The 144,179-nt window shown below is 40.7% G+C and overlaps 2 protein-coding genes and 2 pseudogenes across 3 annotated transcripts; 2 read left to right on the top strand and 2 right to left on the bottom strand.

Annotated features, from left to right (window-relative positions):
• Positions 1-43,638: 43,638 nt before the first annotated feature.
• On the bottom strand, positions 43,639-87,095 carry CRCP (CGRP receptor component). Its single transcript, XM_046667238.1, has 6 exons — positions 86,967-87,095; positions 79,754-79,790; positions 78,070-78,168; positions 74,368-74,462; positions 50,904-50,961; positions 43,639-45,286 (listed from the first exon to the last, which is right to left on the bottom strand). The coding sequence occupies exons 1-6, from the start codon at positions 86,972-86,974 to the stop codon at positions 45,137-45,139; spliced, it is 447 nt and encodes a 148-aa protein (XP_046523194.1). The 5' UTR covers positions 86,975-87,095; the 3' UTR covers positions 43,639-45,136.
• LOC124242317 (DAZ-associated protein 2-like) lies at positions 54,298-54,912 on the bottom strand (annotated as a pseudogene).
• A 20,601-nt stretch (positions 87,096-107,696) lies between the features above and the next one.
• ASL (argininosuccinate lyase) lies at positions 107,697-117,125 on the top strand. Of its 2 annotated transcripts, XM_046667658.1 has the most exons (17): positions 107,697-107,784; positions 107,967-108,021; positions 111,089-111,283; positions 111,683-111,766; positions 112,010-112,066; positions 112,183-112,280; positions 113,463-113,540; positions 113,623-113,700; positions 114,141-114,193; positions 114,546-114,608; positions 114,793-114,907; positions 115,082-115,166; positions 115,279-115,338; positions 115,582-115,665; positions 116,506-116,586; positions 116,729-116,835; positions 116,939-117,125. In XM_046667658.1, exons 2-17 carry the CDS (start codon positions 108,010-108,012, stop codon positions 117,081-117,083), a joined length of 1,395 nt encoding a protein of 464 aa, XP_046523614.1. In that variant the 5' UTR covers positions 107,697-107,784; positions 107,967-108,009; the 3' UTR covers positions 117,084-117,125. The 2 variants fall into 2 exon arrangements, with proteins under 2 accessions (XP_046523614.1, XP_046523615.1); XM_046667659.1 differs by lacking the exon at positions 107,697-107,784 and having other exon boundaries at positions 107,810-108,021.
• A 141-nt stretch (positions 117,126-117,266) lies between these two features.
• Positions 117,267-137,428, top strand: LOC124242532 (60S ribosomal protein L9-like; annotated as a pseudogene).
• The last annotated feature ends 6,751 nt before the right edge of the window (positions 137,429-144,179 follow it).

Genomic DNA, 144,179 nt, shown 5'->3' with positions numbered 1-144,179 from the left:
CATAATCTTAATAAAAAAATAAAAAAGAACTACTGCCCTACCCAGAATTTGTTAACATATTCTCCTGTATTGCCTCCTAAAAGTTTTATATCACATATCATTGACTATAAGTTGTTATTGATTGTAAGAAATGTCACAATTTCAGAAATGGTGAAATTTCAGAAAATGTGAAAAAGAAAGTGTATCCTTAAATGATGACAGCAACACAATTTTGTTTTACTAATATAGGTCTTTAATCCAATTAAAGCTGATTTGGGTAAAAAAAAAAAAAAAAAAAGAAGCATGGGTCCCTAAACACGTGCATTTTTAACTAAATGGGCCAAACTGACCAAGAGCAGTCCAGAATTACAATGGCCATTATGAGGAACATTTGATCTTCCCAAACTTGTTTTTCTTAAAACAAAATTGGAAGACTGTGGCTCTAAAATTAAGCATAATGAATGGCATTTTATTTTAATTGATACCTGGAGTCTTCTGAATGTGCACAAAACTCTAAAATCAGCTCTCTACAAGACATGGTGTCTAAATTAGCTGCAACAACTAAAACACTGAGGGAAGGCAAAATGGCTCCTAAGGTCTCTCTTTCTCTTCCTTTGTTTTCTTTGTCTTAAGTTCGGGTCACCCTTCTGGTGCCATCTTCCTCCTTCCCTTCTGCACCATCTCCACCTCCTCTGTACCCTCAGTTTCCCCATTCTAATTCTCTTGCCAAACTTGCGGAGCTCCCAGGAACTACAGGAACTCTTCTCAATCATAAAAACAACTCTCCATATTGGGCATGCAACCCCACTGCTATAAAGTAGCCCCTGCCTCGGCACTAAAATGATTCACACAGTGGGAATCTCTAATAAACCTCAACAAGTTCCTGCCTCTAAACCCATTCCATTTTTTTTAGGCCCTTTGAGAAGATATCCACTCTTTCCTCCTTAGTTCCTCTGACCCTATTCATTTATTAGGCTGAGACATTTTAGAAAAGTATCACGTTGGAATTTCTTTCTCCCAAGAAGGGGAAATAATTCTAGAATTTGATAGCAGCAGTAACAGCAATAATCAAAATAGCCAACTGGACAAATTAAATGACCTTACAACATTTTCCATTTGTTCTATCATTGATGATGTTAAAACTAACTTTAAAGACACTAGCCATTTGTCCCTATTAGATCAGCTGCCACCCTTCCTATGGGCAAAGTCCACAACTGAAATTGGCAGAATCCATAGTGCATCGCCTATTAAAATTCAAATAGATCCTTCAAAACCTCTCCCTCAAATTAATCAATACCCTATAAATTAGGAAGCCCTTCAACGTAAATCTTTTACCTCTTGTGTTAAGAGTTTCCTAGGAGATTCTATAGGCTTTTGGTAAGGACACACAACTTGTTCCTCAATGTATTCCAGTTTTGTTTCTGAATCAAAAATTTCTAGTGGTTTTATTAAATTCTGAGAAAATTCTTTACTTTTCTGTGAGCATATTTAATTTTTGTTAGAGTGCAATGAGGAAGCATCATTTTCAAAATGCCTACGTTTGTTATTTATGACACCAGTACTTGAATTCTGATTTTCACTTGACATGTTATTCCCAATTGCTGCTATTTTCAGTGTTTCAAGATTGTTTGATATAGTAGATGATTGTAGATGATTTGCTTCTCTGCCTCCTTTCTCAAACCTCTTCTAAACCCTTTCCTTTATCTGAACTCCTCTTCTTCTCTAGTGCTGAAACTTTGGTCATCTGAGTAAGTAAATTTAACTTAGTCCATTTGCCAGAAACACCATTTGAATCCAACTATTCCTTTGAACTTGCACCTGAAACATGGTTAAAGTTTTTTAAACAAAAGCTATAAGGTCCTCTGTTGGTCTAAATCTTATGTATGTCTAGGTATGTATGTGATATTTTTCTACCTCCAGATGGTATTGCCAAAATTAATTTGTAAAAGAGTTCTTTTTAATTACCTTAAGGAAAATCAAGTGCTTATATAAATTAAATATTCCTAAAACTTCTCAGAAATAGAATAGAATCTAACCCAAAATCTTTTCAGGTTCACTTGATCTGGGAAAATATTCAAAATTAAAACTAGTTTAAGTTTGTCGATTTAATTGACACAGGCATGTCTTTAGAGTTATCAACATTAAATATAATACTTTTATCCTACATGGGTTTATTGGTCAAATAAGTTCACGTTATCTCTGTTGCAAAATTTGTCAACAAGAAAATTTGTTTGGAAAGATGGCTGACTTTGTAATATCTCATGAAGTTTTTCTGAGTAACCTAAACATAATTGTTGTTTAACAAACTATTTAAATAGATGAAAATGGGATAAAGTTTTTAGATGCAATAATTATGTTTTATGATATGTGTGCTTAAAAACAACATCCTCAAATCTTTTCAGTAACTTAAAACTATGGAGTTTTTGCTAAAGTTAAAATAAATGATAGAATTTCATTGAGTACCTGGATTATTTTCCAAACAATATAAAATACTAAAACATTACATACTGAACCATAGGTTTATCCACTTTAGGGCCCCTATTGCAAAGAAACTAAAGATAAATTTGAGTCCATTAGTAACCATGTCTTATGCTACATGGAAAGATTGCCCTCTTTAAAAGGGCACGTACTTCTAGAAATATGTTTCTAAATTTACTAGGTCACAATTGCTTACTTCTTAGCTTTCTCTAGGAATCAAGGATTCTAAGGTTAAGAATTCTAATTAACATATGTGATTAAAGCCACTAGATGTAAAGAAAGTAGAATGTGTGTATTTGGTTAGAAAAAGATACCAGATATAGAGATACATTTTTGTTGGAAAAAAAGGAAAGGGAGAGCAACTAATTTTGTCCCAAAGTAAAGTGGTCGCCAGATTAAGAAAGGATGTAATCTGAATGTAAAAAGAAAGTTGTAGAAGATTTGTGAAACAGGAATCTTTGGAAAGAAATTTTTTACGTGATCAAGCTAGATAAGACTAAATAAAATCACTGTAAGGGTTTTAAAATAAGCTTTAATATCAATAGTGTACTTACCTAAAATTGTAGTTTAAATTTCTTTCATCTACTAAAACAAGAAATTTTGCTTGGGCTACTGTTCTGATCATGATAAGAGATTGCGAAAGATTTTTCCTTACCTTTTTAGTTTTATCAAAGTTATTTCCTGTGCTTTATGTTAAAAGCTGAGTCTTTTCTATTTAAAAGAGCGAAGATTTTTGCAGTTATGTAAACTTCTATATTTGTCTTTGAAATCTCTTTGTCATGTTGGTTAAATAGATAATTAAGTATTATTTTATAATTTTCTGTAATCCTATTGGATCAAATGTCCAAAACCTTCTGATATTTTTGACAAACTTTCCAGAAATCAAATTCTAAGTGAAGTCTTTTTGACCTGAAAATAGCTTTGAGAATTTCCAGGGGGCCCCTGGGACTTCTTAAAGGATTTGTTCTCTCTTCCTAGAAAAAGGGAGATGTTAAACTAATTAGGCTTATTTCATATATCAAATTACATGGGAAGCATTGTCAAATAAATGATGATAAATCTTCCTAGGTTATATTATATAGGCAAATGTTATTAAAATAAATATTCTAGAGATTGTATGAAAATTCCTAAAATTCTGATATGTTCTGGTATAATTAATGTTATCAGCCATAATTTAAAAATATATATCACAGAAATGGCCAGATTTACTTGTCATTTACATTATAATGAAACTTCATCAGATCTTTAACCATTGCTATATTTTTAAGTCTTTTTGCTTTACCCTGGTGCTTTTGCAAATATGCTATATCTTCAGAGAAATTCATGGAAAAGATCTTGATAAATACTCTAGAATGCAGGTGTTTGATAGCTTTAAGATCATCACATTGAAGTGGACTCAGAGAACCCCTTTTCTCCTCTCCTTTGAGAAAATGTATCTTTACAACAAGGATTAAAACATTTCTCTTCTTTCTCCCTTGCTGACCCCTCCAGAATTTGAAAACCCCTAAGCATTCTTTTCATAAAAATATATGTATTTGGATAAATTCAATGAGAATCTGTTCTCCTTATAATAGGACACAATTGGAAATATTGGCTATATCACCAAGGCTTTGACTGAAATGTCATATTTGAGAGAGATATACATAGGCTCAGATGTTTGATTATCTTTGATAAAAATGGGGATAATCGTGGAGGGAGAAACTATGGCTGTACCTTCGTAGATACTAAATTCCAGCCGTTTTGTTTTTAAGGTTTTGTTACATACCTGTAAGCTGGACTAGATCCTAAATTCTTCTAGTTACCTCAAACGTTGGCTATGACTCAGCAAACTAACGTTTCCAATTTTCTTACTGCTTTTAAAGTTTCCTTGGAAGGGACTATACCAGGTCCTCCTCACTACCCTATGGCAACCAAACTTGAAGGCCTTCAGCCTTGGGTACACACCTTACAGCTAAAGAAGGTTCCACATGACATCTGGTCCTATATGAATGCTGGAAACCTCCAAATCAAATTGACTAGGAAGAAAAGCAGCTGATATCTGAAGGCAAATAGCTTTCCCAAGATGACTGGACTAGGCCTCACTGTTGCTTCTTCTCTCTCTCTTTCATGAGAAAACAATGCCTTTGTTCACATTTCCCAAACCCTCGAGAAAGGGAAAAACATTTTCTTTTTTTTTTTTTTTTTGATTTTTTGGGGGAAGATTAGCCCTGAGCTAACATCCACCACCAATCTTCCTCTTTTTGCTGAGGAAGATTGGCCCAAAGCTAACATCTGTGACCATCCTCCTCCACTTTACATGTGGGACGCCTACCACAGCATGGCTTGATAAGCGGTGTGTGGGTCCGCACTTGGGATCCAAACCAGTGAACCCCTTGGCCAGTGACACAGGGCACACAAACTTAACTGCTGTACCACTGGGCCTGCCCCAGAAACTTTTTCTGTTGATTGTAGCCTTTCAGAAACAGCCTTGTCATAAGCCCATGACAAATCAATCTTTTCACTTGCTTTTTATGAAGTGTTAGAAAGTTCAGAATTCACAGAAATCTTTCCTTCACTGGTAGTATTAACTGACTCTGGGTTCTTATCCAAATTCATGGTCTCTAAATTTGCAACCTTAGAGTATTATCGGCTAACACCTTTGGTTCCTCAACATTTCTTTTGAGATAATATTGTTTCAACACATCTTTGAAATTTTTCCTATTTTTTCAAAGATTTCATTAGCTATTGCTTCATGTTTATTCCTGCACTGTGTAACCAATGTACTTGGTTAATTCTTTCAGTCTGAGTATGCTCCTGCTATATTTACTGTTCTTTTTTCTCTTCATAATAAATCAGAAGCCTCTCATTGGTCCAACTCATTAAGGCTTTATTTAGCTGGTTACCTTCAGGTTTGGGATCCTAGTTTAGAGCCATCATACAAGTTGGAATTGTCATGTTATGTTTAACTCTGTTTTGTATAATTATTTTGTTTTGTGTTTTCTGCCTGTCAAACCTTTTGTCAAAATTATATATCCAATAAGGTAATGCTAGCTCAGCACTTTGAGATGATGTTCAATGCCTGTGACCTTGGGGAAATATAAACTTTAGATAGGAAATGCCTGCGAGTTTTCTCTCCTGACTCTCCTTACTCAAGTGTGGCCTAAATGGTTTCCAACCACTGTGTACTTTCCCTCCAATGTGAGATGTGGCAATCAAGAGTGGTCTTTCCTGGCGTTGAAAGACCAAACCATTACATGCAGAGAACCTGATTCTTGACCAGCAATGCTTTTGGCGAAAGGGGGTAAGTGTGAAAATTAATAAAGGAAAACCTCATTTAAAAACTGATTCAGGAGACCAGAAGAGGGCACTCCCATGACCACTCGAAGTCAATTACAGGAAGTATTGTCAATTACAGACCCTAATAAGAAGAATTGTCGACAGGAAAGAATTGCCAATTAAAGGCCTCACCATGAAAGATCTGCATTGCATCTCCTGGAGGAAATTGACTGCCTCAGCAACTAAACCAACAAGAACCCGTCATCACTCTGAACTCTCACTTTCCTCCAATAAACTTTTATTCAAAACAATCCTTCCCCAGCTCCTCTTTTTTCTCTATAAAATAACTTTCCTTTGCTTTGCTTGGCGGATTTTCCTGTGGTTTGCCATAGCACGCACACCCCAAATTGCAATTCTTCAGGTATTCCCAAATAAACTTGTTTTGCTGGTAAAATAACTCACTGTTTTATTTTTAAGGTCAACGTGAGGTTGAAAGTTTCTATGTCATTAGCAATTTGTATCTGCCTCTTGGTGAATTGTCTAGTTAGCTTCTTTACTCATTTACCTATTAGTTCTTAGCAGTTTTTAAAATCAATGTATGTGAATTTTTTATATATTAAAGTATTAACGCTATTTCTGTTGTATTTATTGTACATTTTTCCCAGTTGATTGTTTGCCTTTGACTTTATTTAGGTATATAGCTCTATAATTTATAAAGGTAAGTCTATGTTTTTATTTGAGAGTTATTCCAATGTTATGAGAATTAGAATGCCCCTTTCCATCATAAAATTTGATAAATATTTTTCTCTATTTTATTCTAGTATTTTAATGGGTTAAAAATCAATTTAACTCTTTAATCTATATGTTATTAATTTTGATAATTAATGTGAGGTCTGAATCTAAGTCCTTTTTCCCTCCCAACTTATACACACACCCCCCCCATGAGTTACCTATTTATTAGAATTCTGGAATCACACATTATTAGAGTTTTACAATATATTTTCCCATGTAAGAGAGAAAATCTCATTACGCTGTACATCTAAAACTAAAATAATGTTGCATGTCAATTATACTTCAATAAAAAAATAAAAATAAATTTAAAAAAATTTTTAAAGAAAAAGGGCTATTGTTACTCTTATTCTTTATAGATTTCTCAGCAGTTATTTTATGTTCATTCTTTCAAATAACTGCGTACTGAAACTTTGTCATGTTTTGGAGCTGTCTTTTTGGAGGATTTTCTGCCCTATAAATCCTGCCTATTCCCCATCCCCAAGAGAGAAGCCAGAAAATGTGATTTCCCAGCCTCCCTTGTAGCTAAGGAATGGGCAAGTGCCCTAGGCTCCAGCAATCCAACATACTTGGGCGAAACCTTAGTTTAGAAATAAACAACGTGCGAAAGTGGGCTCTGTGTGGAATCCATTTGCCGGTGAGGGTGACAACAGACATGCAAATTTTGAAGCTGGCAATAGCTGTGAGGTTGAGTTCCAGGCATCCATGTGACATTACTGCTGGTGGCAATAGTGTTTACAGTTGGTTTGCCTCCCTGGCATCAGTGCAGATGGGCTCAGTGCCTGGGTGGGAAGACTGGTTCCCTCATTAGGTCAGTTCTGCAACGTGGTCTGGGCACTGTTCCTGGGAGCTCAGCTCCAAGCGGTTTTGAGAGCTCCTCAGTGCCCATTAATAAATTCCTTTTCTAAAAGTGCAGACTACAGTGTGTTCTCATGTTTGTAACTGAGAATCTTGACTGACACACAAAGGCGTTGTATCCAGAATAAATTGTAGGTATGGTATGGAGTCTAGACTGACCCTTGATATTTAAAGTGTGGTCCATGTCGACCAGCAGCACCAGCAGCTCCTGGGAATTTGTTAGAAACGCTTAATCTCAACTCTACCCCAGTTCTGCTAAATCCAAATTTGCGTTTTAACAAGATCCCCAGAGAATTTGTAAACACAGACTGAGAAGCATTGGTCTAGCGATTCCCCACTCTGGCTGCACTTTAAAATCACTTGGGGACCACTTAAAAAATATTGATGCTAATTTACATTCTCCATGACAACAATTGATTCAGGTAAGAATCATCAATAGAGCAAAAGGTTGTTGGGGGATAGGTTACTCACACAGCTCTAAGAATTTTACCATGGATGACTTATTAATGACAAAGGGAAAAAATTACCTTTACAGCAGAGAAATGTGGCAAACACCACATAAGTGACAAAACTTATGAAATAATTGGACAAAGCAACATCAAGATGTATACATGTATACATACATCACCTATGTATAACTTCTGCCAAAAATGAATGGAGGACATTTTCAGGACAATTTGGGGGAATTTGAATCTTAGTTAATAGAATCGTATCAATGTTAAATGCTCTGGGTGTGAGAACGATAGTGTGGTTTATGGAGAAGGGTACACTTACTCAGGAGATATGTGCTAACATACGTAGTCTTGTGATATCTACGTTTTATTTTAAATCGTTAAGAAAAAACACACACAGAAAACAGAGAGAAATAAAACAAAAGTGGCAAAATGCCAAATGTTAACATCTGGTGGACCTAGGTTAAAGGTCAGCAAACTTTCTGTGAAGAGCCAGAGGAAACACGTTAGGCACTACAGTTTCTGTTGCAGTACTCAACTCTGCCGTTTTAGCGTGAAGGCAGCCCTAAACAATGTGGAAACAAATAGGCCTGGCTGTGTTTCAATAAAATTGTATTTATGGAAAATTATGTATTAATTTTAGCTCATTAAAATTAGAAATCAGACATTTCAAAAATTTCCTTATCTGAAAAGATATCCACCAAAATGTGATCAACGATGACTCCTGAAGGAGCAGGGAGTTGGCGAAGGGGAACTTTATGCTTTACTTTCTATATACTTCTGTTTGTTTTTTCATTAAGTTCCTTCTTAGATTAGTCAGCTTTTGCTGCAGTAACAAACCCAAATCTCAGTGGCTTATAACAAGTATTTGTTTCTCACGTTACATGAGGGCTGAGGGGAGGCTGCACTCTGGCTCTGTGTATCGTCTCACTCTGGGACCCGTGCCGAAGGAACTGACCTATCTGGAACATGCTGTTCTCACAGCAAAGGGCAGAGTCACCCGAGACCAAGGCAATCCATGCAACCGCATTTAAAGTTTCTGCTCAGGCATCGTATGAGCCATGCCTGCACACATGCCAAAGGCTGAAAGAAGTCACACGGCCAAGTCTCACCCTAGAAGGCTTAGCAAGGGGGGTGTGTATAGTCACCTTATAGGGAAGGGAAGGAGTAATTGTGAAACAATGATATACTTTATTACATTTCTGTTGAACTAAGTAAATCTACTTTGAGGAAATATTTTCTTTTTCAGTTCTTACATAATTTTTTCCCTATTGACTCATTTTTTTCTTTTCAGTTTTTGATTCCCTATTTAAAAGCAGAGACACAAGGATCTTTAGCAGTGCTTTTCAAACTATGGGTGGTAACCCATTTGTGAGTCATGAAATTAATTTAGTGGAGGCACAACCAGCATTTTTGTTTAAAAGAAATAGAAGAGAAGACAAAATTATAAGAGAATATTGCACATAGTGAAGATAAGGATTGTTTCAGGAAACTCTTGTTTCAGTTACATATATACGTCCACATACTGTTATAAGCTGTGTTTTGCTGTGAGTTTCAGTAAAAGTTTTACAAGCCTTGACCAAGAGGACAGGCTAGATTGAGAGCCGGCACAATTCCCGTTTGAACTCAAGGATGCTGGCCCAAGGATGAAGGGAAGCTGGTTAAAGAAATCTGATCACCAAGATATGACTGAATGCTGAGAGCCCCTGGTGGATATGGCAAGTTGACTGCCTTATCCTCTTTCCTGTGCCCTGTCCTCCTTTCTATGCTGTAGAGACTAGAAATCCTAAAACTGCTTTTCCCAGACTCCATTGCAGCAGGGTTCCAGGTGGGATTCAGCTTCCACTCATCAGATCCTGTTGGGAGATTAAAGATTGCACACATTCTTTGCCTTTCCTCTCACTGAGTAGTGGACTCTAACTCCCCTCCCCCAGAATCTGATCTGGCTTTGGAGACTTGTTTGACCAAAAGAAGGCAGCAGAAATGACATTCTCCAACTCTGAGTGCAGTTCATAAAAAGCCTTGCAGGGGCTGGCCCCATGGCCGAGTGGTTAAATTCGCGCGCTCCGCTGCAGGCGGCCCAGTGTTTCGTTGGTTCGAATCCTGGGCACGGACATGGCGCTGCTCATCAAACCACACTGAGGCAGCGTCCCACATACCACAACTAGAAGGACCCACAACAAGAAATATACAACTATGTACCGGGGGGCTTTGGGGAGAAAAAGGAAAAAATAAAATCTTAAAAAAAAAAAAAAAAAAGCCTTGCACTTGGGCCTCTTGGATGCCTGCCCTGGGGAAAGCCAGTTGTCATGTGAGAAGCCTTACTGCTCTCAGACAGCCATGCTGTGAGAAGCCCAAGCATCCTGAAGACCCTGGAGGAGAGAAAGCCTGTGGAGGTGCTCAATATGGGAGTGAAGAAGCTATCTCAGAAGTGATTTACTTCCAGCTCCGGCTGCCCCAGCATGGATCAGAGATGGACCACCCAACCAAGGCCTCTCCTCACTCAGAAAATCACAATAAAAATAATACGGTTATTCAAGCCACCAAGTTTTGAGGTACTCTGTTACATAACAACAGATAACAGAAGAGATGCCTTTTCTAGGGACTCGCATTTGGAACCGAGTTAAGCAGACAGACAGTGCACTGCAAGGTTCCTGAAGGGTAGAGGGGTAGACACCCTTGTCTGGGTGTCTTGAAGCAGATGTCTGATGTGTGGGGTACTTTCATTTTAGGCCTCCAGCCTTAGCAGGTGTGAGGGTAGGGCAAGCTCCAGGACAGGATGCTTGGGAACCAGGAGCCATTGTGCTGAGAGAATCCAGGGGCTACACCAAGGACCACCAGAGAGCCAAGAAGATCTTGAGGTACAGAGCTAGAAATGAAGGAAGACAGAGTAATAAACTCAGACAGCTACCTTTGTTGGGCATTTACTGTCGGCCTGGAATGCATTAGCACTCTATCAATATGTTTTCACTTGATCCCCCAACTATCCCAGGAGGTAGCTACTATTATTACTCACATTTCATAGATGAAGAAATCAAAGTACAAAGAAGTTAAGTAATTTCAAGTTCCCACAGCTGGTAAATGGCAAAGCCTGGATTCATCTGACCAAGAGCTTGTGTTTTGACCAGCTACTCAGACTATTATGGCTTCCAAGAGCAAAGGCCAAGAGCAGAGTCATCAAGGAGGTTGAAACCAGAGTGAGTGTTAAAGGGGATGTGAGGTGGGTATATGTTCTTGCACAAAAGTACAGACAGGATTCAGCCACACAGAACAATTCTACTGTAATTGTCCTTTACTCAAGATAACTCATGGAGGTGCCCCTGCCCCTTATTCTCTAAGATATTGTTTGTAGCCTCCATCACTGTTCCCACACTGTGAGTGCCAAGAAAGTTCCTTTTGGGACCCTCAGGCTCTTCCCAATTCCTGGTGACCAGAGGCTGAGTTAGCCTTGGCATTACTCAGAGCCCCATACAGTTCAGACCTCTTATTCTGGTTCCTGTGTGATCAAGGTGGGTGCTGGCCATGACAATTGCTGGAAGGAGGACTGGGAATTTTAAGATGGTCCCTATAACCTTCACCCCCAGGTGTAACTCCCATGATCATGTTATGTTATATGGCAAAAGGGACATTATCCAGGGGGGCCTAATCTAATCATATGAGCCCTTTAAAAGCAGGATTTCTTTGTCTGGTAGGAGCAGAGGAAGTGAAATAGATTCTCTCTCTGACCAAACTCCAGCCACATTCCTCTGAACCCTCTTCAAAACTAGGCCTCAACCTTGGCCTATAAAGACTCAAACAGACACTGACATAGTTTCTAACAGCTCAAGGTCACATCCCTAGGATGACCCTAGCTCCCCTTAAAGTGCCTGCCTGAGAAAGCTCAAGGCTGCTGAAAGAATTTACTTTCTGTTCCAGCCAATACCTGAGGCTGGGCCTCCATCTTCCCATCTCAGTGGGAGGATAGAATCCTAACTTCAATGATTGCCAGCTAGCAGACACAGTTGGCCTAATGACATTTACACTAACTGATCCTTTGCAGTTTTTCACTTCCCTGACTCTACTGAGCCCCCACCCACTCCCCTCCCTATTCTCTCATTCTCACTTTAAAACCCCAGTTTATTGCCATACAAACCGAAGTTGAGTTCAATTCACATTGGATTCTTCCCTATTGCAATAGTTGTTACTGATTAAAATCTGTCCTTACCACTTTAACCAGTGTCTATGTTTGTCTTTGACAGAAGTTGGAGAGATTCCAAGCAAGAATGATTTGACACACTATTGCTGGCTTGAAGATGGAAGGGCCATGTGGCATGGAATGAGGGCAGCCTGCAGAAGCTGAAAGCCTACAGCAAAACGGGGACCTCAGTCCTAGGAATTGAATTCTGCCATTGAATTTTCTTGGGAGTGGATTCTTTTGAGAGTTTTCAGATAAGAGCCCAGTCAACGTCTTGATTTGTGTCTCGTGGTATTTTGAGCAGAGAACCCAGTCAAGCCTGCCCAGATTTCTCACCTTTAGAACTGTGAGCTAATGAATGGGTGTTGTTTTAAGCTGTTAAATTTGTGGTAACTTGTTATGCAGCAATAGAAAGGGAATACACCTTGTTTGACCCAGCAATCCCATTTCTAAGAGTTTATCCTGAGGATTTACTGTCAATAATACAAAAATACATATTCACAGGTTATTTCTTGCAATATTATTTTTAACTGCAAAATACTAGAAACTACCTAAATGTCCAAGCAGGAGTTTGGGTGACTATTGACAAATAGAAATGACAAGCAATAGGCTATATTGGAGTATATGAGGAAGCCATTTGGTGTAAACCTAATTCGGCCTGACTTTGTTTTTTCCAAAAGGACCTGACGTGGCCGTTGAGCATGCATTGTATATCTGCTTTAAACATTTACTATGGCAAGAACAAATGCTGGTAAGATAAAGGCAACTTCCCCCTACATTGGCATTTCCTTAAGGATAAGCATCTTTCCTTAGGTTAGGAACTGATTGCTGCACTCACCTTTGACCACTCAGCTCACCTGTGACCACCCACCTTGAGACAACACACCTGCCAGCCCGCTGTGTCCACGAGACAGCAGACTTACCTGGTGTGTCCATCAATCGCTGTGCTGACAGAGCAGTCTCACGACTATTGTAAAAGGGACATTTCAATCATATGTGAAATATCTTCTTTGGGGGTATATAACCACTCTGTACACCCCACTTCTTTGGGGCCCTTTCTTCCTTCAGAAAGAGAGGCCCTGGGCCACAGTCCTCACATTCTGGCTTAGAATAAACTCACCCCAAATTTTCATTTATAGATTGGTTATGGATTATTTTTGTCAACACTATATACGATGGAACTAATGGAGTAAAAAAAAAAAAGGACGATTTCTGTGAACTTATATGGAACAATTTCCAGAAGATAAGTTAAGAAATTAAATTGCAGAAAAGCATATTGTAAGGGAAAAATTCTATTGCTTTCCTTTACACTACACACAATACTCTGAATGCTTCTGTACTCCAAATATGTGGTAGTTTCTCCCACATCAACCAATTCTGCGACACCAGCTGGGTGTCCTATAATTTAACCCAATTCTGACATTATCTACTTGGAGAAAGCATCAGACCCTACAAGTGAAGAGCTTGGTCCCACAAGACTCCCTCCCTTCAGGCGCTAGTCACAAATCCAGCTTGTTACCTGTGTTTCTGACGGGCTACAAAGTAGAGGTTCCCATGAACCCCTCCTCAGTTTTGATTTATTTGCTAGATTGGCTCACAGAACTCAGGGAAACATTTAGTCATATTTATCAGTTTATTATTGAAGATATTATAAAGGATACAGATGAACAGCCAGATGAAGAGGTTCATAGGGTGTGGTCCAGAAGTATTCCAATCATAGAAGCTTCTGTCCCCATGGTGCACCACCATCCAGGCATGTGGATACATTCACCAACAGGAAGCTCATCAAATCGCATTGTTCAAGAGGTCAGTGAGTGGGGCTGAAATTTCCAACGCTCTAATCACTTGGTCTTTCTGGTGACCAGCTCTCCTGAGGCTATCTAAGGGCCCCAACGATGTCGCCTCATTAGCATAAACTCAGGTGTACTCAAAACAGGAGCTCCTTATGAGTAACTAAAGACACTACCATCACTCAGGAAATTCCAAAGATTTCAAGGAGCTCTGTGCCAGGAACCAAGGACAAAAACCAAATATATTTCTTATTATGCTACACATATATAGTATGCTATCTTTTGTATGAGAAAGAAGAGAAAATATACTTATATCTGCTTATCATTACAAAATAAAACACAAGAGGATAAATCAGAAGACAATTCAGTTGGTTACCTACAAGGGGTGGAGGGGAATAAGCGGAAGTGATATTTCTCTGAGCATACGTTTTTGTACATTTTTGACTTTTGAAAGCATGGCAGTATCCCACATATTCAAAGTAAAATTAAAGCAACAAGAATTGAAAGGAGGTGTAAATTAAAACTGAAAGCAAACAGAAACAGTGAAACTAATCATATTTCATACAAGTACCATAACCACACTGAACAGAAAGAAAAAGAACTAATTCAATGTAACTTAACACAGTATTGACTATATACCCTCGGCTGGGGCAGGAGGTGTGGTGGGGAGGGAGAAGAATTGCAAACAATCGTTTTAGTAGTTCTGCTATTTGTAGTGGTGTGGGCAAAGCATTCAGAAATGATTTTAGATGTAACAAACTATTTTAAGTGTAATACAGGATTGAGCAAGTGTGTTGATACAGCTAGGAGCCCGGATTCTCACTGAGGGAGAAGGGACCTAAAAATATGGAATGGGGAAGGCAAGAAATAACCTTCTGAAGAGGTATCAGTGTAAATTCACGATTTCAAAAATGTTCACGTGCATGTTTGTGTCGCGCATGTGTGAATATGCAAATATATGTACATATGAACATGTGCATGTACATGCATGCATTTTCTAACTGTCCATGGAGTCAAGAAACAAAGACATTCCAGCAGCAATGAGGACATCTAATTCTCCACAAGGTTTTGGTCTCTAATACCATCACCAATAAAAGGAATCAGGCTCCTCAAAGAAATAACTGAGTGCAGGACTGGTATAGCATATGCTTGGAATCCCATGTTACATCAGAAAGAAAGGAAGTGCTTAAAAAAAAAAAACGGTTTCTGTCACAAGGACATAGGAGAGAGCTTGAAAGGGTTCCAACTGGCAAATCTGGGGCAATTTGAACACCAAAATAATTATTAAATTACAAATCACTGAAAAAAGTAGTAATTCATGAGTCCACAAATACATAAATGGGAGCAGGAAGGTCTCTCCTTCACAGAATACTGAAGGCAGAACGGAAAATGTGGGGGGGTGCTGGAGTTAGCAAATCACTGTCTTGCAACCATCATGGTAAAGAATGGACTAGGCAAGAATCATCAGTGGATGCTAAATCTAGGGGACAATTTTGACAAAGGACACAATATTTACATGGTCTCCCCACATTGCTTATTATTTGCAAGGGAGGAAAAAACAGCAATAATTATACAGTGAAGTATTTAAGGATAAAGGGCTATGACATTATTTAACTCACTTTAAGATAGTTTAGGGAAAAAAAATATGTACTTTTATATTGTGCTGCTTTTACTTTTGCAACTTTTTTGTACGTTTGAAATTATTTCCAGAGGGTTAAAAAAAAAAGCCATTACAGGAAAAGTGTCTTAGGGCAAAGCCCTTGAAGAATGCAGTTTTCATCCAAAGAGAGGGCTGGGCCTGACTGAGTAATCTCAGCAGATGAGTAGCTGAGCTAGTGACCCCAGCTGACAGGATACAGAGGCTGAACCCCAGGTAGTCGAGGCGAGTACAGGCCTGATGGGCCTGTTGATGTCCAGTTGTGGTTGGAGAGGTCAATGTCCAGCACAAAGCCTGATCCAAGAGGGCACCTGTGACTAATGCACACTTCTGGCCTTGTGAATCCCCAGCCTGGGCCAATATACCAGGCTTAGGCCACTGTTGGCCCTGGAGAACAAGCCTCCAGCACTGGAGATCTCCAGACATAGGTTCAAGATCTCCTATACCAGCCCTGTGTGATCCTGGTGAGGGAGCTTGTTCTTGGCTCCAATCTTGACTGTGATCTCCCCTCTTGTGACCTTGCCTGCATCTGGTGACTTCTCCCTCCTCCCAGCATTCGGATCATGGCTTTTCTCCAGGTTTTCTGGCTCAGCATATTTTGCCCTGGCCCTGACTCCTTGGTCTCGCTGTGACTCAAGGCTCTGGCTCCCTGACCCAGGACCCCACCCTGCCTATGTTCTGACCCTTCCAGCTCAGGCCCCACAAGAGCGAAGAACAGGGATGTTTAACCCAGAGCCTACCAGAGTACTAATACCCTCCACTCTTATCATGTGAAAGAACAACTTGGGGCTTCTAGTTCTGTGAACCCAGTAACTGACCCAGCCATACTTGCAGGATACTACAGATACATAGTGACCCATGAAGCTGAAAACAGGGGACCAGTCTGAGTAACTAGTACTCTATCAGGGAATTGGCTCCTGACTGCAGAACACACCCAACATGTCAAAGCCCACAACCCTGAAGTCTGCCTGCTCCCTACCCCCTCTCTAGTCAGAGGGTGTTGGGAAGCATAAAGAAGGAGCATCAGAAAGAGGATCACTCAACAGCCCTGATGCTTGGAGTCCAAGTTTCTAGCCAATACTTTCTTCCCAAGCTCTAGCATGTGAGCTCTAGCTCTGGAGCAGACAGTCTTGTAGTCTACTCTCATTTCTACTGCTTGCTAGCTATGAGTCCTTGTGCCATTGTTCTACCTCTTCAGCTTCAGTTTCTGCATCTGTGACATAGGGATAATGCATATTAAGCACCTGATGCAGTATCTGGAACATGGTTGGTGCTCAAAAATAGTAGCCATTGATTCAAGAAAGAATCATCAATAGATGCTTAAACTAGTGAGTGAAAGTTTGAGAAGGAAGAGGATATTTATGTAAGCTTAAAGCATTTCCCCATAAATGACTTATTAATTTAAAAAAGCAAAATAGAGGGGCTGTCCTGGTGTCCTCTTTCCTCCTCCCCTCCTAAGTTATTATTCTCATATCTTATTCCAACTTGTGTTGTGAGTTTGTGATTAAAGTCAGGGAGTAAGCAGGGAATGAGTGTTTTGGTTTAAACCCCAATATATGCTGGGTTTAATGTAGGGAAACTGATATCAGGGTCAGTAACAATATCACTGATGAACATAGATGCAAAAATTCTCAACAAAATTTTGGCAACCAGAATTCAGCAATACATCAAAAGGATCATACACCATGATCAAGTGGGATTCATACCAGGGACACAGGGATGGTTCAACATCTGCAAATCAATCAACGTGATACACCAAATCAACAAATTGAGGAATAAAAACCACATGATCATCTCAATAGATGCAGAGAAAGCACTTGACAAGATCCAACAGCCATTTATGATTTAAAAAACTCTTAACAAAATGGGGATAGAAGGAAATTACCAAAACATAATAAAGACCACATATGACAAACCCACAGCCAGCATCATACTCAATGGGCAAAAACTGAGCGCCATCCCCCTGAAAACAGGAACGAGACAAAGATGCCCTCTACCACCACTCTTAATCAACATAGTACTGGAGGTTTTGGCCAGAGCAATTAGGCAAGAGAAAGGAATAAAAGGAATCCAAATAGGGAGGGAAGAAGTGAAACTCTCACAGTTTGCAGACGACATGATCTTATATATAGAAAACCTCAAAGAATCCATTGGAAAACTTTTAGAAGTAATCAACAAATACAGCAAAGTTGCAGGGTATAAAATCAATTTATACAAATCAGTAGCATTTCTTTACTCTAATAACAAACTAACAGAAAAAGAACTCAAGAACACAATTCCATTCACAATTGCAACAAAAAGAATAAAGTACCTTGGGGTGAATTTAACTAAGGAAGTGAAAGACCTATACAACAAAAACTACAAGACTTTCCTGAAAGAAATTGATGATGACATAAAGAGATGGAAAGACATTCCAGGCACATGGATTGGAAGAATACATATAGTTAAAATGTCCATACTGCCTAAAGCAATCTACAGGTTCAATGCAATCCCAATCAGAATCCCAATGACATTCTTTACAGAATTAGAACAAAGAATCCTAAAATTCACACGGGGCAACAAAAGACCCTGAATTGCTAAAGCAATCCTGAGAAAAAAGAACAAAGTTGGAGGCATCACAATCCCTGACTTCAAACCATACTACAAAGCTACAGTAATCAAAACAGCATGGTACTGGTACAAAAACAGGTGCACAGATCAATGGAACAGAATTGAAAGCCCAGAAATTAAACCACACATCTATGGACAGCTAATCTTTGACAAAGGAGCTGAGGGCATACAATGGAGAAAAGAAAGTCTCTTCAACAAATGGTGCTGGGAAAACTGGAAAGCCACATGTAAAAGAATGAAAGTAAACAATTAACTTATGCCATACACAAAAATAAACTCAAAATAGATCACAGACCTAAAGGTAAGATCTGAAACCATAAGCCTTCTAGAAGAAAATATAAGCAGTACACTCTTTGACATCAGTATTAAAAGGACCTTTTCAGATACAATGTCTTCTCAGACAAGGGAAACAACAGGAAGAATAAACAAATGGGACTTCATCAGACTAAAGAGCTTCTTCAAGGCAAAGGAAAACAGGATTCAAACAAAAAACCAACCCACTAACTGGGAAAAAATATTTGCAAATGATATATCCAGCAAAGGGTTAATCTCCATAATATATAAAGAACTTACACAACTCAACAACACAAAATCAAACAACCTGATCAAGAGATGGGCAGGGGACGTGAACAGACATTTCTCCAAAGATATACAGATGGCCAATAGGCACATGAAAAAATGTTCATCATCACTGATCATCAGGGAAATGCAAATCAAAACTACACTAAGATATCAACTTACACACATTAGAATGGCAAAAATAGTCAGAACAAAAAGTAACAAATGTTGGAGAGGTTGTGGATAAAAAGGAACCCTCATCCACTGTTGGTGGGAATGCAAACTGGTGCAGCCACTGTGGAAAACTGTATGGAGATTCCTCAAAAAATTAAAAATAGAAATACCATATGACCCAGCTATCCCACTACTGGGTATCTATCCAAAGAACCTGAAATCAGCAATTCCAAAAGTCCCATGCACCCCTATGTTCATTGCAGCATTATTTACAATAGCTAAGCCATGCAAGCAACCTAAGTGCCCATCAACTGATAATTGGATGAAGAAGATATGGTGTATATATATACAATGGAATACTACTCAGCCATAAAAAGGGATAAAATCGTCCCATTCACAACAGCATGGATGGACCTTGACGGTGTTATGTTAAGTGAAATAAGCCAGATAGAGAAAGATAATCTCTGTATTGACTCCACTCATATGTGAAAGTTGAACGTGTAGACAAAGAGAACAGATTCATGGCTACCAGGGAAAAGGGGTTGGGGGGTGGGCACAAAGGGTGAAGTGGTGCACCTACAACACAACTGACAAACAATAATGTACAACTGAAATTTCACAAGGTTGTAAACTATCATAATCTCAATAAAAATTAAAAAACTAGAGGAAGATTGGTGCAGATGTTAGCTCAGTGACAGTCTTCCTCACCAAAAAAAAAAAAAAAAAAGGAAAATAGAGGGCACTATCAAGAGAGTGAAAAGATAAATCATAAATGGGAGTAAATATTTTCAAGTTATATATGTGATAAGGGATTAATATCCAAAATATATGAAGAACTGAACTCCTATAACTCAACAACAACAAGAAATGCAATTCAAAGAATAGACATTTCTCCAAAGAAGATATACAAATGCTCAATAAGCACATGAAAAGATACTCAATATCATTAATCATCAGGGAACTGTAAATCAAAACAATGAGACACCACTTCACGCCCATTAGGACAGCTATTATTAAAACAAAATGGAAAAAAACAAACGTTGGAAAGGATGTAGAGAAACGAACTGAAGTGCATTGCTGGTGGGAATATAACATAGTGCAGCCATGTGGAAAAATGGAAAAGCCACTGTGGCAGTTCCTCAAAAAGTTAAAAAGAAAATTACCATATAATCCAGCAATTCCACTCCTAAATACTCAAAAGAACCGAAAGCAGGGACTTAAACAGACACTTGTACACCAATGTTCATAGCAGTGTTATTCACTATCACCAAAAGGTGAAAACACCCCCAGCATCCATCAACAGGTGAATGGATCAACAAAATGTGATATATACATACAATGGAATATTATTCAGCCATAAAAAGGAGTGAAACACTGATACAACGCAAATGATCTTGGAAACATTTGCTTAGTGGAATAAGGCAGACACTGAAGGACGAATATTGTATAATTCCACTTACATGAGGTACCTAGAATAAGCAAATTCATAGAGACAGAAAGTAGAATAGATGTTACCAGGGGCTGGAGGAAGGCAGGGAGAGGGGAGTTATTATTTAATGGTGTATAGTTCATTGAGCTCCCCGCCTTCCAGGGACACTGGGATCCCGGGCCTAAGTGAAAGAATGTGCCTGGGCTCAGAGCCCAAGATGGCCACTTCCACCCTGACCCCAAGGCACAAGTTCACAAGAATATGTCCTGCATCATGTTCCTTGTGTGGGTTGGCCAATCCGACAGGCACCTGACTGGACTATAGAAACATCCCATCTGTGGGAACAAGAAAAAATAACTCAAAGTATCCAAATGTCTGTCTGAAACCCTGAGTCAGAACCCAGATAACATTAGGAGAAAAGGGAGTCACAAGCATAGAACAATTGGGAGTCTCACCGAGGAAAGGACGCTTTGCCTCAGTCCCGGACAATCCCCACTCTCACCTGCCATACAAACCATTGGGACTTCCCAGGATGATTGTGGTGTGGATGTCGTAAGTACTGATTTATTGTTCTTTGCTTCCCCACTCCTCGTTCTGTTCCCCTTTATCCCTGGTGCTCGTTCTGTTCCCCTTTACAATAAACTTTGATTGCTTAAACAACCAAGTAGCCTTTGTGATACCTGTCATTCCTTGCCCTTTGCAGCTGTGGACAACAAATGGGTACACAGTTTAAGTTTGAGATTTTAAAAAGTTCTGGAAATATACAATGGCGATGGTTGCACAACATTTGTGAATATACTTAATGCCACTGAATTGTTAACCTAAAAATAGTTAAAATGATAAATTTCATGTTATATATATTTTACCCTAATTTTTAAAATGTGAGCAAGGAGTGCTGAGGCCTGAAGCAGTGTGGGTCCTTGTGAACTCTGAAAACTGACTGGTGGGGACTCACTTCCAGGACAGTATCCCCCACTGAGAAGACACTGCTGGGAGTAAAATAAAAATTGAGCAGAAGAGAGACGATAGAGACAAAGAAAAAGGTCTAAATCAGGGGTCTTCAAAGGCTAGACAATAGATATTTGTGGCTTTTAGGCTATAGGGTCTATGTTGCAACGCCTCAGCTTTGCTAATTTGGCCTGAGAGAAGCCATAAGCAAAATTTTATTGAACAGGCAGGGCTGTGTTCCAATAAAATTTTATTTACAAAAACAAGCAGCTTTTGCCAATCCTTGGTCTAAATAAAGGTGTGGGAGGGGAACAGAGGCAGCAAGCCACCATAGTTTTGAATATTATATGAAAAAACAAAAGAAGGAGCTCTGTGAAGTTAGAAAAACTATCCTGAACCATACAACTCCTTCTAAAATTCCCGAAAACTAATTTCACATGGAAATGAATAGCAAAAAATTATTGAGGCCAAATTCCATACAAAGTTATTTAAAAAAAAAAAAAGAAAAAGAGCAGAATAACATTTCTGTAAGAAAATAATAACACACCAGAAAGACATGCCCACAAAACAGCTTAAATTGTAACCTAGTATTTTAAAACCAGCTAAAAATCATTAAGAAAATGAAACATGACATGAAATAACAATAGTAAATGAAATTAGAAAATCAGAAATTAGTAAAAAGTTAGAAATAAAAGAAGAAAAGGATGAAGACTAAATCAGAAGAAACTAAAGAGCAAATAAACACAATAAAAAATGTCTTAAGGGAAACAGAAGAGAGAGAAAAAATTTAAACTGTAAAGAAATCATAGAAGAGAACACAATGATTTGAATGAAAATGACAAATATGGAAGACAGGCAAAGAAGAGCCGATACAGAATGCAGAAGTCTCTGAAGTAGAGAACTGAAGCAAGTGAACAGAATAAATATAAAAATCAAGAAAATATATTAAAAATCAAGATGCACATAACTTGATATAAAATATGTATAAAATCAAGGAAATATATAAAATAAAAAATTCAACAAAATGTTCCTGAATTTAAGAAAAAGAATATTTGAAACTACATACATACCATCTATCTAAGAATACCTGGCCCAAACCACCAATACCAAGGAATATTCTAGTAAATTCACTAGAATTTCAGGAGAAAAGAATCCTTTCAGCATCTAGGCAAAAAAAAGCAAGTGGCTTAAAAGAGAAACAAAATGAGGATATTGCCAGATTTTTTAATGGTGATGCTTGATGCCAGAAAAAAAATAGAGCAATATATTTAAGATATCCAAGGAAATGAGAATGTGACCCAAGGATTTTGTATCCAGCAAAACTGACTTTCAAATATAAAGAGCATAGATTATTATCAACATGCAAGAGCTCAGGGAATATTGTTTCCATGAGCTCTTAATGAAGAATCTTCTAAAGAACAAGCTTGAGGTAACCAAAATGAGAGATAAGAACATAATATAGCCAAAACTAGAGAGGTATGAACAAAAGGTATGGGGATGAGCATTATAGATATATGTAGTCAGTTGTAGAACTAAGACTAAATAAGGGTTAAAAGAGGAAGAGTAAAGGTTGTATGTTCTTGAAACCAACAGAGAGTTAGCCATTGATGATTAAGTAGCTAGGAACTAAAGGTTTTTTTTTTTCCTTTTTGCAATTACTGATTATAGCTTTTAGCTGTTTAACCCACCCCTTGTTAACTGTGCTGTTTACGCACTGTGCTCTCTGACTCCCACTAGGCTCCTATAGCTAACATTTCCTTGGAGCCTGGGTCACCATGGTAATGGGTGTTTGAGCTTTTTTAGGAATTGGAACCCCTTTGTCCACTCCAGGCCGGTTGAGATCATGAACTCATCAACTGGCCCTATGCAGATGTCTGATAGGCAACCTTTTGACATCAAGAGGCTAAAAACTCCACCCTGAGATCATGCTAATGCCGCTGTTTTGTGAATATAGGTCCTATGAAGAGGCATCAAGTCTGACTATGCCTGTGCAGATCATCAATTACCTCACTCTCCTCACCTCCAATCACCTCTCTCCACATTTCAGACCACCTTTCCCCCATCTCATAAATATTCCTGAGTCCCTTTTTTTGGGGAAGTGAACGTGAGGCTCATGCTCTCGCTTCCTCACGTGGCTGCCTTGTGAGTAGACTCTCTCTCTGGTGCAATCTTGTTGTCTTGGTGTTTGGCTTTCTGGGCAGTGGGCAAAAGTGAACCTGGTTCAATAACATTCTGACAACGTGTATATAGAATGATTATTATAAAATGAAGGGAAAAAGGGAAAGTATATACAAAAATTTTTTTTAATTGTTTTCAGTAATCATATTGATAATGGTAGTATTAGTATTGTTACTCTGAGACTATTGTGTATGTAATGGGGGATAAAGCAAATAATCCTAATTCTATCATATAGAAGAGTTTAAGTAAACACCCTGAAATCTGAAGTGGAAGTGATACTGGCTCAACACAAGGTTGACATAAGAGAAGCCATATTGTAGAAAGGAAACCACATTGTAACTTTAAATTACTTCGGACTAACTAGCCCAGACATGCTCAGTAGATTTTGTGGCCCCTCCAAGCTGCTTTAGGATAATAACTTTGTTCTTTTGAGTTCCTTAGGAATGTGATGACCCCCAGGCAGAGAGCCTATGCTGATAGCCATCATCAATGACACCTGAAAGATCAGGGCATAGGGCATTGCTCCCTTCTCTGGTGCATATCCAGTAAAACAAAGGACTATCAGTAACTAGGACTAGATATCTGCCCACCCCCCCAACCTAGAGACCATCCGCCTCCCCTACCTGGAGAATAGCCCCATATATAACTGGCCTGTAGTCTTTGTTCAGTGAGATGGTTCTTTCGGTCATGAGTTAGCCATCTTCCCTCTTGCTAGCAAGCTGTAATAAAGTCCTTTCTCTCCTACCACCCTGCCTCCTGACTGTTGGCATGTCTGTGACAAGCAGAGGGCCCCTCTTGGGCCGTAACAGAAGTAGCATCAGGATGGACTTGAGTACTTTCATCTTTCAAAATGAACACACTATATTTTTACAAGGGTAGAGTTGTTATGCAGATTTAAGTCATTCCCTTCTCTATTGATAAGAGTTCTAGAGATTTAGTCACCCCTTCCTTCCTGGTACAGAGAGGAAGACACTCTTACAAATAGAGATTTCTCTTATAAATGTAAATTTCCCTTACAAATCGGTAACTTCTCATAGGTTTTCAGAGCCTTTTCCTGTGTCTGCTGTTTCATAAAAATAATCAGCCTAGGGGCTGCCCAGTGGCATAGTGGTTAAGTCTGCATGCTCCACTTCCGAGGCCAGGTTCATGGGCTCGGGTCCCAGGGGCAGACCTAGCACTGCTTGTCAAGCCACGCTGTGGTAGCATACGACGTAAAATAGAGGGAGATGGGCACAGATGTTAGGTCAGCAACAATCTTCCTCAAGCAACAAGAGGGAGATTGGCAACAGATGTTAGCTCAGGGCCAATCTTCCCCACCAAATTAATTAATTAGTTAACTAATTAATTTTTTTAAATCAGCCTAAAATAATTCTTATGCTAAAGAGGTATATGTTGGAGTGATAAATTCTGTCCCTGGTCCTGTGATTACAATACCAGGGCTTTTTGAAGAAATGGATCTTTCCAGGGTAGGACAGGTACAAGATGAGCCTGGAACTCTTCTCATACCTGATTGCAAGGAGGCTCTCAAAGACTTCTACAGTTATGTCAAAAGGACTCAGGAGGGGGCTTGTCCCAGTGGCCAAGTGGTTAAGTTCACATGCTCTGCTTCAGCAGCCCAGGGTTTCACTGGTTCAGATCCTGGGCATGGACACGGCATCACTCATCAAGCCATGCTGAGGTGGCATCCCACATAGCACAATCAGAGGCACTCACAACTAGAATATACAACTATGTACTGGGGGGCTTTGGGGAGAAGAATAAGAAGGAAAAAAAAACGATTGGCAACAGATGTTAGCTCAGGTGCCAAGCTTTAAAAAAAAAGACTCAGGAGTCAACTTTGAAGAGGCTTCTGATACCGACCCTGATATCAGTTTCCCCACATTAAACTCAGCATATATGGGGTTGAAACCAAAACACTCATTCCCTGCTTACTCTCTGGCTTCCTGGCTCCAGAATCCACTATCCTCCATGGAGACAGACACCGTCAAGGACAAGCACCTGGACTATCTCCTCCCGCAAAGAGATACAGACTGGTGGGAAAGCTGCTGACCAGCAAGGTCACAGGCTTCCTCCTCTCTGTAAGTGTCTCAAGGCCAAAGACAGGCTGGTGGGAAAGCTCCGACCAGCAAGGCCATATGCTCCCCCTCCCCTACCTAAAATCCCAAATAAAAACCCTTCCTTTTAGCTTTTTGGGGAGTTTGGGATTTCAGTGTTAGCTGCCTTATCTCCTTGCTCAGCGCTTTGCAAAAATAAAATTCCTACTTTCTTCCACCACACCCGGTGTCAGAGATTGGCTTGCTGGGCAATGGGTGAGCGAATTCACTTCAGGCTCGGTAACACTTCCACTGGCCAGAGAACAAACTGAAAAGCACTAAGGATAATAATTATATAGATTGAAACTTATCAATAATGGGTTAAGTCCATGAGTTAACAATGGTACTTAAAACAAACAAAACTAATTGGTCAGCTTTGGAGGATGCTTAGGAGTCAATTCATTATCTTGAAAATAGGTAAATAAAGGGAAGGAATCAAACATTCACCTTGCATGTGTAACCACGGGCCCTCCAGGACCAATTCAATGACCCCATCTTTTATCAATAAAGTGATTAAGAATTGTCTTTCAGAAAATGTGCAAAGTCACGTAGCCAGAGCATGTGCAGAAGAAGAAATCTTGACAACGATGGAACCAAAAATCCTCCAACCCACGGAACCAAAGGACCAGGACACGACTGGAACTTGAAAGAGGACTCTTATCAGAAGCAAGGAGTCCTTGATTCAGGAAGATCTGGTGTTAAAATTCCTTCCCCACTCATCATAAAAGTTTAGAAACTGTCATAAATGTTTAGAACCTCATCATAAATGCTTGAAGCCCACCAATCAAAACCTGTAATTAATTGGCTATTTATATACATCAGGAAAGAGAACCCCAATTTTGTGCTGTAACACCTGCCCCACATGAATTTTACTCCTGGGTGTAAGGTAAATAAAAATCTAAAAAAAAATTTTTTTATTTCCCTGTTGCTTAAAGGAAAAGAGAACTTTTCCTCTCCTTCCATCTCTTCAGCATTTCCTTTAGAAAACTTGAAATTATAAATGTTTTCTCTCTCTTTGAAAGGTATGTAAAACTTTTTTTTCGAGGTTATGATAGTTTACAACATTGTGAAATTTCAGTTGTACATTGCTGTCAGTCACCATATAGGTGTAACCCTTCACCCTTTGTGCCCACCCCCACACCACCCTTCCCCCTGGTAACCACTAAATAGTTCTCTTTGTCCGTGTGTTTATCTTCCACATATGAGCGAAAACATACAGTGTTTGTCTATCTCTGTCTGGCTTATTTCACTTAACATAACACCCTCAAGGTCCATGTTGCAAATGGGATGATTTTGTCTTTTTATGGCTGAGTAGTATTTCATTGTGTATATATATATACACCATATCTTCTTTATCCAATCATCAGTCAATGAACACTTGGGTTGCTTCCACATCTTGGCTACTGTGAATAGTGCTGCAATGAACACAAAGGTGCATAAGTCTCTTTGAATTGTTGATTTCAAGTGCTTTGGCTACATACCCAGTAGTGGGATAGCTGGGTCATAATGGTATTTCTATTTTTAGTTTTTTGAGAAATCTCCATACTGTTTTCCATAGTGGATGCACCAGTTTGCATTCCCATCAGCAGTGTATGAGGGTTCCCTTTTCTCTCCAACTTCTCCAACATTTGTTATTTTTTGTCTTGGTTATTATAGCCATTCTAATGGGTATAAGGTGATAACTTACTGTAGTTTTGATTTGCATTTCCCTGATGATTAGTGATGTTGAACATCTTTTCATGTGCCTATTGGCCATCTGTGTATCTTCTTTGGTGAAATGTCTGTTCATATCCTCTGCCCATTTTCTGATTGGGTTGTTTGATTTTTTTTATTGTTGAGTTATGTGAGTTCTTTTTATACTATGAAGATAAACCCCTTGCTGGATATATGATTTGCAAATATTTTTTCCCAATTGGTAGGCTGTCTTTTCATTTCCATCCTGGTTTCCCTTGCCTTATAGAAGCTCTTTAGTCTGATGAAGTCCCACTGGTTTATTTTTTCTTTTGTTTCCCTTGTCTGAGTAGACATGGTATTTGAAAAGATCCTTTTAAGACCAATGTCAAAGAGTGTCCTGCCTGGGCTGGCCCCGTGGCCGAGTGGTTAAGTTCGCGCGCTCCGCTGCAGGCGGCCCAGTGTTTCGTTGGTTCGAATCCTGGGCGCGGACATGGCACTGCTCATCAGACCACGCTGAGGCAGCGTCCCACATGCCACAACTAGAAGAACCCACAACGAAGAATACACAACTATGTACCGGGGGGGCTTTGGGGAGAAAAAGGAAAAAATAAAATCTTTAAAAAAAAAAAAAAAAAAGAGTGTCCTGCCTATATTTTCTTCTAGGAGTTTTATGGTTTCAGGTCTTACCTTCAAGTCTTTAATCCATTTTGTGTTTATTTTTGTGTATGGCATAAGCTAAATGGTCTACTTCCATCCTTTTACATGTGGCTGCCCAGTTTTCCCAACACCATTTATTGAAGAGACTTTCCTTTCTCCATTGTATGTTCTTAGCTACTTTGTCAATGATTAGCTCTCCGTAGACATGCAGTTTTATTACTGGTCTTTCAATTCTGTTCCATTGATCTGTGTGCCTGTTGTTGTGCCAGTACCATGCTGTTTTGATTACTATAACTTTGTAGTATATTTTGAAGTCAGAAATTGTGATGCTTCCAACTTTGTTCCTTTTTCTCATGATTGCTTTAGCAATTTGGGGTTTTTTGTTGTCCCATAAGAATTTTAGGATTCTTTGTTCTATTTCCATGAAGAACGTCATTAGGATTCTGATTGGGATTGCATTCACTCCGTAGATTGCTTTAGATATGGACATTATAACTATGTTTATGCTTCCAATCCATGTGCATGGAATACCTTTCCATTTTTTTATGTCATCATCAATTTCTTTCAGTAATGTCTTATAATTTTCATCATATAGGTCTTCCACCTCCTTGGTTAAATTTATTCCAAGATATTTGATTCTTTTTGTTACGATTGTGAATGGCATTGTGTTCTTGAGTTCTCTTTCTGTTAGTTTGTTGTTAGAGTATAGATGTTGAACTGATTTCTGTAAGTTGATTTTTGTACCCTGCAAACTTTTGCTGTAATTGTTGATTACTTTTAATAGCTTTCCAATGAATTTTTTAGGGTTTCCTATATATAAAATCATGTTGTCTGCAAACAGTGAGAGTGTTACTTCTTCGTTGCCTATTTAGATTCTTTTTATTTCTTTTTCTTGCCTCATTGCTCTGGCCAAAACCTCCAGTACTCTGTTGAATAAGAGTGACAAGGGCACCCTTGTCTTGTTCCTGTTCTCAGAGGGATGGCTTTCAGTTTTTCTTCTTTGAGTATGGTGTTGGCTATGGGTTTGTCTTATATGGCCTTTATTATGTTGAGCTACTTTCCTCCTATACCCATTTTATTGAGAGTTTTTGTCATAAATGGATGCTGGATCTTGTCAAATGCTTTCTGTGTCCATTGAGATGGTCATGTGGTTTGTAAAACATTTAAACAGTTAAATAGACCTCTTGCTAGCTTTTCATGTCAGGAATGCCTTTCTTGGAGGCCTACAGGCCATCTCATTGAATTGTGAACCTCAAGGAGGATGGTACCCTGTTACATTGTCTCTGTGGGAGTTTAAGCCTAGGCGCTTGGCTTGATGATTAACAACCTGCTTGTCATAAAGATAGAAGTTTTATTTCTCCTTTTTCTCAAGATAATTAACATGTATGGAATGGATTGTATTTGTCTAGCTATAGAAAAGGGTGCTGGTGGTCTAGTGGTCAAGATTCAGTGCTCTTACCACTGCAGCCTGGGTTCATTTTCCTGTTAGGGAACTATACCACCTGTCTGTTGGTTGTCAAACTGTGGCAGCTTTGTGTTGCTGTGATGTTGAAAGCTATGCCACTGGTATTTCAAACACCAGGAGGGTCACCCATGGTGGACAGGGTTCAGTGGAGCTTCCAGACTAAGACAGACTAGGAAGAAGGAACTGGCTACCCACTTCCAAAAAAGTTGGCTCTGAAAATCCTATGAATAGCAAGTCGAGGGTTGTCTGATATAGCAGTGGAGGGTGAGAGGATGACACAAAAAGACTGGACTCTTCACTCTGCTGTACACAGGGTCACTAGGAGTCAGAATTGACTTGATGGCACTAACAACAAATGAAAGGGTGATTTATTTCTCTTTGCAGTCTCCTTAGTGGATTGTTATAATGTGCACTGCTGTCTGGTTTAATGCTTTTTCAATAATAAAACTGTTTTCTTTCTTTCTATATTTTATGGAGAAAAATTTCTGTGTTGGTAGGAGGTCTTATTTTTAATTATATTTCCCCAACAAAGGTAACCAAATAGTAGATGAGGAGAAACATCTCATTACAAAAATATTCTATCTAATAAGTAAAGAAGAAATGATAGAATTAGAATGTCACCATTTTGCAACCCCCAATGAATTAATGGATCCAGACGCTGAACATCAACAGCTGTTAATGTGACAAACAGACATAACACAAATACTATGCACCTCTTGATGAAAGAACACAATACCACCTTTGGTCTAGCCAAAGAGGTGAAACTTCAACCTGACCAAGCTTCTGGATCCAGTTCCTAAATTACAGGAAAAAACATAAGACAGAGGAAGAAGTTGAACTGCACCATGAGTATGCCATCAGCAAAATCCAGGACTGTGGGAAATTCTACTGGTCAAACAGCCTGGTATCGTCATCATGAAGTTGTAAGAAAAAGAAAGGGATAAAGGGGGACCTGAAGACAAAAGATGTAAAAAAAATAACAAACATGCAAGAGAAAACTATCATGGTAACTGATGCACACTCGGGTAATAAAACTATAAAGAAACTCAAAGAAGTGGTTATCATAAAGGTCCGTATTTTAGATACTTTAAGCGGCAGGAAAGCGAATGTATTCAGTGCAGGGCAAAAGGAGTTTCTGGAGTGGCTGGTAAAGTTCTATTTCTTGACCTGAGTGGTAGTTATAAGGGTGTCTGCCTTAGAAATTATGAGCTATGAATCATAATTGTAAATTCTCTTTTTAATCCATCTCCTTATAATTGACAAGATTTATTATTTTTTTTGGTATCTGTGTTTTATTTTACAATAAAAAAGGTTAAGATTATTTATACCACGTCCTCTAATCGTTGCTTTCCTAGACAATTCTGCATGGAAATAGAAGTGACTCATTAATGAATTGCATGGAGGCTGGAATCTAGATTTATGTAACAGGGCAAGATGAGAATTGCAAAAACATCACAAGGCCATGCGCAGCCTATAGATAGTAAGCAACACACTTGTCCAGTTTATAGCAAGGAGAGAAAACTTCAGCACAAGATGATCAGGAAGGGATTCCTGGAGAAGGGAGGATATGAGCCAAATCTTGAGTTAGAATTTGAACACTTGAAGAAGGCATGGAGTAAAAGCTGCTGGCACAGTATACACAAAAGCATAGAGGGAAAAACACAAAAATATCTTCAAGGTATGTTTTTTCCTTCTCTAACTTTTACTCATACTTCAAGTCCAAACACTACTCTCTCAGAGAACCTTCCCTGATTCTCCCAGACTAGGTCAGGTTCTCTGTTATATGCTCTCTTAGCGCATTCTCACTTCTAACTCTAACCATAGTTGTAATTAAGTAATAAATTGTGAAATTGGTCATTTAACTTCTCTTTCCCCAGAACATAAAGCTTCCTGAAGGCTGAGACTCTGGTTAACAGACTCACATCATATCCCCAGTGCTTGGCCCTAAGCCTTGCACGGTAGACACCTGATAAAAATTTGTTGAGTAAATGAATGAAAGAACCCATTTGACTGGAATGGAGGGTTGTGCAAGAGACTAATAACGTTGGAAATTTTATTGGGAGCCAGATTGCGAATGACCTAGAACGATAGGATTAAATGCTTAGATTTTTATTTATTTTTAGTTAAACAACAGAAACTCATCATCTCATAGTTCTGGAGGCTAGAAGTCCCAAATCAATTTCATTCACCAAGTTACAGGTGTCAACAGAGTTGGTTCCTTCTGAGAGCTCTGTTCCAGGCCTCTCTTCTTGGATGTCCATGGTTGTTTTCTGCACGTATCTCTTCACATCATCTTTTCTCTATACATATCTCACTGGGTCCAAATATCTCCCTTTTTAAGGACACTGGTCATGTTAGATTAGGGCCTACCCAAATGACCAGGTTTTAATTTGATTACTTCTGTAAAAAACCCTATGTCCAAAATAAGGTCACATTTTGAGGTACTGGGGATAAGAACTCCAACATACCTTTTTTGTGGAGGACACAATTCAACTCACAAAACATGGCTAACTCCTGCTCAATGTTTAAGACAGTTGAGAGGTTTCATTTATTCTCTATAGATTTCTGTGAAACTCCTTTCCTTCCTAAGCAATATCCATGTTACATGCCCCCCCAAAATGTGTTTCCATAGTATGTTTGTTTTTATTTCTTTTGGTATTTATTAGGCAGTATTATAAGAGCCTGCACATTGTCTCTCAGTGGACTATGAGTGCCTTTGAAAGCAGAGATACTCTAAATTATCTTTGTATTTCATATGGCTAGAACCATTTTTAGAATGAATGATAAAACAATCCATACTTTTCTAAATCTTAATTTGCTTTGGTCACAATATCAAAATAAAATACCTTCAATAATTTTCAAAGAAATATATAGTATTGCATATTAATAAATATGCAGTTATATTTTTAATAGTATTTATGCAAACAGTATAGCTTATATTCTAAAAACAAATTAATCAAAATATTGAACTTCATATTCTTAAGTAAAAGGATTTCAATTTTTTTTGAAGAAGAAGAAGATTAGCCCTGAGCTAACATCTGCTGCCAATCCTCCTCTTTTTTCTGAGGAAGACTGGCCCTGAGCTAACATCCGTGCCTATCTTCCTCTACTTTATATGTGGGATTCCTACCACAGCATGGCTTGCCAAGCGGTGCCATGTCCGCACCTGGGATCTGAACTGGGGAACCCCGTGCTGCCGAAGCAGAACGTGCGAACTTAACCACTGTGCCACTGGGCTGGCCCCCAAAGATTTCAATTTTAATTCAAAGGTATATCCTCTTTACGTAGTCTTCAAAGTACACCCACAGGGATGGTAATACTTATATCAGACAAAATGGACCTTAAAATAAAAACTGTAACAAGAGACAAAGAAGGACACTACATAATGATATAGGGAACAATCCAACAAGAGGATATAATACTTGTAAAAACCTATGCACCCAACTATAGGAGCACCTAAATATATAAAGCAATTATTAACAGACATAAAAGGAGAAATAGGGGCTGGCCTGGTGGCGCAGAGGTTAAGTGCGCACGTTCTGCTTCGTTGGCCCGGGGTTCGCCGGTTCAGATCCTGGTGTGGACATGGCATCGTGGCAAGCCATGCTGTGGTAAGCGTCCCACATATAAAGCTGAGGAAGATGAGCATGGATGTTAGTTCAGGGCCAGTCTTCCTCAGAAAAAAGCGGAAGATTGGCAGATGTTAGCTCAGGGCTAATCTTCCTCAGGGAAAAAAAAAAGGAGAAATAGTAACACAATAAAAGTAGGAGACTTTAACACCCAACTTACACCACTGGATAGGTCTTCTGTTTGGATAGACCAATAAGGAAACATTAGCCTTAAATGACCACATTAGACCAGATGGACTTAGTAAATATATCCAGAAAATTCCATCCAAAAACCGCAGAATACACATTCTTTTCGAATGCACATGGAACATTCTCTAGGATAGATCAAATATTAGGCCACAAAAGTCTCAATGAGTTTAAGAATATTGAAATAATACCAAGCATCTTTTCTGACCACAACAGTACGAAACTAGAAATAAACTACTGGAAGAAAATCAGAAAAGCCACAAATATGTGGAGATTAAACAAAATGCTACTGAACAATGATTGGGTCAATGAAGAAATCAAAGGAGAAATAAAAAAACCTGGAGACAAATGAAAATATGACATGCCAAAATTTATGGGATACAGCAAAAGCAGTTGTAAGAGGGAAGTTTATAGCAATACAGGCCTACCTCTACAAATAAGAAAAATCCCAAATAAACAATTTAACAGTGCACCAAAAGGAACTGGAAAAAGAACAAACAAACCCAAAATCAGTAGAAGAAAGGAAATAATACAAATCAGAGAAGAAATAAATGGAAACTAAAAAAAAATAGGAAGAATACTTATTTCCTCTATTAACCAAAAAATCATAATCTCTAAATTTGTCTACAAATTTTCATATTGAGTATTTAACTTTCTACTGTCACGATCTAATTATGTATGTATACAGTTCAGAATTTCAGCTTCCACAATTTAAACCAATGCAATAGTTTCCATTAAACTGTTGGAACCAAGCAATACTTTCTTGGCATTATGTTAAGAATAAATCTTTTCTCTTGGTTCCAGGAGGCTCAGAGCCGAAAGCGGTGCTCAGTTTATTTAACCACACCAATATTCCTGGTTAACATATCTGCTCCTTCTGCCTTCCATTCACTAGTTTTCTAAAACTTTTTTTATTGGGGTAAAATATACATAACAATTTACCTTTTTAATCATTTTAAAATATACAGTTCAATGGCATTAAGCATACACACATTATTGTGTAACCATCACCACCATCATCTCTAGAACGTTTTCATCTTCCCAAACTGGAATTCTGTACCCATGAAACAGTAACTCCCCATTTCCCTTTCTGCCCAGCCCCTGGCACCCACCATTCTACTTCTTGCCTTTATTATTTTGGCTATCCTAGGTATCTCATATGGGTGGAATCATACATTTGTCCTTTTGCATCTGGCTTATTTCACTTAGCATAATGTATTCAAGGTTCTATCATGTACTATCTGTCAGAATTTCATTCTTCTTAAGGCTGAATAATATTCTATTGTGTATATATGCCACATTTTGCTTATCCATTCATCCATCAATGGACATTTCAATTGTTTCTACCTTTTAGTTAGTGCAAATAATACTGCTATGAACATGGGTACACAAATATCTAAGTTCCTGCTTTCAATTCTTTGGGGTATATACCCAGAAATAGAATTGCTAGATCACATGATAATTCTATATTTAAACTTTTGAGGATCTACCATACTAATTCCACAATGAATGGATCATTTTACATTCCCACAAGTAATGCACAAAGATTCCAATTTCTCCACATCCTCACCAACACTTCTTATTGTCTGTTTTATAGACATCCTAATGGGTATGGATCTCATAGTGGTTTTGATTTGTATTTCCCTAATGACTAGTGATGTTCAGCATCTTTTCACAAGCTTATGAAACATTTGTATATCTTCTTTGGAGAAAATGTCTATTCCAAGTCCTTTGCTCACTTGTGAATTAAGTTGTTGGGTTTTCTTTTTGTTGAGTTGTAGGAGTTCTTTACATATTCTAGATATTAATTGCTTATCAGAAGTATGATTTGCAAATATTTTCTCCCATTCTGGGGTTGCCTTTTCCTTTTTTTTTTTTTTTTTTTTTTTTGAGGAGGATCAGCCCTGAGCTAACATCTGCCACCAATCCTCCTCTTTTTGCTGAGGAAGATTGTCCCTGAGCTAACACCCGTGCCCATCTTCCTCTACTTTATATGTGGAACGCCTGCCACAGCATGGCTTAATAAGCAGTGCGTAGGTCCGCACCTGGGATCTGAACCAGTGAACCCTGGGGCACCGAAGTGGAATGTGAGAACTTAAGCACTGTGCCACCGGCCGGCCCCTTCACATTCATTTATTCATTCATTCACTTATTTATTTATTTTGAGGACGATTAGTCCTAAGCTAACATCTGCCAATCCTCCTCTTTTTGCTGAGGAAGGCTGGCCCTGAGCTAACATCCATGCCTATCTTCCTCTACTTTGTATGTGGGATGCCTGCCACAGCATGGCATGCCAAGCGGTGCCATGTCCACACCCAGGATCCGAACTGGTGAACCCAGGGCCGCTGAAGCTGAATGTGTGCACTTAACCACTGTGCCACCAGGCCAGCCCCTCCCTTCCTCTCTTGACAGTGTCTTTTGGTGCATGAAAGTTTTAAATTTTGATGATGGCCAATTTATCTACTTTTTTTTGTTGGCTGTGCCCATCCAAGAAATCACTGCCAAATCCAATGTCATGTAGACTTTCCCCTATGTTTTCTTGTAAAACTTTTACAGTTTCAGCTCTTACATTTAGGTCTTTGATCCACTTTGAGTTAGTTTTTGTATATGATGTAAGATAAAGATTCATCTTCATTCTTTTGCATGTGGATATCCAGTTTTCCCCACACCATTTGTTGAAAAGACTGTCTTTCCCCATTGAATGATCTTGATACCCTTGTTGAAAATCAATTGACTATATATATGACAGTCTATTTCTGGGCTCTCTATTCTATTCTATTGGTCTATATGTCTGTATTTATGCCAGTACCACACTGTTTTGGTTACTGTAGCTTTGTAGTAAGTTTTGAAATCAGAAAGTGTGAAACTTCCAACTTTGTTTTTCTTTTTCCGGATTGTTTTGGCTATTTGAGGTTCCTTGGGATTCTATATGAATTTTAGGATGGATTTTTCTGTTTCTCCTAAAAATGTCAATGGGATTTTGATAGGGATTGCATTAAACCTGTAGATCACTTAGGGTAGTATTGACATCTTAACAATATTAAGTCTTCCAATACATGAACATGGAATGTCTTTCCATTTATTTGCATCTTCTTTAATTTCTTTCAGCAACATTTTGTAGTTTTCATTAGTGTTAAATACATTCACGTTGTTGTGCAACCAATCTCCAGAACTCTTCATCTTGCAAAACTGAAACTCTACACCCATTAAACAACCCATTACCCTCTCCATCCAGTCCCTGCAACCACAATTCTACTTTTGTTTTTATGAATTTGATTGTATTCTAGGTATAAGTGGAACCACACAGTATTTGACCTTTTATGACTGGTTTATTTCACTTAGCATAATACCCTCAAGGTTCATCCATGTTGTAGCATGTGTCAGATTTTCCTTCCTTTTTAAGGCTGAATAATATTCCACTGTATGTATATACCACGTTTTATTTATCCTTTATTTATTTATTGTAAATAATGCTACTATGAACATGGGTGTACAACTATGTCTGAGAGCCTGCTTTCAATTCTTTGGGTATGTACCTAGCAGTGGAATTGCTGGATCATATGGTAATAGGGACACGGGGACAGCCCCATGGCCTAGTGGTAAAGTTCAGTGTGTTCTACTTTGGAAGCCCAGGTTCGATTCCCGGGTGTGGACTTACACCATTCATCGGTGGCCATCCTGGGGTGGCTACCCACATACAAAATAGAGGAATATTGGCAACATATGCTGGCTAAGGGCAAATCTTCCTCACCAAAAAAAAAAAAAAAGAAAAACAGTGAACAAGGGTCCCAATTTCTCCACATCCTTCCCCAACACTTATTTTCTATTTTGTTTTGTTTTATAGTAGCTTCCTAACGCGTGTGAGGAGGTTCTTTCTCTTTTGAAGGACAGTTTTGCCAGATATAGAATTCTCAGTTTAAAGTATTTTTCTTCCAGCACTTTAAATACGTCATCTCATTCCCTTCTGGCCTCCAAGGTTTCTGCTGAGTAATTGGCTGATAATCTTGAGGATCCCTTGTATGTGACAAATCGCCTTTCTCTTGCTGCTTTCAAGATTCTGTGTTTTTATAGTTTGATTATAATGTGTCTTGGTGTGAGTCTTTTTTGGGTTTATCCTACTTGGAGTTTAAACTTGTCTATCTTCAAATTTGGGTAGTTTTTGGCCATTATTTCTTCTAATAATGTCTTCCTCTTTCTCTCTCTCTTTTGGTACTCCCATACACATACATATTAGTCTTCTTGATGGTGTGCCATAAGCGCCTTAGGATCTGTTTTTCTTCATTCTTTTTTCTTTTTGCTCCACGGACAAGGTAATTTCAAATGTACTTCCTTTAAGTTTGCTGATTCTTTCTTCTGCCTGCTCAAATCTATTGTTTAACACTCATAGCAAAATTTTCAATTAAATTATTCTATCTTTCAGCTCCAGAATTTCTGTTTGAGTCTTTTTAATAATTTCTCTGTTACTATTCTCTTCATTCACATATCATTTTCCTGGTTTCCCGTGGTTCTTTGTCCATTTTTCCTTTAACTCTGAGCATATTTCAGACAGTTGTTTTAAAGTCTATCTAGTAAGTCTGATCCCCGTGTTCCTTCAGGAAAGATTCCTGTCACTTCATTTTCTTCCTTTGAATAGGTCAGGTTATTCTGCTCTTTGTGACTTTCTTTTTGTTGAAAATTGGGCAGTTGAAAAGACAGCTACTTCTCCCAGTCCTTGCAGACTAGGTCTGTGCCAGTGAAATCTTTTACTAAGTAGTTCTGAGCCTTGGGATCAGCCAAAGCAGAAAACAAAGTCTTCGGGTATTTTCTTAGCATGCAACGCACCTGGATCTGTATACTGTTTTTGATTCCCCTCTACACACCCTGCTTTTATATGTCTTAATTTCCCAGAGTCTCACTCCAGTTTCTCCCTGGGGCCTTAGATGTTCTATTGTATGTCTCCCTCCACCCATAATGTCTTGCCCCAGGTGTCTGCAAGTTTTAGTCTCCTTATAGATTTCATGAACAGTTCCTGCCACTTTCTACTGAGTTTCCCCTGCAGAGCTCCAGGGAAACTAGAAACTGTTCAGGCAAAACAGAAACTAGTCCTTCAGGCAGCCCCCAAATTGAACATTGCAAATAAGATTTGCTTTGCTCCCTCTAGTTTGAGGGAGGGCACTGGGAAATTGGCTGCCAACTCCTCCACAACAAGAGTGCATGAAGGTGGAGGGACAAGGGTGAGCAAAAACTTTATGAATTTTTCTACCATTTTAAATGTAGTTTCTTCTTGATTGGCTGTTCACTTGGTTACCTTTGACTGTTTTCCAGAACTCCCACAAACTCACTTTAGCTAGCTTTTGGCTGTTTTCAATGTCTCTGTGGAGGAACAAGAGCTTGGAGCTTCCTAGCACTCCATTTAGTTGACGTAACTACAGAATTTTTATTTGCAATGCCATAAGAAGACTTTCAGTTTCAGAGCTTAGGGTATGATGTAAAGAAAAAGTATTTTAGGGATATTAAGTACAAGCAGGGTACACAATGGATCAGAGAGGAAACAGCAGAAGCATTAATTAACCTGTCTTATCTTGCAGGCCATAAGCAATTTGAGGTTTGGCTTTGTGACCCCAGTATATAGTACTGAACCTAAAAAATACTGTGTGCTTAACAAACCTTTGTTGAATGAGACACCCAAAATTATAGTGGTTGTGACAATACAGAATCTTCAATGCAGCCTTACACTGTGTGGTAGGTAAGGCAGTCAAGACTAAACACACTCCATGAGACTTCTGCATCATGCTAATGGGTACAATCTCCACCAGGACTGGACATGCCAGCTCTTGAAGGATCCATGAAAAGAGCCCAGATGTCCTGCAGAAAAGGGAGCCACACTGAGGACCTCATGAGGAAGGTTCTTAGTGGATAGGGAACCCTCTCCTCCCTACCCTAGAACCATTTAACAGAGGGGGTCAGCAAATTATAGCCTGCTCCCTGATTTTTACTGGAACACAGTCACGCATAATAAACATGTAATAAATAATAATTTATGTATTGTCCATGGCTGTTTTCATGCTGTAACAGACTTAAGTAGTGTGACAGTAAGTTTATGATCTGCAAAGCCTAAAATATTATCCGGCCCTTTACAGAAAAAGTTTGCTTTAAACAATACAGTGAGGTCTAAAGAGGCTAGAAGATGCTGTGGATTATCATATTTAAAAAGGGCCCAAGATGACAGATAACTCAGGAGTCCACAGGACCCAACTGATGAAACTCAGTCACCTTCTTTTCAGGGACAGAATACTTGGGGGGAAATAAGTTTCTACAAATGGTGCTAGGACAAATGGATATCCACACGCAAAAGAATGAAGTTGGACTCCTTCCTCACACCATATACAAAAATTAACTCAAAATGGATTGAAGACTTAAATGTATAGAATTTTTTTTTACTATTTTTTAGACATTCCATAAATATGTATTATCTGACTACATGCATTCGCCTTCTTCTTCATTGACATCATGTGTTCCGGCCTCATAGTCGGCCAAGTGGCTCCATGTCCTTGTCCTGCACAGGCACAAGTAGAGAATCCACCACATTCACAGCAACAGCCTTTCCCCAGGCTTTTCCATGAGACCAAGGCACCATTCTCATCCTAGTGAGACAAAAGCCACATCACCATTCTCATCCTGGTGAACATTAAATGTATAGAATTTTTAGAAGTTACATAGGAGTAAATATTTATGACCTTGGCTTAGGTAATAGTTCTTTGATATCCTATCAAAAACAGAAACAACCAAAGAAAAAAACAGATACACTGGACTTCATCAAAATTAAAAACTTATGTGCTTCAGAGAACATCATCTAGAAAGAGAAAAGACAACAAAAATTAGAGAAAATAACTGTATATCATACATCTGGCTAAGGGTCTAGTATCCAGAATATATAAAGAAATCTTGCAATTCAACAATAAAGACAAACAACTCAATTAAAAACAGCTTCTAAAGAAGAACAAAGCTGGAAGACTGATACTACATGACTTCAATACTTAATACAAAGCTATAATAATCAAGACAGTGTGATACTGGTGAAAGAATAGACAAAAGGATCAACGGAACAGAACGGAGCCCAAAAATAGGCCCACACAAAGTTAGTCAAGTGATCTTTGACAAAGGAACAAAAGTAACTGAGTGAAGAAAGTATAGTCTTTTCAACAAATGGTGCTGGAGCAACTGGATATTCACAAGCAAAAAAATGAATGTAGACACAAACTTTGCACCTTTTGGAAAAATTAACTCAAAATCAATCATAGACCTAAATGCAAAATGCAAAACTACAAAACTCCAAAAGATAACATAGGAGAAAATCTAGGGGACTTTGGGCTTCATGATGACTTTTTAGGTAAACCAAAAGCATGATCCACAAAAGAAAAAACGGATAGGTTGGACTTCATTAAAATTAAAAACTTCTGCTCTACAAAAGACACTGTTGAGATAATAAAAAGACAAGCCACAGAGTGGGAGAAAATATTTGCAAAACACATATCTGATAAAGGACTGGTATCCAAAATATATTTTAAAAACCTGTTAAATAACCACAAAAAGAAAACAAACAACGTAATTAAAATATGGGCAAGAGACCTGGACACCTCACCAAAAAAGTTGGAAAACAAGCTTATGAAAAGATGCTGAACATCACGTGTCCTTCAGGAACTGCAAATTAATACAACGTAATACCACTACATACATAGAACATCAAAACACTGACACCACCAAAGACCAGTGAAGATGTAGAACAAAAGGAATTCTCATTCACTGCTGAAAAATGGTACAGCCACTTTGGAAGATAGTTTGGCAGTTTCTTACAAAACTAAAAATACTCTTACCATATGATCCAGCTATTGTACACCTTGATATTTACTCAAACGAGTTGAAAACTTCTGTCCACACAAACCTGCACACAAATTTTTATGGCAGCTTTTTTTGATAATTGCCAAAATTTGGAAATAACCAAGATGTTCTTCAATAGGTGAATGGATAAACAAACTGGTACATCCAGACAATGGAATATTATTCAATACTAAAGAGAGATGAGCTATCATGCCATGAAATGATATGGAGTAACCTTAAATACATATAGCTAAGTGAAAAATCCAATCTGAAAAGGCTATCTACTGTATGATTCCAACTGTATAACTTTCTGAAAAAGGCAAAACTACAGAGACAGTAACAAGATCAGCAGTTACCAGGGGTTTGGAGGTAGGGAAGAAAAGAGGAATAGGTGAAGCACAGGGTATTTTTAGGGCATTGAAAATATTCCAATGATACTGTGATGGTGGATAAATATTATATATTTGTCAAAATCCAGTCTTCGTACGTATCACTGCACTTTCTAATGTACAACACAAAGAATGTAAACTCTGGACTTTAAGTAGTAATAATGTATCAATAATGGCTCATCAGTTGTAATAAAGATACCACACCAACACAAGATGTTACTAATAGGGGAAACTGTGGGGGTGGGGGGGGGGAGGCAAAGGGCAATATACTTTCTGCTCAATTTCTCTGTAAACTTAAAACTCTGAAAAAATGAAGTCTACTAATTTTTTTAAAAATGTGCAAAGTATTTCAACAGAAATTCTCCAAAGAGATATACAAATGGCCAATAAGTACATGAAAAGATGCTCAACATCAGTAGCCATTAGGGAAATACAAATCAAAATCACGATAGCATTTCACAATCATTAGGATGGCTATAATCAACAAGAGGGACAATAACAAGAGAGACTGGATTCCATCAGGCATTGCAAGTGGAAATATGAAATGGTGCAGGTACTGAAGAAAACAGTTTGGCAGTTCATCAAAAAATTAAACAGTTACCATAAGATCCAACAATTCTCCTCCTGAGTATATGTAAGAGAGAGGAAAACATGCGGTCACAAAAAATTTGTACATGAATGTTCACAAGCAGCATATTCATAATAGCCAAAGAGTAGAAACAACCCAAAAGTCTACCGACTGATGAAAAGAAAATGTGGTATGTCCATTCAATGAAATATTATTCAGCCCTAAAAAGGAATGGTACAACATATTTGAACCTTGAAAATATTATGCTAAGTGAAAGAAGTCAGATATGAAAGGCCACACATTGTATGATTCAATTTATATGAAATGTCCAGAATAGGCAAATACCCAGAAAAAATAGAAAGCAGATTATGGGCAATCTACTTAGATATGATAGCAAGGGCTTTGGTTGCCAAGGGCTTTGGGGAAATGGGACTGGAGAAATGACTGCTAATGGGTACTGGGCTTCTTTTCGGGGTAATGAAAACATTTTGGAATTAGGTAGTGGTGATGGTTGCACAACCTTGTGACTACACTCAAAATCACTGAATGGTGTATTTTAGAAGGGTAAATTTTACGCTATGTGAATTATATCAATTTTAAAAATATATAAAAGGATCTCTAGGCAGTTGTTCTTCCTTTTATCCCCTTTGTTCCTTGTGTAATTAAATAAGGTTGATGATTTTTTCCAGGGTATGTAATCTGTTTTAAACTTTACTGAGAAGTGATCCACTTACACAAGTGGTGTTAAGTTGGTTTCAGGAAAGAAAATGATTTAGCAAAGAACATACTGGAGCATTAATTTAGTCACCTCTCACTAGGGCATAAAGCTCTTGGTATGGTTACACAATGACTGATTAGGGAGATAGTACCCACTGTTTTATGAACAAGCCCTGAATAAAAGGGAAGTCTTCTGAGGTGGAAGCAGGTCATACTGTAACTTTTAAGCAAAAAGAAGCAAGGAAAATATTTAGGTAAACCTCCAACTGGAAGTCAACTTAATTTTTCAAGAGCTGAATAGTACCTTCCTTACAGATAACCAAAAAATTTCCCCATATTACAAACCAGAGCTTTCCCCTAAAAAAAGTGAACTGAGAGCCTACAAAGTCTGGAATAACAAAGGCAGGCTGGTGGACCTAAAAATCTATCTAGCTCCAGTCACTGAGGCAGATACTGGAATTGGTTCTCAGAATTCTGCCCTCCTCATATGTTACAGAGTCTGCCCCAGCTCCCCTCAGGGCTGCCTCTCCTAGAGTGACGTGACTGGACATCAGCCTCCATGTTTGGGAAATAATTTAACTGTTGACTACACATTCAGTAACTTTCACAGAGGCCAAGGACAATATGCAAAGGGGCATACTTTTTTTCTTCTTAAAGAATAAAACAGCCACATGGTCAGAAGCTGAAACCAGATAGAAGGATATAAAATGAAAAGCAAGTCTCCCAACCTCCCCAGCTCTCCTTCCTAGATGTGATCCTGGTTAAGTTTCTTGAGTAAATTATTTTTTATTTCTGAAATATTGATTATTAATGTGACAGGAATATTACATAGAATATGTTTCTTATAAAGGTTAAGTCTTCCAGAGTCTACATGGCTTAATCAGAAACTGAGGCTAAATTCAAGTCCAAAATATAGAAACTTAAAATTTTCTTGAAATCCAACAGAGAATTTAGATATAAATAGATTCAATTTTTTTTTAAATCACATATTTTAGCTTTTAAGTCAGATTTCACTTTCTTTCTTTCTATCCATGGCAAAACAAACTCTTCAAAGATTTACAAAAATAGCACCAGTTGGCAGTCACCTGGAAACAATTTATTATTAACCAGATTAAACTCTTAAATCCATCAAGAAAAAGCATCTAACACACACAAGGTTAAAATGAAATAACAATGACATAAGCACATGTATGCCTTGACAAATAAATCAACAGCTCCTGGTAAAATTCCAAATACTCAAGAGAGACTTAAAAGTAAATGCCCTGTTAATTTCAACGTTGCCTGTAAGCAGATCTCAGTTGACCCTTAGATGATAAGGTTAAGACTGACATAATTGCAATTGGCGGGGGTGGCAGGGAGGCTGAAATAACCTGGGAATTGCAAGGAGGTAGAAAGTAATCCAATTAACAGCAGGATTGAAAATAGGTAACTTTACAACAAAATGACTACCAATTTGGAAAATTAACGTCTATGGGCATTTTCTTCCCCAAACAGGGAGCAGAGTGTATGTGGGAAATTAATTTTTAGCAGTATTCCTAGGACTTAAGGTATGTCTGGAGCTACTAAATTCTCCAAAGCCTGAATATTACAAGCTCTTCACATGGTAATTATTCTAGTATTTTAAATCCAGAAACTGATGCAACTGTGCAACAGCCAACAAATTCAAATTCTTATTAATAAACCTCTAGTTCTTCATACTCTGTCCATGAAAAGAGGTACGTATTTGCACCTTTTAAAAATGAAAACAATTTGCCCATCGTGCAAGTGACCTGGCTCACAAGGAGGTACCTACCCAGGGCTCCCTCTCAGGGCAGGAAACTGAAGATGGTCAGAAAGGCAGCCAATCTACTGTATTTCTGTTGCCACTGTCATTCAGTCTGGAGTGCCTCTTTTCTACTGGAATGAGCTGGTACCCTAACATTTAAGACTAAATAGTGAGCCAGTAAACAAAGCCCATGCCAGCGGAGGAAAAGGGCCTTCAGATCTGATGACGACCTGATGGCCAGGCTCTTCTTATCTCTGCTGTTCTCAAGGTGAAGATTCCTGTAAGGTGAGCCAAGTTCTGTGGCTCATTTTAAAGTAAAGCAACAATCTGCTGCTCTGGGAGTTTTTAGACGTCTAACCAGATTCTCATAACTCAGCTCTCATCCCAATAGCACTCTGTGCTCCTGCTTAGGAAGAGCCTAGAGAAGCAGATGAAACTAATTAGGACACAGCACATCAAAGGCAACACAAGTAGTCCACCAGCTGTGTACAGGGACCTTCCCACAACTGGCAAAGGCCACAGAAGAAATATTTTACCATAGAGGGTTCCACAGTCATTGTCCTCTTCAACTCTGTCCTCTTCTCTTTAGCTTTCTGCCCCGACAACCTCAGCCTATCTTCAGCCCCATTTTTTCTCCCGGAAACACAAGAATTTCTTTTTAGTTCGTATTTGAGATTTACCCAACTAAACCATGAAATCAGGTCTGTTGGGGTCGAAAGTAAAACCAAATAAACAATTCTCTGAACATCTGAGAAATGACTGCTAGGTCTTTCAACTTCATGAGATGCTTGAGCCAGCTGTGTTCTTCTATGCTGGGTTCTCTTCGTCCATTGTCATATCATCGTTGGTATTTTTCTTTGGCTCAGCCTCTGGCCCTGCAGGCAGAATGCTTGTGACAGTGTGGAGGAGTGCTTCAATCTGCTCTTCTGTGAGCCGCTCTTCACTCTCTTCGACCATCTGCAGAAGGAAAGAAACCCCTCCAGACGTTACAAATGAGCCTCATGGGCCAGATCCACCTCCATATTGTCTTGTCCACGTTGTTCTCGGTCTCAGCCCAGCCTCCTACCACAAAGAGCTGAGGGACTGGCTGTGAGCGACCTCAGGTCTCTAGGTCCTCTCCCTCTTGGCTCCATGGGAGGGAGAAGCCAGCTCAACCTCCAGAGTAAGCCAATGCAACTGCTCAAAATGGGTCAGTGAAAAAAGCAAGTTATAGGTTAGCATTTTTCTTTAAAGAAAAAGAAAACTCTAACAGATCTATACCCATCCATGTACACACAAGAATACGTAGTATATGCAAAGAAAACTCACCCCTGGGGAGTGAAATGGCACCTTATATACTTCTGTGTTTCACAAGTACATCTGTAACTTATGAACTATATCAACTCATTTGATGACTACCCACTATGTGCCAAATAGTTCATATATTTTTTCTAGTCCTCACTACCACCACCGCTAACAACAGCTCTTTAGGGAGCTCATGTGCCTGGTCTTGCACCTTGCACTTCACATCTATTATTTCTTTTAACCCTCACAACAATCCTAATAAAGGGTACAATTAGAATCCCAAACCAGGCTGCCCAACTCTAACACCTGCAATCTAACACACACCATGTGGCCTTGGTCATCTGCTGGGAATGCAAAACAGGAGTCTGATGAATGACATCTTGGAAACAATCTCCCACCGCCCCATCAAAGGTCCACTTAAAGCCCAGTTTCTGACACGGACCTGGAAATCTGAACGTACAGATGCTATCCACAATCATGAGTCAGTTTTCTTAGCCTCACCTCTAATTCTCAATATATTAATGAATACAACCATAATGTAGCCACCTTTTTAAAAGTAGTATGCAGGCAGTCAAGTTACTTAACCACGTTCACTTGGTAGCATTCGCCATCTATCACAAACAGCCTTCTCAGCTAATGGTGTCCAGGGTCCTATTCTAGGGCATTTCCCAAAGCAATCTCTGAAATCTGGCAACTAACACCAAAAGGAGTTCCAGAAAGAAATCCTGGCAGATTTAAGTAAAGTAAGATGACAGGCTAGGCTTACAATCCTAAAAAAGACTTCAATCTGCCTGCCTCACTTTATAGATAACAGTACAGAAGCTAAAGAAGTCAGGTGACATGTCCAAGATCATACCACAAACTCCTGGGCAAAACATCAGTCTCTTCACTAACCTCAATCCAAAAATGTTTCCACAACTAGAGAATAATCTTGGGTGTTCTGGGGTGGAGAAGCTCCTGAGTGAAGCAATGGGGTTATTTCCCATCACACTGTGAAATAAAACCACCATTTTCTAAAGATTCAAAGGCTCTGTAAAATGTAACTTCTCTACTGAATAAGAAACAACCCTCAAAAACCCATTTTTTGAAATCAGACATGCAAAATTAGGGTCTGTAAAAGGAAGTAATCTACATAGACTGCCTCCAAAGAATGAAGGAGGAGGAAGGAGGGATATATCCGATTTGATTATTTAATCTTGAGAAAAGATGATCTTTGAGAGAAGAATGTCTCCAAGTTTACGAATAGCTGGCATAAACAGTTGATGAACTACTTCCTGCCTCAGGGGAAGAGGGTGCAGGAGATTTAGGCTGTCATTAGAACAGTGACAACCTCCCACCAGTATCTATTCAACGCTCCACAGTTCATGAGGGCCTTTCTCAGAATCACTGCCCACCAGAACTTCTCAAGAACACTGTACATAAAGTCAGGACAATTTACAGACGAGTAAGTGGGGGTTCCATGTTATAAAGAAACCTAAATCTGGGTCTCCTAGCAAGTAGTGCAAGGTCTTTTGACTTTGAATCCCAGCTCTTTCTAGAACACCACAACTTCCAGTGGGAGGTTTCTTTTTCAATCTCTTTTTTTTCTTTTTTTCTTCTTTCCCCCAAACCGCCCCCCCCCCCCCCCCCCGGAACTTAGTTGTATATTCTAGTTGTAGGTCCTTCTAGTTGTGCTATGTGGGATGCTGCCTCAGCATGGCTAGATGAGCAGTGCCATGTCCGTGCCCAGGATCCAAACCGGTGAAACTCTGGGCCTCTGAAGCAAAGCGTGCAAGCTTAACCACTCGGCCATGGGCCGGCCCCAGTAGAAGGTTTCTATCACTTCCTTGTCAGAGATGCTGTATGGTCCAGACTATAGAGTCCGCTAGTTTGAAAGAGTTTGGTTATATGACCTCTGAGAGGCCTTCCTTTTTAGAAAACCAAAAGAGAGGACTTCAACAGCCCACTTTCTTGCATCCCAAACTCTGGGTTTGACAGATGCAGCACCGATCAGACATCAGCTAGGTGTGTTCTGGGCAACAGGTCTAAACAGCTTGCTTTGTTTCTTTCTTTCTTTCTTTCTTTCTTTCTTTTTTTTGAGGAAGATTAGCCCTGAGCTAACTGCTGCCAATCCTCCTCTTTTTGCTCAGGAAGACTGGCCCTGAGCTAACATCTGTGCCCATCTTCCTCTACTTTATATGTGGGATGCCTGCCATAGCATGGCTTGCCAAGCGGTGCCATGTCTGCACCTGGGATCTGAACCAGCGAACCCCAGGCTGCCAAGTGGAACATGCGCACTTAACTGCTGTGCCACCGGGCCAGCCCCTAAACAGCTTTCTAATGTTGCCATATTTGCCAAAAGCATAAGCTTTTGTCAGCACACAACCCTCAGGGGCAATTACAGTCAGGAACTTTTCTTTTCAACCCAATAGTCCCAGTCACAGGAAGAAAATTTAAGCTTCATTAAGCAAAATGAAATATACACAAAAAAGAAACTTTCAGAAACCAGATACTTATTAACCCCTCTTGGATCACCAGGGTAAATGATAATAACTATATTATTCCTCACCTTTTCTTCCCAACAAAGAATAAACAGAGCCCAAATAAAGAAATGCAAAGCACCATCTCCACATTGTCAAACACAAAAGGTTTCAAGTTGTTGAGAATATAAGGACAAATGAAATGTAAAAATCCAAAGTATTTGCAGATGGGTCAAGATAAATGATAAATTTTTATCATTTGCAAAGGTTCTATCAATTCCCGGGGCTGTCAAACTGGCCTGCTGTACTTCAAAAATGGTTGTTTCTCATTCTAAACTGCCAAGCCTAACCTCCTACTTTCCTCAAAACAACTCAAAATCTAATAGCAACAGATATTTCTAGCTATTTGACCCAAAACAGTTTACTCAGCCTCTGTAAACTTCAATTTTCTCTAATGTAAAATGAAAGTAATGTCTATAGTAAGGACCAAATGAGAACATACATTATAGTGTCTTCTAAATCATAAAACTCTATGTAATTCAAGGCTAAATCACTAAATTATAACAGGCATAGATGGTAGTGCTGTTCAGGAAGGTGGCCTGTAAGGTCATGGGGTTACTGTCTTGTCTTCAGGGCAGAAGGCTCACACACTGTCCTAAATTATACACAACAGGGCACGGCAGAAGTCACAGAAGCTGGGTGGTTTCCTCATTTCCTCACAGACAGCAGGCAGTCACTTGTGGATCTGAGGATCAGAACAAATCATGGCTGAGATGTAACTTAAAAGGAGAAGTTTCAGCCTCCAAAACTGAATATTAACAAATGTTGGATGCTGGAATTACTTTTGGACCCAGGAAGAACAAATGGCTGTAAGGTTAACACAAGCAAATTTTCAAGTCCTTTGCACTTTCTACTCTATGTGAAAACCTCATTTCTTATCCCTCTCTGGTGAGAAGAGATACTGCTACAAGCTTTGGTAAACAATTTACTATCCTTCATAGCCAAATCCTAGGCTGGGAAAAATCTGGCTATAAAATGGTCCAACTGCTGGAAATGACATAGTTTTTATCAAGGCTTACCTACCTGTGGAAAGGAAGAGACCCATCTGAGGGGATGCCACACACATCTTTCTTCTCACCATGTAAAAGCACACGGCTTGGAGGAACAAAGTAAGGCTTTTGAATCAGACCCAATCAGCCACTCACTAGCCAAGACTATGGTGAGGGCATTAAAGGTGACATATACAAAGCCCCTAGCTCCAAGTCTGGCAAGTAGTAAGCACTCTTAATAGCAGCCAATATTACCAAGTAATGATAGAGCTTTCCACAGGCTCTGGGATGAGGTCATGCTAATCTTCCTGATCTCTTCTCTCCATCTGTCATTAAGCCATGAATAACATATGTTGCTGATTAAGTTGGAGGAGACATGATATGTGATCTTTAACCCAGAGGGACAGGGATTAGTTTCTTGCTGTTTTGTTTGTTTCTTCCCTTTTCTAAGTTGAATCTCCAACACAATCAAAAGGATCAGAATAAGGAGGGTACAAAAAAAGGATCTCTAGTGTCTAGAAAGACATCCTTTACAGAAGGAATTTTTCTAATTTAATTTTGGGTGCATTTTGAAGGGCAAAAACAATGCTGGGAAGACAATAAAAGTTTCAGTCAAAAATTAAATACCCATGACCCTTTAAAAAAAGGTTGTTTTTTTCTAAGCAATTCTAAACATCATAGGTATTTTTGGTCATTTTCTTTCACACTTTTCTGAAGAAAATTTGACAAAGAGCTAAATACTTCTAAAACTGACTTTGGGAACTGCTTTATGCTCATTTTATTAATTCTCCAGCCAAAGTTTTTTTACCAGCAGTTAAACAGCCTGCCTGATATTTGTAGCTTAATGATCTCTGCCCTGTACAGCAGAAGGAAACTGCCACAATATGCCAATATAGCAACCACTCTGTATTGCTGGACCTCATTTTCACATTCCCCTATACCATCTCTGGCTTCTCTTCCAGCTGCCTTCCATAATTCTAAAGCTTTATGCTATGATTGCTATTTAGACTTTGCAAGTGATGAGGCTCCACTGAATGGTTTTATGCAGGGAAACAAGATGGTCAATCTGTGGTTTTAGAAAGTAAACTATGATAGTGGTGTAGAAGATGGACTGGAGGCAGACTGAGGCGGCCCAGGGAGAATGGTGAGAAGACAACTGCAAGAGCCAAGCTGAGAAATGATGATGGAAATTAAGGCAGTGCAGTAGGGAGAGAAGAAAAAATAAGAGGCGATAGAAGCAACAGAATCTGGGGACTAACTGAATATGAGATAAAAGGAAGAGAATGACTTGCAGGTTTCTGGTCTACGAGACCGGGCCAGGACAGTGAGAGTGAAAGAGAGCATGTGGGAAAGTGCACATATGCTCCATTAACCAAGAAAAGAAACGCAGGAAGAGTAGGGTTGAAGGGTGGGAGTGGGGGGAGATAAATTTCACCAGAGTCAGGTTGACTCCCATGTTTTTACGCAACATCTGGTTGGCAACAACCCCTACAGGGAAGCAACGGCCAGAAAGGCGTAGGATATCAGGGAGAAATTAGCTGCCAAAACCCTAGCCCTAAACCCTATAGAAAGAATTAAATTTCTTCCAGTCTTCTACTTTCCTTAAGTCCCTACTAACTAGGATCAAATTGGTGAGGTCTCTTTTCACTTACAAAATGGGGCGGTTGTGTAGTCTTTTCAAGAAATGGCAGTTTCTAGCTTGCCTGTTCTCAGCTTTTATCACCCTTTCTACATTGCCAACTCAGAAACCAACCCCTTCAAGTTTAGGCCTCCTTCACTCACCAGCTGGATCTCAACAGCAGTCATGGGCCTGTGATTCAGCAGCTGAAGCTTTTCAGCTCTGTCAAAACAAAAGTACACAGCATTTAAAACTCTTATACCCCTCACAATCTTGAGTCTTGACCAAGCTGTTTAGAGAACACTTTGTCAGATAAGAAATGGGAGAACCACTTGGAATGTGGCTCTCAGTTTCTTCAACTGCAAAATGAGAGAATGGGAATAGGAATGTCCTATATCAGTGACTCTTACCCAAGGGTACAAATGTGTATTAGAATTTTAAAGGGTATATAGGCATGGATTGTAAGAACTGTAGCAAACAGTAAAGGTGCAGTTTTAATCAATTTTATTTCAAAAACGTGAAGAAAATAATGTTTTCTTAATCCAAATTACAGAAAATAAAGATTAACAAAATCTTAGTAAACAAAAACAAGGACTTTAAGAGACAGGAGTTAATACTCAGTAGTATAAGGTACAGTCCTCTGCCCTCAAAGAGCTTACAATCCAGTTGGGGAAAGAAGACAAATACAAGCGAATTTTAACAAGAGATTTATGTAACAGTTAAAGATAATTATCATCTGTTACAATGCAATATACATAGCTCATTGCTGAAGGGGTGCTTGAAATGTGTGGACTCTCAAAGATAACTGGACTTAAAAGGAAAAAGACTGGCTTCAATTATTACCACTATGCAAGTGACAACTTCTAAATTTCTCCCTCAATCTGACCCTGCAGCTCCAGATTCATCTTTCAATTCAATTCAATAAATATTTATTGGATTTAAAGACATTCTAGAATAAAAAGATGAGTAAGCCACAGTTCCCAGAGCCATATGTTTGGGGAAGCAGTACAAGTTACCCAATCTCTCTAAGCCTCAGTTTCATCATCTGCAAAACAGGAATGATAATAGTACTTAATATCTCATGAGGGGGTTATGAGGAATGAAAATCCTTCCAATTATAGTGGCAGCAGCTACCATTTATTGCTTACTTTCCACACAGCAAACACATTTAACTCTCAGACTTAATTGATGCTGAGATGGTAAATAACTTGTCCAAGTTTACACAATAATAATAAAAGCTGGTATTCTTAACCATCTGCTTCTAGTATTCAGTGTCAAAACAATGACTGTCACACAGTAATTTCTCTATAAATGGTAGTCATTATTAAGGCAGTTGTAGCTAAATTCTACTCCTCATAATCCCCAAACATTTAGTCTAGACTCAAAGAGGAAGACTTCATGGAGGAGAAGACCCGTGCCGAGCCCTGAAGGAATCTCTAGGCAAAGGATGGGAAGAATGGGCAGTCAGGGCAGGAACAGCACAAGTAAACACCCAGAAGAACAAAAATTCACAGAGTTTTAGGAAATGGCTGCTTGAGAGGTTGTAGGACACAGGGCTGAAAGAGTTATCTGGGACAAGACCACAAAGGGCCCTGACTACCAAGAGGCTAGATGTTAGTTTATAGACACTGGAGAGCAAACAAGGAAAGGAGTGACATACTCCTAGGTGAGAGAAAATGAAGTCACGAACTTGGGCAGCAGCAGCAGGGATGACAATGAGAGTCTGGACGTGTGAAATGCTCCTTGTCAGCCTCAGGTACAGTCAACAGGGTGTGACAACTGCCTAGGTTGGGTGGGAGGTGGGGTGAAGGAAATGGAAGAGTCAAGGTTTACTGTCAGGTTTTTAGCCTGTTTGGGAAAAGTATGTTAACTGAAATCTGAATTTGAGTTTGTGGTACTTTTGGAACAACAATGAAGAGGTCTCTGTCGAGCAGTTTGTGTAGTTTTAGTTCTAGTTTTGTCTAGAACTAAGAAAAAGACCAGAACTGGATTTATTAGCAAGGAGTTATATGAAACCATGAGAGTAGATATCATAGTCCAGAGACCAACTACAGAGTAGGTGAAGACCCAGGACAGAACACCAAAACCCACCTCCATTTAAGGAGCTGCAAGAGAAGGCAGCAAAAGAGAATGAGAAGGGGCAAAGAGAGGAAAAAGAAAACCTGGGAGAACAGTGTGAGGGAAACCAAGAGAGCAAAGTTTCAGGACGGAGGGTATTATCAGCAATGCCAAATACTGAAAAGAGGAAAGTAGGTTGATAGATTGATACTAAATTTGCCAAGAAAGACGGCACTGGTGGCCTGTGCAAGTAGTTCAGCAGAATGATTGTTGTGGTGATAGCTGGATTGTGGAAACTGAGGAATAACTGTAGAGGAAATAACCTGTTGTGGTTTTTTTTTTTTTCTTGTAATGCAATGTCATCACTTTATTAAAATATTCAAAATAGTCTTTATTCTACATTTTTAGTATAAAAAATCTACAAGTTAAGTGACCACAGTGTAGAGACATACAACGCTCAACTTCTACAGCAGTCAATGGGACAATCGAATACCACATGTACAGAACACTAAACTGAGATGAACTGAACTTATAAGATAAAATAAAATCCAATTTCAGGAAAAAAGGTGAAAATATTAAGGACTCCAAAATATTCTTAACCCTAATGAGATTTCACTGGACTCAAGTCATTTTATAGTAAGGCATTCACAATATGACCCATTAACTCAGCTTAGGGAGAAACATGAGTGGCCGCATCAGGCACTCTTTGACGTAATAAATGGTACCCGATTCTTGATCTGAAAACTTCCCTTAATTTGGCTCTAAAGTCACCAGGCTTTTGAAAGGCATCCTCTTCATTGCCTCCCATATTTTAAACAAACCTGTTTTCTGTACAGTTTGTATTGATATCCTTTGTTCAAACAAACCTCAGTTTTTCAGGCAGCAAAGAAATCTGGGTTCAGTTCACGCATGAAGAGACAACCTATAAAGAGGATCCAAAAGGCACCCCCCCACTTTTGCCTGAGGAGATGCAAAAGCAGAAGTAATGGGGTCTGTGCTTGGGGCACAGAGCGGGTTTCAGTGGATCCTTGTGAAAGACAAGTTAGAAGATGACAAGTGAGACGTGCAAGGAGAGAAGGAAATTAGTCTGACTGGCTTTCTGTCCTGCACCACTGATTGAACGGAGACTGGTGGAAGGGAATGGAAGACTAGGGTTGAAGGTAGGATGTGGGGCAAAGGATGGAAGGGGAAAGGCAGACAACTAATACATTTCATTTATAACAAGTAATACAAATCAGAGACTTAAAGGAGATTAAAGATCAATCAGAATAATTTGGCAACTTTAATTCTTAGGAAGATCAAAGTTCCCTCCAAACCTAATTTGATGTTTTATTACTAGAAGCAAATAATGGTACGTACAGTATTACTCCAGTGGAATTAAAGGAAGACCCTCAAGGCTGCTTCACCCCCACTGATTTTATGAATGGCTACCTCTCCTACTTCAAAATGCTTTCGGGAGGTACTGCTACCATTACATAGTTCCTTATTAAGTTTGAAAATTGCCTGAAAGTTTGGGCAACAGAAAGACATCCCAACAACATGTCTAAACTGCAATTTTAGGTTAATATGACTAAAGGAGTTACATTATGAGAAGTGCTGTGACATAGTCTTGGTTCCTCACCAGATGGTGTGGTCACCTCCTGAGCCACCCATGAAGAAGTTTCCCTTTGACTGAGTTACAACGACACTGGTTCCTTGCATGACTGCAAGCTGAGCAGCTTTGGGAGGGCATCCTGGGAGTAGAGGAGGAACACTGCCAGCAGTAGCCCCAGCTCCAAATCTAGCACCTATATCATACCCTCCTTCTACCAGCACAATAGAACCAGATGGATAGATGGGATAATAAGCCATGGGGATTGTGGAACCTAAAGGACCAATAGCCACTTAGTGGGCCATGGGAAGATACAGTGAGGGCAAAGAAAAGCGGCTGACATGGTGGGGACTGTGGCAGCCCCCGGGTGCACGCAGAGCTCAGATGACAGAGCTCTGAGTAGGCAGATGGAGCATCAGTATGGGGTGGAACCTGAGAAAGATGCAAGGTTAAGGGTACAGTGGATTCCCAGGAGGCTACACAGGGTAGGCTGGCTGTGTTAGACATTGACCTTTGCTGTTCATGGTGGCTGTGGGTCCAGTTCTGCTCAGTCTCACAGACTGAAATAACCTCTTGACAGGAGAGAAATAAAAAAGCAGTTAGAGCCTGAGGAGGGCAAGTTCTGGAGGGAGACTGAAGCATGTTTGCCAGCAAAGGAGATACATGCGGAGAGACTGAAATTATATGAGAGTAAGGGAAAGACCCTCAGAAAAACAAAAGTCCAAAGTTTCGGTGAAGTGGCTCGTGTTCCACTGAGACCACAGCAATGTGGAAAGAAAAGGCAAATCTGAGGTGAGCTGAAGGGAAATGAGCTCATTTTGGATAATTTTTCTCAGTGAAGCAAAAGCGAAGTTACCATCTGAGAGGTCTGGATGTGAAGAGGGTTAACAGGACCAAAAGCGGCAGAGTATCAGGTAAGGAGGGGACTAGGAATAAGATCAGCCAGCAGTTTCAAAGGCCCAATTGGCTTGGAAAATATGAACCTTCACTCAAAACTAAATTATTTACTTTAACCATTATCACCAAACAGTATGAATAAAGAATACAGGAAGAGCAGGAATAGAGAAAAGGAATAGCTGAATAAATGAGCATCTCAGCTACAAATCAATCAAAGCAACGGAACTCAGTTCACCCAACAGTCATTATTCTGCCAGGCTCTGAACTGCTGACATGTTCCCATAGTTACAAAAAGGATCTTGTAAGTCTTCTAGCAACAAAAACATTCACAGTTGCTCCCTGAAACTGCTCCCTGGTTTGACTCAGAGTCAAACCAACTAAGGAACTTCTCTGCTCCTCCATCCAAGGAGAACTAAACCACAGAACTACATGTTCTGAAGGTTCTAGGTTTGGTGGAGTAGGTCTTACAAACATTCCCCCGGACTTCATAACCAAGCCTATTTTTGTTGTCTCTACTTTCTCCCCCTTCACTTCTCAACTCACTGCACTTTAGTTCCTGCCCCAAAAGATCACCAAAACTGTTTTTGCTAAAGGGCCTAGTGACTGCATATTGACTACTCTAGAGGATGCTTCTGTCCTGCTTTACCCTGTCTCTGTGACACCTGACATTGCTGATAACTCTCTCCTTAAAACTATCTACCTTGCAGCTTCCATAGGACTATTTGTCCTTGATTCTCTTAACTTTCTGACTATTCCTTCTTCATCTCTTTCTAGGTTTTCTCTTCTGCTTGCCTCTGTAGCAATTCCACAGTGCCTTCTTTCACCCTCTGACCCTTTCACTGAGTTCCTCATCCAAGCCTCACAATCTCCTCTGCTACTTAGGTTTTAACCAAGAAATCCAGGTTTTCATGCTATGTGAACTGAGCTCCAGACCTTTGCAACCAACTGCCACCTAGACATCTCAGACACATTTCAACACTACATATCCCAAAGTGATCTGACTATCCTTCCCAACAAACCAGCTCCTCTCTCTGTACTTCTCATCTTGGTGAAGAGCCAAACACGCAGGCCAAAAACCTGTAGGTCATCCTTGACTCCTTCCTCTTACCCACTGCCCATATTAAGTCACCAAGAATTACTGATCATATTTCCTTCAAGACAGCTGTCCCTCCTCACCATTTCTACAAGCTACTTCAATTCTTCTTGGTTAGAGGACAATGGCCTCTACCCTCGGAGGTCTGCCACTTTTCAATCTATCTTCACTCTCACAAAAAAAAGTATCTTAAAAGATGAAAATCTGCACATCTCATTATCCTGCTTGTAATCTTCCCACTGTCCTCACGGGTTTTAGTATGAACTTGAATTTCCTTAGGTCAGCCTCCAGAACCCACTGAAATCTGGTCTTTGTTGGTGTCTCTCTAGGTTTATATGCCTTCATTTCCCCCAACCACTCATATCCCAATTAAATGAAACTGCAAACACTCCACGGGAAAGCATCAGGCTAGTTCCTGATTCCAGGCCTTAGCACATCATGTTCCCTCGGCTTAGAAAGCACTAACTCACGCGCATCTGGCTGACTCTCACCTTATATTAAAACCTAGTGTTACTTGTAAAACACTACACTCAAATTCTGATATTTCAGTGTCTTTCTACTATGTCCTCACTACCATAGCACTTACAATGTATTCATCTTTGCATCCCCAACAACTGAACAAAGCTGGCATGAGGTAAATGTAATCTGCAGGATAAACTGAAGAAAGAGCTAGGGCAGCCCTGACTTCTAGGAGGAGTTCAAGGGAGAGACAACTGTTGAATACTGGGGAGACATGGGGCAGGAGCCTATGCTCTGAAAGCAAGGTAACCACACTCCAGATACTATGAGAACCCATCCACCTACTCTGAGCTTTTCTAGTTCCAGAGGTCCATGTCCCAAATACTGTGCCAAAACCTAAGCAATCTGTGCACAGAAGATCCCTTTTAGGGACCCAAAGTTATTTACATATCTACCTAAGCTGATTCTTGAAGGCAAATTCTTCCTTTATCCTGGCAGACATAGCTGTACATCTAGAAAGATCTCAGAATGAGAGCTGGGACTGAAGGCAAGGCTGCAATTCTTAAGAACTAAATGCCTCAAGCCAAAAGCTAAAATGATTAAAGAAGTAAATGCTTTGGGGAATTAACATTTGGGGGGAAAATGACATGGGCCTTAGGGTCAAATGACTTCAAGTTGATTCTCAATACTACCATTTTTGCTGAATAAGGCTATGAAGTCAAATAAAACATGGTTCCTACCATACCCTCAAGGACTCTAGTTTAGGTATTTAAGCAAATTAATGGAGTTCTAGTTTGCACTACTAGAACTGACCAGTTAAGGGTTATTATCTTGAATCTCCTCTCCCTGAAAGAATGGTAGAGGAAAAACTCTATCAGAGGATATTCAGATATAAGGATTTAAGAACACTTCAGCAGTTTCTATGATAAATGTGATTCCTGTCTTAAACTGCACTTCCTAGTACAAGATGGTCCAGGTCTTGAAGGTACATGGCAAGCAGCACCCTGAGTCACCAGGCACTAAGGCCAAATGAATTCAATGGGCTGCAATAGTCAGCAACCTAGCAGAGAAGTCAGGCCCCAGCCACAGTGAAAGAAGCCTGCCAGCCCCCTCTACTGGTTGTTTGTAGAACAACACTGCCTGCAGAGACATGATAACCTTTGTAAAAAACCTGGAGTGTTAATCTGTCCCAGGAATCAACCATTTAATGAAAAGTAGACACTAAAAGATCACAACAGACTTTACAAATCCTCAAATTTAGGATCACAAATGGAAAAAGGGAACTGCAAATAATCTTTCTCTGAATATTATAGTCTGCTTTAAATTTATATAGATTCTAGCTAATCATGAATCAGCTTACAAGGCAATTCCTACTTGTAAACTTCTTGAATGGTAGCCAAGTGCATATCTGTAGCAGAAAAGATGTAGGGATTGGGAAGCAAATCAACAGCCCAGACAAATACTTAGAAAAGGTCTTAAAAATCAACCATTAGGGGGCTGGCCCCGTGGCCGAGTGGTTAAGTTCACGCGCTCCACTGCAGGCGGCCCAGTGTTTCGTTAGTTCGAATCCTGGGAGCGGACATGGCACTGCTCATCAAACCACGCTGAGGCAGCGTCCCACATGCCACAACTAGAAGGACCCACAACGAAGAATACACAACTATGTACCGGGGGGCTTTGGGGAGAAAAAGGAAAAAATAAAATCCTTAAAAAAAAAAAAAAAAAATCAACCATCAGGACTTTCGTTGTAGATGAGATCTTACAAGCCCCCTAAAGCCTATCCTTCTGGTGATTATAACAAAAAAACTAAGGACAAAATACAAAAGCAATAACCTGAGGACTGTGAAAATAAAACAAAGGTAGGTGGACCGGAGAGAGAAACAAAACTTGAAGAAAGAACTAGTTGGTGTGGGGGACGGAGGTGAGGTTTTTTTCCCCCCTTTTCTCTCACAGCCTTGATCCTCAGGCCTGCACTTAGCAGAGCTACAGCAGTAGCTAAAACTCCAAGAGAAATTCCATCTTTCTGGCCACAAGATTGGGGAAAAGGGCCCTTGAGATCTGGAGATTTCGGTGAAGCTAACAACTCGAGGGTCACTCCCCAGGGAGGCCTGGCAGGTGTAGACAGGAAGGGAGCCCCTGTGGTTCAGAATGCCAAAGAATATCTTTTCCCCTCCTTTTCTCTTTTGTTCTCTCCCTGCGTGGGCCCAAGGGTGGCACCAGTAACAAGTGCACACATGGGCAGCTAAAACTTTGAGAGAAACCTAGCACTTGCAGATAGAAGACTGAAAAAAGGGGGCCCATGTGGGCCAGAGAATATAGGGGCAATCCCAGAGAGGAGAGGTAGAAATGAAGATTCTCCTAAATTTGAGTAGAGATGAGGATTCTCCTAAATTTGAGTATCAACCTACACAAATCCTAGGTTTAGCCTGAGCTTCATGTGCTGAACAGCCCCAAAACAGCATGGAGCAAACAGACTCCGCACAGCAAAGACACTGAGAAGTGAACAAGTTACATTACCACTCCAGTCTCATGCAAAACAGACCCAAAGCTACAGAGCAAAGGTTTTAAAAACTAAACTGACATTGAAATCCTTGCCCACGGAAAGCAAGACAGACTTCAGGTGTGAACTTAACTGAGTTGACTGCCTGCTAAAAGAAATTTTAAAAGCAAGATTAAGCAGAGGCTTTTAACAGGACCCAGAACCTAAACAATATAATATTCAAATTATCCAGGATACAATCTAATATTACCTCAATGAGGAAAACATGACTCATTCTCAAGGCAAAAGATAATCAACAGATGCCAAATTTGTGACAATCCAGATGTTGGAATTATCAAAGACTTTAAAGTAGCTATTTATAACAACATGAGGTAAAAGTAAACATTCTTGAAATGAATGGAATAATATAAGTTCTCAGGAAAAGGACAGAGATGATAAGTAATATACAAATGGAAATTTGAGAACTGAAAAATATAACACACAAAATGTATTATATTAAGCCACTGGGTGGGCTTAATAACAAAATAGAGATGACAGAAGAAAGAGTCTGGGAACTTATAGATAGATCAATAGAAATTATCCTTTTTGAACAACAAAGAGGAGGGAAAAAGGGAAAAAATGAACAGACAGGATTCCAGGAAACTGGCAGAGTAGGAAAAATCAGGAATCTGCCTCCCCACCACCTGGAAAACAACTGTCTAGACAACCAGACCTAAATGTAAAATGCAAAATTACAAACTCCTAGAAGATAATGTAGGAGAAAATCTAGATGACGCTGGGTATGGCAATGACTTTTGATACAACACCAAAACCACAATCCATGAAAGAAATAATTGGTAAATTGGACTTCATTAAAATTAAGAACATCTGCTCTGTGAAATACAACATCAAGAAAACAAGAAGAAAAATCACAGACTGGAAGAAAATATTTGCCAAAGACACATCTGATAAAAAACTGCTGTCCAAAATATACACGTTCCTAGGGGCCGGCCTGGTGGTGTAGCAGTTAAGCTCACACGTTCCGCTTCTCAGCAGTCCAGGGTTCGCCAGTTTGGATCCTGGGTGTGGACATGGCACCGCTTGGCACACCATGCTGTGGCAGGCGTCCCACATATAAAGTAGAGGAAGATGGGCATGGATGTTAGCTCAGGGTCAGGCTTCCTCAGCAAAAAAAAAGAGGAGGATTGGCAGCAATTAGCTCAGGGCTAAACTTCTTCCAAAAAAAAAAAAAAAAACCAACAAATTCCTAAAATTCAACAATAAGAAAACAACCCAAGGCCAGCCCCATGGCCTAGTAGTTAAGTTCAGCATGCTCTGCTTTGGTGGCCCAGGTTCAGTTCCTGGGCATGGACGTACACCACTTGTTTGTGGCCAAGCTGCAGCAGTGACCCACATACAAAATAGAGGAAGATTGGCACAGATGATAGCCCAGGGTGAATCTTCCTCAGAAAAAGAAAAGAAAGAAAGAAAATAACCCAATTCAAAAATGGGCAAAAGGGGCCAGCCTGGTGGCATAGTGGTTAAGTTTGCATGCTCCAATTGGGCAGCTCAGGGTTTGCAGGTTCGGATCCTGGGCACGGACCAAGCACCACTCGTCAAGCCATGCTGTGGCAGCATCCCACATAAAATAAAGGAAGACTGGCAATAGATGTTAGCTCAGGGCCAATCTTCCTCCCAAAAAAGAGGGGGTGGAGGGGGGGAAGATCTGAACAGACACCTCGCCAAAGATGATATACAGACAGCAAATAAGCATACGAAAAGATGCTCTCTACATCATATGTAACCAGGGAAATGCAAATTAAAACCATGAGATACCACAACACACCTATCAGAAAGGCCAAAATCCAGAAGACTAACACCAACAAATACTGATAAGAATGTGGAGCACCAGGGACTTTCATTCATTGATAGTGGGGATGCAAAATGGTACAGCCATTTTGGAAGACAGTCTGGTGGTTTCTTACAAACTAAACATGCTCTTATCATATGATATAGCAATTACACTCCTTGATATTTACCCAAAAGAACTGAAAACTTATGCTGACAAAAAAACCTACACACAAATGTTTATAGTAGCTTTTTTTGATAACTGCCAAAATTTGGAAGCAACCAAGATGTCTTTCAGTAGGTAACAGATAAATAAAATATGGCACATTCAGACAATGGAATTATTATTCAGTGCTAAAAAGAAATGAGCTATGAAACCATGAAAGAGACATGGAGAAACTTTAAATGTGCATTACTAAGTGAAAGAAGCCAATCTGAAAAGACTACATATTGTACGATTCCAACTACATGACATTCTGAAAAAGGCAAAACTATGGAGACAATAAAAAGATCAGTGGTTCGCAGGGGTTGTGGGTGGGGAGGGAGAAATGAATAGGTGGAGCACAGAGGATTTCCAGGTCAGTGAAAATACTCTGTATGATACTATAATGGTGGACAGATGTCATTACACATTTGTCCAAATCCACAGAATGCACAATACCAAAAGTGAAACCTAAGGTAAACTATAGACTTTGGGTGATAATGATGTGTCAATGTAGGTTCATTGATTGTAACAAATTTACTATTCTGATGGGGGATGTTGGGAGGTTATATATGGGTGGGGTAGGGGGCATATAGGAAATCTCTGTACCTTTCCCTTAATTTTGCTATGAACCTAAAACTGATCCAAAAACATAAAGTCCAACAACAAACAAAAACAAATGATTCTGGGAAGGTGGCAGAGTAGCAAGCCCAGAAATCTGTCTTCCCATCTAGACAATAAGTGCACTGGCAGAATCTGTCTGAAAAAGCTATTTTCCAACTCTGGAGTCTACTGAAGGGTTAGAATTTCCAGGAGAAGGCCTGGAGGGTAAATTTCAGTTAATTATGGTCAGTTTTAGATCTTAGCACAGTGGCAGCTACCCATCTCACAACTCCAGTGACAGACAGCTGTGCATGTGTTCCTGAAGTAACTTACACACAACTTGTGGAAGCTAGAGAGGGCAAAAAGGACCCTGCTCTCCAAACATCAGGATCTGTGCTTTAATCACTGATTGTTGCTTCTGACTGCAGGCAAAGGGGCAGTGGCCATTGTTGTTGCACCTCCCTTCATTACTGAATGCTCCTCCAACTCCAGCTCAAGTGACTTCTAGGAGATTTAAAGGGCTCTTTTCTCTACTCTTCATTTTTTCTTCTTCCCTAAAGCTCAGACACTAAAGGCTAGGACATTCAAAAACAACTACATATACAGGGAAAATCAGAAAGGGAGTGCATATGGCTAGGGAAAGGGGCAAGCTCAGAAAAGACCTGAGAAGACTTGAGTTCATATCTCAGGCTGATCCTTGGCACAGAGCCAGCCTACTATAATTTAAAAAAATAAACGATAAAAACAGTATAAAAAACCAGCAGGCCCTGCAGAAGGAACATAATCTAATTTCCAGAGTTACCACATTATTAGAGGAAATGTCCAGTTTTCAACAAAAAATCACAAGGTATACCAAGAAACAAGAAAGTATGGCCCATTCAAAGGAAAATAATAAAGCAACAGAAAACGTCCCTGATAAAGACCTGATGGTAGATCTACTAGACAAAGGCTTTAAAACAACTGTCTTAAAGATCCTCAAAGAACTAAAGAAAGATGTGGAGAAAGTCAAGAAAACAGCGTATGAACAAAATGGAAATATCAATAAGAGAAGAAATAAAAAAGAAACCAAAAAGAGATTCTGGCACCGAAAAGTACAATAACTGAAATGAAAAACTCACTAGAGGGATTTGAAGGCAACTTTGAGCAGGCAGAAGAAAGAATCAGCAAACTTAAAGATTGAACAATGGAAATTATTGCATCTGAGGAACAGATAGAAAAAAATTCAAGAAAAGTGAACAGAGCCTATGGGATCTGTGGAACACCATGAAGCAGACCAACATATGCATTCTGGGAGTCCCAGAAGGAAAAGAGAGAGACAGAAAGGGGCAGAGAGAATATTTGAAGAAATAATGGCTGAAAACTCCCCAAGTTGATAAAAGACATGAATATAAACATACAAGAAGCTCAATGAACTTCAAGTGAGATGAACTCAAAGAGATTCACACAGAGACACATTATAATCAAACTTTCAAAAGACAAAGACAAAGAATCTTGAAAGCATCAAGAGAGAAGCAACTTGTCATATACAAGGGAACCTCACTAAGATTTCTCATCAGAAACCTCAGAGACCAGAAGGCAGTGGGCCAATATATTCAGAGTGCTAAAAGAAACACACTCTCAAGCAAGAATCCTATATCCAGTAAAACTGCTCTTCAAAAATGAGGGAGAAATTAAGACATTCCCAAGTAAACAAACACTGAGGGAGTTCATTATCACTAGACCTGCCTTAGAAGAAACGCTCATGGGGCTGGCCCCGTGGCTGAGCGGTTAAGTTCACGCACTCCACTTCAGTGGCCTGGGGTTTCGCCAGTTAGAATCCTGGGCGTGGACACGGCACCGCTCACCAAGCCATGCTGAGGCAGCATCTCACATGCCACAACTACAAAGAGCCACAACTAAAAATACACAACTATGTACCAGGGGGCTTTGGGGAGAAAAAGAAAAAATAAAATCTTTAAAAAAAAAAAAAAAGACGATGAAACACTCAACAGAGTCCTATTATATGAAATGAAAGAACACTAGACAGTAATTTGAAACTATATGAAGAATTAAAGATTTTAATAAAGGTAAACACATGGGCAATTATAAAAGCTAGAATTATAACAACAGTTTGTAACTCCACTTTTTGTTTTCTACATAATTCAAGATAATTTAAAATAACTATCAGTTTATGTTTTGGGGCACACAATGTATAAAGATGTAATTGTTTTATATCAACAAAAAAAGATGATGAGAGATGGGGATGGAGCTGTAAAGAAGCAGAGTTTCTGTATGTTATTGAGGCTAAACTAATATAAATTCAAATTAGAGTGTTATAACTTTAGGATATTAAACCAGGGGCTGGCGGGAGAGGAGAATGGGGAGTTATTGTTTAATGAGTATAGCGTGTCAGTTTTGTAAGATGAAAGGTTATGAAGATGGATGGTAGTGATAGTTGTCCAATATTATAAATGTATTTACTATCACTGAACTGTACATTTAAAGATGGTTAAGATGGTAAATTTTATGTTATATATATTTTACCATAATAAAAAAAATTGAAAAGAAAAGTAATCCACTTTCCCCACACCATTTCCTGACTATGCCACTGAGTGGATATGGGCAGTATCACAAAAGACAAAGCAAACAGAAAATGATACACCATGCAAATATTAACTCAAGAGTACACATTAAAATAAGTTTAACTAATGAAATTACAATAAAATAGCACATCAAAGTACATTATTGTACCACTTAAAATCATCTCATATACTGTGGTATTACCTGTACCATACTTGGAAAACACAGATTTCATGGTTTCTAAATGCCTTTTGGCTCCAAATTCTGGCTTTCTCACCTCTCAATAAGAATTCAGCCAATGGAGTCATTCAGGTAGAATGACTGCTCTGATTTAACAGATATTTCTGGGAATCTAGCTAACCAAATATGCTGTTCTGGAAAGACAAAGCTTGATGATGCAAGAGCTGAAATGCCATTGGAAGCACTCAGCCACCATACGGTGTGGGGAGTATATAGGTGGCCACAAAAAGAGATATCAAATTTGAGGTTGGCCTTTTCACTTTTCCCTCAGGAAAAGATCAGTGATTCAAGCTTTAGAATCATTCAGCAAAGGACTTGTAAAGGCCACCTGAATCTTGTATATGGCTGTGAGATGAAGTCAATCAAAAGGAGGTACAGTCATGTGCCATATAATGACGTTTTGGTCAATGATTGACTGCATATACACCGGTGGTCCCATAAGATTAGTATTACATAGCCTAGGTGTGCAGTAGGATATACCACCTAGATTTCTGTAAGTACACTCTATGATGTTCACATGATATTGCCTAAGATGCATTTCTCAGAATGTACCCCCATCATTAAGCAAAGCATGACTATATTATAAAATGGTACTGTCCAACATGCCGGCTACACTGACTATAGATGGCTATTAATATTTAAATTTAATTAAAATTAAATAAAACTAAAAATGCAGTTCCTCTGTTGCAATAGGCACATTTCAAATGATCAAGATGCATGTGGCTAGAAGCTACTGTGTAGGACAGAGCACAGGAATATTTCCATCACTGTAGAAAGTTCTACTAGACAAGACTGTTCTGTTGTCTCTCTTGATAAATAGTCTACAGAAGAGCCATTGATAAGGAAAAAATATAGTGAGAAGGTACAGTCCAGCTGAAACAGCTGCATAAACATGCACGTACACACATACAACCTTTATAGTCTGAGATCTCTGTCTTTGTGAGAATCAAAGTAGATCTAGAGGAAAAGTGATGCATCATTTTCTTCCCTTCCCCAAGTCCTGATCCCTTACTTGCGATTCTATTATCCAAAGCTTTTTGTGTCAATAGGGTGAGACATGCTCCAATAAGGGAGCTGAGGGTGATAAGTATATAGATTGTTTGAAAAATGTTAATATCAAGTTTCCTTGTCAAAAAAAAAAAAAAAAGAAGAAAGAAAGAACAGAACCCTGAGGACCTGTAGAACAATTACCAAAGTTCTAACAGTTGTGTTTTTGGGGTTCTGGAAAGAAAGAAGAAAAAGATTGTGGTAGAAAAAAATTTCAAGCAATAACATTCCAAAACTTCACAAATCTGATAAGAAACAAAAATGTACATAATCAAGCAGCTCAGCAAAGTAAAAAAAAAAAAAAATCAAAATTTCAAAGCCAAAGATAAGAAAAAATATTGAAAGCAGACAAAAACAACACATTACATATTTGTATGACCACAGATTTCTCATCAGAAACTATGGCAATCAGAAGATACTGAAGTAACATCTTTAAAGTACTAAAAGAAAAGACCACTCAACCCAGTGAAACTATCCTTCAGGAATGAAAGAAAATAACAACATTCTCAGCTGAAAGAAAACTAAGAAAATTTGTAGCCAGCAGATCTGTTCTAAAAGAAGTGCTAAAGAAGTTAGTTCTTCAGGCTGCAGTAAATGGTAAGGAATAAACATGGAACTTAAGGAATGAATGAAAAGCAAAGTAAGTGGTAAAATTCTAGGTAAACATAAAAGACTATTTTTGTCCTGTTAAAGTCTTTAAAATATGCAAAGTCTAAAAGTATATGTTAAAAGATTGCTAAATACTATTTTCAATGTATGTAGATGTAATAAATATGACAACTATAACACAAAAGGGAGAAGATAAAGGGACCTACCTACATTCTACTTAAAGTGGTAAAATATTAACTCTATCTGGACCTTAAATGGTCAGGTATGCATATTGTTATCCCTACAGCAACCACTAAAAATTAAAAATATACCAAAAGATATAGCCAAAAAGCAAAAAGATAAATTTTTAAAGACTAAAGAACAAGAACTATATGAACTTCTTAATAGACACAAAAAAAGCAATTGATAAAATTCAACATCCAGTCATGATAAAAATCTCAGCAAACTGGGGGCTGGCCCAGAGGCACAGTGCTATAAGTTCAGCACACTCCCCTTTGGCGGCCCAGGTTCACAGGTTCAGATCCTGGGCATGGACTTACACCACTCATCAAGCCATACTGTGGCAGCAACCCACAAAGAAAATAGAGGAAAGACTGGCACAGGTGTTAGTTCAGCGCTAATCTTCCTCAAGCATAAAAGAGGAGGATTGGCAATAGATGTTAGCTCAGGGACAATCTTCCTCACCAATCAATCAATGAATTCATCATCTCAGCAAACTGAACTTCCTAAACCTGGTAAAGGGCATCCGTGAAAAACCTAAGCTAACATTATATTTAATGGTGAATGACTGAAAGCCTTCCCCTAAGATCAGAAACAAGGCAAGAACATCTGCTCTTACCACTACTATTCAACATCATACGTCAACATCACGGTCCTAGCCAGTGCTTGAGACAAGGAAAAGAAATAAAAGGCATAAAGATTAGAAAGAAATAAAACTGTTTGTATTCATAAATATCATGATTGTCTACATAGAAAAATCCCAAGGACTATCCTAAAAAAGCTCCTAGAACTAGTAAGTGGATTTGGTGAGGTTGTATGTCATAAGATCAATATAGAAAAGTCAACTGTATTTCTCTATATTAGCAATGAACATCTGGGAATCAGTACTATTTACAATAGCACCAAAAGTTATGAAATACATAGGCATAAATCTAAAAAATTGTGCAGAATCTGTATGCTTAAAACTACAAAACAGTGATGAAAGAAATTAAAGTCTTAAATAAATAGAGGGGCTGGCCCTGCGGCGGAGTGGTTAAGTTCACATGCTCCACTTTGGTGGCCCAGGGTTTCACCGGTTCAAATCCTGGGCGCAGACGTGGCACTACTCATCAAGCAATGCTGAGACAGCATCCCACATGCCACAACCAGAAGGACCCACAACTAAAAATACACAACTATGTACTGGGGGGGCTTTGGGGAGAAAAAGAAAAAATAAAATCTTAAAAAAAAAATCTAGAGCTAACAAGACACTCAATGGTGAAAGATTTAATATTTTTAAATAAATAAATAAATAGAGAGACACACTGTTTTCATGGATTAGAAGACTCAATATTGTTAAGATATCAATTGTCCCCCAAAACTTATCTATAGGTGTAATACAATCCCAATCAGAATCCCAGCCAGATCTGTTCTAGATATCAACAAGCTGATTAAAAAATTTATATATGTGGACTGTTGGTGGGAACGTAAATTGGTGCAGCCACTATGGAAAACAGTATGGAGGTTCCTCAAAAATTTAAAAATAGAACTACCATATGATCCAGCAATTCCACTTCTGGGTATTTATCCGAAGAAAACAAAAGTACTAACTAGAAAAGATATACGCACCCCACGTTCACTGCAGCATTATTTACAATAGTCAAGATAAGGAAACAACTTAATCATCCATTGATGGATGAATGGATGAAGAAATTGTGGCAAATATATATACTATGGAATATCATTCAGCCATAAAAAAGAATGAAATCTTGCTATCTGTGACAACATGGATGGACCTCGAGGGCATTATGTTAAGTGAAATGTCAGATGAAAAGAATACTGTGTGATCTCTCATATGTGGACTCTAAAAAACAAAAACAAACAAACCAAAACCAAGCTTACAGATACAGAGAACAGATTAGTGGTTCACCTCCAGAGGCAGGAGGTTAGGGTGAGAGAAATGGGCAAAGGAGGTCAACGACAACAAAAAGCAAATAAAAATCGAATAAAAAAAATTATATAAAAGGCAAAGGAACTAGACAAGCCAAACCAATTTTGGAAAAGAAGAACAAAGTTGAGGAACTCATTATTTGATCTCAACATTTAGTACAAAGCTGCAATGATTAAGACAGTGCTGTACTGGAAAAAGGACAGATCAGTGGAACAGAATACAGAATGAAGAAACAGACTCCACAGATTTCTTAGAAAACTACAAAGGCAATTCAATGAAGAACGGATGGTCTTTTCAACAAATGATACTGAAGCAGTATGAAATCTATACACACAAAAAAATGAATCTCAACCCATATCTCACACCACACCCTCAAAATAGATCATTACTATAAGAAAATATAAGAGAAAATCTTTGTGACCTTAGGTATGGCAGAGTTTTTTAAATACAACATCAAAAGTAAGATGCATAAGAGAAAAAAGAAAAGACAAACTTGACTTTATCAAAATTAAAACCTTCTGCTCTGCGAAAGTGTTAAGAAAATGAAAAAACAAAACATAGATTGGAGAAAATACCTGCAAATTACATACTGAACAAAGGACTTATATCCAGAATATAAAAATAACTCTCAAACTCTGTAAAAACAAATAAAACAATAAAATAATGGGCAAAAAATTTGAATAGATACTTCATCAAAGAAAGTAAGCGAAATAAGAACAAGAATGATGCTCAACATTACTCATTATTAAGGAAATGCAAATTAAAACCACAATGAGATACCATTTCAAACCAAATATGAACAGCTAAAATAAAAAATACTAGGAATACCAAGTACTAGCAAAGATAAGGATTAAGTGGAACTCTTACATTGCTAAGGCAAACGCAAAATGGTGCAGTCACTTTAGAAAAGAGTTTGGCAATTTCTTATAGAGTTAAACTTATTCTTACTAGATGACCCAATAACTCTTCTTCCTCTTCCAAGAATGAAAACTTATGTTCACACAGAAATTTGTATGAGATGTTTGTAGTAGCTTTATTCACAATTGCCCAAAACTGGAAATATCTCAAATGTCCTTCAACTGGTGAGTGAATAAACAAACTGCAGTACATCCACAAAATGGAACACTACTCAGCAATAAAAAGGAACAAACTACTGATACATGCAGTAACGTGGATAAATCTCAAATGCATTATGCTAAGTGAAGGATGCCACACTCTAAAGACTATGCACTATCTGATTCCATTTATATGACTTTCTGGAAAGGGCAAAACTGTAGGAAAAGAAAACACATCAGTTGCCAGGCTCTGGACATGGAGAAGGAATTAATTACAAAAGCCCAGAATGTGGTAATTTCTGGGAATGATGGAACTGTTCTGTAATGTACTTGGATTGCTTACATATTAACGACATGACAAATCATTTTAAAAGGAATATTTATATAACTCCAGTGTTGATTCTAAGATTTCTAGGGTGAAAAGTTCCCTTTTTGGCTGCTGGAAAGGAGTAGCTCTATTCTTTTTCCCCAGAAGAAAAAGCTCCTTCTTAATGTCCAAGCAAGGACATCCAAAGGGCCCACTGGGTCTACTACCTTGACAGCTTTCTCAGAAAAACTATCTGAAACTTTGGTTAAGCTGGAAGAATTCACTACTGGGTTACTGCTTACTATGTGCCTGATTTGGGGCATGTTTGTAACTAATCTAAGTCTCAGTTCTCTCATCTAAAACACTGAGTGGGTTGTCAGGATTAAGTGAGGCACTTACATAAAACAGTCAAAATCTTAATTCTCCTACACTTACACACTCTCTTCTCCTCTTTCCTTTCCCTCATACTCTATAGAAACATTTCCATTGAAAGTTAGACTATTCTCCAAGCTAACCTCCAATTTCTGAACCATTTGATTATTTGCACTGCTTACAATGGTTTTCAGCTAGAAGAACAGGCCAGGCACGATCGACTACTTCAAAAACACTGCAAATATTAGCTATAATGGTTGTACCTAAGGCAGGCAACAAAGCCACAAAACCAAAGAGGATTCAGTGACTGCTCTTTTCATTGTAACACAACCTGCTTCAAGTCTTTTTTATCAACGTTAAAGGTCACAACGGTCAAAAAAATTCCGACTAAACTAGTGATTTGAATAGACTACACCTTTAGGCGCTCTCACAAAGTCACCCTTCCTGCATCTTGGTCTACCCCATTAAAAGTATTTGGAGAAAAAATAACTCAAAGAGGTGACAGATTGATTTACTTAGGTTAGCTTGAATGAAATGATTTCATCATAACAGGTAGAATAACAGTGCTTTATCATTCAGGAATCAAAACCAAAGATAGCCAAAAAGGAAAAAGTTAAGCCAGAAATCTAAAGCAATGGACTCAGATATCCTCATTTGTAGTAGAGGCTATATAGTAGCAGCAGTCCATTAGGTTGCTGTGAAAATTAAAATTAAACGAGAATGCTAAATGCATGGAACACTAAATGGGCTCAATAAATGGAAGTTATTGTCATTATAAGGTGAGATGTAAAACTTCCCTGGTTTAATTTGATATAATTTATACTGGCTTCCAATAAGGAAGATCTTCTGTGATCCACCCACTGTTTCAAATGAATCTTCCTTAAAGCTTCTTACAAAAGACAAGAATGGGGGCCAGCCCTGTGGCCCAGTGGTTAAGTTCGCACACTACACTTTGGCAGCCCAGGGTTTTACCAGTTTGGATCCTGGGCACGGACACGGCACCACTCATCAAGCCATGCTGAGGTGGCATCCTACATAGCAGAACTAGAAGGACCTGTAACTAGAATACACAACTATGTACCAGGGGGCTTTGGGGAGAAGAAGAAGAAGAAGAAGAAAAAAAAAAAAAAAGACTGGCAAAATGTTAGCTCAGGTACAAATCTTAAAAAAAAAAGTATAAAACTCTTAAAAGAAAACATAGGTAAAAAGCTTCATGACACTGGATTTGACAATGATTTCTTAGATACAACGCCAAAGGTACAGGGAACAAAAGGAAAATAGACAAATTGGACTTCAAAATTAAAAACTTGTGTATCAAAAGACACTATTGAGAGAGTGAGGGGCCAGCCCCATGGCCGAGGGGTTAAGTTCATGTGCTCTGCTTCGGCAGCACAGGGTTTCGCTGGTTCGGATCCTGGGCGCGGACATGGCACTGCTCATCAAGCCATGCTGAGGTGGCGTCCCACATGCCACAACTAGAAGGACCCACAACTAAAAATACACAACTATGTACTGGGGGGCTTTGGGAGAAAAAGAAAAAATAAAATCTTTTTTTTTAAAAAAAAAAGAGAGTGAAAAGGCAACTCACAGAATGGGAGAAAATATTTGCAAATTATATAGCTGATATGGGATTAAGATCCAGGACAGACAGAAGACTCCTAAAACTCAACATGAAAAAAGAAACAACCCAATTTAAAAATGGCGATAAAATTTTGAATAGATATTTCTCCAAATAAGATTATAAATGGCCAATAAGCACATGGAAAGATGCTGGACGTCACCAACCATTAGGAAAATGCAAAACAAAGCCACAATGAGATAACACTTCACACCCAGTAAGACAGCTATCATAGGGCCCGGCCCAGTGGTGCAGTGGTTAAGTTCGCACGTTCCACTTCGGCGGCCCTGGGTTCACTGGTTCAGATCCCAGGTGCCAACATGGCACCACTTGGCAGGCCATGCTGTGGTAGGCATCCCACGTATAAAGTGGAGGAAGATGGGCACGGATGTTAACTCAGGGCCAGTCTTCCTCAGCAAAAAGAGGAGGATTGGCGGCAGATGTTAGCTCAGGGCTGATCTTCCTCAAAAAAAAAGAAAACAGCTATCATCGAAAAAAGAGAAAATAAGGGTTGATGAAGATGTGGAGAAACTGAAACCCTCACACACTGCTTGTGGAAATGTAAAATGGTGCAGCCACTATGGAAAACAGTATGACAGTTCTATAAAAATTAAAAATAGAATTATCGTATAATCCCGCAATTTGACTACTGGGTATATACTCAAAAAAACTGAACACTAGGTCTCATAGAGATATTTGTACACTCATGTTCATAGCAGTATCTATTCACAATAGCCAAAGGGTGGAAGCAACCCAAGTATACACTGACAAACAAATAGATAAACAAAACGTGATACACACATAAAAACGGAATACTGTGCAGCCTTCAAAAGGAAGGAAAATCTGACACATACTAAAACATGGATCAACCTTGAAGACATTATGCTAAATGAAATAAGACAGTCACAAAAAGACAAAAACTATATATATTTAGAGCAGTCAAATTCAGGAGACAGAAAGCAGTGGTTTCCAGGGGCTAGAGAGTGGAAAGTATGGAGAGTCTTTATTTAACGGATACAGAGTTTCAGTTTTGCAAGATGAAAAATGTTTTGTGGATGGATAGCAGTGATCATTGTATTACAACAATTTGAACGTACCTGATGTCACTGAATTGCACACTTAAAAATGGTTAAAATGATAAAACATTATTAAGCAATATTGACATATTTAAAAAAAGACAAATACTGTATGATTCCACTTTTATGAAGTATCTAGAGTAGTCAAATTCATAGAAACAGAAAATAGAATAATGGTTGTTAGGGCTGGAGTGAGGGGGAGTTGGGGAGTTGTTTAATTGGTATAGAGTTTCAGTTTGACAAGATTAAAAGTTCCGGATATTGGTTGCATAATAATGTGAAGGTATTTAACACTAATGAACTGTACACTTAAAAATTTAAGATAGCATATTTTATGTTCTGTGTATTTTAACACAATTAAAAATACAACGAACTATACTCATACACACACAGATAATACACTTGCAAGATGTTTGTCTTCAGAGTTCATCTGGAGAAGAGAGGCAGGGGAGAAGTGCACTTAGTTTACCGATAGTGTATCAACTCATGTGCCTGAAATAATACCAAATGGTTCCTCCAAAGAAAATTATCGATTATCCTGAATGAAATGACAAAAGCTTCTGGGATTTATCAGCTCTGGAATTAATTCTAAAAGACTAGGACTAGTTTTCTTCTCATGGAAACTCTTGATCTAATTTGTAATGATGGTTTTAATTCCTACAAGCTTAACTTATTTAAGAAAGTCACCAAGAAAAGTAATCAGGCTCTAGAAGAGCAGGCAGAATATTATCAAGCCATTTTTGCCCCAAGCAAACACAAACATCAAATGACTTAAGTGATAAACTTTATAAAAAGCACTTTAATTTGTGAAACTCATTTTTCAACCAATTTGGTCTGAATGCTGGAAGCGGGTGATGGGATAGGTCATAGAACTGGGACTCAAAAAAAATATTTTGAGGGGCCAGTCCAGTGGTGCAGCGGTTAAGTTCACATGTTCCAATTCAGCGGCCCGGGGTTCGCTGGTTCAGATCCCGGGTGCGGACATGGCACCTATTGGCACGCCATGCTCTGGTAGGTGTCCCACATATAAAGTCGAGGAAGATGGGCATGGATGTTAGCTCAGGGCCAGTCTTCCTCAGTGAAAAGAGGAGGATTGGCAGCAGTTAGCTCAGGGCTAATCTTCCGCAAAAAAATTTTGAGATTAAAAAACCCACTAAGTTCTGTCCCATGGCTCTAGAAGGATCCCAAGTCTAAGTTTCAGTTGTCTCACCTATGATACCATGATCCTACTATAAAAGAGCACCGTGTGCTAAGTATAACTCAAAATCCAGCTCAGTATAAATACACAGCTGCTGAGGATGGCTTTTGTAAGCTATCATTCTCATTATGTGTCATTCTTTTCCTACTTAAGATAATTTTTACTTACTTGGTCAATTTGTGGCTTTTCATTGCTGTGAGAAATTCTCTGACAATTTCAGGACTCTGGTGCCTGCATGGTGTTTTTGATATGTATTTTAATGTCTACAAAAAAACAAAAAGGAAAAAGCAAACATAAGATAAAGAACACTGAATGACAAAAAGGGAAGGCAATAGCTATAATTTAACATTCTAAAATATTGTTTAAAAAATCTTCTATAAAACAAATGCCTTCAAGAGAATCAATCTTCAGATAATAGGAATTCCTCAAAAAGAAAACCAGTAGCTAAAAACAGGAAAAATAATGAAATTTCAGAAGAAAACTTTTCTCATCTTGAAAGAAAAAATCTAATCTAATAATTGTGTTATCTTATTTCAAGTAATTTTTTTAAAGACAGGGAACTCCAAGAATAAAATAAATAGCCATGAGTCCATATGGATATAAATGACGGAATAAATAAATAAATGGATGAGAAGGAACAATTCTCTCTTACAGAAGAATTCTAACTATTAAACCTAGAAGAAATGAGAGAAATAAATCACCATTAGACAACTGCACTGTAGTAATAATTACTGTAGGAAAGACTCACCAATGAATGCTAAAATGGGCAAAAGCTGAAAGAAGTAGGATATTTGCATAGTCTCAAAGCATCATTCCCAAAATATTTAGTAATTACTATGCTGGTTTTAACATATGTCCTCAAACTCTTTGATCTCCCTCTCTTCAAGAGGTGAACCCTAATCTTCTTCCTCTTGAATGTGGGCAGGACTTGGTGACTCCTTTCTAATTACAGTTAAGCTTGGTTAACGACAGGGATACATTCTGAGAAATGTGTCATTAGGCATTTTGTCACTGTGTGAACATCATAGAGTGTGCTTATGATGCCGGCCCTGATATCAGTTCCCCTACATTAAACCCAGTATATATGAGGTTAAAACCAAAGCACTTTTTCCCTGCTTACTCCCTGGCTCCAGAATCTACTATCCTCCATGGAGACAGACACGGCCAAGGACAGTGACCTGGATTCCTTATCATCTCCTCCTCCCTGCAAGCAGCATCCCAAGGCTGAGCAAACGCAGGCTGATGGGAAAGCTCCAACCAGCAAAGCCACTGACTGCCCACCCCCCCACAAGCAGCCACATTCCTCACAAACCTTTAAAACTCCTGGCCTCCCATCTTGCAGGGAGAGGAGATAAAACAAGACAAATTTGAGGGCTCACTCTTGTCTCCTGGTTGATATCATCCAAAATAAAAACCCTTTCCTTGCCATAGCCTGGTGTTCCAATTTTTATTTGGCTCCTTTTGTGTAGTGGGTAAAGAATCTATGTTTGTAGGCACTAACACTTACACAAACCTAGGTGGTTTAGCCTACTACACACCTAGGCTATATGGTACTAATCTTATGGGACCACCGTATTATACGTGGTCTGTAATTGACCGAAATGGCCTTACGCAGCGCATGACTGTAAGAATATGAAAATGGAAAAATAGTAGTAACTTTAGGGTAGAGAAACCAGGCCTTAACCAAATGATCAAGGTTAACAGCATTAGTAATAACACACTGATATCATTTACCCTATATCATGCAATGAGAAGGGCATATCATCTCTGTGGTATTCTTCCCCAAAAACCCCATAACTTCAGTCTGGTCATGAGAAAACATCAGGCAAACCAAAATCGAGGGACATTCTACAAAATACCTGGCCGGTACTCTTCAGAAGTGTCAAGGTCATGGAAAACAAGGAAAGATTTAGGACCTGTTAACAGTTTGGAAGATATTAAGGAGACATACGTAACTAAATAAAATATGGTGCTCTGAATTGGACCCTTGGACAGAAAAGGGGCATTACTGGAAAAATTGGGGAAATTCTAATAAAATCTTTAGTTTAATAACATGTGCCAATGTTAATTTCTTAGTTTTGATAATGTTATATAAGATGTTAACATGGTTATGTAAGATGTTAACATTAGGAAATACTAGGGAAGGGTACATGGGAACTCAGCACTATTTTTATAACTTCTGTAAAACTATTTCAAAATAAAAGGTTTTCATTATTTTTTTTTAAAAGAGGGAATCCCACTTAGACATAATCGGAGAGGAATTTCAAACCTGAAAAATAAACGGTAGCCTGAAGCATCTAAGTAGAGTCTCTCAAAAGTGCAAAAATCATGCTGGTCTCAGACTTTTCCATAACAACAAATACTAACTGACCAAGAAATACCTGTAGAGCCCTGAAGAATAAAAGTTAAACCCAAGAACTCTCTATTCAGAAGAGTTGTCACAGACAAGAACACTAGAAATATATTCTCAGGTATAAAAAGTCTCAAAACACTTAGCACCACAATAACTTTCCTTCAGGAGTAACAGAGTGCCAGTGAGCTTAAACTGATTAAGTGTGTAGTTAAAAGTACTTGATAGTTTGAAATTTGGTTATAAAACTAATTACGAAAAAATATTTTTTTCTTCTTTGAAAGAGATGAACTATGTAACGTAAAAGAACATGAATGAATAAATGAAGGATAGGGTTTTAAACATATGATTAAATGAACAAAACTGGATGGAGAGGAATGGTGACAAAAGTGCTAAACCTCTCATTTTCCTTAACGGGGATTACAATAACTTACTTCAAGTTAAATAGTATCTTTGAAAGATAAAGATGATTAAAACCAAATCCTCCTAGAAACAAAAATCAGAATTAGAAGAATATAGTAAGAAAACATAAGTTAAAATGACAGATACAAAATCATACATCACATATAATAAATATAATGGCTTACATTTTCTTTTTTTAGGACAAAGCATAAGGTTGGGAGAGAATGCAGCAAAACGTGAACAGATATTAAACTTATTAATTACCTTTGCTTTCTTCTTTAAGTTTTTTGGTACTTTCTAAGTTTTCTACAATAAAAAGTATCACTTTTTGTGTACTGAATAATTTGGCTTTGCCCAAAGAGAAGGTTTGGCTTTTGCCCTCAGCTTCTGGGAGGTAATCTCCAGACTCTTAGGATGTTATACCTCATAGGAGTATCCTTGCCTGGGACCTTAGGTCTTTCTGGATAGTCTTAACAATGTGACTTAGGGTAGGGGCTTTGGGTCATACTGTATCAGTCAACCTGGAGGCTGAGATAAACTACATGGGCAAGCAATCATTCAATCATGCCCATGTAATGGAGTCCCTCAAAAAACTCTGGACATGGAAGCTCACCTGAGCTTCCCTGGCTGGCAATATTCTATACATATTGTCACACACCAATCTTGAGAGAGAAATGTGTACTAACTCCACATTCAGAGGACAACGGAAGCTCTGCATTTGGTATTTCTCCTGGAATCTACTCTGTTTGTTTCTTCCCTTGGCCAATTTTAATCTGTCTCCTTCCCTTGTAATAAATCATAACTGGGAATATAATAGCTTTCAGTGAGTCCTGTGAGTACTTTTAGTGAATTATTGAACTTGGGTGGTCTTGCAAACTGACTTGCAACTGGCATTAGAAGTGAGGGCAGTCTTACAGACTATTCACTCCAATTTTGTAGTTGGTTAATGCTCGAAATTGGCCAAGCTCCTTTCACTTTTATAAACAGAATAAAAACTGGGTTATAGTAAAACTATTCAAATCAGATAACAGGCAATCTTGATTTGATGGCCAGTCATCAGAATAAAGCAACTCTCCTCAATGGTAGTTCAGGTAAACCCTCCAGAAGCCCAGGCTTACTTCATAGGTAATAGTATTCAAGTTCTGTTGCCCAGAACTGTGTTTATTCTTTCCACTTTCTTTACGCTGCTCTTTCAGATCAGTCAGTAACTGGAACACCTAGAGAGAGATATACAAAAGACTTCTATCAATAAATTTGAGAAATGTATCTATTCCAAGGTCAATGATTTTGAAGGATAAATTGTACTTCTTTTCCTCCCACAAACTCTCCCCCTAACTCTTGCATTAGAGCACATATAGAATCCGATAATTTTTAAATCCGATATTTTTAAAATGCTCTTTTATCTAAGTCAAATAATCCAAATTCATTAGTTTACTTAAAATATTTCAAATGTTTCCTATCAATATACACCATATTGCTGATTTCCTCTGATCTCAAAAATAATACACTGAGTACTTCAAAGAAAATTTTCCTAAAATAAATAATTTTTTAAAAAAGGATTCTGCTTCATAATATGAAAATCTAGTATAATTTATTTCTGGAAAAGAGAAACTATGAGGCAAGTGATAAAATATGGTTTACCAAAAAACGGAAAGAATGCTATAGAACTTTAGAAGTAAATTTTCCCCACAAAGGAGAAACTTATGTGTAGTAGTGCTAAGGAGGGTGGGGAGACGATCTCTCTTTCCGTTTTAGGGATTATACCAAAGAACTGAGGTAAGTATAGACTCAGACCATTACTAGATACAACGCAACCCCTCCGCTGCCTGTCATACCTTTCAGAAATGGTGGCATGAGACCCAATTAATGCAATGTTTCCCTAAAGGATATAACACCCAAACACCCAGCAGATTCCAAACTAGACAAGGAGGTTCCTAAAAGCCAATGGCTTGACCAGCAACCATTTCCTTCCTGTTATAGGCAGGAACCATTTAAGATCAACCTTTACGAAGAAAGGAATATGGCTAACTACGTTAATTCTACTACCTTCTATATATATATATATCACACAGTGGAGACCAAATCTCCTATAAGTCTTCAAGAGTTTAGACTTTGGCATATGAAAAACTGACAGTGAATATATGAATGGTTCTTTCTACACCCAGAGTTAACCTATCAGATGGTTTTGCTAGTACCAAACAAGATCCAGGCAATTTAAAAGGCAGGGAAAAATAATGCCGTATCTCTCCTCTCACCAACCTCTTTCCTTCTTTCCTCCTTTTCCCCGGCAAACCAACACTCAAGCCCCAAAATTCCAAATCTGTTAGTTCCTACTAAATTATTCATAATAGTGAGTCAACTAAGCTCTCATTTTCAAAACGAAGGTGTTAATACTTATGAAACCATTATGAGGATCAAAATAGTAACATATAAAAGCATTTCATAGGTAAACAGTGATAATTAGGAAAAGGTATAAGTATTTTAATAGGAAACTTTTGCAGACAGAAACAGTTCCAAAATAGATGCTTCTATCTCATGAAGACATCCCAAATGAAGATCTAAAATCTGTGGGATTTGGGGAAGGGTTGACTACTGTAAACTAAAGCCTTCCAGCTTCCCTGAATTATTGCATATACTTTACCAAGCTTAGAATATTCCAAGGTCCACCAGATGGTGCCATCTGCCTTATTTTAAAGTGGAAAATCCAAATTCAGTCATTTCTAACCAAAACTAATAATCTTCAGAAGCAAAGGGCAAACCATCAGAGCGAAAAGTACAATAGTCCACTTCACAGTTATTTACCTCGTAGTTACTGAGCAGAGCAGAATTGGCATCCTTCCTGCAAAAGAAAAGTCAATTATCTTTAGTCTGGGCTCACATCCCTTTGTATGAATTAAATATCTGTAAAATAATTCCTCTCTCAAGATTCAGTAATCCAGTTCAGGAATTTAGGGACTTCAACCTAAAACTGAGAAATGTTCTAAGTCCTACTGCTTTAGCAAGCTATGGACAATTTCAGAGCGAACTTTCCTTTTCACAGCCATAGCCTATCACACATCCATCATCAAGGAGGTGATTAAAATACTATACTTATCAGTAATCTATGAAGGTAGAAGTTAAGAGAAGTCAGATATCATGGGGGCAAAACCACGGGGGATGGGGAGTTTCGATAAAGAGAGTCAGGGTGCTAGAATTAACTGGAGAAACAGAGTGCTGTCTCATCCCACAACAAGGTCCTCTCTCCAGTACCATCTGCCTCCCACCAGCTACAACATCTTGGACAGACAAGTCTGCCTACTAAATCACCAGAAATGGGATCCTTAACACTAACATCACCACTGGGAATTCCAGCAATGTCAGGAATCCTGCCAGTTATCCATAAAACAACAAAAGTGTTCATCTTCTCTATCAGTTCAACAAGCAGAGTTCATGTGTCGAGCAGTGGTCAAAAGCCTGGTACCCGTGTAACAGCTGATCAAGGCAAATGAGAACAATTTCTTTCATGTATAAATGAGAACAGTAATGTGACTTTTGATCCACTCTACAATATCGCATCAGAAATTATTTACTGTTTTTAGTAGTCTGGAGGCAGTATAGTGTGGTAAGTAAGAACACAGTTTTGAAATCAGACAAATCTGGGTTCACATTCCAGCTCTGCCACTTAAAAGGTGTGTGAGTTTCAGTGAGTTAATTAACCACCCCTCCCAACAAACTTGCCCATCTAAAACAAAAAATAGGGCTAAACTAGTACCTAGAAGTGTTAGCCTGGATTCTAAAGCCAGCTCCACCATATATTAGCTATGTGAATTTGGGCAAGTTATTTAATCTCTCCATGCTTAAATTTCCTTATCTATAAAATGGCAATTACAGTACCAACCTTGTAAGATTGTTTAGATTAAACTGAAACATGTAAAGTCCCTGAACACAGTAAGTGCTCAATAAATGCCATCTACTCTCACCACTACCTGTGCTACTACCTATGTATATACTATAACCTCTTCCTACCTCATAAAGCTGTTACAAGGATGAAATGAGACAACAAATTTAAAAAACGTAGAATAGGGGCCAGCCTGGTGGTGCAGCAGTTAATTCACACATTCCACTTTGGCAGCCCGGGGTTCACCAGTTCAGATCCTGGGTGCAGACACACACACCGCCTACCAAGCCATGCTGTGGCAGGCGTCCCACATATAAAGTAGAGGAAGATGTGCACAGATGTTAGCTCAGGGCCAGTCTTCCTCAGCAAAAACAGGAGGATTGGCGGCAGATCTTAGCTCAGGGCTAAACTTCCTCAAAATAAATAAATAAAAGTGTAGCATAGTTCTTGGCACTTATTAAGATTTCCCTAAGTGGAGGTTATTTTTAAAAGATATCATCTCACTTAACTCTCATTAAATACCCTGTAATGTAGGAGCTATTATGATTCCTTCTATGTAGATGATGAAACAGGCTCAGAGATTAAAAAATTTGCTTTAGGTCACATGTAAGAGGCCTAACTGTGGAAGATAACTATGAAATTGTGAAAAATGAGATTGGATTGGACAAATGGAAACTGGTAATACAGAATCCTAAAAATTCAGGAAGCAGTTTGGACTTGACATAATGTACAACAAAGACTACTGTACATTCTTAAACCAGGAGTAGGGCTATATAATGAAAATGATTAACACAAAATTTCAAAAACATGGGCCAAGAGATGGGTGATTTCCCCAGTTAATAAATAAAGCAAAACTAGCAGGTAGTAACACAAGGATCCGACCTCGGCCCTAGGTCATCAGCACAGTGATGTCAGCACTGTAATCAAATCAGCATGTGAAGCTCACCAAATGCTACTAGTCATTCGATAAATAGCTGGGATTTCACAAAAGTGCTGCTTTGCCCAACTGACCACAGCTGCACTCGGGTCACAAAGAATATCACATTTAAAGACAACCTAACACAGGAAGGATAATGCATAATTAGTGTATGTGACATGGTTCATTTAAAATTGAAAATGACAAATCAAACCACATGCCATCTTTGCCTACTTAATCAGGAAGTCAGCCCACAAGGCTTCCTCCTATCTTTGCTTGAAATTGAGTTACAACTCCCCATGTGCCCTAAACATATGGCAACTAAGACATCCCTCCTGAAACAGACTGCGGAAAAAATACCAACACTTTCTTTCCTCAAGACCAATGGATCCATCCCAGGTGCCATTGCTACAACTTCATTCCCAAATCATGTTCCGTCCTCTGTCCATGCCCTGGGAAATCCATCCTTGGCTCTTCCAAGTTATTGCCCCACTGCCCAAGTCAATATTGTTAATGCAAGAATCCAAAGAACATCATCTGCCTTTCCTAGAACCAATATAAAAGGAGGGAAACTCTCTTTCATGTATTTTAATGAACCTGTGTTTTGGGACCAGGAAAACAATGGATGTTTAAACAGGTCCTGCATCTTGCAGACCATGGCTGGCAGAAGCTGATTTATTCACTGATTCTTTTATTAGGAAGATAATTTCTTTTACCCAGCTAAATACTAATGGAGTAAATGCCAACACACGCTAGGCCTTCCTTTATTCGGTAAAATGTCAATTAGTATAGTATCCACCTTTTACAAAGTCCTAAATGAACTGTGTATTGCGAAATTTTTTTAAAGGGAGTTTTTTTATCCCGAAGAAGTTACTGTAACCACCACTAAGCAGCAGGTTGTTGGGAGCAGGGTACTGCAAGATCTGACAGACATCAGCTTAATCAAGTTACCCAATTTAATAGCACCAATAATGATGACGTGATGCACTAAGACACATCCCTTATAGCAATCCTGTCAAAAAATGTTTAATTGGAATCTAGTCATGAGGATATAATCAGAGAAATCCAAATTAAGAAACATCCTTCATAACCACCAGCCTAGATTCTTCAAATATCAATGTTATTTGTCACAAAGAAACATGACAACTAAATGCAACATGTGATTCTTAACTAGATCTTAAATCAGAAAAAAAAAATCTAGCTAGAATGACATTATTGGGACAATTGGAGAAATGTGAATGTAAGTTATATTTTAATAGTAGTAGTTATATCAGTGCTAAATTTCCTGCATGGGATAATAATATAGTCACATAAGAGAATGCTTTTTTAGGATTGGATAAAATGACATGATATCTACAGCTCTCAAATGTTCCAGTAAAGTGTGTGTATGCATGTGTCTAGAAAGAGAGAACATGCACACATGTAAGAGAGATAAGGCAAATACATCAAAAACATAAACAAAAAAGGGACTCTATGTAAAGGGTATAAAGGTACTTGTAGTGTTCTTTTTCCAACTGTTCCATGGGTTTGAAATTTTTCAAGATAAAAGTTGAGAAAAATGGAAATGTAAAACTAAAGAACTCCATAAGGTTAAAACAGGACATATAATTGAGGATATAAAATGCATTTTCCTCCAATGCTTTTTAGGGTTACTAGAATCCATCAAGTGACACATCTGTGAATTACATATTTATAAGCCGTTGACAACAACTGAGCAGGAACTGTCTGCTCTATAGCTAACACTTTAGTATGACATAATACATTCACAAGCATTCAGACTTCTAGAAGCTGCCTACCTACACAAAACTTCATATTCGTCTGTAGCACTTAGAGCAGTAGATTTTATTTACAAGTGTTTAAAGCAACCATTTCAAGTGAATTTTAAAGACTGTCTGAATCTATACTTACAGGCAGGTAATCACCTAATTTCCTTAAGTAATGAATGAGTTGACTGAAGTTGACTTGCTATTTGAAATTTAACCTGTAAAATTTGCTTAACTTGTTGAGTCAATTTAATGGATGTAAACAACTCTGGAATACTGAACTCTGAATAAACAGAACAAAATGTCCTATTGACAGACTTTCCTTAGATGTACACACATACACAAAAAAGCCCATGCAAACAGTGCCTATTAACTGCCATGTTTAACTCTTATGAACATACTAACGAACAAGATTGCTCAGATTCTTCTATGTTCAACTTATGTTATTGATTCAAGTCATGTTCTGAAAAATGAAACTCTAGTACAAGAAAACTGTGTAGCTTTCAAAGTCAATGAACAATTTAACCAGCAGCATTTTCTTGGGAGCTATCAAGCAAGTAACCTCTTTCCAGTTCTGTTACTGAATTGTTATAGAACGTATCAGCTAACTTCTCTAAATCTCAGTATTTCCAGCAGTAAAATGAAGGAAATTCTGTCACTATCTCAAAACAGAAGATACACAAGATAAATAGAGTTCATTTTCTCTAAGTATGTATATTAAGTTCAAGAATAAAAAAGCAAACACAAAGCTTTCCAGGGATATAAATAATCCCAAGGCATTAGACAAAGTTAGCCAAATAGCAAATACCTTATATATACAAATACTTAATTTTGCTATGAATATTTTGTATCCTTTCACCTGAGGAAATAAGCTTCCAAATGATGGTCAAAAAGTTTCTATTTTTTAAATTCTATCACCCAACCAAATAAAGCATAAATAGTCTTCACCTTTAAAAAATTTCTAGTGTATGTCTACATGTATTATTCACTCAGTAGGTTGAAGAAGAAAAAGCAATAAAACCTCAGGAGTTTTCCATCCATTCCTCCTTGCTCCAGGTCCTAGGAGTGCCTGATAGAGGTACAATATGTTTACCCTCTCAGAGACTCAGGGTTCTGTTAAAGATCCGAAGGACCACAATGCCAGAGAGGGCACCCCTCATGTTGGAGGCCAGGCAGAAACTAGAAGTTAGGCCTCCAGATCTTTCCATTTCAGGGATCCTTCCACTCCCAAACCACATGCCTACTTCAGAAAACCTCATTTTCTCATAAACTACTAGCTGCAAAATTCTTTTAGAAACCTTTTTTTAAAATTATTTGTTTTTCAAATAGAGCATGAGTTTTTTTGGTTTTTTTTGTTTTGCAGGGAAAGATTCGCCCTGAGCTAACATCTGTTGCCAATCTTCATTTTTTTTTTTCTCCCCAAAGCCCCAGTGCATGATTGTATATCCTAGTTGTAAGTCCTTCTAGTTCTTCTATGTGAGCCACTGCCACAGCATGGCAACTGACAGATGGTGTCGTTCCACGACCAGGAAACGAACCTGGACCACCAAAGCGGTGAGAGCGCTGCACTTTAACCACTAGGTGATCAGGGCTGGCTCTGCAGAATTCTTGATTGGTTTCAGTAAGTCACTGACTCCTTGGGAGAAGTGGACAAGCTGCTACAGAAGAAAAAACTCTTGATTCAATGTATCTCTTAGGAAAATCAGAAAGTCTATATGCCCAGCAATTAGGAAGAGAGCTAATTAATTCATATTTATTAAATTAAGGAAGTATTGTTATATTACCTCATTAAGCAAGTATTAGCTAAATACCTACTATGTGCCAGATGTAGTGCTAAGCAGCAGGTGAACGGACACTGGTCCCTGCTTTCATGGAACTTACACTCCTGTGAGGGAGACAGGCACTAAACAAGTAAAGAAATACCTATTATTACAACTTGCATTACTTACGAGAAAAGTAAACCAAGGTGCTATGAGAGACAAAAAGGAGGATTGTTTTGGATTGACCAAAGAGGAAAAGCAACCTTGAAAAGAGACACTTAACCTGAGCTATCAAAAGGATAAGAAGGGAGCATGGCAGGGGGAAAAGTACAGCAGGCAGAGGGAATAGCAATGCAAAGGTACTGAGGCAGGAAAGAGCTTGGAAGGTTACAAAAACTACCTGACTGCCAGTGGAAAGTATGTGTGTTTGGGGGGTGGGGACAGTGGCAAGAGTTCAGACTGGTGAGTAGGTGACAAATCTCTAAGATTATGTATAACTGTATAGAATCCATAAGGAATGTGGATTTCCTCTAAGTACGATAGAAAGCCAATGAAGCATTTTACATATGGAGTGACTTGATCCAATTAATATTTTAAGATCATTCTGGCTGCTGTGTGGAGAATAGAATAGGGGGCAGAGAGTGGAAGCCAAAGGCTATGGCTTAATCCAGACCAGAGATGATGGACTGCAATTAGCACGGGAGATGGTGAAAAGCAGCTGCATTCAAAATACATTCTGAAGGTGGAGAGGACAGGACTGGCTGATGGATTGGATTTAGGGGTGAGGAAAGAGGGCTAGATTTTTGGTATAAACAACTGGATGGATGATGAAAGAAAAGGGTTAGAAGTGTACTTTGGCGAATCATCAGCAGACAGATGGGTAAAATGACTGAGGGAGGGAGTGTGAAGAGAAAGGGTCCCAGGACTGAGCCTTAAAATATCTCAACATTTAGAAGCCAAGCCAAGAGAGGAAGGAGGAATCAGGAAAGGAGATTGAGAAGTAGTCTTTGATGTAGGAGGAAATCTAGGAAAGACTGTCACAAAGCCAAGAGAGTTTCTAGAGTTTCGGTATCAACTGCTATTAAGAGATCAAGAAAGATGAGGCCAACCATAAAAAAAGACAAAATCATGCCATTTGCAACAACATGGACACACACACACACCCGCCCCCCACTCCCCGTGCTGTTTCTGCGGCCCCAGACCTGGCTCAAGGACTTCCTTCTCTCCAGAAAACTCACTCGTGCTCCTCATCAAAGTCAGATAGCACCCCTTCTGAGCTGGGGCTCCCCAGGGGTCCACTGCCCCAGGTGCAGCTTATCCGTGTCTCCTCCAGATACTTCCAGGACAGACTCGGGCTTTATCCCTTCTAAGTCCCCGCTCAGCTACCGGGCTGGGCTCCCCACTGTGACCCAGAAAACGCTAATAAATGAATGAAAGAGGAAGCAAGCACAAAGAAAGGCAACCGGGACGAGCGGCACCCAGCCCGTGTCCTAGGTACAAGGTGGTTGTGGGACCGAAGGTTCAGAGCGGGGAGCGAGAGTCTCTTTCTTCCCTCGATCCTTCCAGACTGGGCCGTCGCCCTCCCCTCACGCATGAACGAGGGGTCGCCCCAAGGCCACGACTCTCGGCTCCCAGGGGTCTAGCCGTCTCCAGCCGTGAGCGTCGGACCAAAGCCGGGAACGCGCTCTGGGAGGCTTACACTTCCATGTCGACCCCGCCTCGTAGCCTCCAGCCGCCAAGAGAGGAGCCTGACGCCGCGCCACCGCCTCTCCGCCCTCCGCGTTGCCCGCTGGGTCGCCGGCTCCGCGCGCCGCGCTGCACGCCGGGATCGCCGCGCTGCACGCCGGGAGCCTGACCTACGCCGCCGGCCCGGCCCTGCACGCCGCCGGGCTCCGCGCGCCGTCTGGGCCCTGTGCCCTTCGCCCGGCGCGCTTCAGACTGTTAAGCGTTTGCCCGCGGGATTTATCTCATGTTTTCGTGTCTAGGTTATATCGAGGTTTTAATAAGCGAAGGTTCCAAAGGCTTAAGCTGGTTAGTAGGTCTTTGTAGCGTTAATACCCCACCCCTGAGAGAAGCGGGGCGCGGGGTCGGTGGAGTGGAGGCGGCTCTGGGCTGCTGCAAATGTTCTATTTCACGTTCTGGGTGCTGGGTACGCGGGCATGTTCAGTTTCTGAAAATTCGATAAGCTGTACACTTAATGTGGCACTTTTCTGTATATATGTTATAATTGAATAAAATGTTTTAAAAGGTGAAAAAAAATCTCAGCCTCCCTTCTCCCTGTTCCCATTCTTCCCTGAGAGCTATTTGGCAAAAAAAGTATAAAAAGTCCGAACGACAAGCACGGTTTCTGACCTTCTGGCCTTTTAGGAATTTACCCAAAGGAAATTATCGGACGCTTGAAGAAAGATGCATGTGTACTGAGGTTTTTCCTGAGATAGCTTAAATGCCGAAGAATGGAGAAGTGATAAATCGTGTTTCAGTCATACCAGATAATATTCAATCGTGAGAAATCATGTAGCATATTTGGTATGCTGGGGAAATGCCCAAGATAGGATTTTTAAAAGAGAAAATAATGTGGTGTGACCCTAATGATCTAAGAAAAAACAATGCATAGGAAAAAAAAAATCCTCTAAGGGTATGGGAGGCAGAACAACCTAATCTACTACATTTTGTCTTTTCAAAACAATAGGGGGGAGGTTGATGCCTATTATCGTCTAGACTTTTTGGTATATTTGAAATATTTCTTAAATACGGGGCAAAAATATGCCAAAATATTAACAGTGGCAGATGTCTTTAGATGATGAATCAATGGCTAATTTTTTTAATGCTTTTTTATACTTTCGTGTTCTATCGGTTATCATTTACTAAACTCATTCTCCTTGCAAGGCCCTTGCTAAGCACTTTGTTCTTCCATGGTATTAACGGTTAGTGGTGCAGGCTTTGCAGTCAGCCAGCCTGTGATTCTGTTTACCTCCATCACTTTCCTAGAAACTGTTTGACCTTGGAAGATTACTTAACCTGTCCTAACCTCAATTCCCTAATCTGAAAATTATAAATCTGTTAGATAATCCTTATAAAGTGCCTGGCGCATAGGAGTAAGTGCTCAACAAATATTAATTACTGTGACAGTACAACCAGGGCACTCTATGAGGTAGAGTCTATTGTTATTCAAATTTTACTGTTGAGGAAACTGAGGCAGGCTTGGAGAGATTATGATTTACCCAACGTCACTCATCTAGGAACTTGTCCAGCAGGGATTCAAACCCAGGCAATCTGGACAAATACAGGAGGTGTATTACACTGTTAATGGTGACTGATAATTGAATAAAGAAAATGTGCTGTATTAATACGTGGAATACTATTTAGCAAAAAAAGGAATGGAGTACTGATACATGCTATAATATGGATGACCCTCAAAAACATGCTAAGTGAAAGAAACCAGACACAAAAGACTATATATATTGTTTGATTCCATTATATGAAATGTCCAAGAATATACAAATCTATAGAGACAGGAAGTAGATTAGTGGTTGCTTAAGGCTGAGAGAAGAGCATGGGAGGTGACAGGAAGTGACAACTGATAGATACTGAGTTTCTTTTTGAGTAAACAAAAATGCCCTAAAATTAGATTGTGATAATCGTTGCATATCCCTGTGAATATACTACAAAACAATGAATTGTAAGGGGCTGGCCTGGTGGCGCAGCAATTAAGTTCGCATGTTCCACTTCGGCACCTTGGGGTTCACTGGTTTGGATCCCAGGTGCAGACCTACACACTGCTTGTCAGGCTATGCTGGTGGCAGGCATCACACAAATAAAGTAAAAAAAGAAGGGCACGGATGTTAGCTTAGGGCCAGCCTTCTTCAGCAAAAAGAGAAGGATTGGTGGCAGATGTTAGCTCAGGGCTAATCTTTGGTGAATATTGAATTGTACACTTTAAATGGGTGAATTGTATGGTATCTGAGTTATATATCAACAAAACTGTTATAAGTTTTCTAACTAGTGTTTTTGCCGTGGGGATTGGATTGGAAGAGAAATAAGGGGAATATTTAACATTTAACTTTACACATTCAGAATTTTAAAAAGATTTTTCAATGCACATTATTCTTAAATTACAAAAAATATGATTTTAAAAACAACACATTTACTTTAAAAATCAGCAAGTGAATAAAATGCCACCCCAGACCCAATGGCCTGATTCGTATGGAGAGTCTCCTGTACCTCCCTTGAGGAGAGCTGGCCCCACAAAGAAGTGCTAAAGATGCTCATCGTGGGGCTGGCCTGGTAGCATATTGGTTAAGTTGGCTTGCTCCGCTCTGGCAGCCTGGGTTTGCTGGTTCCAACCGAGCGCACGGACCTAGCACCACTCATCAAGCCATCCTGAGACAGTGTCCCACATAGAAGAAATAGAAGGACCCACAACTGGGATATACAACTACGTACTGGAGCTTTGGGGAGAAAAAGGTTTTTTTTTTTTTTTTTTTTTGAGAATGATTAGCCCTGAGCTAACATCCATACCTATCTTCCTCTATTTATATGTGGGACACCTACCGCAGCATGGCCTGCCAAGCGGTGCCATGTCTGCACCAGGGATCCAAACTGGGGAACCCTGGGGCACCAAAGCGGAACCTGCGAACTTAACCTCTGCACTACCCTAGAAAAAGTTTTTTTAAAAAAAGATGCTCATCATGTTAGTCACTCAGCAAACCCGTAGGGATGGCCCATTTGGTGCTAATGATACAAATGTGAATAATCCACACCTCCTACCCTGGCTAGTTCACAGCCTACTTGGGGAACCAGCTCTGGACATCAATAACCACAATACACTGGGTTTAGATTTGATGGAGCAGATAAGGGAATGACTAATGAGGCGGAGAGGCATTCCAAAGCCAGAGTAGTTTGAGCTGGGTTGGGGGAGAAGCATGCAAGGTCAAGTCTTCCAGGATGGCCTTTCAAGGAAGAGAGGCTAGTGCCTCTGAGGGCCCTACAATAAAATTGCTAAGCTCCAGGTTCTCCAAGGGGACTATATGCAGTCACCCAATGTTTCCTGTAGGAGCAGCTGAGTAGTCTGGAGTGAGGTCCTCTCCCAAAGGAAAGCTGCCCAGAAGGAGCCTGCACAATGAGATAATCCAGCCAACAAAGCTGGGCCAGTCAATGGCTGAAACTCCTGCTTGGCTTGTCCCCAATCAGGGCCTCACTGCAGCTTGCCTAGCTTGAAGCTGCCAACATTAAGGGTGACTTCCTGTTCTGCACTAGACTCTTCCTTAGTTATTTTGATGTATCAAGGGGGAAATTTCAGGGGAGAGAGACCAGGCAAGGTTTTCACTCTTCCGAGGCAGATAAGTCCTGTACAGCACTCAACCCTCAGCTGAAAATGGGTGTTGTCCATTGTCTGACAGTCCTGGCCCCCCAAGCTGGCAATGAGGATGGACACAGAAAGTTTGCCTATGGTCAAGGTTCTGAAGGAAACACTGGCAAAGTAGAGTGGGGATGTGATCCCTTCTTTACCATCCCGGGAGCAGAAATTATAGACTGTTGGTGACATGCAATCATGGGTTGTATTCCTGGGGAGACATAGGAATGAGGCAATCAAATGTGGTGGTTACAGATGTGGGCTCTGTTGCCAGACAGCCTGAGTTAAATCCAGGCTCTATCACTCACTAGCTATATGGCCTTAAGCAAGTTTCTTAACCTTTCCATATATGGGTTAACTCATCTGTAAAGCAATAATACTAGTGTTCTCTACCTTGCAGAGTTGTGCTTAGAATACCACATGGCAAGTGGGAAACATGGGGGGGTGAGAATGTTAACTATTATTATCCTACATTTCCAAAGCAAGGAAATAAGATTTTGAATGAAGAAAGCTTTAAGTATAAGGTAATATGTGGATGTCATCTAGTTCTCCTCATTGTAGATATGCTGTCCATCTTCTTGGGAAGATCATGGAGTCCTTCTTTACCTATCTTGTCTTGGAACAGTTGACATGAATTGAGTTAGAAGCTTTTAGTAATAGAACTTGTTACATGGCAGTGTGGGGCTGAGAAGGGGGCGTGGGGACAGGAACAAGAGGTCAGCCCCATAGGGGCATTTTTCTGGAGTCTCTGTGCATAGTACACAGAATAATGGCTCCCCAAAGATGTCTGCACCCTAATGCCCCAGAACCTGTGGATATGTTACCATACCTGGCCAAAGGGACTTTGCAGATGTGATTAAAGTTATGGACCTTGAGATGGGGAAACTATCCTAGATCATTTGGATGGGCCCAATCTAATCACATGAGTCCTTAAAAGAGGAGAATCTTTCCCAGCTGACATCAGTCAGAAAAAGGTGTGACTATTGAAGAATGGTCAGAGAGATACAACTTTGCTGGCTCTGGAGATGAAGGAAGGAAGCTATAGGCCAAGGAACATTCTACAGCCTCACCAACACCTTAATTTTTGCCCAGTAAGGTCTTCTAACCTAGAGAATTGTGAGGTAATGAATTTTTGGGGTTTTGTGTGGTAATTTGTTATAGCAGCGATAGAAAACTAATGTACTCCCATACAAGTCATTTGTTCAATGTAGACTGTCCTCCTGCTTATTCACTGTTCATAGTCAAGAAAGGCTGCTCTCCAGCTCTGCCCCCACCTTTTCTGCAGGAGGCTGAGTAGCTCTCAAATGGCTCCTAGACAGATCCAGGTGTCTCGAGGCATCGTGTGCACACACGTGCCTGAGGACACCCAGAGCTCTGGGCCCCTCTATGGTGGCTGACACTGACCTCTCCGCAGTGATGGCTGCCGTCTTACTGCAGCAGGGCAGGCTACTGTTTTTCCCAGGATCCAATGCTTGCCTCCTGCCTGACACCATTGCTGCAAATGCCTTGGGCTTCTTTAGTTTATTTTCATTCTCTGGCTGCTGGAGTCTGTGAGGCCAGGTGAGAGTGATACCGAACCTCTTAATCTCAGGTTCCTGTGCCGAGGAGCAGTAAGCCAATCACTGAGACATCAGTGCTTGGAGATGGAGAAAGGTTTATTCAAATTGGCCAAAACAAGAGGGCAGGAGGATAGGTTCTCTCAAATCCACCTTAGCAAAAGAAGAGAGCAGGGGGTTTTATAGAGCTAAGGGGCTTGGCAGGAGGAGTTTCAGAGAAACAAAGGGATATTCCCTGTTTCTTTCGCTCCAAATAAGCCCTTGGGCAATCTGACTTCTGGGCATCAGTGGCAGCTGGGGGCTGGATATCTGGTGATTGTAACTTGCTTGAAGGCATACCTTTTCTTCTGCATAACAACTTCATAAATTCTTGTGCCCCTTTAGTCACCCCCATGTTAAACAAGAAAACAGCAAATTGACAAGATTAACTTCTTTTCATCTATATCTGTGTTGGGAACAAGGTCAAAATGTAATCATGTTCTTATGGAATATTTACAGTAACCCTCAGGTACCCAGCTTCAAGAAGACAATCAGGATGACAGGGATTCTTGTCTCAAGACAAATGTCCTGCCAAGGATAATAGTTCCCTAAAAAGAGTTTACAACAGTGCCTGGCACACAGTAAACACTACATAAGAGAGCTTATTAAAAAATCCTACATATTTTATGTCTTTTGTCTAGTATAATTTGTATACCATAGAGATTAAGAATACAAATTCGAGGGTTAGACTGCTGGCCTTGGCTTGGATCCTTGTTCTACTACCTGCTAACTTTATGACCTGGAGCAGGTCACTTAACCTTCCAAGCACCTAATCTTCTAAATTTCCTTATATGTAAAATAGTGATAATTTTCTTTACCTCTTAGGAAGATTAAATGTGATAACAAACATGCAGTGGTTTTAAAACCTGTCGGCAAATTCTTTGGCACTCCTCCATCGGGGGTAGAGACTAACTCCCCCACTCCCTTTGAATATGAGCTGCCCTTAGTGACTCACTTCTAATGAATAGAAGGTGGCAGATGACACTGCATGACCACTGAGGCTGGGGCAGAAAAGGTATTACAGCTCCCACCTGGCGCTGTCTCTTAGGACATGGGTCTTTAGAGTCCTGAGTCACCCTGAAAGAAGCCCAGCTACCTTCCATCCACCCATGCTGGAAGGACCACATAGAGAGACCACACAGTTATACGGACTGTCATAGCTCCCAGCCACTTGACTCTTCCCAGCCCAGGCATCAGACATGTGACTGAGGAAGCCTTTAAATGGCCCTAGCCCACCCAGTTTATCTGACTGCAGCTGCATGAGAAACCCTAAGCCAGAACCTCCTAGATGAGCTCATTCAACCTCCAGAATGACCCAAGGTAATAATAATGATGACAGTTGTTTCACAGTTTGGGATGCTTTGTTACACAGCAATAGATAATTGATTTACACATAAAACACTGCACTTAAAAGCACTGAATAAATAGTTGTCCAAACCAGCATCATCCTGGGCCACAAGGGCTTCGTTTATTAATAATAGTAACTACCATTTACTGAGTACCTTGTATAAATCAGATGTAATACATATGCAATTTCTTCCTCACTCAATGCCCAGTGCATGGGTGTCATCATCCCCTTTTAACTGAAACTCTGAGGGATTAAGTAATTTACCTGAGGCCACACCCATGGAGTGATGTGGCTTAGATTCAACCCCTGGCTCCTCTGACTCTCAGAGCCTGTCACAGAGCATACTCACATTACCACAGTATGGTAACTGCCACTTGAGCTCTTCTTCTTCTTCTTCTTTTTTTTTTTTTTTTTGAGGAAGATTAGCCCTGAGCTAACATCTGCCACCAATCCTCCTCTTTTTGCTGAGGAAGGCTGCCCTGAGCTGACATCTGTGCCCATCTTCCTCCACTTTATATGTGGGACGCCTACCACAGCATGGCTTGCCAAGCAGTGCCCTGTCCACACCCGGGATCCCAACTGGCGAACCCCGGGCCGCCGAAGCAGAACGTGTGAACTTAACCACTGCACCACCGGGCTGGCCCCTCGCTTGAGCTCTTTTAAAGTGCTGCCAGTGGTGAGACCTCTCCCCAAGCTGGGTCACCAACAACTGTCTCCATTAAGAACTAACAGGGTCGAGGCTCTTGCTATCCCCTGCAGCAATCTTTCAGGCTGGCTTCTGTACACTCAGCACCATGTATGTCTAGTCAATCTTAATTCAGCAAATGGAGCTATGGCAAACCAGAGGCCTTGAGACTCCTTGTCCAACTTTTGTTTTCACCACAAGGCCTGAAATCAACTGTTTGTTGATTGTCATGTGACATTTAGTAATGATCCTATTAGCCAGTTATTCTTTTTTTTTCTTTTTTTTTTGAGGAACATTAGCCCTGAGCTAACTGCTGCCAATCCTCCTCATTTTGCTGAGGAAGACTGGCCCTGAGCTAACATCCATGCCCATCTTCCTCTACTTTATATGTGGGACGCCTACCACAGCATGGCTTGCCAAGTGGTGCCATGTCTGCACCTGGGATCTGAACTGGTGAACCCCAGGCTGCTGAAGTAGAACATGCGCACTTAGCCACTGCGCCACTGGGCCAGCCCCTAGCCAGTTATTCTTAACTTGACCCATCAGGTAATTAATTTCTGATAAATCAACCTCCCGGCATGATCCCCCAGTGGGTGTTATTGCTGCCCTGCACAGAACACGAGCTTCGTGGCCAGATTGCTGGGGTTCAATTCCCAGCTCAGCCACTTCCTAGCTGAGGGTTGTTGGGCAAGTCACTTAATCTCTCCCAAACTTGGTAATCAGTAGAATGACAATCTACTCAGTACTACTCGATAATCTAATCAGTAAAATGGGAGTAACTATAATGTTGACCACAAGGGGTGGTTGTGAGGAGTTAAGGAGATAATCCTTACGTAAAACGTTTAGCGTAGTGCCTCCTGGCGCATGGCTAGAGCTCAAGAAACATAAGCTATCACGTTATTCTGTTTATTGCTCTAGTTAAATGGAGAAAACACCTCAGCCTTCCTTTAATTTTTGTCCTTAACTTTTTCTCCTTTCCTCAGGCAGGAGCCAGAGCTTGGGATTTCCTAGGATGATGCTCTGGAGGTATGAGGAGGTAAGAGCTTCTGTCCTTCCTCTTTGTCTCCCCCTTCTCCTGGGAGCACAGTTGTTATTGTCAATGATAGCAATGACAGAGCACTTATTGAGTGCTGATTATGTAGGTGCCAGATGTAGTGCTGAGGTTTTAAATATATTATTAACTCAGATTCTCACAACAAATCATACAAGTTAGGTATTTTTACTCATTTATTCATTTTTTTCATTTAATAAATACTTATTGTGTTCCTTCAATGTTCTTGGTGCTTAGAATACATTAAAGAACAAAGCAGACAGAATTCCCTGCTCACATTCTAGTGTGCAGGGACAATTGCAAATCAGCAAATAGATGACAAATATAGTATGACAGAGAATGGTAAGTGCTATGGAGAAAATAAAGGCGAGAAATCAGAGAGAGGAGGAGGAACAAATTGCTCCTTTAAACAAGGCTATCGAGGAAAGTCCTCACATTGCGGGAAAGTGACATGTGAGCAGAGACACAAAGAAGGTGAGGGAGTGAGACATGGGGAGACTTGGGGCAACATTCCAGACAAGGAGAACAGCAAAAAGTATGAAGACTCCAAGGCAGGAACATGCCTGGATGCTTGAAGAACACAGGGAGTCAGTGTGGCTGGAGTAGAGAGTGACTGAGTGACAGCAGAGTCAAAAGAGAAGAGGATAGAGAGATACGGAAGGAGGGATAAGGACAGGTCACTGAGTTCCAGGTCACTGGAAGGATGCTGGATTTCTCTCTAAATGAAACAGAGAGAGCCACAGGAGAGTGTTGAGCAAAGATATGGCATGATCTTACTTAAATTTTAAATGGATCCCTCTGGCTCCTGTGTTGAGAAGAGACTGTAGAAGGGTAAGGGTATAAGCAGAGACACTAATGAGAAGGCTGTTGTGATTAATAGTCTAAGCAAAAGATGATGGTGGTTTAGTCCAGGATGAAGCAGTGGAGGTGAGAAAAAGATTCTGAATATATTTTGATGTAGATCCAACAGGACTATGTGACTGATTGGATTTGGGTGTGTGGGAAAACAGGGTCGAAGATGACTCCAAGATTTATGGCCTGAGCAACTAGATGGATGGCGTTGCCATATACTGTCATGGGAAGGACAAAATGAGGACCATGTTTGGGGAGCAGATCAGGGGTTCAGTTTGGACATGTTGAGTTTTAGATATCTTTTAAACATCTAAGGAAAAAGATCAAATAGGCATTTGGATCTATAGGTTTCCCCTCATTTTACACTAAGTGACAGAGTTGGGATTTAAACCAAGGTAAGTTCAACTCTACCCCTCTTACCTTTTCTTTGTTAAATATCTGCCACCAGACTTTTGCTTCTGGCCAAGATGGAGTAAGGTGGACCTGATTTACCATCCCACATGAAACAACCAAAAATAAAAAATAAAAAAGACAAAATACAGGGGCTGGCCCAGTGGTACAGTGGTTAAGTTCATGTGCTCCATTTTGGTGGCCTGGGGTTTGCAGGTTTGGATCCCGGGTGCAGACCTAGGACTACTTGTCAAGCCACGCTGTGGTGGCATCCCACATAAAATGCACAGATGTTAGCTCAGCAACAATCTTCTTCAAGCAAAAAGAGGAAGATTGGCAACAGATGTTAGTCAGGGCCAATCTTCCTCACACACACACACACAAAAGACAAAATACATGAAACAGGTTTCCAGTGAAGGATAGTGATTTCCGAGGAACAGGAAACAAAAGAGGTGAGTCCTATAAACATTCAGCTTACTACTTTGAGAAAGTTCCCAGGATATGATGCAAAGAAGGGGAAGTGAGGCAGAGTCTGACAGACTCCCTGAGTTGAAAAGACAAAGTGGAGAGCCTTGAGAGACATAGGCCTCTAGATTTTATAAAACAGACTAACAGAGAGGAGAGAACTATACAGAGCGAGGACTCTGACAATCTACAGAGGGTCCCCCTCAAGTATTCAGTGGATTACTGATCAATGCATGCCTATGAGGAAACTATCTGAGTATGGATTCATACTCAAGCATCCAGGGGAATAGGGCCTATTCTCACCAGCCAGACTGGGAAAACTCATAATTCACTGGGTACAGTATTCAGGAAGGTCTTCCTGAATTAGTGGGGAATAATTAGTGCTAGACTGAGCATTGCTCCGACCTGTCTAAGAAATAGTGAAAGCAAAACCCAAAAGGATCAAATTGTTTCCAAGTAACCTAACTGCATCTCACAGCAAAGCTCAAGTTTTAGAGGCATACAAAAATATCCAACACTTAACAAGATAATGTCTAGAATCCAATCAAAAATTAGTAGACCTGTAAAGAGGCAAGAAAATATGACCCATAATGAGGAGATTAAAAATCAGAGAAAGACATTAAAATAATTCTTATAACTGTATTCCATGTGTTCAAAAAATTAAGTAGAGGACTTGAATAGACATTTCTCCAAAGATAATATAGAAATGGCCAATAAGCATATGAAAAGATATTCAACATTACTAGTCATCAGAGCAATGCAAATCAAAACCACAATGAGCTATCACCTCACACCCATTAGGATGGCTACTATCAAAAAACCTAGAAAACAACAAATTTGGTGGGGATATGGAACAGTTGGAATCCTTGTGCACACTTGGTGGGATTGTAAAATGGTATAACTGCTATGGAAGACAGTATGGCAGTTCCTCAAAAAATTAAAAATAGAACTACCATGTGATCCAGCAGTCCCATTTCTGGGTATACATCTGAAAGAACTGAAAACAGGGTCTCACAGACATGTTTTCACACCAATGTTCATAGCCGCTATTCACAACAGCCAAGAGATGGAAGTGGAAGTCCACTGACGGATAAATGGGTAAAAAAAAATGTGGTATAGACATACAACAATGGGTTAGTCAGGGTTCTCCAGAAAAAACAGCACCAATAAGATTGATATACTAGAAGCTTTATTAAAGGAATTGGCTTATGCAGATATGGAGGCCAAGAAGTCCCACAAACTGCCTTCTGCAAGCTAGAGAACCAGGAAAGCCAGTGGTGTGATTCAGTCCACTTCCAAAGGTCTGAGAGCCATGGAGCTCATGGTGTAACTCCTGATCTGAGTCTGAAAGCCCAAGAACCAAGAGTGCCAAAAGAAGATAGATGTCTTAACTCAAGCAGAGAGAGAATTAATTCATCTTTCCTCCACCTTTTTGTTCCATTTGGGCACTCAACAGATTGGATGATGCCCACTCACATTGGGGAGGTCCATTTGCTTTGCTTAGTTCACTGATTCAAATGCTAATCTCTTCCAGAGACACCCTCACAGAGGCACCCAGAAATAATGTTTTACCAGTTATCTGGGCGTTCCTTACCCCAGTCAAGTTGAAACATAAAGTTAACTATCACAATGGAATAATATATGTGACCTTAAAAAGGAAGGAAATTCTGTCACATGCTATGACATGAGTGAATCTTGAGGACATTATGCTAAGTGAAATAAGCCAGTCACAAAAGGAAAAATAATGTGTGATTCCACTTACATGAGATATCTAAACTAGTCAAATTCAGCAGCCAGCCCCATGGCTGAGTGATTAAAGTTCTGCATGCTCCACTTTGGTGGCCCAGGTTTGCAGGTTCAGATCCTGGGTGCAGACCTACTCCACTTATCAGCCATGCGGTGGAGCATCCCACATGCAAGGTAGAGGAAGGTTGGCACAGATGTTAGCTCAGGGCTAATCTTCCTCAAGCAAAAAAAGGAGAAGGATTGGCAACAGGTGTTAGCTCAGGAAGAATCTTCCTCACAAAATAAATAAATAAATAAAAAATGAAGTAGTCAAATTCATATATATAGAAAGTAGAATGGTGATTACCAGGGGCTGGGGACAGCAGGCAAAGGGGAGTTGTTGATTAGTAGATATAGTTTCAGTTCTGACAGATGAAAAAGTTCTAGAAATCTGTTTCACAACAATACTTAACACTACTAAACTGTCTGCTTAAAAATGCTTAAGATGGTAAATTTCATGTGTTTTTCTACCATAATAAAAAGTTAACATACCCTAGAATTTCTATATGGTTACAAGTTAAAATATTATGAAAATGATAATAAAATTATCACCTTGTAAAAAAAAGTTAAGTAGAGACATGGAAGATATAAAAAAAAAGGCTCAAACCAGACTTTTAGAGATGAAAACAGCAAGATTTTAGATACTGCATTGGATTGACATTGTAGAGGAAAATATTGTAGCAGATTAGACATTGTAGAGGAAAAGATTAGTGAATTAAAGGTATAGAAATAGGGATTATAGGGGCTGGCCCAGTGGCACAGAGGTTAGATCCTGGGTACAGACATGGCATCGCTTGGTGAGCCATGCTGTGGCAGGCATCCCACATATAAGGTAGAGGAAGATGGGCATGGATGTTAGCTCAGGGCCAGTCTTCCTCAGCAAAAAGGGGAGGATTGGCAGTAAATGTTAGCTCAGGGCTAATCTTCCTAAAAAGAAAAAAAATGAATGAAATAGGAATTATCCAAAATGAAACACAGAAAGAAAAAGAATCAAGAGAAATGAAAAGAGCATCAATGCACTATGGGACACTTCAAGCATATGTACAAATAATTGAAGTCTCCAAAAAAGAGGAGGAAGAGGGGGATAGAAAAAATATTTTAATATTAAAATTATATTAACAGAAAATTATAAGCCTAGAGCTATTTAATAATTTTGCTATTTATGTGTGACTATTAATAGATAATAATTAAAGGACAAAAAATCATGGCATGTAAAAAAATTATAAATCCACATATCCAAGACGCTCCACACTCTCTAGTACAAGAAAAATGAAGAAAACTGCACGAAGGCACATCATAATCAAATTGCTCAAAATCAGTAATGAGGAGAAAATCTTAAAAGCAGCTAGAGAAAAAAAAAGATATGTTGTATATAGAGGTACAAAGATAAGGATGACAGATTTCTCATCAGAAATAATGCAAGTAAGAAGAGAGTGGAACAACACCTTTAAAATACTGGGAAAAAATGTCAACTTAGAATTCTATATATGGAAACAATATCTCTCAAAACACAGATGAAATAAAGACATCTTCAGATATACAAAAGCTGAAAGGATTCATCACCAGTAGACCTGCACTACAAGGAAATGTTAAGGAAATGCATCAGGCAGAAGGAAAATGGTGGCATACAGAAATCAGGATTTACATGAAGAGATAAAGAACACAGGAAATAATAACTACATAGGTAAATATATAAGATTTTTTAATTGCTATTTAAATCTGTAGAAACATAATTGACTGCTTAAACAAAAATAATAATAAACTAGGAATAGAAGGGAACTTCCTCAACTCAATAAAGGGCATCTATGAAAACCCCACTGTAGTAGACTGAATTGTATCCTCCAGAAAAATAAGTTCAAGTCCTAATCCCCATTGGATTGGTGGGCGCCAAATCCAACGACTGGTGTCTTCATAAGAGAAAGGAGAGGGAGATTTGGATACAAAGACACAGAGGAGACACAGGGACGAAGGCTGTGTGAAGATGAAGACAGAGATCAGAGTGATGCAGCCAGAGTCAAAGAATGCCAAGGATTGCTGGGAGTCACTAGAAGCTGAAAGAGGCAAGGATGGCTTATTCCCTGGAAACTTCAGAAGGAGCATGGCCATACGGACACTTTGATTTCAGACTTCTAGCCTCCAGAACTGTGAGAGAATAAATTTCTGTTGGTTTAGGCCACCCAGTTTGTGGTTCTTTGCTATGGCTATCCTAGGAAACTAATATATGTACATCTAACATCATGGTGAACATGGTGAACATAATGGTGAAAGACTGAATGCTTTCCCCCTGAGATTAGGAACAAGACAAAGACGTCCACTCTCACCATTTCTATTCAAAAATTTACTAGCCATAGCAATTAGGCAAGAAAAAGAAACAAAGTCATTCAGATTGGAAAGGAAGAATTTAAATTATCTATATTTTCAGATGACATGCTATTTTATGTAGAAAATCATAAAGAATCCACTAAAAAACTACTAAACAAGTTCAGCAAGATTGCAGGATATAAGATCAATATATAGGAAACAACTGTATTTCTGTACACTAGCCGTGAAGAGTTGTGAAATGAAATCAAGAAAACAATTTCACTTATAATAGAGACAGTAGTGCAAGACTTGTGCCCAGAAAACTACAAAACATTATTGAAGGAAATTAAAGAGGTTCTAATTAAAGACATCTCATGTTCATGACTGGAAGACTTAATATTTTTAAACTATCAATACTTTCCAAATTGATCTACGGACTCAACAAAATCCCTATAGAAATTCCAGCTGATTTGTTTGCAAAAATTGACAAGTTGATTGTAAATTCATATGGGAATGCAAAGGACTCAGAATGGCCAAAACAATTTTGAAAAAGAAGAAAACAGTTGAAGGACCCACACTTTCCAAGTTCAAAGCTTACTACAGTGCTACAGTAATCAAGATAGTATGGTACTGGCATAAGGATAGACATATAGATAAATGGAATAGAATTCAGTATTGAGAAATAAAGTCTTACATTTAGGTCAATTGAGTTTTAGACAAGGGTGCCAAGACAATTCAATGGGCGAAGGAATAGCCTTTTCAACAAATGGTGCTAAGGTAACTGCATATCTACATGGAAAAGAATGAAATTGGATGCCTACCTCAGACCATACAGAAAAATTAACTGTAAATTAACATGAGTAAATCTTCATGACTTTGGGGTAGGTAATATTTTCTTAGATATGACACCAAAAGTATAAGCAACAAAAGAAAAAATAGATAAATTGGACTTCATTAAGATTAAAAACATTTGTGCTGCAAACAATACAATCAAGAAAGTGAAAAGATAATCCATAGAATGGCAAAAAAAATATTTGCAGATCATGCATCATATGTCTGGTAAGGGACTTGTATCAGCAAATTAAAAACTTTTGCTCTAATAAAGATGGTGTTAAGAGAAAGAAAAGACAATCCACAGACTAGGTGAAAATCTTTGCAAAGCATATATCTGGATGAAAGATTTGTATCTAGAACATATAAAGAACTCTTGAAACACAACAATAAGCAAACAACTCAGTTTAAAAAGGGCAAAAAATTTGAACAGACACCTCACCAAAGAAGATACATGGATGGCAAATAAGCACATGAAAAGATGTTCAGCATTAGTCATTAGGGAAATGCAAATTAAAACAATAGTGAGATACCATTATGTACCTATAAGAGTGACTAAAAGTAAGTAGATTGACCATTCTAAGTGTTGCCAAGGATGTGCAGAACTGGAACTCTCATACACTGCTGGTGGGAAAAATAAAACTGTACCACCACTTTGAAAAACTATTTGGTAATTTCCTAAAAAGTTAAACATACATCTACCATAAGATCCAGCCATTCTACTCCTAGGTATTTACCCAAGGGAAATGAAAGCATATGTCTCTAGAAAGACTTAGACTTGCATGTTTTATTTGTAATAACCAAAAATTGGAAGCAACCCAAATGTCCGTCAACAGGCAGTTGGATAAACAAATTGAGTATATGTGTACAATGGAATACTATTTATAAATAAAAAGGAATGAATTATTGATATGTTTAATAGCATTGATAAATCTTAAAATAATTATGCTGAGTAAGAAAAGCCAGAGAAAAAAGATTATATATATAAAATTCCATATATATATATGGATATATAGATATAGGTAAATCTAGAAAACTAATCTATGGTTCCAAGAAGCAGATCAATGTTTTCTTGGGGATGAATGGAGAGAAGTAGAAAGAAGAGAATATAAAGAGGCACAAGGATACTTTTGGGTATGATGGATACATTCACTGTCTTGATTATGGTGTGGCTTCATGGGGGTATGTATATATCAAAATATATCAAATTGTATACTTTAAATATTTGTATATCAATTATATTATATTATTGTATATCAATTATATCTCATAAAGCTGATATATTGATCATATATATGTACATACATACACATAAACATGTGTATATCCAGGTTTGTTAGAGTTTTAACAGTGGGACTATGAGCATTTTTCAACACTTGGAAATTTTCAGACATACCCACTTCAACTACTATAGACATTTTGCAAATCTTCTATCTTACCCATCTCATTCCCTTTTGTTGTTTTTGTTGTTGGAGTATTTTTAAATAAACCCCAGATAGCATGTCACTTCACCTGAAAATTCTTCAATATGTGTCTCTGCAAGGTAGGAACTTTTAAAAAACATAACCCCATGCCATTATTTATTGTAGGTATTTTCTAAAGTGAACGTGAATGGCTTTTGTAATATATATATATATATATATATTTTATTGAGGTAACATTGGTTTATAACCATTATAAAAATTTCAGGTGTACATCATTATATTTTGATTTCTGTGTAGACTACATCATGTTCACCAACCCAAAGACTAATTACCATCCGTCATCATACATATATGCCCTTTCGTAGCCACCCCTGACACAGGAAGGGTTAATAATCACTGGAAAAGGCTTGCAACAAACTGTGACCCGGAGGTGAGAAGGCCGGTTAGCCAATGATGGGTAAGACCTCCAGTGGGAGGCAACCTAAGCCAGGCATCGGTCGCCCGGGGGCACAGATGGAGACACAATATTGGGAGCAGGAGGGGCCGTTGCCTAGGAGGCCTTGCATGCTCCGAGATAAAATATACGAGCGCGGCAATAACATGATAATATCAAAACAGAGGCCAAGGGAGGGCTCCTTGAGAAATCACTAAGAATTCTTGGCATTCGCTAATTACATTGTCCAGAACATCTGTGTATGTTTAACAGCTGTAAGCTATGTATATATTGAAACGCTGGTTATAATAAACTCAGAGTGGCCATCAGCCCTCTCCGCATCTATCCTGATGTGTACATCGGATTGCGACACCGACACCTTTCACTCCTTTTACCCTCCCCACTCCCCGCTTCCCCTCTGGTAACCACCAATCTGATCTCTATATCTATGTGGTTGTTTGTTGTTGTATAGTATATTTTTATTGAAATTTTTCTTGAGACAATTTTAGATTGACAAGCAGTTGTAAGAAATAATACAGGGCTATCCCTTTATACTCTTCCCAGTTTCTTCCAGTGGTAACATTTTGCAAAACTATTGTATAACATCACAACCAGGATATTGACATTGTTGCAATCCACTGATCTTATTCAGATTTCTCCATTTCACCTGTCCTCTTCTTATGTGCGTCTGTATGTGTATTAAATTCTACACAGTTTAATCACCTGTGTAGGTTTGTGTATCCATCACCACAGTCAAGATGCCAAACAGTTCCAACACCACAATGATCCCTCATGTTGCCCTTTTAGAATTGCCTTCCCCATTATCCCTAATCCTTGGCACCCATTACCATGTCCACCATTTAGAAAAGTTATTGCATGTATCAATAGTTCACTTCTTTTTATTGTTGAGTTGTATTCCATGGTGTATATTTATAATATAATACATTTTTGAGTCTTTTTTTTTTTTTAAAGATTGGCACCTGAGCTAACAACTGTTGCCAATCTTCGTTTTTTTCAGCTTTTTCTCCTCAAATCCTCCCAGTATATAGTTGTATATTTTAGTTGTGAATCCTTCCAGTTGTGGCATGTGGGACGTGGCCTCAATGTGGCCTGACAAGCGGCACCATGTCCGCGCCCAGGATCCGAACCAGTGAAACCCTGGGCCACTGAAGCTGAACGCGCGAACTTAACCACTCGGCCATGGGGCCGGCCCCTAAGGGTCATTTTTTTTTTTTTTTTTTTTTGAGGAACATTAGCCCTGAGCTAACTGCTGCCAATCCTCCTCATTTTGCTGAGGAAGATTGGCCCTGAGCTAACATCCATGCCCATCTTCCTCTACTTTATATGTGGGACGCCTACCACAGCATGGCGTGCCAAGAGGTGCCATGTCTGCACTGGGGATCTGAAACAGCCATCCCTGGGCCGCTGAAGTGGAATGTGCGAACTTAACCATTGCACCACCAGGCTGGCCCCAGAGTCATTTTTAAATACAAAAATTATTATCATCATTCTGCTGCTTTCAAAGGGCACCAATAATTTAATTTATTTTGCAGTTGCTGTGTGGCATGTTCTATAAATATCAATTAAGTCAAGTTGGTTGATGATGTTGTTTAGATCTTCTATATCTTTCCTGATTTTTTTGTATACAGATTCTGTCAATTACAGAGATAGGGAAGTTAATATCTCCAATTATAATTTTGGGGTTATTTATTTATGTCTTTAGTTTCTTCATCTTTGCTTCCTATATTTTGAAGCTGTGTTATTAGAAGCATATCCATTTAGGATTGTTAGCTCTTAATGATAAAGTGACCCTTTTATCATTATATAATGATCTTTTTTCCTCTGGTGATATTTCTTGCCTTAAAGTTTACTTTGTCTGATATGAATATATCCATTCCAAATTTCTTATGATTAGTATTTACATGGTATATCTTTTCCATCACTTAACTTTTAACTTGTCTGTGTCTTTATATTTCAAGTGGACTTTTCTTAGATAGCCTATAGTTGGATCTTACTTTTGTTATGCATTTTGACAACCTCTGCCCTTTTAAAAAAACAAAAAAGATTGGCACCTGAGCCAACATCTGTTGCCAATCTTTTTTTTTTTTCTTTTTCTCTTCTCCCCAAAGCCCCCCAGTACATAGTTGTATATTCTAGTTGTAGGTCCTTCTGGTTGTGCTATGTGGGATGCCTCCTCAGCATGGCTCGATGAGTAATGCTAGGTCTGCACCCAGGATCTGAACCAGCCAAACCCTGGGCTGCTGAAGTGGAGTGCACAAACTTAATGACTTGGCCATGAGACCAGCACCAACCTTTCCCTTTAATTGGAGTATTTAACTAATTTACATTTAATGTAATTATTGATATAGTTTTTTAAGCCTATCATCTTGCTAGTTTTTTCTATCTGTACTTGTGTCCTTTATTCCTGACTTCTTTTGGATTGAGAACATTTTAATATTCCATTTTGTCTCCTCCATTGGGTTTTTAGATGTACCTGTTTTTTTGTTGTGTTGGTTTTTTAAAGATTTTATTTTTTTCCTTTTTCTCCCCAAAGACCCCCAGCACATAGTTGTATACTCTTAGTTGTGGGTCCTTCTAGTTGTGGCATGTGGGACGCTGCCTCAGCGTGGTCTGATGAGCAGTGCCATGTCTGCGCCCAGGATTCGAACCAACGAAACACTGGGCCGCCTGCAGTGGAGTGCGTGAACTTAACCACTCGGCCACGGGGCCAGCCCCTAGATGTACCTGTTTTTTAGTGGTTGCTCTAAGGACTACAATATGAATCCTTAACCTGTCCCAGTTGGCCCTGAATTAATATTATACTTTTTCATGTATACTGTAAGAACCTTACAACAGTATAATTTCATTAGTATCCTCTTCCACTTTGTTATAAAACTAACAATACGTTGTTATTATTTTTAGTTTAAATAGTCATTTGCCTTTCAAGAAATTAAGATAAGAGGTAACTATACATAGTTATCTTTTCTGGTGCTCTTTATCCTTTCCTGTAGACCCAAGCTTCCATTTGATGTCATTCCCTTCAGCTTGAAGAACTTCCTTAGCATTTCTTGTAGTCTGGGTCTCCTGGCAATGAATTTGGGCACTTGTCATTTAACAAGGCTTGAGAATTTGATTCAATCCCAGCTACCGTTACAGGGTTCAGACAACCCTAGCAATTCCCCAGGAATGGACTCACCCCAGTGAGTGAATTTCACAACCCCAGAAGCCTCATCCTGGCAGTGTGGAGGGGAACTGTTGCCAGATTTATTTTTCTAAAAAAAAAGTTTGGTTCCCCCAATTTTAAAATCTGTTGGCTCCCTACGACCTACAGGACCAAGACCCAAAACCAAACCCTTTCCCTTGACATCGAAGCCCTTCACAATCTTTTCTTTTTAATTTATTTTTTCTTGCAGTAACATTGGATTATAATTTTCAAATGTACATTGTAATACACTTTGAATTCTGTGTAGATGCCCTTCACAATCTTGCCCCAACCTACTTCCTACCTTTCCTCCCCACCCCTATCTAGGAGGCCCTAACCCTGTGTTACAGCCATTCTAACGGTTTCTTGTTCTCCAAGCAGGACATTGACATTCTGGCCTCCCAGCTTTTGCCCAGCTTCTCTCGTGTTTGTTGAATGAATGAATGATCCGGCATGCCTTTTCACCTTATTTATCTCGTGTGCCCGCCAGGCCTGGCCCGATGTCTTCGTCTCTACCTCTAGCCCGAGTCTCCAGTGCCCGGTGCGGGGCCCGCTGCCGCCGAGGCACCACCCTCACTGTCCCCACTCCTGCCCTGGAGCGGCTCGGCCCAAAGTCCCCCTGGAGACAGCCCCGCCCAGGGCCGGAGTTGGAGGGCGGAGGCAACGCCCACCTCGCCGGCCGCCTGGGATTGGCGGGGCCGCCGCCAGGAGGCGGGGACAGAGCCAGGCCGCTGCTGACGCACTCCGGGCCAGAAAAGCCCGGCCGGGTGGCTGGCGGGAGACGACTGCACGCCGGGCGGTGGTAAGTGTACCGCGGCGGGAAGAGCGGGACAGGGGGACGCAGGGAGCGCCGAGGACCGTGGCGCGCTGGGCGCTGCCCACGTCCGCCTCCCCGTGGGCTGCGCTCCGCCCAGCGCCGTGCCCAGCCCGGAGCCCGTGCCTCCCGGGGGCCGGGAAGGTCGTCAGTCCCATCTTGTCTTCCAGACGCGGAGGACCGAGGCTCCCGGAAGACGAGGAACCACCCAACATGGCATCAGAGGTGAGTGGAACCTCGGGGACGCCAGTCCTCCGAGACTCCAAACGAGGGGGAGGGGCGCCCCGGGCCCCTGCGCACGTGATTTCCCCATGCCGGACCTGCTGCCGCCGCCCTTCTGGCAACTGTCCTCGCTGGCTCCCGGCGGTGGGTACCCTCTGGCGCACCTGCCAGAGCCCGGAAGAGGTGTTTGCCCAGACTTCCCGGTGTACCTATCATCTCTACTTTCCCCCCTCTCCCCCTCCCCAGATGGCCTGTGTGGCAAACTCACCAACCCTCCCTGCTGGGGAAGGTGGCCCTGACCTGACCTGACCTGACCTGACCGTGCTCCTGGCTGGGGCGGGAGAGGTGCTGCCCACTCATTCAGGCCCCTCACCTTTTCCTTCCTTCTTCCCCCGTGTCCTCCGGTTAGTCCCCACCCCGTGCCCCTCTCCTGTTGTGGCAGTTGTCCCTGTGCAGCAGAGTCCATGTGACTCTGTGTAGAAAGAGCCAGGAGGCAGGGGACCATGCCCCAGTGGCCCCAGTGCCCTGTGACTTCCTGTCTCTTCCTTAGAGCCAGAGGAGTCCTGGTTCTCTTCCTGACCACTGAGTGGCAGGAGTCCAAGGCAAAAGTTTCTTTCCTTGGGCTTCAGTTGATTTATCTAGCAAATGGGGATAATGATACCTATCTGTAAGGTACTGAATCATGAGGTTGTTGCTTTGAACCCTTCAGGTGAAAGAGGCTGTTTGCTTGATGCCAGTGAAGGGAACCCTGGATCTGAGAAGCAGGAGGTCTGGGTTCCAGTCCCTTCTGGCCCTGATTAGCTGGCGAGTCATTTCTTCTCTCTGGGCCTCAGTTTGTTCATCTGAAAAAACAGGATGAGAATGCTGGCTCTGCTAGCTTCTGGGTCGTGGTGGAGGGCCGGGGCAGGGCTTGGACTTTGGAGCTGAACAGGCTTGGTTTCTGAAGCAGTCACTCAACCTTCCTGAACCTCTCTCCTCATTTATGAAGTAGGGGTAACAGTGCCCACCAGAGGAGGGTGTGATAGCATACGTAGAATGCCTTGCACAGGGCCAGGCAATAGCAGGTGCACAGTAAGCCGTGGCTAATGATACTACCAGTAGCAACACTGGTATTTCCCTTGTGCATTCTAAATTGACTGTTGCTCATTCATCCCAGCTCAACCCAAGGCCCGTGCTCCTTTGCCCCAAAGGGATCATTCTGGCCCAGATGTGCCCTGACTTGGAGCAGAGCCCTCTCCCGCTACATTGGGCCTCCCCTCTCCTCAGTGTCCAGGTCGTGGCACCTCATTGTGACATCCTCCTGGGGTGGGAGCTTGGCCCCAAGGCAGAGTGGGTTGCTTTCAGGAGACCAAGGGGCCAGGTGACCTCTTCTTGCCCCAGGCCATCCTGTGGGTTGGCACTAATTGGTTTGGCTGCAGCCGGCTTGTTAAGTAATTGTTATTACTAAGAACCCAGGCAGGCAGTCCAGGGGCCTGTTGCAAGAGGCAGTGCCAGGCCCTGGCTGAGGGGCAGCCTGGCTCCCAATCCTGACTGGCTGGTCCTAGTCCTCTGGCCCCTTGGTCAGGACCGGGGCCCCACGTCGGGGCTTGCTGCAGATCTAGGGTTGTTGGGGCAGCAGGGCGGTAACGGGTCGTACAGCTCAGAAAGATGAGGGGGGTGGAGGCTGCGTCTGCAGGGCGGAGTCCTCTGAGAGCCAAGGCTCTTGGGCACTGAGGGATCAGCTCACAGCCTGGGGCCCGAGCCTGGTGGCGGCCTCCTGTGGTGCACACAGGAACCAAGCTAAGGCACACCCTGACTCTGGCAGTCCTCAGCCCCTTCCTTAGTAACGCCTAAAGTTTACTGAGTCCTTGTTGAGTGCCAGGCACTGTGCTGTGTATGTACTTAGCAAATTGTATCTAATCGAATGCTATCAGATGGGTACTGTTATTATCCCTATTTTATAGAAAGGCAACTCTGAGGCTTAGAGAGATTATGTCATATGCCCACGGTCAGGTGGCTAACAGTGGTCTGGGACATTGCAAGGGGACAGAGGAGGCTATCTGTCCCCAGTGGCCATTATAAATCCCCTCTCCACAGAAAAGATGCCAGTGAAGTAACATGGCCACATCTACCCTGGCACACTCTCCTCCCAGTCCTTGGCACTCTAGGTGCTTGGACTGTTTCTCAGGTGTTTGGTACCCCCTGCCCCATCTGGCCTATGCCCTGGCCTATGCCCTCTTTCAAAATAGAAGCGACTGTGTCATCCCTCTGCCCTTGGCTCCTGGGGGGCAGAGAGTCACCTAGTGACCTCCTAGAAGGCCAGTGATAGGGTATGTGTCAGGGGTGCTCTCCCAAGGAGTGGTGGGGGTTGGAACTTTAGGCCCCACTCCAAGCTGTGGGAGGGAGATGCAGGTAACTTGAGCCTGATGGGGCCCCTCAGGTGCCTCATTGCCTGTCCCTACAGCAGAAATTCAGGACAGCAGAGAGGCCCTAGTGGAATGTGGGGTTTAGAGCGTAGGTTCTGACTTCAGACTGCTAGGCTACAGTCCTGGCTTTGCCACCCCCAGTGAGGGCAAGCTACATAACTGCTCTGTGCCTCGGTTTCCCCCTCACTGTAGTGGAGTAGTATTGGTACCTACTTCAGAGGGTTGCTGTCAGTGCATGCCAAGCATTTAGAATGATGCCTGACACAGAGTAGGAATGCAATATATGTTAGCCAGTATTATCATTATCATTGGTACATCAGAGCTGGATTCTAGAGTGACTTCTCACCTTGGTCAGTGACAGGAAAGGGACCAGAAGTTCTGCTTTGGTCTCAGGGGTGCCTTGTACCCTGCCACCATCTCCCTAGAGCAGTGTCATGTTGGGGGCAAGAACCTTAATTTCAGTGTCCAGCCATGTTCCCACACACCCTCCCTGAGTGATTTCAGGCAAGTTCCTGACCCTTTCTGAGCCTCAATTTCCTTATCTAGCCAATGGGAATAATCCTGCCCACTGCCATCAGACTTGATAACTCTCCTGAGGGCCTTTTGCAAGAGGCACTCTTCTCAAGTGGAGGGAGGAGATTAATTGTTCCTGCTTTCCTGGCCAGAGCGGGAAGCTGTGGGGTGGCCGGTTTGTGGGCACGGTGGACCCCATCATGGAGAAGTTCAACTCATCCATCACCTATGACCGGCACCTGTGGGAGGTGGACGTGCAGGGCAGCAAGGCCTACAGCCGGGGCCTGGAGAAGGCGGGCCTCCTCACCAAGGCTGAGGTGGACCAGATACTCCATGGCCTAGACAAGGTACTCTTCACACCCCAAGGCCCACCCTAGGGCACCTCCCTATGGCCCTGGCTCCCACCAAATCCCTGAGCGCAGGTTTCCTTGTCATCCCAAGCCTGTCATTTCCCTTTGTGGTGATTAAACACCTAGAAAGGTACCCTTTAACCATGTGCTGTGCTCACCATCTCTCTTCATCCTTTAATGCCCCCTAGGCCCCGTGGCTCATAGGCAAAAGTGTGCTGGGCTTGAGATGCTCCCTCAGGGGTGGGGGCTACACAGGCCCCTTCTCTGGAGCACTCCTAGGACTCAGCTCCTATACAGGGACAGTCAGTGATCAGGTGACGGAGGGACTAGAGCCAGGATCCCCTTGGCTGCCAATGCCTGCCCGCTGACCCCCAGGGTTGCTGCCATCTGCTACAGGTGGCTGAGGAGTGGGCCCAGGACACCTTCAAACTAAACCCCAATGATGAGGACATCCACACGGCCAATGAGCGGCGTCTGAAGGTACGACTCCCACCTCCCCGCCGGCCTCCCCTCTCTGCCTCACCCTGGGCCACTTTGAACATAGCGCCATCATTCTGTTCCCCTCATCACTGGCAGAGTACAGGCAAGACATCAGAACAGGAGGCCTCATCTAAGATGGCAGAGACTTGGGCAAGACCAGGGGGCCCTAGGGCAGGGAGGGAGGGCCACATGGCTGGGGAGGAAGCACGCTCTGCCTGGGCTGACCCCACCCTCCACCCCCAGGAGCTCATCGGAGAAACCGCAGGGAAGCTGCATACAGGACGAAGTCGAAACGACCAGGTGCCATGAGCCCCTCTGCCCCCCACCCTGTGCCTTCCCAACCTTGGGGAGCCTAGGCAGCAGAGTTAGGGCTCAGCACATCTGCCTCCCTAAGTGCCACTTCCTCCTCCCCGTAGGTGGTCACAGACCTCAGGTTGTGGATGCGGCAGAACTGCTGGACGCTCTCTGCCCTCCTCTGGGGGCTCATCAGAACGATGGTGGATCGGGCAGAGGCGTGAGTCCCCTGGGGACACCCCAGTGGCAGAGAGGGCCATGAGGGTAGCCAGGATCTCCTTACGCCTGAGACAGGCAGCCTGAACACCAGACCTAGATGACAGGTGATGAGGGTTGAAGAGTCAGGCCTTGGTGTACAGGGGAGGTCCAAGAACTCCTGCACTGAGTGAGGCAGAGCAGCCAGGAGTGGGGCCTTTTTGGAATTGTCCCCTACCCCCATGCCAGCCTAGCTCAGCAGGCAGGGCAGGCTCACCCTTTGGGGATTCAGAGGCAGGAGGCCAAGGTACTAGGCAGATGCCCTGAAGCCTGAGGAAAGGGGCCGGCTGTGCCTAGGGCATCAGAGTCATTCCTCAGCTGGTCTGTGCCCCACGTCCCCCATCCCCACCCAGCATGGTTGGCAAAGGACAGAGCCAAAGGCCACCTTTGCTGGCTTCACCCCAAGCTTTGGTTTCTGTGACCTGACTGCTGAGAAGTCCCTATGTGGTGTCAGAGAGATGGTTCACCCCTCCTCTTCCCCAACTCCCAGTGACCCCAGTTTCATGGCCCTTACCACCTGGGGGAAAACAAGGGCACAAGTTCTGTCACCTGGGAGGCTGGGAAGAGTAGGAGCGACTGCTGCTGAGCACAGTGTTTCTTTTTTGGGGTTTTGAAAATGTTCTCAAATAGACACGATGATGGTTTTACACTAATGTATACACTTTAAATGGGTGAATTATATTTCAGTAAAGCTATTTATTAAAAACAAACAAACCAGAACCATCACCCACAGCACCTCTGCCCTGCCTACTTTAAAGTGCCCCCAGCTATTTTGGGGTCCTCGGGAGCTTCTCGTGTGCTCACAAACTCGGACTCCCACTGCCTCCTTCCCTGCTCTGGCCCTGCTCAGATCAGCTGCTGAGGTGCAGAGGCCCAAGCTGAGGGTGTAACCTTGCCTGATCCTGGCCAAAGCCTCGCCCCCTGGAGGCCCCATGGCCCTGGCCCGGTCCTGGAATCACAGTGCCCCACTCTGTGACGTGTTTGTCCCAAGGAGATGGTTTGGTCCCCCATGAAGGCAGATCTTTGGTAGGCCTGCCCTGCTCTTCCCTGGAGGGGTCCAGGCCTACAGGGTCCTGGGTGTCACAGGCAGGCCTCACCTGAACCTCCTGAGTCCCTCAGGCCCCTTGCCCCTACTCTTATCCCACAGGGAACGTGACATCCTCTTCCCAGGGTACACACACCTACAGAGGGCTCAGCCCATCCGCTGGAGCCATTGGATCCTGAGGTGAGTGAGGTGAGGTACAGGGGCTGTGATGGATGGGAGGGACCAGGCAGTCCTGACCCTCCAGCCCCTTGCCTTCCCACAGCCATGCCGTGGCACTGACCAGAGACTCTGAGAGGCTGCTGGAGGTGCAGAAGCGGATCAACGTCCTGCCCCTGGGGAGGTGAGTGAGGCCCCAGTGCTCCAAGGGTGGGAGGTTGGAGGTTGCTGCCACATAGTTAGCATGGCCCTTGGGGGTCAACAGAAGTGGGGGAGCCAGGAAGGACAGGGGGACAGAAAGCCAGGTAACTGGCCTGCCTGTTCAGGGTTCTTGCTACACAAGTGGGAGGGGGACCCTGCATGGACCTTCACCTCTCTCTAAGATGCAGACAACCAAGCTAGCTAGTGTGTCAGGGCAGGGCCAGAGCTCTCCAAAGAGGCTCCAGAGAGGCCAGCCAGCTGCCCACAGCTTGCCCTGTCCCCCGCATGGGAACAAGTGTCTGGCACCCAAGCTGACTGGGCCGAAGCCCTGGCAGCCAGGGTCCTGCCCTGGGTGTGCATGTGTCTGTGTGCCAGGGCCTGCCTGCTGGGAGCCCTGGTCACTCAGAACCCATGTCCCTGCAGCGGGGCCATTGCAGGCAATCCTCTGGGTGTGGACCGGGAGCTGCTCCGAGCAGGTGAGGCGCCTTGCCCCTCCACCCTGGGGAAATCACCCTCAGCACCAGCCATGTCCCACAGACACATACTTAGAGAGGGCAGGAGTCTGGATAAAACCTTCGTTTATTATGGACGCTGAAGCTGGAGAGGCAAGAGAAGGCCCATGGAGGGGTGCATGGTGCTGGGGAGACTCAGGGCTCCAGCTGCCTTCCTGGGACCTGTCCAAGAGACCTCCCCCCACTTCCTGCCACTACCTACTGTTTCTCCCTGAAAGGGGGCTGGGAGGGTGGCTGGGCCCCTGGTTTGGGTAGAGGAGGCCCCTCCTTGCCCTCCAGCCCAACCCTGTTGCCTTCCCGTCTGCCCCTCTTCCAGAACTGAACTTTGGGGCTATCACTCTCAACAGCATGGATGCTACCAGTGAGCGAGACTTTGTGGGTGAGTCCTGGGGCCAGCGTGCTCAGCCTCCAGGCCCCTGCACTGTCTCTCACCTTTGTCCCCCAGCCCTGGCTCCTCTCCAGCCTCCTCCCACCCCTTTATAGTCCACCTGGAGCTTCTCCAGGCTGAATGAGGAAGAGAGGCCTGGTGACCAGAAAGCCTGCTCTCCCTTCCATCCCACAAGCTGAGTTCCTGTTCTGGGCTTCACTGTGCATGACCCATCTTAGCAGGATGGCTGAGGATCTCATCCTCTACAGCACCAAGGAATTCAGCTTTGTGCAGCTCTCAGATGCGTACAGGTAAGGCTGCCCCCTGCCCTGCTCCAGCTCTGCACCCACCAGCATGGCTTCCTTCTTCCCCACCCCACCCCCTGTGCAGACCTGGACTGTGTGCTGCTGGACATGCCCCACCCTAACCAGCAGACCAGACAAGGGGAAGGGGAGCCCCTTCAGCGCCAGCATCTCTGTTCCCAGCACTGGAAGCAGCCTGATGCCCCAGAAGAAAAACCCAGATAGCCTGGAGCTGATCCGGAGCAAGGCGGGGCGAGTGTTTGGGCGGGTGAGCAGGGCAGGGAGTGAGGGCAAGGCCTCTGGGTTGACCTGGAGGGTCCTGAGAGAACTTTCAGGACGGGCTCCGAGGTCCAGCCTCCTGAGCCTCACTCTTCCCTCAGTGTGCTGGGCTCCTGATGACACTGAAAGGACTTCCGAGCACCTACAACAAGGACTTACAGGTGTGAGGCTGAGGGTGGTGGACCCACCTGTATATATGTCACACAGCAGTTCTCAGGGCCCTGGCATGCCCCAGTAGGGGCCCACAGAATTGCTATCTCCCATCCTGTGCACCCAGTCCTTGACTGCCCTGAGAGCACTCTCCTTGCCCTCAGTGTAGGGTGTGCAAGGTGCTGAGTGTTCCCAGTGATGCCTCAGTGGAGGTGGGGCTACTGGGCCCTCATCTCTTGCCATTTGCCTCCTAGGAGGACAAGGAAGCCGTGTTTGAAGTGTCAGACACCATGAGCGCCGTCCTCCAAGTGGCCACTGGTATCATCTCTACACTGCAGGCAAGTCATTCCTATTCTCCCTTAGGCCCCTAAATTCTGGAGTGGGCATGCCAGGAGGGGGATCTTGAGAGGAAGTGAGGGTGGGTAGTCCAGAAGACCTGGGGCAGGGGGAGAGAGGTATGTGCTTGTGCTTGTCCCTGCCCCTGGGAATGGGGAAGGGACAAAGCTTAAGGTGCTGCAGTAGAATGGAAGTGGATTAGACTTGAGGGGTCCCATCAACTGGCCCGAACAGATTTCTTTTTTAAACATTTATTCTGGGAAATTTCAGTATACAACAGTTGCGAGAATGTATAATGAATCGCCATATTTATACGTTGAATCTGGCTTCAACAATAATCAGCACATGGCCATCCTTGCTTCGGCTATCTCCAGCCACTCCTCTCCTCCGTCCCCCCGTTATTTTTAAGCAAATCCTCATCATGATGTCATTTCATTCCTAGAGAGTTTAGGGTGTGTCTCTAAAGCAGTGGTCCTCAAAGTGGGGTCCCAGGACCAGCAGCACCAGCACACCTGAGAACTTGATAGAAATGAGATCCTGGGTCCCATTCCAGGACTACTGAATCAGAGACTCTGGGGGTTGTCATAAATCCTCTAGGTGATTCTGATGCGTGCTAAAGATAAGGACTCTGAAAAAGTAAAGGCAACCCAGTAGCACACCTAAAAATTCTCAATATTTGTAAAAAGGTGGCTCAAGCAGAGAGAGCAGAACAGGGTGGGTAAGAGCAGATCTGCCCTAGGCAGGGGACATCCTGGCTGAGGGGTAGGCCTGGTGCCTGGGGCTGGCAGCTTCAGGTCCCAGAATCCCTAGGACTCACCCTGCCCCCGGCCTGCATCCCGCAGATTCATCCTGAGAACATGGCACGGGCTCTTAGTCCTGACATGCTGGCCACTGACCTTGCCTACTACCTGGTCCGCAAAGGGGTAAGTGTGGGGTGGCTAGGGTGGAGAGGTGAGGGGAGGAGGATGTTCCCAGGTCAGGGGTGGGGGTATCAGGGAGGGTGTGGGCAGAACAGGGAACAAAGGAAGCCGGCATCAGTGCCCCCCTCTGCCCCGGTGCCCACAGATGCCATTCCGCCAGGCCCACGAGGCCTCTGGCAAAGCCGTGTTCATGGCTGAGACCAAGGGGGTTGCCCTTAACCAGCTGTCGCTGCAGGAGCTACAGACCATCAGGTGCGGTCCCTCCCCTCCCTCTGCTGCCTCCCAGTAGGCAAGCCTGGGCTCCTGAGGCCGGGGTGGCCCAGCTGCCCTGGTCCATCTCCTCCTTTACCCCCAGCCCCCTGTTCTCGGGTGACGTGAGCCACGTTTGGGACTACGGGCACAGCGTTGAGCAGTATGCTGCCCTGGGTGGCACAGCGCGCTCCAGTGTTGACTGGCAGATCAGCCAGGTGCGAGCACTGCTGCGGGCACAGCAGGCCTAGAGCCCTCCCCACCACACCCTGAATAAAGTGGGCCCAAGAGGAGGCTGCTGCGTGTTTCCTGCCTAGCCCGTCCCTTCAGCTGTGGTGTTTCCGGAATCTGTTGAGCAGGCAGTGGGGGCATCGAGGAAGTGGAAAAACGGGGCAAGGATGGTGAGAGTTACTGATGGGGAAGGGAAGAGGAGATTGGCCCTATGCAGGCCCCACCCACTTCACCTCAGGCCATCACAGTGACCTCCTACCTTGGGTATGTTGGCAGGACTAGCCTCCTTGTAGCCCTAATGGGACCTGATGGGCTTGGTTAACTCAATCAGTCCTTGTCCATCCCTCTTCCTTTTAGTGTCCCCTAGGCTCTCTCCGCTCACGTTCTCCTCGTTCTTAACCCCCCCTTCCCTGGACCATCAGGCACCATTACAATGTGTCCTGTGCCCTCATGAGGGGAATGGGATATTTGGTGGTAAAGTCAGTCATCCAGCTGGCATGTTGTGCCAGGCGATAGGTGAGCATCATACACAGGTGAAGACGGCTCCTCCACCCTGTGGAGTAATGTACAATTAAATTCCCAGTTGCTAACTGTGAGTCTAGGGCCACAGACAGGTCATACCTGGAGGGGGCCTGGCCTGTGCTGCAGTCAAGGGAATGTTGGTCACATTAAGTCTGCAAAAGGCTTGAGGCCAGGCCTGGCACACAGTGAGTGTTCAATAGCAATGAGCCAGCAGAGACCTCTTCTACACAAATCTCACCACAATACTGAGGAGAAATGTCTAAAATTTACATTTTATTAACAAAAAAATAAACTAAATTCGAGGAAGAATGAATAACTGCTCCCAAGTGATTCTGAGAGCAATGAAAAGACTTTGTAAACTACAGAACCAAAACTCCAGCAGTGGGGACATGACACCAAATCCCAAAAAGGGTCAAAGCTATGGGTCACAGATAGAATCTTCTAGAGTAGTGGTTCTCAAGTGTGAGTCCTGATCATTATCATCATCATCATCATCACCTGGGAGCTCGTTAAAAATGCAAACTTTCGGGCCCCACTGAGACCTACTAAATCAGATTCTGGGTGGGGCCCAGAGATCTGTTTTAACCAGTCTTTCGGGTGATTCTGATGTGAGCTCAAGCTGGAGAATCACTGGTCTCTAGAACCGTGTTACACAAAGTTGCTGCCGACCAGCAACATCAGCCTCACCTTGAGTCCCACCCCGACCTCCTAATTCGGAATCTGCCTTTTAACAAACTCCTCAGGTGCTTCTTGGGCACATTAAAGTCAGAAGTGCTGATCCAGAGAATGTCTAAAATCTAGTCTCAGAAGTGAAGGAGGGCCTTACATCCATCAAACAGCAGATGGGATTAAAATAGTAATTCTAATGCATGTGACACAGGCAAAGCTGGCGTAGAGTGAAGAAGAAAGCTGCCGTATTGGTATTCTACCACCTCCATCAATGGGCGTGCCCCAATGTAAGTGAGAACTCTGTTTTCAGAAAATCCTGTCAAAAGCTCCTCCTTAAGGGAGTTAGAATTAGCCTTCCAGTGCTTCCCACCCATGAGCCTGGCCGTGTGTGATCTGACCTGACCAGAAGGAGTAAACCTCGCCTAGCTCAGGGAGAACAAGAGTTTGTATAGCTTTTCTCCACACTCTGCCTATGCATGACTGAGCTACTCCTCATGTCTGCCTCTGTCTGTTCTGCTACCAACTGGCTTAATCTTTTCCTGTTGTCTACTTTTTGTTTTTAATCTCAGTGACGATTTACACCAAAGCTCAGTGTGACCTTATACTGGTTTCCTATTGCTGCTGTAACAAATTACCCAAACTTAGTAGCTTAAAACAACATAAACATTATCCTATACTTCATGAAGTCAGAAGTCTGAAATGGGTTTTACTGAGATGAAATCAAGTATCAGCAGGGCCATTCTTCTTCCAGAGGGTCTAGAGGAGAACGTTTCCTTGCCTTTTCCAGTATCTAGAGGCCACCTACATTCCTTGGCTTATGGCCCCTTCCTCCATCTTCAAGACCAGCAGTGTAACATCTTCAGATTTCTCTCTGACTCTGACCCTCAGCTTCTGTTGCCATATCTCCATTTTCTGACTGACCTTTCTGCCTCCCTCTTATAAGGACCCTGCCTTGTGATTACATTGGATACACCTGGATAAACCAGGATAATCTCCTCATCTCACAATCATTAACTTAATCGTACCTGCAAAGTCCCTTTCACCACGTTAGGTAACATTCACAAGTTCTGAGGACATGGACATCTTTGGAAGATCATTATTCAGCCTGCTACATTTTATCCTCTGGCTCTCAAAGATTCATGTCCATCCCACATGCAAAATACATTCACTCCATCCCAAAGTCCCCTGAAGTCTCAACCCATTATAGCATCAACTCAAGTTAAAAAATCTCATCAACTCAAAAGTCCCATATCTCATCATCTAAATCATCTAAATTAGGTATGAGTGAGACTCTGAGTATGATCCATCCTGGGGCAAAATTCCTTTCTATCCATGAACCTATGAAACTTGTATGATTGTGCTGAGGATTAAATGAGTTCACAAATACAAACTCGAGCAACAAATTATCTACTCCCAAAATACAGTGCTGGTTTAGGCAGAGGATAACAGTTATAGACATTTCAATTTTAAAAGGAAAAAAATGCAAGGAAAGAAGGAGTCACTTGTTCCAAGAAATTTTGAAATTCAACCCAGCAAACTCTATTAGGTTTCAAGGCCTGGGAATAATGTTCCATGGCTCTCAGCTCTCCCCTCTGGGCCCATACCACCACCCTCAGAGTCATCGTTCATTTTCTTGAAGAGTAGCACGTGTTTGTAGCTGAGTAAGATATAAGCATATCAACCTGTTTCCTGCCTGCAAAATTTTGAGACAACTTTGAGGGCCTTTAATTTCTTCTCTTTGTTCCTTTTAGTCCTTCTGGCAGTGTTTTTGCTGACAAACATCCTCAAGAACTCCGTGGGTCTCCTGTGTGTGTCACAGGAGTTTACTTCTTTAGACAAGATCCATAAATCTCTCCTAGATAATCCCGTCTCTTTTTCTGGCTTCTCCTGGGATCTATGAAGGGATCCATGAGTCACGTGCCAGATCTCTTCAAAGAGCACTCAATGACAGAATACTCTGACGTTTTTATCCTTTCCAGGCACTAACAAAAGTTTGTCCAACCACACCCTCGGCTTTCTCTCTAAAGCATGCTTTCTGACAGTAATCTCCTAACTTTAGCATGTTTTGCAATCTAGATGGGCTGAGCATTTCCCAAATCATCAAATCCTGTTTCTTTTTGCTTACCAATTCTTACATCAATTTATCTTTCTTCTTTCATTTTATACCCTTAGCTGCAAGGGATGCTGAGAAAGCAAGTGCCTGGCAAAAGAGAATGAGGTTGTCTTATTAGTTCTTGTACTTAACTTTACCCCTTGGGGATTGGGGCAGGGCCCACTTCACTGAGCCTGTTGTCATCTGAACAGAATCAGGGTCTATAACTAAGGAAGAAGGGAGCAGGCAATAGCTATTGGTTTAGTAGCCAGTGGCATCCAGAACAGGTGATTACTATCCTACTATTGCAGCACCAAGATTGCATTGACATGTTTGGGAACCACAAAACTGGTAGACTCCAAGTCAACAAAACTCCAGAGGTATGTTCCACATGAGGACTATGGAATTATCACAGCCTGTAATCTGTAGTTATTTGAAAAAGTGCAAACTAAAATTTTCCCTTGTAGAATTCATCTAGTTAAAGTGGACTTGGTTCTCTGACTCCTGCAAATTTGATCAGGATTTCTTCTATTTTTCTCACCTGAAATCACCAATAAAAATGATGAGGGCTATGGCTGAAGCCCTATGGTATACAATATGAGACCTCTCCCAGCTTACCTTTAATTGGCATTTTTGGGACATGTTTGCTTACCCAGTTATCATTATACTCAGTAATGCTGTCATCCATTCTACATTTTTCCAAAAACAGGTCATAAAAGAGTTTTTCAAATATCTTGCTGAAATCCAGATAGCCTCTATTAGAGCATTCCCTCACCAACGTCTAAAAGAGATCAAGGATGTTATCAAAAAAGGGAACAAAGTTACTTTTATAGAACTTGTATTTAGGTGAAACTATATTGGCTCCCAGTTTCTACCAATTCATTTTCTTTTTTTTTTTTTTTTGCTTTCTTTCTTTCTTTCTTTTTTTTTTTTGGTGAGGAAGATTGGCCCTGAGCTAACATCTTTGCCAATCTTCCCCTTTTTGCTTGGGAAGGATTGTTGCTGAGCTAACATCTGTGCCAATCTTCCTGTATTTTGTATGTGGGATGCTGCCACAGCATGGCTTGATGAGCAGTGCTAGGTCCACACTGAGGATCCGAACCTGTGAACCCTGGGCCGCTGAAACAGAACATGCAAACTTAACCACTATACCACCAGGTTGGCCCCTACCAATTAATTTTCTAAGTGCATATTATCCATCCCTTTTATTCATTCATTCTTTTATTTTTATAACAGCTTTATTGAGCTATAATTTACATTCCATAAAACACACCCTTTTAAAGTGTTTGGTTTAATGGTTTTTAGTATGTTCACAGAGTCATGCAATTATCACCACAATGTTAGAACATTTCATCATTCCAAAAAGAAACCCATAAGAAAATTTTATGCTTCAAAGCAAGTGAAAATACATCCACAGAATGGGAGAAAATATTTGTAAATCATACACCTGATAAGAGTCTAATAGCTAGAATATAAAAGAACTATTACAACTCAACAATAAAAAGACAACCCAAATAAAAATGGGCAAAGTATCTGGATAGACATTTCTCCAAAGAAGATCTACAAATGGCCAATAAGCACATGAAAATATGTTGAATATTATTAATCATTAGGGAAATGCAAATCAAAAACAAAATGATACGTCACTTCATACCCACTAGGATGTGAGTTAATTTTTGTATATAGTGTTAGTAGAGGGTCCAACTTCTATTCCTTTCTGTGTAGAAATTCATTTGTCTCATCACCATTTGTTGAGAAGACTATTCATACCTAGTTGAATTGTCTTGGCACCCTTGTCAGAAATCAATTCACTGGTATAAGTGGGTGAATTGTATAGTATGTGAATCATACCTCAATAAAGTTGATACTCTTCAAAAAAATCAATTGACTATTTCATTATTAGCAAATAAGTATTTGCTACATGTGCTAGATGTGGTGCTGAATGCTCTCTAGTCTACTTAGAGTTTGTGGAATTTATCTTCTTCCCTTTCTTGAAAACTTTCTTGTTCCTCCAGCCTACCACAGCTCACTAGCAGCCACCACATTGCCTGCAGTAACTCTGTGAACTCATCAACTTGTTCTCAGTTGCCTCAATCTCTTACCAACTCCTGCAGCCACCTGAATGTGCAAGTTTGGCCCTATAAGCTCAGGCAAACATTCACTTTTTTCACTTATTCTTGCTCAGCTTTGCCTTCCCTCCTCTGAGCAGCTAACTCAAAGATCTCACACCTTGTTTAAGCTCCCAACCTTATCTGAACAACTCCCCCAAGTCCCTAGAAACCACTGATCTACTTTCTGTCTCTGTGGACTTGTCTATTTGACATTTCATGTACATGTAATCATAAACTAGGTGGCCATTTTTTGCCTGGCTTTTTTTCAGTTAGCATAATGTTATCAAGGTGCATCCATCTTGTAGCATGTATCAGAATTTCATTACTCTTTATGGCTGAATAATACTCCATTGTATGGATATACCACATTTGGTTTAACCTCTCATGAGTTGGTGGGCATTAGAGTTGTTTCCACTTTTTAGCTATCGTGAATATTACTGCTAAGAACATTCATGTACCAGTTTAACAAAAACTCCTTAATGACTAAATCACCTTCAGTTCTTTGCCTACTTGACTTCTCTGAGGTTCCTGGCACTGGTGATCATTCCTTCAAGAAATCCTTTCTTTTCTAACAAAACAAAACAAAACACAATATGCCACACTTTAAAAATAATAATAACGTACTAAAAGGATTATATATCATGAGCAAGTGGGATTTTCCCTTAGAATGCAAGGATGGTCCAACATATGAAAATCAATCAATGTAACATACCACGTTAACAGAATGAAGGAAAAACCCCATATGAATCTCTCAATTGATGCAGAAAAAGCATTTGGCAAAATTCAACACTCTTTCATGATAAAAACACTAAAAAAATTAGGAATAGAAGGAAACTAGCTCAACATAATAAAAGCCATATATGAAAAACTTACAACAAACATTATATTCAATGATGAAAGACAAAGTTTTTCCTCTAAGATCAGGAACAAGATAAAGATGCCCACTCTTGCCACGTCTATTCAACATAGTACTGGACATCTTATCCAGAGCAGTCAGGCAGGAAAAAGAAATAAAAGACATCCAAATTGGAAATAAGAAATAAAACTATCTGTTCACAGATATATGATCTTATATGTAGAAAATCCTAAATATTCCACAAAAAGTTGTTACAACTAATGAACAAATTCAGCAAAGTAGCAAGATATGAAGCAACACACAAAAGTCAGTTGCATTTCTATACACTAACAGTGAACAATGCAAAAAGGAAATCAAGAAAACAGTACTATAGTTTCAAAAAGAATGAAATACTTAGGAATTATTTTAACCAAAGAGGTGAAAGATTTGTTCAACGAAAACTACAAAACATTGCTGAAAGAAGTTAAAGAAGATATAAATAAATGTAAAGACATCCCATGTTCATGGACCCTAAGTGATCTACAGGTTTAGTGCAATCCCTATCAAAATCCCAATGATGTTTTTAGCAGAAATAGAGAAACTCATCCTGAAATTCATATGAATCCCAAGGGACCTTGAATAGCCAAAACAATACTGAAAAAGAAGAACAAAGTTGGAGGTCTCACACTTCCTAATTTCAAAACTTACTACAAAGCTACAGTAATCAAAACAATGTGGTACTGGCAAAAAGACAGACATCTAGACTAATGGAATACAGAGTCCAGGAATAAATGCACGAGTATATGGTCAAATGATTTTTCTTCTTGATGGAGTGTCCCTTTTATCATTATATATTGCCCCTTTGTCTCTCTTTACCTGCCTTATCTTGAAGTCTACTTTGTCTGATATAAGTATTGCAACAACTGTTTTCTTCTGTTTGCCATTAGCTTGGAGTCTCGTCTTCCATCCCTTCACTCTGAGCCTGTATTTGTCATTGGAGCCGAGATGTGTTTCCTGGAGGCAACAGATTGTTGAATCTTGTTCTTTAATCCATCTTGCCACTCTGTGTCTTTTTATTGGAGAGTTCAATCTGTTTGCTTGAGGATGATTATTGATGTATGAGGGTCATTCTGTCACCCATTTTCTGGTTTTCCTGCATTTCCTTTGTTTCTCGTCCTGTGTGTTTTGGTCTACCATAATTCAATAATTATGCAGTTTTTTATGCTGCATTTCTTAGTTTTTTCCTTATTTATTTTTTCTGTCTCTGTTCTGCTTTTTAATTTAGTGGCTACCCTGTAATTTGTATTCAGAATCTTGTGCATAACATAGTCCATTTTTTAATGGCCTCTTATTTCCTTATTCTAAATGGATTCAGTCCCTTTCCTCCTCCCCTCCTAAGTTATTATTTTCATATCTTATCCCAACTTGTCTTGTGAGTTTGTGGTTAAAGTGACAAGATTATCTTTGTTTTTGGTGTTTTCCTTCCCTTTAACCTAATGCTATAGTTGAATATTTGCTATCCTATTCTGATTCTGTCTATCTATTGGTCTCCTCACTCTGTGTTTTGTGACCCCTTTCTCCTTTTTTTTCTTTTTTCAGGTATGAGGGCCTTCTTGAGGATTTCTTGGGGCGGGGTGGTCTCATGGCTACAAAGTCCCTTAGCGTTTATTTGTCTGGGAAAGATTTAATTTCTCCCTCATATCTGAAGGATATTTTCGCTGTATAGAGTATTCTTGGCTGAAGATTTTTATCTTTTATTTTTTTTAATTAAAAAATTTTTTTTTCCTTTTTCTCCCCAAAGCCCCCTGGTACATAGTTGTATATTCTTCGTTGTGGGTCCTTCTAGTTGTGGCATGTGGGACACTGCCTCAGCATGGTTTGATGAGTAGTGCCATGTCCGTGCCCAGGATTCGAACCAATGAAACACTGGGCCACCTGCAGTGGAGTGCGCAAACTTAACAACTTGGCCATGGGGCCAGCCCTGAGATTTTTACCTTTTAAAGATTTGAATATGTCATTCCGTTTTCTCCTAGCTTGTAAGGTTTCTGCAGAGATCTACTGAAAGTCTGATAGGGGTTCCTTTGTAGGTTATTTTCTTCTGCCTTGCTTCCCTGAGTATTCTTTCTCTGTCATTTATTTTTGCCAGTTTTACTACTATATGCCTTGCAGTAGGTCTTTTTACATTGACAAATCTAGGCGATCTGAAAGCTTCGTCCACACACATTTCTTTCTCATTCCCTAAATTTGGGAAGTTCTCTGCTATTATTTCTTTGAGCATGCTTTCTGCTCCATTCTCCTTCTTTTCACCTTCTGGGATACCTATAATTCTTATGTTGCATTTCCTCATTGAGTCGGATATTTCACAGAGACTTTCTTCATTTCTTTTTAGTCTCAGTTCTCTCTCCGCCTCTTCTAGAGCAATTCAATATGTCTGTCTTTGATTATGCTGATTTGCTCCTCTATGGTGTCCACATGAGCATTCAGGGAATCTGTATTTTGTTTTATCTCTTCCATTGTGTCTTTCATCTCTAGTATTTCTGATTGATTCTTCTTTATAGTTTCAATCTCTTTTGTGAAGTATCTCCTGAACTCGTTGAATTGTTTCTTGTGTTCTCTTTTACCTCACTGAGTTTTTTTGACAATAGCTATTTTAAATTCATTGTCATTTAGTTTACTTATTTCTGACTCCTCAGGACTAAATTCTGGGTACTTATTGTTTTCTCTCTGTTCTGGAGATTTGATGAACTGCCTGATGTTGGAAGAACGGGGTTTTCCATTGTGATATTATTCGGTTGCAGTTACAGCCTATTGCCACTGGATGGGGGTCGAGAGTCACATGTTCTGGGCCCTCTGCCTTCAGCCGAGATGGTGTGGCATGGGTCGGGGGAGGAGCACTTTCTCCTGCATGCAGTCCCGTTTCCTGATCAGCTCTCACTATCTGGTCTCCTGGGATCTTGGCTTGATGTCACCCCACATGAAAGCTTTCACCCCATTAGAGGGCTTCTCTCTAGGCTGCAAGGGCCCTAGGGAGTCCTGGGTGATCCCGCAAACGTGCAACCCCTCCCCTGCTCCTTCCCTCACAGAGCCTCATATGGCAGTGATCCCAGTCTTTATGGGAGGGAGTGAAGTTCTCTCTTACCCCATTCCAGCTCCGCTGAGGGGGGGGTCCAGCCTCTCTGCCCTCCATCATGTGGCTGCCACAACTCTCCGAGGATTCCTGTGCTTTTAGGGTATTTTCTGTTGGAATATGGTTGCTCCTTTTTGTTGTATGTTGGAGGGGAGAGAGTCCTGGGCAAGCTCACAGTGCCATGATGCTGACATAACTCTCTATGGTCCAATGATTTTTGACAAGGGAGTCAAGACCATTCAGTGGGAAAAGACAGTTTTAATAAATAGTGCTGGGAACACTGGATATCCACATATGAAAGAATGAAGTTGGACCCTTACTTAGCACCTTGTACAAAAATGAACTAAAATGGACCCATGACCTAAATGTAAGACCTAAAACTATAAAACTCCTAAAAGAAAACATAGGGGAAAAGCTGCATGACATTGGATTTGATGGTGATTTCTTGATTATGACACCAAAGCATAGGCAACAAAGGAAAAAATAGACAAGTTAGACTTGATGAAAATTTAAGAATTTTGTGCATCAAAAGACACTAGCAACAGAGTAAAAAGGCAACCCACAAAATGAGAGAAGATATTTGCAAATTGTATATCTGATAAGGGATTAATATCCAGAATATATAAAGAACTCCTACAACTTAACCACAAAAAAATTAACAACCTGATTAAAAAATGGGCAAAGGACTTGAACAGACGTTTTTCCAAAGAAGATATACAAATGGTCAATGCACACATGAAAAGATGTTCAACATCACTAATCCATAGGGAAATGCAAATCAAAACTACAATGAGATACCACTTCACACCTAGTAAGATAACTACTATCAAAAAACAGAAAATAGCTAGTGTTGACAAAGATGTAGAGAAATTAGAGCCCTTATGCTCTACTGGTGGGAATGTATATGGACATCAGTCGTTGGATTTAAGGCTCATCTTATCTTAGCTAATTACATCTGCAAAGATCTTGTTTCCAAATAAGGTCACTGTTATGGGTTAAATTGTGTCACCCAAAAAAGATATTTGAAGAGAAAAGAAAAAATAAATGAAAAAAAACCGTTCTTTGAAAAGATCGACAATGTTAACAAAGTTTTAGTTAGACTGTCTTAGTCTGTTTGGGCTGCCATGAGAAAATACCACAGACTGGGTAGCTTATAAACAATAGAAATGTATTTCTCAGTTCTAGAGACTGGAAGTCCAAGATCAGAGTGCCTACATGGTCAGGTGAGGGCCCTCCTCTGGTTCACAGACTTCCTGTTATATCATCACATCCATAAGGGGCTAGGAATCTCTCTGGAGTTTCTTTTATAAGGGCATGAATTCCATTCATGAGGGCAGAGCTAATCACCTCCCAAAGGCCCTACCTCCTAATACCATCACATCTGCCATTAGAATGTAACACATGAATTTTTAGGGAACACAAACATTCAGACCATAGCATAGACTTACAAAAAAGAAAGAGGGAAAATGCAAATAATTGAAATCAAAAGTGAAAATGGGGACATTATTACCAAGCTTATTGAGATAAAAAGGATTATAAAAGAATACTGTGAACAATTGTATGCCAACAAATTAGATAACCTATAAGAAATGGACAAATTCCTTGAAATTCACAAATTACCTGAACCTGACTCAAGAATAAATAGAAAATCTCAACAGACTTATAACACGTAAAAAGATTGAATCAGTAATCAAAAAGCTCCCAAGAAAGAAAAGTCCTGGACCAAATAGCTTCACAGGTGAATTCTACCAAACATTTAAAGAATTAACACCAATCCTCCTCAAATTCTTCCAAAAACTTGAAGAGGGCTGAGCACGTCCTAACTCATCCTGTGAGGGCAGCATTGCCCTGATACCAAAGCCAGATAAAGACATCACAAGAAAAGGAGATTACAGACCAATATCCCTTATGGATATAGCTGTAAGAATCCCAGGCAAGGTATTAGCAAATTGAATTCAGCAACTTTTTTAAAGAATTATTCATCATGTCCAAGTGAGGTTTATCCGAGGAATGCAAGAGTCCTTCAACATAAGAAAATCAATGTAATACCTCACGTTAATAGAATGAAGGAAACAAAACCATATGATCATCTTAATTGGTGTAGAAAAGGCATTTGACAAAATCCAACACTCTTTTATAAGAAAAACTCTCAGAAAAGTTGGAAAAAGGGAAAATTCCTCAGTATGATAAAGGGTACTTATGAAAAACCCACAGCTAACATCATACTGAAAGGCTGAAAGCTTTCCCCTTAAGATCAGGAACAAGACTAGGATGGCTGCATTTGCTACTACTATTCAACATTGTACTGAAAGTTCTAGCCAGAGCAATGAGACAAGAAAAAGGAATAAAAGGCATCCTAATTGGAAAGAGGTAAAAACAATATTTACAGGTTCTATATTTAGAAAATCCCAAAGAATCCACAAGAAAACTACTATAGAGAGACTTTGTTACAGCACGCTAGATATCTAATATAGTCACATTCTGAAGTTCTGGGTGGACATGAATTTTGGGGGGACACTATTTAACCTACACTGGGCTTTCGGATTCCTTTACCAACATTTATTCTTCCATTTCTAATCTGAAGATCATTCTCCCAGGCAGATATGATGGAAATAAAACATGCTGCAGGCAGCTGGTCACTGTGTACTTGTTCCAAACACAACTTTGAAACCTCTCATTGATTATTGATGTCAGCATCATGGCTGAGTAAGCTGTTCCCTTTATCTCTCCCCCCTAAGTTACAACCAAGTGGACATTAATTAACCAACAGAGGATTCCCTACAAAACACAATAGGACATCTGAGAGATCCACAAAGCCATACATCTGAACGTGGGGGTACTGGCTGCCCAGGAAGCAGTGTAAGGAGGTGAAGAGATCCCCTCACCAACCCAGCAGCAGTGATCTAGGTTGTGGGTCCTCACACAGCAGCCAGCAGCTGGCACATGACTGTAAAAGGAGGCAAGGGAGCAGAAAGGCCTGTGCACAAACACTTTTCCTTTCGGAGCGGCAGCCTGACCCTCAGGAATGTTCCACAGAGTGGCCCGGCTCAGCCACAACGTGGATGACCCCACCAAGCACAGTAGTCCAGGCAAACCACCTGTGAGTGTGCAAAAGAAAGCACCCCCATTCCTGCCTAGCACACCAGCTTGGCCAGTCCCTGGCCAAGGCAGCATATCCACACCAGAATGCCTGCATGTGCATGTGTGACTCACCAAGTGGCTGTGCCAGCAGGTAAACCCAGGCAAGCCCTATAGGCACAAAGTCCAGCAGATGCAGTGGGTTCAGAAAACAGAGCTCCTGCCCCCAACCCCTGCAGTGGTCGCAGGTGGAATCTGTGACCTAATATTACCATTATGTGCTGGCAAAGGATCACTTCATCAAACACCATGAAGAACTACATTAGCACTCCAGAGCAGAAGGAAAATTTCTAGAGAAAATTTCTCTAGAAATCAATCCTGAAGTCACAGAAATTTACAACTGAAATGACAGGGAATTCAAAATAGTTGTCATAAAGAAACTCAACAAGTTACAAGAAAATGCAAAAGACAGTTCAATGAACTCAAGAATAAAACTAATGAGCAGAAGGAATTATTCACAAAAGAGATTGAAACTCTAAAAAAAAAAACAAACTCTGGAGATGAAGAACACAATGAATGAGATAAAGAAATAATCTAGAAAGCTTTAAAAACAGAGCTGACATTATGGAGGACAGAATTAGTCATTTAGAGCACAGAAATATAGAAAGGCTTCAGGTAGGGGAGGAGAGAGAACTAAGACTTAAAAAAAATGAAGAAATTCTCTGAGAAATATCTGATTCAATTAGGAAATGCAACATAAGGATTATAGGTATTTCAGAGGGAGAAAAGCAGGAGAAAGGAGCAGAGAGCTTGTTCAAAGAAATAATAGCTGAGAACTTCCCAAACCTGGGGAAGAAACTGGACTTACAAGTATATGAAATCAATAGAACTCCTAATTATATCAATGCAAGAAGACCTTCTCAAAGGCATATAATAGTAAAACTGGCAAAAGTCAAAGAAGAAATATTAAGGGCAGCAAGACATAAAAGAATAATCTGCAAAGGAACCTCTATCACGCTTTCAGCAGATTTCTCAGCAGACACCTTACAGGCTAGGAGAGATTGGAATGATATATTCAAAATACTGAAAGACAAAAACTTCAGCCAAGAATACTCCATCCAGTGAAACTATCCTTCAGACATGATGGAGAAATAAAAACTTTCCCAGATAAACAAAAGTTAAAGGAGTTCATCGCCACTAAACCTCCCTTACAAGAAATGATCAAGGATGCTCTCATGCCTGAAACAAAAAGGCAAAGGTTTACAAAGGCTTGAGCAAGGAGAATGACAAAATCAGAAAATTGCAGCTCTCTATAAGAACAGGTTAGCAAACACTTAATTACAACATAAAAGATAAAGGGAAGGAAAACATCAAAAATAACTATAAACACTTCATTTTAATCACAAACTCACAATACAAAAAAGAATAATTGGTGACAACAATAACCTAGAGAGGGAAGAGGAAAGGGATAGAATCTGCTTAGGCTAATGGAGATAAGAGGGTATCAGAAAATGGACTACCTCATCTATGCGATCTTTTATACAAACCTCATGGTAACCACTAAACGAAAAATCAGAGCAGAGACACAAATCATAAATAAAGAGAAAACTGAGAAAACCATCACAGAAAACCACCAAACTGAAATGGCAGTCAGAAATACAAGAGAAAAGAAACAAGGGAAATATAGAAGAACTAGAAAACAAGAGATAAAATGGCAGTATTAAGCCCTCATATTTCAATAGTCACTTTAAATGTAAATGAATGGAATTCTCCAATCAAGAGACACAGAGTGGCTGGATGGATTAAAAGTCAAGATGTGACAATATGCTGCCTCCAGTAAACACATCTCAGCTCTAAAGACAAACACAGTCTCAGAGTGAAGGGATGGAAGACGATACTCCAAGCAAATGGCAAGCAAAAGAAAGCAGGTGGTACTATACTTAGACAAAGCAGACTTCAAGATAAAAAAGGCAGTGGGAGACAAAGAGAGGCAATACATAATGATAGAAGGGACATTCCACCAAGAGAACATAACACTTCTGAATATATATGCACCTAACACAGGAGCACCAAAGTATATAAAACAACTACCAACAGACCCAAAGGGAGAAATTAACAGCAACACAATAATAGTAGGGGACCTCAACACCCCACTTACATCAATGGACAGAAAATCAACAAGGAAATAGTGGACTTAAATGAAGAACTTGACCATATGGACTTAATAGATATATATAGGACATTCCAGCCCCAAACAGCAGAATAAACATTCTCAAGCACACATGGAACATTCTCAAAGGTAGACCATGTGTTGGGAAACAAGGAAAGCCTCAATAAATTAAGGAGATTGAAAACATATCATGCATCTTTTCTGACCACAATGATATGAAACCAGAAATCAACTACAAGATAAAAGCTCCACATATCTCACAAATATGTGGAGATTAAACAACATGCTACTGAACAACCATTGGATCCAAGAAGAAATCAAAGGAGAAATCAAAAAATATCTGGGGACAAATGAAAATGAAAATACATCATACCAACTCTTATGGGATGCAGCAAAAGCAGTTCCAGCATAGTAATACATAGCAATTCATAGCAATACAGGCTCACCTCAACAAAAAAGAAAAATCTCAAATAGTAACCTTAAACCACACCTAACAGAACTCAAAAAAGAAGAACAAACAAAACCCAAAGTGAGTAGAGGGGAAATAATAAAAATTAGAGCAGAAATAAAAGAAATAGAGACCAAAAAAACAGTAGAAAGGATAAATGAAACTACATGCTGGTTCTTTGTGAAGATAAACAAAATTGACAAACCCGTAGCCAGACTCACTAAGAAAAAAAGAGTGAAGTTTCAAATAAATAAAATTAGAAAGAAAGAGGGGAAATTACAATGGATATCACAGAAATACAAAGGATTATAAGAGAATACGATGAAAAATTGTATGCCAATGAATTGGATAACCAAGAAGAAATGGATAAATTCTTAGGCTCATACAACATCCCAAAACTGAATCAAGAAGAAATAGAGAACCTGAATAGACTAATCACAAGTCAAGAGATTGAAACAGTAATCAAAAATCTCTTCAAAAATAAAAGTCCAGGACCAGATGGCTTCTCTCGAGAATTCTACCAAACATTCAAAAAAGACTTAATAGCTATCCTTCTGAAAGTATTCCAAAAAATCAAAGAAGATGAATACTTCCTAACTCATTCTATGAGGTCAACATCACCTTGATCCCAAAGCCAGACAAGGACAAAACAAAGAAGGAAAATTACAGGCCAATATCACTGATGAACATAGATGCAAAAATCCTCAACAAAATATTGGCAAACCAAATACAGCAATTCATTAAAGGAATCATACACCATGATCAAGTGGGATTTATACCAGGGACGCAGGGATGGTTCAACATCCACAAATCAATCAATGTGATACACCATATTAACAAAATGAGGAATAAAAATCACGTGATCATCTCAATAGATGCAGAGAAAGCATTTGACAAGATCCAACATCCATTTACGATAAAAACTCTCAATAAAATAGGTATAGAAGGAAAGTATCTCAACACAATAAACGCCATATAAAACAAACCCACAGGGGCTGGCCGCATGGCCAAGTGGTTGGGTTCGTGCACTCTGCTTTGGCAGCCCAGGGTTCGGATCCTGGGTGCAGGCCTGGCACTGCTCATCAGGCCATGCTGAGGCAGCGTCCCACATGCCACAACTAGAAGGACCCACAACTAAAAAAAAATACAACTATGTGCTGAGGGGGCTTTGGGGAGAAGAAGGAAAAATAACATCTTACAAAAAATAAAAAACCCACAGCCAACATCATACTCAATGGTGAAAAACTGAAAGCCATCCCTCTGAGAGCAAGAACAAGACAAGGGTGCCCATTCTTGCCACTCCTATTCAACATAGTACTGGAGGTTTTGGCCAGAGAAATTAGTCAAGAAAAAGAAATAAAAGGTATCCAAATTGGAAAGGAAGAAGTGAAATTCGCGCTGTTTGTGGACAACACGATCCTATACACAGAAAACCCTAAAAAATCCACCAGGAAGCTGTTAGAAATAATCAACAACTACAGCAAAGTTTCAGGGTACAAAATCAACCTACAAAAATCAGTGGCATTTCTGTACACTAATAACAAACTAGCAGAAAGGCAACTCAAGAATATAATCCCATCTACAACTGCAACAAAAAGAATAAAATATCTAGGAAGAAATTTAACCAAGGAGGTGAAAGACCTATGCACTGAAAACTATAAGACATTATTGAAAGAAATCGAAGGTGACATAAAGAAATGTAAAAATATTCCATGCACATTGATTAGAAGAATAAACATAGTTAAAATGTCCATATTACTGAAAGCAATCTGCAGATTCAATGCAATCCCATCAGAAGCCTGATGACATTCTTCACAGAAATAGAACAAAGAATCCTACAATTTATATGGAACAACAGAAGACCCTGTATAGCTAAAGCAATCCTGAGAAAAAAGACCAAAGTTGGAGGTGTCACAATCCCTGACTTCAAATTATGCTATGAAGCTATAGGTATCAAAACAGCATGGTATGGGTACAAAAACAGACACACAGATCAATGAAACGGAATTGAAAGCCAAGAAATAAAACCACACATCTACAGACAGCTGATGTTTGACAAAGGAGCCAAGAACATACAATGGAGAAAGGAAAGTCTCTTCAATAAATGGTGTTGGGAAAACTGGACAGCCACAAGCAAAAGAATGAAAGTAGGCCATCATCTCACACCATGTGCAAAAATTAACTCAAAATGGATTAAAGACTTGGAAGTAAGACCTAAAACCATAAAACTCCTAGAATAAAATATAGGTAGTATGCTCTTTGACATCAGTCTTAGCAGCATCTTTTCTAATACCATGTCTACTCAGGCAAGAGAAACAAAAGAAAAGATGAACAAATGCGACTACATCAGATTAAAGAACTTGTTTCTGCAAGGTAAAGGAAACTATGAACAAAATGAAAAGACAACCCACCAGCTGGGAGAAAATATTTGCAAATCATATATCTGACAAGGGACTGATTTCCAAAATATATAAAGAACTCATACAAGTCAACAACAAAAACAAACAACCCAATAAAACAATGAGCAGAGGATGTGAACAGACATCTTTCCAAAGAAGATATACAGATGGCCAACTGACACATGAAAAGATGTTCAACATTACTAATTATTAGGGAGATGCAAATCAACCTACAATGAGATATCACCTTACATCTTTTAGAATGGCTAAAATTACAAGACAAAAAGTAGCAAATGCTGGAGAGGATGTGGAGAAAAGGGAGCCCTCATACACTGCTGGTGGAAACGCAAACTGGTGGAACCACTATGAAAAACAATATGGAGATTTCTCAAAAAATTAAAAATAGAAATACTGTACAATCCAGCTATCCCACTACTGGGTATTTATCCAAAGAACTTGAAATTAACAATTCAAAGAGACTTATGCACCCCTATGTTTACTGCAGCATTATTCACAATAGCAAAGATGTAGAAGCAACCCAAGTGCGCATCAACAGATGAATGAATAAAGAAGATGTGGTATATATATTACAGTGGAATACTACTCAGCCATAGAAAAGACAAAATCGTCCTATGTGCAACAACATGGATGGACCTTGGGTGTATTATGTTAAGCAAAATACACCAGACAGAGAAAGGAAAACACCATATAATCTCACTCATATTTGGAAGATAAACAAACACATGGACAAAGAAAACAGACCAGTGGTTACCAGAAAGCAAGAGGGGCTAAAGGGGTAAAGGAGCTCATATATATGGTGATGGTTAAAAATTAGACTATTAGTGGTGAGCACAGTGCAGTCCATACAGAAACTGATAAATAATAACAAACACCTGAAATTACACAATGGTATAAACCATTATGACCGCAATAAAATAATTGAAAAATAAAACATCTTGTTGTCTTTTTAGCCCCTTTTTGTGTTTTCCCCCTCTTGCCCTCTTACTACAAGCCAGGTCTCCATTTGGCACTGGACCTTTGTTTCTGCCTCCTCTCTACTCTTGCTCAGCCAAAACAATTCCTTCTTTTCCCCCTGTCTCACTCGAGATTGTCCAGGTGGAGTTTGGATTTTGAGGTTTCCAGAGCCATCCTCCTGCTTAGAGCATCTACTTAACTCTACAAGATTGCACTGCAACAGTGCTCACTTACAGGTCGTGTCCTAGAGTTGTATGATTTCTGCTCAGTATTTGAGACAAAGGATTGCCACTTTTGCTGGAGAAAGGGATTATTGTGGGAGCAGGGACCTGGTTGAACTTCCCTAAAGGTGAAGTCAGAAGTGGATCAGTTTGATGAGCTCCCTCCTTAGGGTCAGGACCCAAGCAGAGCTTCCATGTGCCACCTTAGTAGATGCCTGTCCTGTGGCTAACCTTAAAGAACACCTCTTCCCTCCTGCAGAACCCTATGGCTTCCCTAGGAAGGCTTGAGAGCTGGCCTGGCCTGGTGGCAACTGCCTCATCTTCAGCCCTTGCTTGGATAAATGCTACCTCCTCCATCTGATGAGACATTCATGTCTTTCTCCACTCTTGCCCCTCTGAGTGTCCATCTCTGGGATGTCCTTGGGCATCCTTCCTACTGGCAGGGCAGCTCTGCAGTCTGGAAATAGAGGAGGAGAGGCAGCCCTGGTCCATCTCTTAGCCTTTTGCTTTTCAAAAGTGGGTTCAGACCCTGGAGTAGGCAGGGCCTGGATATCAGGGGCCTGGACGGTGAGAAGGTCAATAAAAGTTCAAAACGTCCAAATTCCCTGGGTGGTTATTTTTACTCCTTTTTCATTTTGTTTTCCCTGGAGTGAATTCTTAAAGGAAAAGAGCCTCTGGGCTTTTCTTCAGGGAAAGGAGGAGAAAATTTAACTTCTGGACTTGCTATAATGTTCTGCTAATCTTGAAAAACATGTATAACATCACAGAGCTGCAAACACTGATTCTGATTAATTCTGGTACAAAGCAGAATCACAGTGTAGACACATTTAATTTTGAAACATTAAGAGGCAAAAGACTATATCTTATCTAATACCATTTATGTAAAACATCTGCAATAGCCAAATCTGTGGAGATGAAAAATAGGTTAGTGGTTGCTTAGGGCTGGGTGGCAGGGATAGAAGGATAGATAACTAAAGCATATAGAGTTTCTTTTTGAGGTGATGAAAATGTTCTAAAACTGATTGTAACGATGGTATCACATGTATCCATTAATATACTAAAAACCATTGAATTATACACTTTAAATGGATGAATTGTAAGGTATGTGAATTATATCTCAATAAAGCTGCTTAAAATTTAAACATTAGGGTGCTCTCTTTGCTGAATCCACTGTGAGAATGAAGACCATTTTCAGCATCCAGACTGTCAACATTCCAGAAAATGTGGACATCACTCTGAAGGGACACAGAGTTATTGTGAAGGACCCCAGAGGAATCCTTCAGAGGGACTTTATCAATGTAGAACTCAGCCTCCTTGGAAAGAAAAGGAAGACGCTCCAGGTTGACAGTGAAGAATAGAAAGGAACTGGCTATGCAGTGTGTAGTCAAAGCACATGATCAAGGCTGTTCCACTGGGTTTCCATTATGAGATGAAGTCTGTGGATGCTCTCTTCCCCATCAACGTCTTTATTCAGGAGAATGGAGATCTTGCTGAAATCTGACATTTCTTGGATGAAAAATCTATCTGCAGGATTCATACGAGGCCAGGCATTGCTTATTCAGTATCTCAAGTCCAGAAATTGACTGGTATTGAACTTGTATCAAGTTCACCGGCTTTGATTCAGCAAGCCACAACAATCAAACACAAGAATATCAGAAAAAATTTTGGATGCTATTTATGTCTCTGAAAAACGAAGTGATCAGCGTGCTGATAAGTAAGATCTAAGAGTTGTCCAGCTATGGAAACAAGAAGATGCCAGATAATTCCCATGACCTATTTGTGATGTTTTTAAAATGCAATAAAATTTATCTATTGAAGAAAACATAACGGGAAGTCTCAAACTTGTGCTCTAATCATCTGAGTGTCCTGGGACTTGCTTGTTATGCTCACATCTTTGCAGGGACATTTTGTGTTGTTGCACCCCACCACCTGGGGGAGCATACTCTATTATTACGTATCCTCGACAACGGAAAATCCTTTGGATGCAAGGTAATCTGGGGGAAGGAGAGGAGTCAATGTGCCATCAAAAATGGTAAGTGTAGTTTTGGATGTGTTACCTTGAGCGAATCATTTCACCTTTCTGAGCCTCAATTTCCTCCTCTGTAGCAGAGAGAGAGTAATTCCATTTTCAATCTTCCTGAACTTTAAGAATCCCTTAGCAGACTGCCTGCTCGGGGAGGCTGCTGTTATTATTGTCATCAAGCAGTAGGAATCCAGTGGGCACCCCTACACACCCCAGGTCACCTTTACCCAAGTGATACGCCTATGCTCTTGCTTGGGGTTCGCGGTCCACACAATTGTGGTTATGGAACAAGGAGGAAGATTGGTTGCCAGAGAATCACAGTTTGGCTAAGGCCAGACAGCCAGGACTACAAATGCAGTGACAGTCGCTGTCTCAGGAGGAAGGAGAAAGGAGACCTTCCTTCCGACTGAGGAAACAAAAGAGGTGGCATCTGAGCCAAGCTTAGAAAGATGACCAGGAGAATGGGAGAAAAGAGGCTGCGGCCCCAAGACAAGCCTATGAAGGTATTCCTGGGCCCAAGGAGCAGGTGTCTGAGAAGAAGTGTACTCGGGGATGGGGGAGATGTACAGAAAAGTAGTTTAAGACAGACTTCGTTACAGTCAAATAGCAGCATAGTGACTCCATACCTCAGATACGTAATAATGATGAATAAAGCACTAAAAGAGAAAAGACCCAGAAAGGTCCAGTCAAGATAAAACTGAGACCTTTTTGTGAACCAGGAACAAGCAGAAGGGGTGAATAGGGAGACACGCTGGTCTGAATTGGGTCAAGGGAAGCGCCGGTGGCTGGAACAGGAAAAGGGTAGAAGCAATAGTGGTGTATTCACACAGTGGAATACTCTCCAGCTATTAGATTGGATGAACTAGAGCTACATGTATCAACGGGGATAGATCTGGCCAAAGCATGTCACGTGTCCGTTGTCCGTGCCTACCTTCCTGAGGGTGGGAGAGTAGAATCTTCTCCTTAGGAGGGACACTGGTGTCAGTGAATGGTTATTCAGTCTACCACAGGCATTCAGAACAAGAAGTGAACAGGGGCATTTCAGATTGTGGTAAGTGTCGGGGTAAATCAGGGAGATGTGAGAGGGTGACTGGAGGGGGTGCTAATTTATATCAGGTGTATCAGAGGTGAACATTACATGCCCCTTAGTCCTCTCGTTTAAAATTCTCTTCCGCGTTTTTCCTTTCCCTGTGGTAAGTTTTGAGCTCCTCGGGCCCGTTGTTTTCTCTAGGTGCTAGTGGAAAGCTGATATTGAGTCATTTTTTTAAAAAATTGAGGTCTAATTGACATATAACATTGTATTAGTTTTAGGCGTGTGAAATTGAATCTTGAGAGTGTTGCAGGGGAAAAGGAATTTCAAGAAGGATGTGTCTCTTCTTTCCAGCAGCTGCAGAGGGGTAGACACCATTCCATGTCATAAAATTGGTTTAAAGAATTTTGTCTAAATAAAGTGTGGAATTGAGAATATTTATGAAAGTTCTGCCCAGAAGTGGAACTTGTTCTATTTTCTGTTACTAAAAACTGTCCTTGGGAGTAAAACACTGATACACTCAGCAACATGGAAAATCTCAAAAACATTATGCTGAATGAAAGAAACTAGACACAAAAAAGCATCCTGTATCATTCTATTTATATGGAACTCTGGAAAAGCCAAATCTAATATATAGTGACACAAAGCTGATCAGTGGTTGCATGGTGCCAGCCGTGGGAGGGAGCAGGATGGCCTGGGAAGGGGCAGGAGGGAACTGCCTGGAGCTATGGAAAGTTCTGTATTTTGACAGTGAGGTGGGTACTCAGATGTAGTCTTATCAAACTGCACACTTAGAATAGGTGGACATTTTATGTATGTAAACTATACCTCAATAGAGTTTGTTTTAAACAATAAAAAAAAAAAAAAAAACGGTCCTTGGAAGTATTTCTGTAAGAAGGGGAAGGATCTTTTAAGACACTCAGGCTTTAGAGATTATTTTTAGATCTTGTAAAAATCACCTTTAACCTCTAAAATATCTGTTATTCTACTTGGTTGTTGTACTTGATAATTGTTGCCCTGGTATTGATATTAAAACATCAAGTGACATCTCTGTATTACTAAAAGATATAAATGCGTGTGTGTGTGTATGTGTGTATATGTATGTATGTATGTATATATTTAAAATCAATCCTGAGGATAAAAATTGACAGTTCACTTTTCTCTATATATGTTTGAATGTATAATAAAACCTATGACTGTGAATTCCTTATTCAAACGTGAGTTTGAAAGTCCTTGAGAGCAGCATAGGAGAGCGACTAAGAGCATAATTCTGGAACTAGATCGATTAGGTTCAAATTCCAGCTCCGCCTCTTACTAGCTCTGTGGTTTTAGAAAAATTGCTTAACTTCGCTGTGTGTCAGTCACTGCATTTGTAACATGGGAATACAAATAGTACCTGCTTCACAGGGCTGTTGTGAGAAGTGAGTGAGTTAATACGTGTGAAGCCCCCAGATGAGTACCTGGCCCCCAGTGTATCAGTCAGGATAGGCTAGTTATGCCGTAGTACAAACAACTCCAGGATCTCTGTTGTTTGAAACAGTAAAGGTTTATTTCTCACTCAGGCCACACATCCGTCACAGGTTGGAAGGAGGCATTGATCACCCTAATTACACAATGACTTGGGCTGCTGGAAGCTCCATTTCAACACGTGATTCCACGATCTCCAAGGCAGTAAAAAAGGATGTGTCAGATCAAGCACTGCCTCTTAAACTTTCTGCTATTTACATTTCATTCGGCCAAAATAGTCACGTGGTCACACCTAACTTCAGAGGGGCAGGAATCACGCAGTTCTACCTTGTGTCTAGAAAGGGGGAGAACGAGAAATATTTGGTGAACAGCAGTTAGTGACTACCATAGTGAGCTAGTACAACTGAATTGTAAAGTGGGTAGAGGAGAACTCAATGAGGAGGTGACATTTGAGCTAGGCCTAAATGACGAAGAAGGGGAAACTACAGGAGCAATGTGTGGAAAGTCCCTAAGGCAGGAATGGGCCTGAACCATTTGAGAAACAGAAAAATGGCTCCAATGTTTAGAGAGTGAATAAGAGCCTAGGAGGGCTGGGTCATGAAAGGCCTTGTAGGCCACGGTAAGGAGTTTGAATTTCATTGAAAGGGTACTGGGAAGCCATTGGAGGCTTTTAACCAGGTAACATGGCATAATTTTTACTAAGACCATTCACTCTGGTTGCTCTTGTGAGATGGGCAAGCGTGGAAGAAGGTAGATCGGTTAAGAGAGAATAGTCCAGTTAAGAGATGACAGTGGCCTGGACCAAGGTAGTAGAAATAGTGGTGCAAAGGAGGAGACTTAGTCAAGACTAATTCTGGAAGTAGAGCTGATGGATTGGATGTGGAGGGTGAGGGGAAATAAGGAATAAAAAATGACTCCTAGGTTTCTGGCCTGAGAAGCTGAGTGGTTATTGAGATGGAGATCTCTCCCAGAGTAGAAACTGGGTAGTAGTGAAGTTTTCTGAATCAAGTTTTTGTTCGTCCATGTTAATTCTGAGATGCTTCTGAATATTTATCAGGTAGTAGTTCGATATATGCATTTGAAGATCTGTGGAGTGGACAAGGCTGGAGATCAAACTTGGCAGTTTTATTAGTTATCTACTGTATTGCTGCATAACAAATTACCTCTAAACCTAGCAGCCTAAAACAACAAACATTTATTATGTCACAGGTTTTTTGGTCAGGTGTTTGAGAGCATCTTAGCTGGGTAGTTTGGGTTCTGGATCTCTGATAAAGCTGCAGTCACAATGTCAACTGGGACTGCAGTCACCTGAAAGCTTGACTGGGGCTGGAGGATCCACTTCCAAGATGGCTCACCCTCATGGCTGTGGCAGGAGGCCTGAGTTCCTTGCTGGCTATCGGCAAGAGGCCTCAGTTTCTCACCCCATGCCACTCCATAGGCTGCTTGAATGTCCTCAGGACACAGCAGCTAGCTTCTCCTAGAGGAAGTGATCCAAAAGAAAGAAAGAGGCAGAGACCACACTATGACTTGGAAGCAACAGACCATCACTTCTGCCATCTTCTTTTGATCACACAGACCAACTCTGATATGATATGGGAGGGGTTACACAAAGATGTGAATCTCAGGAAATTCTATCAGCATATAGATAGTATATAAAGCCATGCCACTGGATGCGATAATTTGGTGGGGGGGAGAATATAGATAGAGTACCATGGGACACTCCAACATTTAAAGATCAGCCAGATAAGAAGGAGCCAGCAGAGAAGGCTAAGAAGAAGTGGCCAGTGAGGTAGAAGGCAAACCAAGAGCCTGTAGCTAGGGGAGTGTCGACTTGAACAACCAAGTCAAAGCTTACCCAGAGTAAGAAGAAAACTGCAGAGTAGTTTGGATGTAACAACACAGAAGTAATTGGTGAGCATGCCAAGAGCAGTTTCCATGGAGTGTTAAACCTGATTTGAGTAAGTTGAGAGTAAATACAGTGAAAGAATCTGGTGACATTGAACATAAAATATTCTTCTGATAAATTTTGTGTGGAAGGGAACTTAGGATCAAGGGAGAATATTTTTCATGATAGGAGATCCTAGAACATATTTGAAGGCTACATAGCAATGCTCCAATAGCAGGGCAATAACTGGCAATGCCAGAGAAAGAAGGGTCGCTGTGAGAGAAACTCCTTGAGAAGGCATGAGGAGATGAGCTTCTGAGCCTGTGTGGAGTGGCTAGACTCTGATGGGAGTCGGGGCAATTCATCCAGAGTAATAGGAAGGCAGGCAGAGAATGTGGAAGCAGCTGCGAGTGGGTTGACAGATTTTGTGGTGGAAGGAAGATGAGGATGTTCCCATCTTAGAGGTTCTATTTTCTTTTCTTTTTTTTTGGCTTTAAATGACCGAAATTGATTCTGTCACAGATCTGGAGGCCAGAAGTCTGAAATCAAGGTGCTGGCAGAGTTGGTTCCTACTGACAATTCTGAAGGGAGTATCTGTTCCATGCCTCTCTCTTAGTTCCTGGTAGCTGCTAGCAATCCTTGGCATTCCTTGGCTTGTAGATTCATCACTCCAATCTCTGCTTCTCCCATTTTCTTAATGAAATACAAGGTAAGGTTTCACAGTAACAGAATGACCATTAGAGTTTTAGATTCCATTGTGATATCATAAGAGAGTTTTGGCATTTTGAAGCTTTTGCCAATCTTTTTCTTTTTTTTCCAAGTTTGCCATTTTAGCTTCTCCGAGGACACTTTCTGCCTATCTGTTATGGACTGAGTGTATGTGTCCACCCCACATTCATATATTGAAGCCGTAATCCCCAATGTGTCTGTATCTAGAGTAAGGAAGTAATTAAGGTTAAATGAGGTCATAAGGGTGAGGGCCTTATCTGATAGGATTAGTGTCCTTATAAGAAGAACCACCAAAGAGCTCTCTGTCTCTGTGTGTGTGCGCACACTGAGGAAGGTTGTGTAAGGACACAGAAGTTGGCTGTCTGCAATCCAGGAAGAGAGTTCCCACCAGAAGCCAAATCAGCTGCAGCCTTGATCTTGGACTTCGAGCCTCCAGAACGAGAGAAAATAGAGAGAATAAATTTCTGCTATTTAAGCCGCCTAGGTCTGTGGTATTTCATTATGGCAGCCTGAACAGACTAAGATCAATCATATTTGAAAATTGATATAATTAGTAATACTGAAAAAAACCCCACAAAATCAATAAAAATTAAGGCATACACAAGAGCAATTCACACGCATTTAACGATATTTGCCACATTGATACTGAGACATCATTATGCAATCAAATTATTCTTTTCAGCATACATTGATTTAGTGTTAAATGTGCACGGGAGTTTTGTCACTGGAACACATGTTTCTTCAGGGAAGGTGGGCAGAGCAAAATGGCGGGGTGAACTGACCCGGGATTCTCTCCCCTCCAAAATACAACAAAAGATTGGAAGAACCTAATTTCAGAGAATAAACATAATGCCAGCTCGTTAGAGACCTACAATACCAAGAAGGCGGAGATCATAACCTTGCTTATACCCTCGGAGGCGCTGCAACGGTAGGAGAGAACATCGCTCCCTCCCCGAGAGTCTGCGATTGCTGCGGCGCGGGTAGGGAAGGAGCGGGGGAGGGGCCGCGCGACCCGGGGATCATCCAGGACTCCTGCCTCTGATTCAGTGGAGACCCACTGATGGGGGGGGGGGGAGAGTCCCCCCCCCGGGGGCCCCTAAAAAAAAAAGGCCCTGGGAGAACAAAAAAAAAAAACTCCACCACCCCCCACCCACCCGTGGGAGACAACCCCCCCCCCCCCCCCCCCCCCCCCAGCAAAGCCAGTGGGCGCAGCCATCTTGCCCCAAGGCGGAGAACTAACACGCCGCTCTCGACCCCCATCTAGTGGCGACAGGCTGTAACTGCAACTGAATTCTACCACCGTGAGAAAAAACCGCTCCTCTACCATCCAGCAAT

This window comes from Equus quagga, chromosome 7, assembly GCF_021613505.1.
Source record: "Equus quagga isolate Etosha38 chromosome 7, UCLA_HA_Equagga_1.0, whole genome shotgun sequence".
NCBI classification, from domain to species: domain Eukaryota; kingdom Metazoa; phylum Chordata; class Mammalia; order Perissodactyla; family Equidae; genus Equus; species Equus quagga.
The sequence above is the reverse complement of the archived record's forward strand: the minus strand, read 5'-3'. Positions and strand labels throughout refer to the sequence as shown.

Bases quoted from the DNA above. Each gene is read 5' to 3' on its own strand.
- CRCP (XM_046667238.1), bottom strand. The intron at 78,169-79,753 runs GTAAATAACTGT...ATCTCTCTCTAG, and splicing joins CTCTGCTCAGTAACTACGAG to GTGTTCCAGTTACTGACTGA. The intron at 50,962-74,367 runs GTAAGTAAAAAT...TTGTTTTGACAG, and splicing joins AAAAGCCACAAATTGACCAA to AGCTGAAAAGCTTCAGCTGC.
- ASL (XM_046667658.1), top strand. The intron at 113,701-114,140 runs GTGAGTGAGGCC...ATGTCCCTGCAG, and splicing joins AACGTCCTGCCCCTGGGGAG to CGGGGCCATTGCAGGCAATC. The intron at 115,339-115,581 runs GTGTGAGGCTGA...TTTGCCTCCTAG, and splicing joins CCTACAACAAGGACTTACAG to GAGGACAAGGAAGCCGTGTT.